Source organism: Primulina eburnea, chromosome 13 (genome assembly GCF_022965805.1).
Source record: "Primulina eburnea isolate SZY01 chromosome 13, ASM2296580v1, whole genome shotgun sequence".
NCBI classification, from domain to species: Eukaryota; Viridiplantae; Streptophyta; class Magnoliopsida; order Lamiales; family Gesneriaceae; genus Primulina; species Primulina eburnea.
Genome location: NC_133113.1, coordinates 28,345,945 through 28,451,078, shown reverse-complemented (window position 1 = coordinate 28,451,078; position 105,134 = coordinate 28,345,945). Strand labels below are relative to the sequence as shown.

At 34.3% G+C, this 105,134-nt stretch overlaps 8 protein-coding genes and 2 long non-coding RNA genes across 21 annotated transcripts in view; 4 read left to right on the top strand and 6 right to left on the bottom strand.

The window, feature by feature from the left end:
* Positions 1 to 10,826: 10,826 nt before the first annotated feature.
* On the bottom strand, positions 10,827 to 19,902 carry LOC140808610 (protein ENHANCED DISEASE RESISTANCE 2-like). 3 transcript variants are annotated; one of them, XM_073165725.1, is made up of 21 exons: positions 19,439 to 19,898; positions 17,873 to 17,947; positions 17,673 to 17,726; positions 17,533 to 17,598; positions 17,404 to 17,459; positions 16,801 to 16,925; positions 16,681 to 16,727; positions 16,511 to 16,608; positions 15,907 to 16,002; positions 15,761 to 15,825; positions 15,607 to 15,678; positions 15,060 to 15,206; positions 14,393 to 14,700; positions 13,863 to 13,926; positions 13,570 to 13,745; positions 13,028 to 13,129; positions 12,848 to 12,898; positions 12,626 to 12,769; positions 11,987 to 12,082; positions 11,376 to 11,477; positions 10,827 to 11,234 (listed from the first exon to the last, which is right to left on the bottom strand). In XM_073165725.1, exons 1-21 carry the CDS (start codon positions 19,592 to 19,594, stop codon positions 11,142 to 11,144), a joined length of 2,193 nt encoding a protein of 730 aa, XP_073021826.1. In that variant the 5' UTR covers positions 19,595 to 19,898; the 3' UTR covers positions 10,827 to 11,141. The 3 variants fall into 3 exon arrangements, 2 of the variants coding, with proteins under 2 accessions (XP_073021826.1, XP_073021825.1); XM_073165724.1 differs by having other exon boundaries at positions 15,626 to 15,825; positions 19,439 to 19,899; XR_012112986.1 differs by lacking the exons at positions 10,827 to 11,234; positions 11,376 to 11,477 and having other exon boundaries at positions 12,063 to 12,082; positions 13,039 to 13,129; positions 15,626 to 15,825; positions 19,439 to 19,902.
* Positions 19,903 to 21,838: 1,936 nt separating this feature from the next.
* On the bottom strand, positions 21,839 to 28,692 carry LOC140809489 (uncharacterized). Of its 3 annotated transcripts, XM_073167140.1 has the most exons (16): positions 28,530 to 28,642; positions 27,903 to 27,966; positions 27,686 to 27,837; positions 27,464 to 27,575; positions 27,271 to 27,393; positions 26,848 to 26,952; positions 26,254 to 26,337; positions 26,048 to 26,163; positions 24,846 to 24,947; positions 24,631 to 24,744; positions 24,480 to 24,536; positions 23,846 to 23,912; positions 23,628 to 23,681; positions 23,336 to 23,410; positions 22,919 to 22,954; positions 21,839 to 22,363 (listed from the first exon to the last, which is right to left on the bottom strand). In XM_073167140.1, exons 3-16 carry the CDS (start codon positions 27,703 to 27,705, stop codon positions 22,271 to 22,273), a joined length of 1,158 nt encoding a protein of 385 aa, XP_073023241.1. In that variant the 5' UTR covers positions 27,706 to 27,837; positions 27,903 to 27,966; positions 28,530 to 28,642; the 3' UTR covers positions 21,839 to 22,270. The 3 variants fall into 3 exon arrangements, with proteins under 3 accessions (XP_073023241.1, XP_073023239.1, XP_073023242.1); XM_073167138.1 differs by lacking the exon at positions 27,903 to 27,966 and having other exon boundaries at positions 28,530 to 28,692; XM_073167141.1 differs by lacking the exons at positions 27,686 to 27,837; positions 27,903 to 27,966 and having other exon boundaries at positions 27,464 to 27,685; positions 28,530 to 28,641.
* Positions 28,693 to 29,633: 941 nt separating this feature from the next.
* On the bottom strand, positions 29,634 to 34,548 carry LOC140809575 (receptor-like serine/threonine-protein kinase NCRK). Of its 4 annotated transcripts, none has more exons than XM_073167250.1 (10): positions 34,439 to 34,547; positions 34,231 to 34,328; positions 33,086 to 33,202; positions 32,892 to 33,008; positions 32,123 to 32,362; positions 31,731 to 31,972; positions 31,114 to 31,410; positions 30,779 to 31,015; positions 30,364 to 30,591; positions 29,634 to 30,270 (listed from the first exon to the last, which is right to left on the bottom strand). In XM_073167250.1, exons 1-10 carry the CDS (start codon positions 34,441 to 34,443, stop codon positions 29,956 to 29,958), a joined length of 1,896 nt encoding a protein of 631 aa, XP_073023351.1. In that variant the 5' UTR covers positions 34,444 to 34,547; the 3' UTR covers positions 29,634 to 29,955. The 4 variants fall into 4 exon arrangements, with proteins under 4 accessions (XP_073023351.1, XP_073023352.1, XP_073023350.1 ...); XM_073167251.1 differs by having other exon boundaries at positions 34,231 to 34,321; XM_073167249.1 differs by having other exon boundaries at positions 34,231 to 34,358; positions 34,439 to 34,535.
* A 9,812-nt stretch (positions 34,549 to 44,360) lies between these two features.
* LOC140809435 (alpha carbonic anhydrase 7-like) lies at positions 44,361 to 46,838 on the bottom strand. The gene is made up of 7 exons (XM_073167056.1): positions 46,655 to 46,838; positions 46,305 to 46,522; positions 46,079 to 46,182; positions 45,877 to 45,979; positions 44,948 to 45,115; positions 44,738 to 44,791; positions 44,361 to 44,613 (listed from the first exon to the last, which is right to left on the bottom strand). The coding sequence occupies exons 1-7, from the start codon at positions 46,746 to 46,748 to the stop codon at positions 44,527 to 44,529; spliced, it is 828 nt and encodes a 275-aa protein (XP_073023157.1). The 5' UTR covers positions 46,749 to 46,838; the 3' UTR covers positions 44,361 to 44,526.
* An 8,240-nt stretch (positions 46,839 to 55,078) lies between these two features.
* On the bottom strand, positions 55,079 to 55,993 carry LOC140810441 (uncharacterized). Its single transcript, XM_073168298.1, has one exon. The coding sequence runs from the start codon at positions 55,991 to 55,993 to the stop codon at positions 55,079 to 55,081; it is 915 nt and encodes a 304-aa protein (XP_073024399.1).
* Positions 55,994 to 69,349: 13,356 nt separating this feature from the next.
* Positions 69,350 to 70,803, top strand: LOC140809531 (uncharacterized). The gene is made up of 2 exons (XR_012113121.1): positions 69,350 to 69,482; positions 70,373 to 70,803. It is a non-coding gene; the product is annotated as an uncharacterized lncRNA (long non-coding RNA).
* Positions 70,804 to 72,813: 2,010 nt separating this feature from the next.
* On the top strand, positions 72,814 to 76,562 carry LOC140808944 (ruBisCO large subunit-binding protein subunit alpha). Its single transcript, XM_073166338.1, has 8 exons — positions 72,814 to 73,039; positions 73,130 to 73,319; positions 73,832 to 73,953; positions 74,133 to 74,340; positions 74,449 to 74,594; positions 74,680 to 74,986; positions 75,261 to 75,712; positions 75,973 to 76,562. Exons 1-8 carry the CDS (start codon positions 72,983 to 72,985, stop codon positions 76,276 to 76,278), a joined length of 1,788 nt encoding a protein of 595 aa, XP_073022439.1. The 5' UTR covers positions 72,814 to 72,982; the 3' UTR covers positions 76,279 to 76,562.
* Positions 76,563 to 84,345: 7,783 nt separating this feature from the next.
* LOC140809372 (P-loop NTPase domain-containing protein LPA1 homolog 2-like) lies at positions 84,346 to 91,760 on the top strand. The gene is given in 9 exon segments (XM_073166970.1): positions 84,346 to 84,651; positions 84,789 to 84,958; positions 85,796 to 86,121; positions 88,272 to 88,353; positions 89,396 to 89,662; positions 89,665 to 89,808; positions 89,912 to 90,655; positions 90,838 to 90,945; positions 91,196 to 91,760. Coding segments are annotated over 8 exon segments (2,196 nt in total). The 5' UTR covers positions 84,346 to 84,651; positions 84,789 to 84,799; the 3' UTR covers positions 91,562 to 91,760.
* Positions 91,761 to 92,430: 670 nt separating this feature from the next.
* LOC140810676 (uncharacterized) lies at positions 92,431 to 98,232 on the top strand. Its single transcript, XM_073168546.1, has 12 exons — positions 92,431 to 92,619; positions 92,697 to 92,790; positions 92,880 to 92,946; positions 93,171 to 93,272; positions 93,550 to 93,614; positions 94,418 to 94,513; positions 94,916 to 94,995; positions 95,084 to 95,297; positions 96,104 to 96,159; positions 97,092 to 97,217; positions 97,510 to 97,693; positions 97,919 to 98,232. The coding sequence occupies exons 1-12, from the start codon at positions 92,588 to 92,590 to the stop codon at positions 98,042 to 98,044; spliced, it is 1,242 nt and encodes a 413-aa protein (XP_073024647.1). The 5' UTR covers positions 92,431 to 92,587; the 3' UTR covers positions 98,045 to 98,232.
* Positions 98,233 to 101,433: 3,201 nt separating this feature from the next.
* LOC140809796 (uncharacterized) overlaps positions 101,434 to 105,134 on the bottom strand; it is a 4,050-nt gene continuing 349 nt past the window's right edge. Inside the window, exons 1-3 of one of the 5 annotated variants that reach the window (XR_012113177.1) lie at positions 104,521 to 105,134; positions 104,082 to 104,188; positions 101,434 to 101,725 (exon numbers count right to left, since the gene is read on the bottom strand). The exon at positions 104,521 to 105,134 is cut by the window's right edge and continues 349 nt beyond it. This is a non-coding gene — a long non-coding RNA (uncharacterized lncRNA). Of the gene's footprint in view, positions 101,726 to 103,942; positions 104,189 to 104,508 lie in introns of those variants that run through there. The other 4 variants (XR_012113178.1, XR_012113176.1, XR_012113174.1 and 1 more) reach the window with 4 other exon arrangements.

Here is a 105,134-nt window from a genome sequence, read left to right as displayed (position 1 = left end):
TCTTATGTGATGAGCTACCGAAAAGAAGATGCACCTTCGTGATATGAGTAGTACCAATCAAATCTTTTAAGCCCTCTTCAACTGTACAGTCCATTACATTGAACAGTCTCGGAATCCGTCTCATTCCCGTGTGGGTCGGTTCATTCATGTTCCCTCCACCTAGAAGCCTGACTAGGAGCCGCTCATTGTCCGTGCAACTGATGGCACTGGCGATCAACCCCCCGCCCTCTTCGGCCCCGGGCCTCACATGCCCACCAGCTTCCGCTTGGTTCGTCCCCAAACCACACCTGTACTAAGAGAGGTTGGCTCTGATACCAACTGTAATGCCCCAGATTTGATGACTGTCCTCACTGTACCAAGACAAGTCTTTACAGCGTGCTTATGTCCCCACTCACACGCACCCTAGGAAACTTCCCAGGAGGTCACCCATCCCAAAATTTTCCCAAGTCAAGCACGCTTCACTTTGAAGTTCTTATGTGATGAGCTACCGAAAAGAAGATGTACCTTTGTGATATGAGTAGTACCAATCAAATCTTTTTAGCCCTCTTCAACTATACAGTCCATTACATTGAACAGTCTCGGAATCCCTCTCATTCCCGTGTGGGTCGGTTCATTCATGTTCCTTCCACCTAGAAGCCTGTAAGGAGCCGCTCATTGTCCGTACAACTGATGGAACCGGCGACCACCCCCCGCCCTCTTCGGCCCCGGGCCTCACATGATATCAGTAAACCATTGAAAGTAAATGAATCTCAGTATCGGGTTAATGATGCACACGTGGTATGAATTATGTTTGCATGATGTATATTTCGAAAATTGCATGTTGTTTTTATTGTATTCGAACGTCCCTCACTTACTGAGTGACGACCATATCACTCACTTCTTACAACCTTTCCCCAGATAAATCCGAAAAACATGTGGACGAAGAGGAATCCGAACAATTTTGGGGCTGATGATTGTATTAAATTCGAGATTTGCTAGTAAATAGATTTTCGAATTTTTTTATTTCATGTAAGACGTTTCCGCAATTTTATTTTATTTCGGTTGTAAAGACTTAGTTTTGAGAAGTTATGATTAATAAACTGATTTTCGGTTTATACTATTCTACGAAGCTGGTTGTTTTCAATTGTGTGATTGTTGAACGACGTCGGTGTCAAATCCCGAGTTTCGGGGCGTGACAATAAATATACGCGTGATTTCAATAATATAAAAGATATCGTGAGTATTTTCAATGTTCATAGATTTGTTCCACCAAATACAAATTCATTTAAACCAAAAACGTTAAAATTACAAATCAAGAATTCATGCACAACGAGCATGCATAAAAGCTGAAGATGGTCTGAGTTATCTTTGAGACGATTTACATGAATCTTCTATGGTATTCTTCACATCGTAAATATGAACAGAAACTCGGTTACAACTTGACTTTTGATGTTCTCCTGCAAATCGGTAGATGACTTCCTACCTATGTGGGCACTACGCTCACTTCATTTCAACGGGTAAGATCTTGCCACACATACAATTTTCAAAAAAAGTGGGCCCTATATATGCATGTGCAAATCTTGGCCATCTATCATATCATGAGGGTAATGTCCATATGGGTAAGATGAAATAAACCCTACAAAACAACTGCGTAAAATGAGATCTTCCGTGAAGTAATCATTTCAAGTCATTCAAAGACTAGGGATAACTACATTTATGAGAATTCTGCAATGCTGTTTCTAAATATCGATTCATATGTTAATTAAAACAAGATAAATTGCACCCTAAACACTTTTGTTGTGTGGTATCGGTATCCACAAAAAGCATAAAGAACAAGTAAGAACCCTAATTATCCAACGTACGTGCATTGAATTTTGGACCAGAAAAAGAGACCGGAACTCACAGCATAGGCGATGCTTTGCATCATAGGTGACTGCTACATAGTAAAAATGTCTTGAGCATAGTTATATAGTCCCACATCTACGCTGTTGAGTAATGTAATTTCTCGGATGAGTGCCTCCGGAACCAGAAGACAAGCCTGGAAAATTCGATATATTACAGAGATCTGAGCATAATTATATTGTTCCTTAAAAGCAGATGGTAAATTTTTTGTATGCATAAGATTACAATTTTAAGCCTATTATACCTCTTTAGTTAGGTTGGCTGGAGCAATTCGCTTCAGGGAATTTACACACTGCTCTGTTTGTGTGTTTCTTAAGGTTGAAATACAGGACTCGTATGCTTCCATAAGTTTCCCCACAGTCAGCTAACACAGAGAAAATTAGCTCTGAATAAAACAGGAAGCAAACAGACATGCCTTTTTTCCAACGAAGAGAAAATGAGCTCTGAATAACACAGGACTCATATGCTTCCATTAGTTAAAGACTAGGCACACTAAATTAGTACGTAAATGGAGCCCTTCTTTTGATTTTGAAGAATGGTCATGCAAGGAAATGAATCAGGTAGAATCTTGTAGTCTCAAACACTATACCTTGAAGTAGATCTTCCCACGAAGATAATTAATTTCTAAGGTTTGAGCAATCAGACATGCCTTTTTTCCAACGCTCTGTTTGACTATCCATGAACCTTGAGAAACAACTATATCAATGATTCTCAGGGGCAAAATGATCATTTTGCACCCGAGTCAAGATTTTTGTCCTAGCAGCACCTTAAGCATGATTTTACATGTTTTAAAATATTTTTACGATTATGTATAAGATAGAAAATACGATTAGAATGGATTGAATAAAAAAATTAAAATTTTATCAAAAACTTGAGATGTCTTGAGTGGTATCAGCTATAGTCGATGGATCCATTTATGTATGACCGTAGTACCCAGCGACGGGGACAAAAGCTGCTATTGATTATAAACGTACATGAAATCTATATATTGTGTGTGTATCAGAAGTTAATGATGTGCTCTGGTGCGTCGACACCAACACACAACATGCAGCGGAAATTAATATTTAACACACACTTAACCTTTAACAAATAAACACCAGAATTAAATACTTGTGCAACATCTCATGGCAAAAATTCACTAGGAAAATGTAATTTGTTTACATAATAAACAATACTAGTGAAAATAACATAACCAAATTACTTGACATTCCAAGGAATTAAAATGAATCAAAATAAACCAATACTCTAAACAAGATGCATAAATCGAAGTTGCTTAAAACAATAGAAGAACACTCTTCGATCAACACTATGCGTTAGTGTTGTTCTTCACGTGTCTTCAACACCAATTAGCAACACGGCATAACGGTGAATTAAGCACACAAAGTCTTCATACGAAAATCTCCACTACTGAACTTGTGCAAGTTCAGAAAAACTCCAGTAGCTGTGTGAAAGTCCCTATCCAAAAGTCGTCCGTTCTTCTCTCAATATTCCATATATATAGATCTTCATATCTTGATCTAATTATATTTTCATAAGAAAAAAATCCTACAAAAATGTAAACAAGAGTTTATTACGAATAAAACTTTATTCAAATCTAAGATAATATATCTTAGGGTCGATAAATATCAAATCATTTAGGATAAATATCAAGATTGAATTATCTAAATCTCATTATCTAGATAGACAAAACTATTATTTTTGAATTTAAATAAAAGACAATGATTAATTAGAAATATAATATTATTTTCAAATAAGATTTGCATAATTCCCACTCTTCCATAAATAAGTTACAATTCTCTGTGTATCATCGATCAAGAATGAAAAAAAGAACTTGGTAGAGAAATTATTAGACGAGTACGGACACTTATACTTACATGTATTAGGGGCGATGTTGAAGAGAAGTTGGTGCACAGTAAAATATTCATGAATAGAGAACGTCTAAGGAAAAGAACCTCATAACACAAGTAGACGATGAAAGATATATTGCTGTATCCTTGAATCGAAAATATTGTAAGCATGCTATTGACAAGTAAATCACCAAGTTATACAGTGTTAAATAAGTTAGATTGCATCTCTATGCAATCATCATCTCCACAGATTATACATAAGTTCTTCGAGATACGACAACCAACAAAACCGCCGACCAAAGGCATGGATTTGCCAGTCGATCAGTTAAAACGGAGTTAAGAAAACAGTATTTGAACAATGTTCATACAAAAGGAAATCCAAAATGATGTTGAGAAAACGATAAAAACGGTATGTGAAACAATGCACCATCAGGTCTGAAATACGAGGATCTCGAGTCAACTCATGTGAGTAACTTTATTCAATCAGAAGAGATTGCAGTTACTGGATTGTCTCACACTTTACAAGGTCCATTTAAGCTAAAGAGAGAGGAGAAAAAAAAGGGTATTTTGAGCACGACAAGATGGTCCAAATCAACAGAAAATGAGCCAAAACCATATTTAAAGGTAAAACACAGTTCAAAATGCAAGAAAAGTAAAAAGAAATGACCATTAAGTACAACATGAAACACGAAACACTGTTCTATGCAGCAATAACTCGCATGACCTTGGAGATGCATGTGTGGTATGAGCTTGAATCTTGGATTTCTATAAGCATCATCAACATTGACAGAACTCTCAAGCAAAGGAGCATCTTTAAAGCAGCATGCTCATCATATAGTAGTACAAAGAAAGGTTATAGGTCGTCGAACCTGGGACCTGGTCCAACCAAATATGTCGCGAGTATTATGTAAGGACAATTTGGAACTTGTTTAGAATGATAGAAACTTGGCAAAAACTTGTGTGAGACGGTCTCACGGGTCGTATTTGTGCCATGAAAAAGTATTATTTTTTATGCTTAGAGTATTACTTTTTATTGTGAGTATGGAGTAGGATTGACCCGTCTCACAGATTAAATCCATGAGACGGTCTCATATGAGACTAACTCTAGAAATTTGATTCACCTGTATGTTTACAACAAAGAAAAATTCGGGACCACCGACCACCCTTAGCAGCATATTTCTGCATGGGTAAACATAAGAAACCTCTTTTTCAGCTTCAGAGATCAATGCGTAACTTTTATAAGTGAATGATTACAAAAGGTTGAGGATGACTGGAGAATTTTTTTCATGTCTCACTAGCTAGCTACACGTTTCGGGATCATAGTTAGATTTAATTTTAAATTAGAATGGATACGTATTTACGGTACTATTTTATAATATAATTTATTATAATATTTGTATTTACACTCCTACACTATATTTTAAGAAAGATGACGTTAGTTATCTCTTTTATTAGCTTTGATATTTGGATTTGATCGAAATAGCTCACTAAAAATCATTCACCAAGTCTCCCGAGAAGAATTTACACGAACGTAAGTTGTACCCATGCCTAGCTAGGCAAGTATCAAACTATATCTTGTTAGTTTTCATATATATATATATATATATATATATAACAATTTGAATTTGAAAAATTATCCAGACTTGTAATTTTAAACCCATAACATATATATTTGTTTATAAAATGTTTGATTTTCTGTACGTACAATTCATTTTCACTAGGATTTTTATCTATTCGTTTATAATTATTTTTTATTAACAATATTCGAAAGTTTTGATTTCTAAAATTAAACAAGATAAACATCCTTAGTATACGGGATGGATGATTCTTCTCTTTGAATCTATTATTCACAAACTCATTAAAGCCCTCAGACGATTGGACTCTCATAAAAAGATGAACAATCTCACACTGCCTCCCTACAATCTCCAATCGACAAAAAGAAAATATCTTCCAAGAATGTTTAAAAAAGGTGAATTTAAAAAGTTTGGTAAGCAGATTTGTCGACAACCGGCGAGTAAATTTGCAAACCCACAAGCAATTATCTAGCAAAGATTAAGAAAATTCGATTAAAATAAAATAAGACTCGATCTAACGCACATGCAAATATCTAGCATGCACATGCAGAGTACATCAATCCATCAATTTCCTCGATCAAGATTAATCAAGAAAGTCCTAAAACCATAAGGAAGGTTCTACAGATCTTTGGCAGTGCGAGGCAGTGACCACTTGCCGGAAAATCGATTTCAAGGCGGAGCAAGCCACCTTCTTGGCCCTCCTCAACCGTGCGCACTTCACCCCACCACCATTGGAGTTTCTTTTTCTCACAACATCCACCTCCTCTGCCTTATAACAACTGAAGCATCCAATCGTTTTTTTGTAATCTTCTTCTCTCAAAAAAGGATAGCTTCTCAAAAACAACTGTCGGCTCATAAAGCTCGCCACTACCATAGGATGACCGTACATGCGTACCGAGCCATCATGGACGTCAGCGATGATCGACTCCAGAAACTCTCTTTCGGAGTTCGGTCTCTTGAAGAGGTTATTATAGGTGGCTCTGATCGGGACACGATCTTTGAATATTTCGCGAGTTGAGTCCATGCTTGGTTTTTCTTGCCGGAAAATTGAATCGGGTGTAGTCTGTTTTAATCTCTTGCAGCTGTAATATTGTATGAGGTTTTTACGTGAGTGGGTAGGGTATATATAGGTTTTGGTTATAATTGCCCTAGTTTCCTCCTTGTAGTAGGATTGAAATTCTATCAGGAATCCATGACCTATTTTATTTCCTTCTTTGTTGGATTTTGCTTTATCTTATATTATTCCGTTTGGACACCCTTTACTCGCAAAATATATTCTTCATATATCTTGTTACAATATTATAATTTTTTAGGAAAATAACATTTTTTTGGTTTAGTATTTACTTTTTTTTTTTAAATCTAATAATTTTCAAATTTGGTCTTGATAGAATAACTTCAAAATTTTTGCTATTTTAATCTATCTACCACTGAAATATTAATTTTTTATATATATATTTGAAAACACTGATTAGACGGTGATTTAAGCCAAATGTACCAAAAATTTGTAGATTTATTGATTTTGAAGGAAAACCAATTTATTTGAAAGTAATTTAACATAAACAAAGTCGAACAAATCAAACAAACTTTACAAATTCTGTGTATTCCACTATAACCATTCTAGGCAAAAACTTATATGAGACGGTCTCACGATTTGTATTTTGTGAGACCGGTCTCTTATTTGGGTCATCCATGAAAACATATTACTTTTTATGATAAGAGTATTACTTTTTATTGTGAATATCGATAGGATTGACCCGTCTCACAGATAAAGATTCATGAGACTATCTCACAAGAGATCTACTCATTATTCAATTACCATGACACCAAAATGTGATTTATAATCATCTAATCAATGTTTTTTTTGGCGAAAATTGAATATTTCGGTTGCAGATGAACTACAATAGCTGAAATTCAGAAGTTATTGTACTAAGATTAGTTGACCAAAAAAAAAAAGATAAATTACGGGGCCAAAAAAATATTTTCCCTACATTTTTTTTGGATACATTTTCGTTTGTTATTATGATGACAATTTAGTAAATCCCTTGTAGAAACGTTTGAATAATTGCTCATATCCATGCATGGTCCAAATTCTTAATCTTCCGCAAATGAATTCGTGATTAATTATATGGTTATTATACGAGAATTGTCTCACTCCATGTTTTGGGATCAATATTAATTTAATTTTTTATAAGTGGATACATATTTATATATGTTTATAATTTTATATTATAATTTTTAATATTTATATTTGCACATGCATGTACACTATTTAAAAAAAAAGACGACATTAGTTGTCTTTTTGTAATTTATTATCTAGACTGTTAATAAAGTAAGATGGTTGAATAATAAGTTTTGATAAAGTTTTTTCTTATTATTAATATTGCTCAAACAGTATTGTGGGTTTTTCTCACGTATATATTGGTTTTGGTGCGTAATGGCCTTCATGTCCTCGTGGTAATAGCATTGAAATTCAATCAAAGAAATTTAATTGTTAATGTGAAGGTTCAAAAGATGAAAAAAATCTAGTATAACGATTGCCATTTATCAAAAGCTGGTCCTTAGAACTAATTGTAAACCCAAACTGAAGATTGCAAGGGAAAAAGATGGTGAATGGAGGAGAGTGACTGAGTGAGTAGTTTTCTGGATGAGCATAACCATGAGATGTTTACACCTTATCAAACTCACTTGTTAAGATCACACAATATATCAATTGCAAAAAAGTCTACTCTAGAAGCTATGGTGAAAGCTGAAATTTTTGTCTCTAGTATTGTTTCTTTTATGGAAAATGAAGCATATGGTTTTGAAAATTTTATGTTTTATTAGAAAAGATGTATATGATCATATGAGTCGGTTGAAAAAACATACTAAAGTTGAGAATGGAGATGCCACGTACAACACTTGTTCAATATTTTATAAATAAGGCAAATAAGGAGAATTATTTTTATTTGAACATGCAATTAGATGATTACGATAGAGTGGCGAACTTTTTCTTTAGGGATTAAAAATGTGCGGTTGATGATGAATATTTTGGTGATATCCCGTCGATTGATACAACATATTGAACAAATAAGTTAATTTGATATGTGATCTTTTTGTTTGTATAAATCACCGCATGAAGAATGTGATGTTTCATGTTTGTCTTTACCTTTTTGTGATATGAAACTGAAAGTTCTTTTGAATAATTGTTTACATTATTTCTTGATTTTATGAGTGGAAAGCAACCTCTTACTATATATCGTCACAACATCTGAATTCAACGCTATCACATTACCCATTTGCATATTCTCAATTTCAATCTCCATTTGGGCACAATCAATTTGTTTTTCAATATTCAAATCAAATGGTAATATATTCAATTTTCATCTCAATTTGCACACAATCATATTAGTTTTGTATTTTAAATGCAGGAAGGTAACACAAACCTCTATTCAAGTGGTCAGTTGAATTTATCCCCATGCATAACCGTTTGGGGGTCTTCATTCACCACAAGTAATCAATTTTATCGAATAAAGTTAAACTTATTTAAAAATTGTTTTCTCATCAAATTTTACATATTTTTAGGGAAATGATCGTGGTAAGTTAAGGAGCATGGTATTATCGTTATGGACGTGATATTCATTGCCGATGTTGGTCGTAAATGAAGTAGTCAAACTCTAGTGTCAGATGTATTTCAAATCGAATGATTAAGTGGTTTTTTGGACATTATTTGCACTATTTCGTTTTCAAGTCTGGTAAGGAGGAAAATAGATTCAGTGTTGATTCTGTTGATTTAGCGGTTGTTACTTTTTCTCTTCTTCTTTGAGTTGTTTAAAAGTCTACATTCAGTACATATACGAGTAAAATCACAATTCATAATTTTACTTTTATCAGAAATAAAATCATAAATTATGAATGCATGCACCTATTATCACTTTTATATCTATATATACAAAAACTTATGTGAGACGGTCTCATGAGTCGTATTTTGTGAGACAGATCTTTTATTTGTGTCATCCATGAGAAAATATTACTTTTTATGCTAAGAGTATTACTTTTTATTTATGAATATCTATCCGTCCCACAGATAAAAATTCGTTTGTTTTATCACAACCATTTTCTCTACAATCTTCCAGTTCAACTATTTTTTCAGCTTTACCAAATTTTCTTTGCGGGCTTGAACTAGAAGTTGCACATGAACTTTCCTCGCCATTTGCCTTTAATGAATTAGTCGGACATCGCTTATTCACATAATCCTCAAAAGCTCGTATCACTTCTGCCCTACGCGAGAACTTCTAGTATAAAGCACCTTTAAATTCGTTGACTTCAGCATGTGTTTCTACCCAAGTCTCGTAAACACCAGGGTTTTTCCTTAGAAGAAAACAAAAAAATTTCGTGATTCCATAAAATAAATAATCACATCATAACAAAAAAAAAATAAAAGTTGAGTGACTCGCCATTTAACTAAATGGAATTGTATCAAAAGTAACGTAGTTTTACTGTTCAGAAGTACAAACTTGGCTAGATAGATTAATGCATCCTTAAAAACTATGTTGCATCGTCAAAGCCAAACGTAATTAGTTTTTTCTTAATTTTTTTGTTATCATGCTCGCAAGGCGCAAAGATGACATGAATGTAGTGAATATGTTTTATGATTGTGTAATTTTGTTTGTTTATTTAGGAATCCATGTGGTTGTTTATTGATAATTAGAGATTGTTTATTATTTTAATTAGTTTGTTAATTGAAGCCGACGTACTCGTGTAATTTCAAAACCTACTCATAGAGGTATGATGTTTTATGGCCTCACTTTGCGTTAAAGGTGAACGCATGTAAAACAAAGCTAACCTGTTTGTATTTTTTTACTTGTTTACGAGCATGAAAACAAAAAAAAATTAAGAAAAAAACTAATTACGTTTGGCTTTGACGACTTTAATGTATTCATGAACGTGTCTTTCACTAACTTAAAATATTCATGAATGTGTAATGAAAGGGAATGGAGTGGATTCACCTGGTCACAAGAATCAACGTCGGAACCACCGGTGGAGTGGATCTTGACCTTGATGAGAAATGACAAGAAGAAAAATGATTTGACAAAAAGATTTCAATACTCGATGTTTAGATCTGAAACGTAAAGAATCGAATTCAAATTCACCAGTGGAGTTGGTGTCGGACTCAGAGTTGGTGGCGGAGATATGAGAGGCAACAACCGGTGGAGTGGATCTTAACAGAGAAATGACCTCAAGAGAACTAGTTTGACGAGATTTCAGCGAAGTTTATATTTGAATTACCACTCGACCATGGTTGGGTTTGAGAGAGAGAAGAGTCAAAAACTTTGAATCGTGTCTCAATTTTTTTTTTGAAAAGGTAAATTAATATTCACGTGTCATTGATGGATGGTTAAGGGTACTGCCCAGTCACAACCAGTGACAACTTAAAAGTAAGAAAGGAGTCTTGCAATTTACCTTTCTGTCCAATTTTAGTAGACAGACAGATTTCACTACTTTATGTACTCATGGCACGTGGCATGCTGTAATTGGTTTTCACATGTTCATAATAACTACAAGTATATCTCAAAATTCCAATCCAAGTATAATATGAAGTCTCCAAGTATGATATGAAGTCTCTGGCAAGACATGGAAACATGTTATATGTTATTTGGCCCCCTGAATATGGACAACCAAAATGTAATAATTCCAGTTGGTGTAATGAAAGAATTATAGGTAGCAAGAACACCGCCATCTGTATTCATTCGTTCATTCTTCTGTCAGCGAACTTTAAATTTTCTTGCAAATCAAAACAAGCTGCTTTTGGAGGGTACCGGGACTTGCTAATGAATGAACATGTAGTTTCATTTACTCAGGTTTATGGTTTCACTAGTATGGATTTAGAGACGTCCAAATGGTTGAGACGACATGTTCCAATGAGATACTCAGGTAGCTCTTCTGGTGTATTAGCCTGCGTGCCAGAAAATATCATTGCTGGGTTGAATAATACAACAGCAATGAGCACACATAGGTGAAATAATAATTATTTGAAAATTTCATTTTGATACACGGTTTTGTAGCACACATTATGTGAGAGTTGCAGGTAGTTTACCTGTATTAGAAATGCCATCTCAATGACCAGATTGTTCAGGTAACCGAGAACAAGGCTGACCACACCTCGTGCAACAGTGGACGAGCCAATGTCAATCCCAAGCTGAAATAATTGGACATAGCGGCTATAGTGTTATGTTGTAGACAAGAGATCAACATGTCATACAATAGATGTGGAAGAAAGAAACAGAACTATCATCAGAATATCCCACTTTTGATGGAACATGTCTCATGAAATCATCGCACCAAAGGCATAAAAAGTAATGTCTCGACTATTCTTTTGCCTGGACGGTTGATACGTTTTGTGATACCAGAGCAGGCTTTAAGGTAAAGATGTTGCAGATGGCAAAAGTTATAGCTAATTCATTAATTACTTTAAAATTGAGAAAAAGGAGATAATATATTAAGAATTGAGGCATTTACCCAACCAAGATCAATCTATCAGGTGCTCAAAGATGTAATTAAGACTAAGAGAACTAATTAGTATGTACATAGAGCCTTTATTTTTTATGTTAAAGAATGATGTAACGAAATGAATCAGCGGATCAAGTTGGTAAACAACCCCATGCAATGAAAATGCATAGAAAACTCCTGTAGTACCAAACACTATACCTCCAAGTAGTTTTTCCCACGGAAATAATTAATTTCTAGCGCTTGGCCAATCAGACATGCCTTTTTTCCGACGCTTTGTTTGACTATCCATGAACCCTGAGAAACAAATATCATAATCAGTGAGATTTGCATAACTCCTATCCTTCTGTAAATAGGATACCATTCTCTAGTGGTTTTTCTCTATGAAGAATGAAGAAAAGAACTTGGTGGAGAAATTATTAGACGAAAGCAGGGTAAAATATTCACGAAAAGAGAAGGTCTAAGGAAAGGAACCACTGATAATTCAAATTATTTTAAGCATACTGTTTAAAAATAAATCACCTAAATACAATGTCCAATAAGTTAGATTGCTTCTGTATGAAAACATCACCTCAACATTACACAAGTTCTTAGAGATATGATCAACCAACCAAAGGGATGAAGTTGCCATAAGTTGAAATGGAATTTAAGAAAACAGTATTGAAGAATGCACATAAGACATACAAAAGTAAATAGAAAATGAAGTTCAGAAAACAGTATTTGAAAAATGCACCATCAGGTCTGAAATACAAGGATCTGGAGCAACTCATGTTACTTGCTTTATTCAATCAGAAGAGAGTGCAGTTATGTCTCACACTGACTGACAACTAGGTCACTGACCTTGGAGATGTATGGTATGAGCTTGAATCTTGGATTTCTGTAAGCATCATCTCCATTGACAAAACTTTCAAGCAAAGGAGCATCTTCCAAAGGAATGCTCATCATATAGTACAAAGCAAGGTTATATGTCGTCGAACCTGGGACCTAGTCCAACCAAATATTTCGCAAGTATTACGCAAGGACAACTGAGAACTTGTTTAAAATGATAGAAACTTGATTCACCTGTATGTTTATGACAAAGAAAAATTCGGGCCCCCCTTTAGCAGCATATTTCTGCATGGTAAACGTAAGAAACCTCTTTTTCAGCATCAGAGATCAATGTGCAACTTTTACAAGTGAATGATTACAAAAAGTTTACTAGAGAATATAAACTGTAGAGATATGTTCTAATAATGTCAAGACCTGAACAATACCCCCAGGACGGCCTCCAAGATCATCTTCTCGCTTGTCAGATCTCAACCAATCAGCACCTACCATTTCCATCAATGTACCTTTCGCCTTAATCTGGGGTGAACCATACAAAAAATTACCATAAACCCAATCCACACAATTTTATTCCTAAAAAAGTACTTCATTCAGACTATACATAAAAGCCAGTACTACATAGACAACTGATGAAAGCTCTGATTGAGGATGTCCGACACAAATACAAAAGAAAGTTCAGTTGGTAACAAGTTTGAAATATGGTAAATTATACGTAATTAGGATTTATCTACATCATTCTAAAAACAAATAAGCAATCAAAACGGAATGGCTTTATTTTTTAGGTGTGTAATGGGACCTTAAAAATTTCGATTTCAATGGAAAAAGATAACTGCAGTCCATTGTGATCTTGGAGATGCACAATAATGGTAAAATTAGAACCAAACACAGAAAAGACTCCGCATGATGAGTAACGAACAGTGATATGACAATCAATATTGAAATTCAAAAGGGGGGATCACCTTTTTTCTGTCATCCAAATATGTCTTTCCACGAATCAGAAATGTCGAAGGATCTGTTTCTGTCCAACTACAGAGCAAATTACAGGTAGAATCATTTGGAAGGGTGGATCCATAGTTGCATGACAGACTGTCTTCCCTTGATATCTCATGCAAATCAGCATAACCCTTTTTTTGAACTATAGCAACAACATGTCAATCTCATTAAGTTCAGAATCTTAGATCAAACTTCATCACTCTACTGTGAAGCGGGGGAAGTGGAAAAAATGAATGAAATAAATGAGTTTCGTACAAACCTGCAAGATCATGCAATTTTTTCACAAAGACAGCAGCAGTTGATAGTCTGGGTTGACGTGTATCCTGAAACACTCAACTAGTAAGTAACATATATTTTTTGAAAAATAAGAGTGGGAGAGAATCCTAAGGGTAGCATTTAAAACAAAGATTGGAAAATCCTCTCTTTTATTAACAATAAAGTAACCCTCAGCCTGAATAATTAAGTAAAAAAATTCAGCACTTCTTTTTCTTTTGGCAGAGAATTATATCCCTGATATCCAGCAGATTGAAATCGTCCATTCAGGAGTTGTTTCCTTTCACATATGATATAAAAATTTGTACCTAAAATTTATTTTAAAAAAAACATTGTGCCAACAGCCATATATAGCTTCCATTTATGTCGTTTTATACCCAGGGGCTGAGAGGTGTGCACTTGAGACACAACTGGTAGCCTCTGAATTTAACATATTCTGGTCATTAGTAAATGCGCCCAACAAAATTCCATCCTTCATCAAAAAAATATGCAATAGTGATAGCAAGTCAGTGGTACCTGTGAGTAAATTTCGGGACCAAAGTCAGAAGGCCAACCATTTTCTGACTGCTCATACTCCAGTGGTTCTGAGACATCAAAAAATTCATCTGCAGCATCATGTAATCCCATTAAACTTGAATGTTCAGAAGGTGTCTTAACAATTTCTTCCTCCACATCCTCCTTGCTATTCCCATTTTCCTGCCAAGTTCCAACTTCAACCTTCAGTTCATTTTTACTCTGCTGTAAGCTATTGCTGCTCATCAACTCATTTGATGAGAAATCAGGATGCGGACAATCTAACTTTGCTCTAAAGAGCTCCCGCAAGGCTAAAGAAAGGTAAACATTCATCAATTACAAGAAAAGAATAATCAAAATACACTAATAGATAAACAAAAGGGAATCTTGCTTAACGACTAGAGTTTGACTTTGAGCAATTTTTGTTTCAAAATTTCTATTATTGCATTGATTCGGTCATCCTTTTCATTTTTTTTAGGTAGTCATCTTCTTCATTATATGAAAACAATGATACCTTATATATCCAGCATCTAAAGAAAACCTAACATCTTAAAGATATGCATGAGCACTCAAAAAGTTGTAAAACCGAATTCTGAAATCAGAATTGGCACTGTGGAGACTTGAGAAAAACCATTTACAAACTACAAGCAAACAAAGACAAGGAACACACCAGAAAGTCTCCCCAGCATGCTTATTGTAATAGATCTGGCTGATGATGTCTTTATATATGATTTCCAGTATTTCCAATCAATAGCAAGCATATGCTTCACTACTGAACGTTTTCCTTCATTCACCGGAGATATAACATACCCTCCACCTGTGAGGAATACATATTATCATCCCTAGTCATCCAATTTCAAATCGCAAGCATTTTGGATTTAACACGGACTTGAAACTATAAAACAATATATAAGGAGCACAGATGACAGTGAGACAATAGGACCAGAAAACTATAACAAGAAACAATAAAATAGTCATGAGGCAGCAGATGTAAGCCAACAAATTGCAGGGACCGTGATAAGTCGCTCATGCTAGTCAGTATCATGGTATGCATTATGTATTTATGAGTTCTGACAAGTAACATGAAGAGTAAAGCATATACAGGAAACATTTCTGCACATTCTGAGCCAAACATACCAGCTAATATATCCCTGAATTTTAGTGCTGAAATTCATGATATAAATAACCATCAATTCCACATGAAAAACATACATTACTTTTAAGGCAGGCGCGTACATAATCCCTTTGAGGTGGACACTTCCGGTGAAAGACTGAATGGTACAGGATCACTGCAGGGAAAAAAAATTAGAACAATTGAAATCATAAGTAGTGTTTGTTCAATTTCAGCAAATTCTAGCATTACTGCATTACCATAGGTACCATCATCCTCCCTTCGCCAATAACGCCGTAACAGAAGATCTCTTCGCTTCATGCCCCTGCAACAAGCTTGATGCGTATAAACACTTGAAAACAATTATGAGGAACAGTTTTCATGCAGACAGAGATAAGAATCATACCATGGAAGCCAATGACGATGTAGAAGCTTGTGAACTATATCGGTATGACCGTCAACATGTTCAATCATACAACCCTTATAGAAACAGAAATCCCATCTGCACAGAGTAAACATAAACAGTTAAAACAAAGGATATACATCAACTGGATTCAACAAATTGACATTTATTGAATAATATATAACTCAACAAATGAAGACATCAAATTCATCAAGGCTAAGGCATTCAAACAGGGGAAGGCCGGTACCGTCACCGGAAAACAAAACAACAATAAAGGGCAACATGGGAGTTGCTAGCTCAAAATTTTTTATTGTCAAATGCTTCACTTAGGAAGGTAAGTTGTGTATCTTTGATACATGTTTAGTGATCCATGTTTTTTGAAGTTAAAATTTTCTAGAGAAATAAATTCCTCAAAAACTCCCTCACAGGTTTCCAATGCTGAAACAAAAAAGGAAAGAAAGAAATTAATAAAATGATCTCTCCATACATATATGTCTCTGTGGGTCTGTATAATAAATACACAAACAAACACACATGTGTGCATGCATGCATTCATGGGTGAGGATATGGTCCATCGAATATTGTCTATATGTGTCTTTTGACTTACTCTGATCTTGAAGGACCAAGAGACATCAGGGTTTGGAAAATAGCCTCAGAAGTTGCATCAACTACACCGACAGCCATTATTGCTGGATGATCATCCCACTGCAAAACATGAAAATGGTTGTAAATAAAGACGGTTTTGAAGACTTTAGTAGATTCATAAAATCAACCAACCTGCCCTTGAAATTCTTTATCCTTAGCTTCTTTAAATAATCTTAGACCTGCATTTTTTTGTTGTTAGACAAGGCATTTAGCCGGCTGCATAGCAGGACACGTATTGAGCTTAACCCATACCATTCTGGCAACCAAAAATCTTCCAGGGTGATGGTGCAACCACATCAGATGTCATAATATCACTGACAGAGGACGAACAGATACTCCAGTTTATAGATCGTGAATTCTTATAGGAACAGTTTAGCCTACATGGAATATAGACTGAAATTCAATTTCATGTCAACAATAATTAAAAAATTTAAACACACTGTCGATTGTTCTTGAAAATCATGAGTAACCTAATTTCTATTTAAAAATCACCCTAAGCACATTTTTATGACAACAGTAAGCAACACTTTGAAGTGTTCAAGAAAGCATACCATGGAAGATTTCATATCACACGGGCTTGGGTTCTAGGCATTTCATGTACGGATTATAATGTGTGGTCTGCACGGGATGGTAAGACCACCCCTTCTGTGGAGGCTGTGTTTAGGAAGATTCGGATTCATGTTCTTATGTGCTTACATTTCTTATACCCAGATGCTACTCATTTTGATATATTGAGTTAAGCTTGTATTTTCATCTCTTATCTTTTATTTATTTATTGATAAAAAAAATTACCCTAAGCACATGCGACCAACTCCACAGGATCAACAATCAAGCACTTCTAACTTATATTTATACCTCAACGACCTTGGTTCACTCCCAGAAAAGTCAAAATTCCTTTGATTCTGATCTGTCTGCATAGATTGGAAATTTATCAATTCTGTCATACACAATAACTTGGCGCACAATTGAAAGAGCAGTTTTGACCTTCAAAGCTGATTCCTGGAAGGAATGAATCCATTTTGCAGCTTCTTCTGGACTGTTTGCTCCTAACTACAAATTACAAAGTCTTTCTAATTATATTGACTCACAATCAACAGGACCAAATGGGATGAGAGATTGCACACCTTCAGTTGATCGTTGAGATTAGTGGTGTTGTACAGAGTGAAAGCAAAAATGACCTGCAAAGCACAAAATTGTAGCAAGAAAGTGATATTCACACAATTCAAACGGGAATATCTCTCTCATTCTCTTATGGAGCATGCAGTAGGTAAAATAAACTACAAATGGAACATTTCCACAAACAACCATGGCTCTGAGTATCTACCTTTCTTTGAATGCTCTCTCTCCCATTGTCAGTCACCCTTATGCAGGAATCAATAATTGCACTCCTAACAGGATCCTGCAGAAAAGTTAGACTGGGATTAGTCAGTTAATGCAGTCAGTATAAACAAAAATAATTAAGATATGATATGCACAAAAGTATTTATGAACCTCGTACTTATATTTACTTCATCATTGACATCTGAGAACAATTTTATGCCATGTAATTAAGCAGTTTAACTTCTGATTGGTATAAGCCAAAACCAATGGTATGCCAGTACCTCAACAGAAATACATAAACATTCATATAACCACTGAAATTGGAGGTAACTGTCAGGGACAACACAAATCAGTTTCTAAAGAGCATATTTTGTTGAAAGTTGAGATGATATGCAGCCTCCATTGAAACCAAATGCAAGACAATAAAACTGCAGCTTATCCATTTTATCGGCCCAAAAATATTTAACCACCATCAGTTAGATTCCTCTAGAAAACTTTACAATATACAAGGTTAGTGGACCAGTTTCTATTGTGCTTCTCTAACTTGCCTCCAGATTTCCCAATTCCCATCTTTTAAGTGCACCTATATACATACATAACCACTGTATCTTCTTGAGAAACTCGATTTTCAACCAAATAACTATAATGACTGGATTCTCAAAATCTACCAAGGAATGGACCAGATTGAAATAAGAACGAGAACATTCACTGCATACTGTCAAAGATCCTATAGAAAGCTTTCACGCAATTGAGAAACTCTAAAATGATTCTACATTCTACCAAATAAAGATGCTTTTCTATTCAGAAAGTAATGGCCAATCAACCTGTAATAGTTGCACAAGCACTAGGAGACAGTATCTAAGTAACATTGTTCTTACAAGCATGCTCTTGGAGTTAACATGATAATTATGGTAACCTGTAAATATTTACCAATCCAAGATACAAATTTCACATGTGTTTCACGTGCAATTATAACTCACACATAACAAAATGGCTATACAAACTGAATTTAGCAATACTAAGAGAATTGCTTAGTTGAATAGTGATGTGATGTGTTTCGTCAACGTACTAGGTGTAGGATATAAACGAAATCAAGAAATAATACCAATAATTAAAAGGGTGACACAAAAGAAAGTTCTAAAGATCCAATAACGTACTTCCCTCAAGTGGTAAAGGTGCGGCCGATGCACAGAAGGTGTAGTGATTCAAGTTTGAGTTTGTGTTCTCTATAGCTCTAGGTTTCTAGCGAATCAATTGATGTGGCCTGGGGGCTGGGACCGAGCTTACCACACAAACTCCAGATCTCACTTTATCTTTCAGTTTCATGCCTTATTATATTCTGTAATATTTCTCAACAATTCTTGATCCCGGCATTAAAAAATATTCTAAGCCATCAGCTATTATACAATTCCAGTTCACTCCGACGAACAGAATTTATCAGCGCAAAACAAACAAAACACAAATTTCCGGCAATGAGCCTAAATTGCCGCAAGAGCCACATACGGATCAAAACTTGAAGTTGTACCACAATATAGCGCTGGAAAAGACTAATCAAGAAAATAAAGTAAACCTCATCATTAGAAATCGGAACAGATCTGAAGCTCTTGAGTAGGTGATCTTGAAGAACGAAGTAGCGTTTTCTTGGATACTGAAACCCGATCCGATTGGAGCGAATCAAATACAACCACCCCTCCATTCTGCAACCATCACTCTGTGATACATCCATTTCCGCAGCTTGTTCCCAACAATCCTCAACAACCCAACTCCCAATCCCGCCGAAAACGCGCACAACACAGTCAAACTATAGTTTCAATGCGGTGAACTATCAGACCAAGCTCACGCACATTAACACAGAGGCACTGCTGCTGCTGCCGCCGCTGTTTTTTTTTTTCTTTTTACTTGCTTGTATGACAAATCTTTAAAGAAGGAATTCTTGCTTTATTTATGGAATTGCCAGTCAGAAAGAGGTTGCCGGCTCCGCTCGGCTTGCTTTCTCGTTCGTTTTGTCGCTTTCTTTTAGTTGGTTGGACGTTTGTCTTTACTCTCTACTAAATGTGAGAAAGGCTTCATCATGGCCCGGGACAAATGATTGATACCCGAAATGACGCTTCTGCCATCGTTCTTTTATTAATTTACACTCCGACCCTTCAAAAAATGCGATCCTATAAATATATTTTTTTTTATTTTCTTAGTTCAACAACCAAAACCAAAACGTTCCCTTGTTTTTCTCATATTTAAACATAATGATTTTCTTCATAAATAGAAACATATAAATATATGAATTAAAAGAGCTTTAAATTTATTTTACCCTGATTTTTAAATCAAATTAATTCTTTTTCTGGTTAATGGTGAATTATTTTATTTTACTTTCTTAATTAGTCTATCTTTTTTTTAGATTTTTAATATATAAGGTGCGGGCTCGAACTCTAACTCTAACTCTAACTCTAACTACTATTGGGGTTTCAAAGATGAAACTAGTGGAGCTAAGCCCCGGTTTATAATTAGTCTATGTTTATGAATGTGAACAAAATTATTTATGGTATGTCTTTTGTGAGATGTGTCAACCTGATCTATATTAAATTGAAAAATAACAATTTTAACATAAAAAATAATATTTTTTCATAATTGAATCGAATTGGAAATTTATTTCACAAAATTGACATGTGAGACTATTTTACGTGAGTTTTTGTGATTATTTATTATCAACAAAGTTTACGACATATGATATCAAATATTTATTAAAAAATCGTTGATAATATTTGTAGACTATAATTGATTTTTACCCAAATATAATTAAAAATATTAGGTAAACTAATTTTAATGTTTTTTTACTGTAATTTGATGGGATTTAAAAAAAAAAATTACACGTAACAATAGTATTAAGATATTTTATAAAATATAAAATTTTAATATAATATATATACATATATATATATATATAAATATATATTTGACACTTTTATCTAACTCAATATCAAAAAATAGCTCAACGGAGGATGATTGTCCAAGTTCATATACGGAACTTCCAGAGGTTTTATCCAACCGACGTTGGACAACTAACACGCCTCATCACACTCATAAATAAACATATGGACGTGAAGTTTACAAATAACCCAACTATGGGCAGAATGAGATATCTAACTATAGACAGTTCAACGCATAACAATTAAACATGAGCTCTGATATCATGTTAAGATTGAGACTTGAATTTAACTTAACCTCAAAAACTAGCTCGATGGGAGATGTATGTCCAAATCCATATATGTAATATTTATGAATTTTATCCAACTGATGTGAGACAACTAACACACACCCTCACGTTCAAAAATTTGGAGCGTGAAGTTTACAATTTGCCCAATTATGGGCAATTCATCACATAACAATGGAACATTGACTCTGATATCGTGTTAAGATTGATATTATCCAACTGAATATGAGATAACTAACGATGACAATTCTAAAAGTTTACCCTTGCCAAATAGAGGGTTCATAAATCGTTATATGAACATGAAGGTGCTTTTGGTATGATTTATTTGATTATTGCCTAAAACGAATTTAATATATATATTCAACTTTTATGCGGGATTTAACATTTAGATTAGGAAAAAATAATTTGAATTTGTTCAAGTTTTGATACTCAATTCGATAGATATAGCAACCAATTAAAAGAATACCGAAACAAGAGACACTATCCTATAGACGTATTATATGCATAATAAAGACAGGTTGCAGTTAGGCAGAATGTGAAGAAAAATAGCATAATTTTTTTTGGCATCATCGTAATATAAGATAACGATAAAATTATTTTTTGGACGTACATTTTTTATTTCTACTATTTTATTTTTTGTGTTATCAAATTTCAGTTTTAGTCCGTTGTATTTCTCTTCTCAATTTTAATTGATTTTTGAATGGTCATGTCAACTCTCTCGATAAAAAATAACTAAAATATAACACTAAAATTCGAAAAAACTGAAGGAGCAAAATCAAAATGTATAGGATCACAAATACAATTTTCTCTAATATAAATGAGATGGGTCCAAAGATTGATATAAGACCAAAAGTTTCAACTAAAGTGAATTCCTCCTCGTCCTGTCGCGGTGAGATAGTGCAAGTGACAGAGAAATATCACAAAAAAAATCTAACAAAGTATCATCACTCCCTAAGGTCAAGAAAGCTATTTAGTACTACTAAACAGTTTACACGAAAATTAATGAGCCTACATCTCATTTTTGCACAGAACTGAGTATAAAAGGAAAAAGAAGAAATAAGAAAGAAGAAAAAAAACTGGGTTCTTATCCTACATTTGAAATGACACTCAAAACTAGAAATAAGGAAATACACGAAGAAGAAGAAGAAGAAGAAGAAGAAGAATGTACAAAGAAGATTGCTATGACTTCATGCTTCAATTGTTTCCAATCTGAGCAAAATATGCCTTGTCCGCATTCGCAAGTCGGTCTTGGAACAGAGCCCATTCCTTTTTGCATCTCTCTCGTACCTATTGGACACACACACACACATAAGCTAAGTAGTTTTTTAATCATAAGGCAACACCATTTTTTTATGATCCCAAGGAATTTAGGGACATATAGAATTTGTAAAGGGTTGGGCAGGATAAGGTAAGATGGGCGATTCAACAAGTTTAGAAGGCGAAACATGCATTTCAAAACTTATACACAAGATTTTGACTTGTTTTTTACTATAATTCCTTTACTAGTTCCCTCTTCAGTCCGCCACTGCAATGGTTGGGCTAGTTTTGTGTTTTGTTTTTTTCCTTAAATCACTCTCTCAGAACGAAATTCAAGATGCTTTATGTCTGAAAATATAGTAGTAGTTCATGGACCAAATCCTTCTTAGAAAAAAGTTTTGAACTCACAAAGATTAAGGGTTCTTTCTTTTCACTAGCTGTCAAAATAAAAATTACAGTGCAGATTAATCAACGTATATAGAGAATATGTCCTAAATATAACCCAACAAAGTTATTCAAGTGGAGGGCAAACAAGAAGACAATATCATTTAGACAAACAAACATCACAGTTCTGGATATACATACCCCTTGCCACGGTGCTTTACCATTCTCAGATTCTCCCTGGGAATTTAAAAAGAAGTTGCCAAATTATTGAAATTGTGTGCAAAGACAATAACACAAAAAAACCAGAAAGAGCATTAAAACAAACAGAAACCAGGCAATTATTTACCAAATGTAACGCTAGTTAACCCCTGTTATCAACAAACACAAAAGTGGATGGATTTAAGAAGGGTCGGCTACTTAAAAGGTGAATTTAAGAATCAGAAAAAAACAAACTACAACAACATGAAGGCCTTGGTTAATCATTTTTTTATCTGTTTATTCAAACCATGCAACTCTAATCTATGGTATTGACTCCAATAGTCACATTTTCTATACTCTAACGATGTCGTTGGTAAACTTATCTGGCTCCAGAACATAGGAATCTGTAGCATGACTAACCTGACTTCCAAGTGATGGAATAACTTGATGCACAATCCACTGTGAATCAACAACACCAATTTTTTCATGTGCAGGCTACAGGGGAAAACAAAAAGCAATTAGACAATTTTGTGAAAGGATAGCAAGGTTCTCCAAGAACTTGAGGTTATTACACAAGATAATTTGAATAATTGAAACAAGAGAACTTCTCTCAAAGGCTTTCTTCCTTTTTCCTTTCGGGGGGAACCCCTTGCAAACGGGCACGTGCACACGCATACACACACAAAAGAGAGAGAGAGACAGAGAGACTAACGTCAACACATCTCCTTAAAGCAAAATCCAATCCCCAACCATGCACCAAGTCATTCTGCAAGCATATGAATTAAAGAGGCACTGATCAACAACATGGTTGAAACAGAGCCCTGGAACAGCAACCAAGTGCTGGCAAGCTATATGAATGAATATAATAAATGGATACAAAAAACAGAAAGAGGTGATGCTGAGTCTCGTATCCCAAAAATAGACAAGTACCTGAATCATATGCCAAACACATCTCCAAGCTTCACGAGAAAACACCGGAGCCATGATTTCCACAAAACTGAACAAAAAACAGAAATAGTAACATAAGTTATTATTGTACACTTTACGGGTGAGACATTAGATTTGAGATTGATGGATATCAACATTGATTGAGAAAGACTCCAGAATATTCTAGCAGATTTAAAATTCAAATATTTTTTTCCACATATAACTCTAAGATAAGGTCGTATTTTAACCATCAATTAAAGGTCACATTTAACCATCAATTAAAGGTCACATTTCCAATTAGTGGTCTTCCAGTTGTGTGTTACTTAATCATTCTAGATAAACAATTTATCCATGAACCTTGGTGATGTACTGAAAAGGCAAAAAATTTGACAGTGATATTCAAGTTTCCAATAAGAGATTTTAGTTCCATTAGATCCTTCCCGTTCCTCCCAATCTGTGCCAACGCAATCGATAGTAGGAGCAATTTCTTTGCACTACCTTCACCATCCAGTTACCCACAGCTACCAATATGCCACCAAGTATTTTATTTCCCGACAATATCAAGTTCAGGATATATATATATATATATATATATATATATATATATATATATATATAGCAGAAAGAGAGTGTTTACGCTGCACATGGAGGCAAATGTGGATCACTACACCATCCTGGTTTCTCCTCTGTATCTCTGTTTATGAACATACACACACCTGTTGGTTAAAAATGATACAGATTTGGTAGAAACCGTAGTGTGTACTTATGTATTTACTCAATAAACCTACTTGTGAACTTCTCGGTCACCTCTTCTCTTGGTCATTTGCCATGTCAGTCCATTGTTGGGTTCAAGACCAGGTTGAGAAATCTCTAAACCGTGTTTTTTAACCAATTGAATATACCTATTGTGAAGAGAAGGCCCCAAAACAGTTGGGGATAAACAAACATTATACATCAATTTAACACAACGGAAAAGTATGAAGACTAAAAAGACCATATTTACTTCTCAGCATTAAAGTGTTCAACTCCAAGATCTTCATCCCAAATGAAAATATAATCATAAGCAGCTACAATATCCGGATGCAGAAATCTTTTTGCATACCACCTATGAATTAGAAAATAAAGAGAAGTCAACAACCGATGAAAAGAGTGATATTTCCGAGTTGACATTATATTTTTGACAGGAACCGATAAGTGTTAATTTTCTTTCTCTGACTTGCCCTATTGACATTGAGCTTTAGCGCATCACAGTAGTGTTTTTTTGGTCTTTTAGCTATCAAATTCAAAAAGAAAAAATTGTTTTTCAGTTTGTCAACTAAAACTACCTCTGCTGGGGTATATGACATGCACTAAACATCTCTGCTAAGGGAACTTCAGCCATCAGTGATGGGACTTTTCCCAAAATCATCCCCTGGGGATGTTGGATGATAGATTTTAAGGACAAAAACTATAACACTTTGCTGGTCGGTTAGCGATTTTTCTATTTTCCAAACTCAATAATTAAAGATTGAAGGATTTGCCCAAACAAAGTATCGACGTTCGATGGGTTCTTAGATCTCATATGTTGAGAGACATATATGGTTGTCAATGTATGGTTTTCGTTGCCTGTCTAAAGGGCACCAGTTCCGACTAATATAGCTCATTTGAGAAAAAAAGATGGAAGTACAAGAGGCGTGTGCACCACAATTTAACTCCATATGGTAATTGTTCATCACAGTTATGCCAAGTGCAGTAAAATGTGGACTTCATGACTCATAAGTGCTGAATAAAACAATAAGGGCAGTTCGGTTCGCCATTTTCAAAAACCACACCCACCACACAAGGATGGTAAAAATGAATTTTAGACGCCTCATTTTTTTCTGGCGACAGGGGATATGCTCATAGGAGCTCCTCCTCACTGAGGACTGCTTGCATTGAAATGTCCATGATAGAAAGGGATAGTATAACATCCAGAAGCTGGTACAATCATGTCAAACATAGGCAAATCTCAGCAGAAATAGATGTATTTAAACCAACAATTAATTGTTTATATTGATTTATTGTGTTATAAAGTACATCAATAAAATTTTACTCCTTCAAATGTGAACAACTCAACTAACATTAAAAACTTGCAATCCGTTCCCATTGGACCTCCTTGGCTCCAGTAAACAAGTTAAGACACCCACATAGAACAATAAAGAAAAACAAAGATCTGAGGAATATTACCATTTTGTTTGTTTTCTAACACTGACATGTACGGCACGTTGTGACCACTCAAATTGATCCCATTCACTTGTATGGCCATCATAGTGAAAAAGCATAATCTGAAAATCCTCAGTAAACTAAAAAAATAGACCCAAATCAATACAGTGCTATGGAATTCTAGAAAAGTTAATCTGTTATCGGTTGTAAAATTATATACTGTCTTAAACCTTCTTCACGGCTGCATCAACATTGTTCTTTTGATCCAAACCAACTGTAAATATTACTAGGTATTTTGGCTTCATTTTCAGATCCTGAAAGTTCCAGATTGCAGTCATAAGCATGCTCCAATTCCACAAAATCTAATGAAAATATAAGTAAAGCATTTTGTGCAACCTAACTTATCACAGATGCCTATAGTTACAAATGATAAAACCTAACAGAAACATGGAAGCAGACAATTCATCAAACTGAAAAAGATAAAAAGAGTGAAAAATTTAATTTCTAACCTCCCAATAGTAACCCATACTAGAATCATGAAAAAAAAACCAAACGATAATGTATCTCAGTAACTAACTTGGAAAAACCTAAATGCGATCGACGTAAATTAGTAAGAATAAATAACAAATGGTTTTTATAAAAATAATGATAGCAATGCTAAGAACATTAAACAATAAAAAAACATGGTCAAGAGCAATGATGAATTTGATCCCTAATTGATATATTAGTTTATGAACTTCCATCAGCAACAAAAAAAGAAAATATATAGATATAAACATAGGTAGACCAGAGGTATCACCATTTACACACTTTTCAAAACTTACCTCGCTGGGTTCACCCCAAAGTCTTCGCAGATAAAAATCTGATTCTGAGACAACAATTCCAGGGGCTAAAGATTCTGCACCGCGAGGATTTGTAGGTACAAAGATCTGAAAGATCAAACAACATTAAAAATTACAAGTACACAGAACTTATATTAATGCTGGTTTTGTACCCATAGCAAAACTGCAGATAATGCACGATTATACACATGCTAATCGGGGAAAACAGGATCGAGTAAGAAAAGAGAAGCAAACAAAGCTTCCCAAATCAGGACAAGCATACAGTACGCAAATTTGTTATTAAGAAAGAAATAGAATAATGTTCACTATCCAATAGATTGGCAAATCTAAAGGAATGCACACACAAAAAAAACAGTAAAACCTCTGCATTTTGAAGAGATGCAAAATTTTGAAGAAAAGACTTACCTTAGGTGTTGAAGGAGTACCACCTGAACCAACATTTTCTGGCAAACTACGGCTAGCAGAATTCTGGTGATCGTCAATATAGGCCACATCAAGAGATGATCTTACACTTGATGGGAGATTAATCTGTCGAAGAATTAAATAAATAGAGATAACTGTCTCTTTAGAAGAATTTACGAAATGATCAGGATCATACCTTTGATAAAGAAACAGATGGAAATGAAACACCTATGAAATATCCAAACATCGTTCCCAAAATGGTTGTTATCACAAGTCGTGCACTACCACTTGGCTTTTTAAAAACCCCACTGCTCATAGACAATTAAAAGGAGAGCAAAAAAGAAAATGTAAGCACTCCATTGGCCCAGGTCCAAGATGTCATGTTTCTTTGTAAACAGATTGATGCAACTTTACAAACCTGCGATGTGAGGTTCCCATTATGATTTAAAACGATTGAGCAACTCAAATGTCACTCACCAAGTCACAACCAATTTTGCAAGCAACTCTAAAATAATATAGCGCATCTGTCACTTTCACAAATCTGATTTTGTAGCCCACAAACTGCTAATCCTATAAAATGCATTTACAAGCCATTAAAAAATAACATAAAGATTCGTAAAACAGTTAAACCTCACATTCTCATCCATGTAACGACTCTGTTAGATGAGCTTCATCAAAGAATCTAAGCAATTAAGAAAGCTGTGTAAATTTCAGTAACGAATTCAAAATTCTCATTCCCAATTTTAAATTCATTTAGTAGATGTCACCATGAAGGCAAAATGAACTGAATGGCAATTAGAATAACGCAGAAATCAAGTTTATTTAAGCTTCGATCACGCCATTTTCCCAAATTATATTGATCTGCGAGGACATCTCCAAAGCACGTGACAACAGTTCCCAGCTGCATTACCACAAACTAATTAAATAATGCTGTCTCCCACCCAAAACAAATCAAACTAGCTTATAGTCGATTCATCAGAAATTAGAGGGCCACATTCATCAAGATACGGTATCTTAAACCCAACAAGGAAACAAAAAACGATACACCTCAGGGAACTTTGACATTAAATTCACTTCAGGGAAAAAAGCATTTCATAATCCTGTTTCGTTTCAGAGAGATCGACCCTCTTCAATCTCACATGTAAGAACGGAGACCAAATAAAAACAAAATTTTGTTCGATCATACATATCTTCAAGAATAAAAATGATATTTGAAATTAACAAACTTCGTAATGGACTAAATTAGGGTTTGAAAGAATTACAAATATGGGGGCGCCGACTGCTCGGCAGAAAGCGGGGAGATCTCTGTGTTCTTGAGGTCGGTATGAACGTTCCGACAATCTAATGTTGCAAATAAGAGAGTTGCTTACATGTGTTCCATTTCTAATATATAAAATTATATTTCTTTTAACTTGATTGATGGAGGCATTGTGTGTGAGAACGTCTCACAGATCATAATCTATGAAACGGATCAATTATACTCATATTCACAATAAAAAGTAATATTCTTAGCATAAAAAGTAATATTTTTGCATGAGTGACCTAAATAAGATATCTGTCTCACAAATACGACCCATGAGACCATCTCACATAAACTTTTGTCATTGAGCAACTAAACGTGGTTTTAACTTTTACCTTGGAATGAAGATGATAAAAGTTAAAATGAACGAAGAATGAAATATTTATATACTATAGTTCAAAATTTTGATACGTTGTATATTTATATGAATAATGATGAAAGTTGACATTTTATTATCTTATTACATATATAATTTTTTTACGTTTCATCTAATTCAACATGTGATTGACATCTAATCGATATTCAAATATATATTAATTTGTAACATCAGTTGATGGCATGTGAAGGACACTTAGAAATATAAATAAATAACACTAAAAAAAATTAGTTTAGAAATTTACTAAGGTTTTTTTATGGATTTAGATTTGAGAAATATCATTTTTTGATGACATGTGAAGTCATAATCGTAATCATTGTCTTTCGATACACATAGGATAAGCATCATTATTAGTCATTAGAACTAATTAATGCAATAACTATATAAAAATGTTTTTATTGAAAGAGCCAAAATGTGCTCAATAGTCAAACATACATTTAGTGTACTTGGAATACTTCATTTGAAATGCAAAATAACTTTTTTAAAAAAAGAAAATAAAAATTTCCAGCTTCAGTCTTTAGAAAAAAAATTATAGGTAGTCGAATCCAGCAAGCTCCATTTACATCCGAGTACAAATAAGCCAATAGCATGAGTCGACACTATTATCTAAACTTGTTGCAGAAATCACGCCAGTACTGAAATATTGCACCTGCTTTGAAATTGAACGTGATGAACTGGTGAAAGAACAAGAAAGTTTAGAAATGTACATTTACACTGAAACCAAGTAATAAAAGGAACAGATGAAGGCTCTGTAGAACCTTCGTATGACATCTCTGTTTGTTCATCTATACAACTAAGTACAGGGACGAGAACCAAGTGTCTTTTTTGAATTTTGAATAAAAAAACTGAAGCTAGCCACAAATTTCAACCAATCCCCATTTGAACAGTAATAAAAAAACACAGAACGACAAGCAGTATCACCAAGTGCTGTCGATCATACCCGATCAAACATTAAAGGACTCATCTTTAATTCCCTTTTCTGCAATCTATTTGCACGTTGGTCAATTCAGACTCATGAAATCTTGATTATATGAGAATCGGCACTTGGCAAACAGAAGGATTCCAACCGGGGTTCGGTTAAATCCACCACTTCTTCGTCTTGTAACCGCCTTTTTGATTTTGGAGTCGAAAGTATCAGCTTATCAATATCAGTGGATAAATCCTCTGTCTCATTCTCATTATTTAAACAATAAAAGTCAATGCCAGGATTCGATGGCAGTGAGATTCGAGCGGGTGTTTCAGATGTAATTCGCTTGATTTCCTCAGCTTCCAAGGTGTCAAAAAGCTCGTCTCCATAAATCTCCGGATTTCCAGAACCCGACCTCGCCTGAAAAAAGAGTCGAACAGGCCAAATGTCTGAAGAGCATATCCTTTTAGGTCACTAATGTACTTTAAAAGAGTGAATTGCTTAAAAAATTACCTGGAAGACGTGAACGGGAAAGATTTTCCGTTTATATTTCTCTGGTGCAATAGTTGATAAAATTTGGACAACCTCACTCATGCTGGGACGAGAATCAGGATCCAATAATAGACACTCTTTTGCTAAGTAGGCCATTACCTGCACCTCTTCTTCTTGAAAAGTTCCTTTCAGCCGCGGATCAGGCAACTCAGAAATCACTCGCTTATGATCATGCAAATGTGGCGTTGCCTGTGACAATTTAATAAGAAAATCAAGCTCGTAAATTACTGTTTCCGGATTGATAAATGAACCAGATGACAAGGTAAAATCTTCGTTATATAAGTAACATATCAGAGTCAACACACACTGTGGCTTTTATCATACTTTTATGAAAGATTTCTCCTTGAGAAAATATAAGCAGCACGGATTGACATACCCATATTACCAAACTTTCTTCTCCTTTGTTGGACGACTTATGGATAGGCCTCCGACCAGTGATTAGCTCCAAAAGTACTACCCCAAAACTAAAAACGTCAGATTTTAACGAGGCTCTTCCGACAATAGCATATTCCGGTGCAAAGTAACCAAAGGTGCCTTGCATTCTAGCCGGAGAACTGGAGCAGCTGATGATGCCATCTTTTTGTAGGTGTTTCGCCATGCCAAGATCAGTAATCTGCATTCGAAGATATAAATTTGAATGCATATAATTTTGTCCCAACTATTTATTCACAAATTCCCTAAAATTTATTCACTTCAGGAGATTTTTTATACCATGGCTCTCCAATTCTCATCCAAGAGTATGTTTGTGGATTTAACATCTCTGTGCAAAATTCTAGGTGCAGCTGCTTCATGTAGATATTCCAGGCCGCGTGCAGCTCCAAGAGCTATTGCAACTCGAGTACTCCAACCAAGAAATTGCCCCGAATCACCATCCAAACACTCCCTCAGATTACCGTTAGGAATATATTCAAATACCAGAAGCCTCTCAGCCCGTTTTCCTTGGAGCTCTGAGCAATAACCGAGTAAAGGAACCACGTGACAATGATGAAGTCTTGATATCAGTTCTATCTGAGTCCACAGAAAAGGGAATGTTTGTGACATTTTCTTTTGTTTAATGACTAAGATTTACATAAATGATAACTTCATCGGCGATCTAACAAGATGACTATTGCACCACATGTAAAAATTTGATATTTCATGAGTAATATTTTTTAACTCCATGTTTCGCTCCCCTCCCCCAGATGCATAAAAGCACTCCTTGGCTCTCTTAATCCCTCTCCGCAAGAATGCTTAAATCGCCCTTGCACTAACTTTAACCCCCCTCCCCAGATTTCCTGGATCCGTCCATATCAGTAAGCAATATAATATTCGCTTGTTTGAGGCCTTACCTCAGTCATGAAAACATGTTCTGCATCCGGGCCACCTTGAATTTTCATTCTCTTGATTGCAACAGTTCTACCATCTCTTAGATTACCATGGTAGACATGACTGCTTCCTCCAAGTCCAATCAAATTAGCATCAGAGAACCGGTTAGTTGCACTTTCAAGTTCCGAATATGGAAATTGCATTATCGATCCATGTAGTGCTCCAGTTTTGCTTCTAAAAAGTATTGATGTCTTCGGAATGCATCCTTTAAGTCAGCACACAGTAAGAACAAAGATTTCAAGAATTGACCATTTTCAATTAAACAAGTAATGTCATTTGATAACCAAAGAAATAAGTGCATAGATTTTGTCAAAGAAATTGACGTGTTAAAGGTTCAAGAGAAGAATCTAATAACCTTTGGTTACCGACAGTGGGGAAGAATCTTGGCTTATCAAGTTGGATGCACTGCTGAAGCTTTTTGGTCTATCTAATGAGAATAAAGGCCACTGAGTGGTACTTTTATCCTTTATATAGAAATGCCATAGCACTGAACCTACTAATGCAAGTGCAGTGATGATTACACATAGCAAGAGGATTATAGCCACAATTTTTCTGGAATTTTGCTTTTTCGATGGCTGTAACTCGGTTGAAGTCCCTGTAAAAATGATGACAGAGTGTACATAAGCATATGCAAATGACCAAATCATCTCAAGCCCATGGTTCAAACGAACTTTCGAATTTCTTCGATGATAAAGATGATAATATACATTTAGCTCGCTAGTTAGGCCAGACCGAGAGGTAGATGCACATAACCCTTTTGGACCGGTCTTTTTACAACTGCTCGGTTTCTCTCAAGATGGTATATTTTGTGAACTTTATTGGAGGTGGGGGGTGATTGTGATTTCAGAGGAAGCTCTCGTTAGTAAGTCAAACTTTGAGGAAGTTAAGATCAATAATCTCAACAAATAGTCACAAATTATTTAAGAATTGCACGAGCCAAGCAATCAGGACGCCCTAAATGAATCTAATTATCAAGAAAAATAGTTAATGAAAAGAGTAATAATGATATATCTGTGATTCAGATTCAAATTAACACTCATTCTGTGACATGAATCAAGCAAGATAAGTTAACTGGTTAAATTGTAATATCTTGATTCATAATAGTTTTTGAAGCCTCGAGTTACCAGAGTTGCAATTGCAGGATGCAAAACAGCCGCCATTGTTATCTGCAGCAGCCAGTTTAGGCAATCCATAAGCAGCACAAAGGCATGTCCACCTGTTCTCACTCGACCCTCCTGCATCTGTATACCAGATTGACATCATGTCGATGATATTTTCTTGATAAATTATATTCATATAAGGAAATAAGAAATGGTACCTGGACTACAATCACAGAATGAGGAGCAGTTTGCTGGGATAAAATTCAAGTTTTCTTGACGTGCAAGAGAACATGTGCATGTCCAATTGTTCATTTCAGACTTTGTCGGTACTCCATCTGAAAAATAGTACAAGGAACACAGTTATTATGTAGGATTAAGGCATATATTGCAACAATGCGGCTTCGTTATGAACTCCTCTAATGGGAATTTCTAAAAAAATGAAACGCTGAGCGCCTAATAACATCTGTGCAATTAGGGGTGTTCAAACTTCGGATAAAACCGAAAAACCTAAAATCAAAACCGAAAAAACCGAACATCGAATCGAACCGAAAGTCGAATTTTGTAATTCGGATATAAATGTGAAAACGAAGTTTATTTGGTTCGGTTTTAGATTATATATGTCAAAACCGAAAAACCGAAAAAACCGAAATTTCATTAAATTAATAAATTTTTTATATTTTTATTTATGTTATATATTTTGATATGATATTTAGTGAATGAAAAACTATTTTGAACAATTTTTAGTTGATTGTTGTATGTTTAATTAATTTAGACCTTATATTTAAATATTTTACTAAGAAAACATATAGAAAGTTAACATATTATATTTTACAATATATTTATATTATTAATTTAAATAATTATACCAAAACCGAAATAACCGACCGAAATAACCGAACCGTTTTGGTAGAAAACCGAACCGAACCGAAGAAAAATGGTTTGGATTCGGATTATATATTTCTAAAACCGAAATAAAAAACCGAAAACCGAACCGAACCGACCGATGAACACCCCTATGTGCCATGGTGGGAAAAGAGCTTCTCCCTCTTAAAATTTCAATGGACCTATGTATTTTTCATATTGTTTGTTTATATATAAATGGATTTCTCCCCACACCTATGTCATCAAACAATTTTAGTTCTCAGTTTATCTTCCTTAATTCATATTTCTGGTTCCACCACTGCTATATCACATTGAATTTCGTTAGTTCAAATCGTGACTAACACATTCTATGTAGAATTCGGTAGCTCAAAAAAGAGAATTTGTTTAAGAAATATATGAAAAAGCTCGGGATTAGTTTCCTGATTCCAGATGCCAAACACTTATAAATGTGATTTAAAAAATTGACTATGATGTTACTAACCACAAATAATATGCGGTATCCAGATCAAGTTAATGACGAATAGAAGCACAATTTCTGCTTGAAGTCTCATTTGATTTTGACCTGATAGCGTCTGCCAACTTGAATAAGAGCAAACTCTTGAGAAGGTGCTTATTCAAAAAATACAACAATGAAAAACTTCAAAGAATATTATTTTCTTGTGATTTAAAAGGTGGAAAGGGAAACTAACATCATTTGATATGCTTTAAACAGCAGCTTAGGAAGAATAATTGCTGGAAATCCATTGAAAAATCTTTCCTGTACTCTAAAGTAGGCAGTCGAGCTTTTCTAACTAGTACCTGATAAGACGACAAGTAGAGCAACTGTTAATTTTTCGCGTAAATATGTTCAATGAGAAACGGTACAGCCAGGAGGATAACAGCAATTACGCAAGCCAGTGTGAAGATTTTGATGATCTATCAGCACAACTTCTCAAAATAATTCTTAAATACTCGGTCTATGACTACTAAGCGTCTCACTTCAAAACAGATTTCTTATAGTAAATCAATCAAGAGAGAAGCACAAGTCAAAAAATATCGACAGCCACAATTGATAACATTTATGGCAACTCCATTTTTGGATTGAAGATTCTGTACCAGAGTGGACTATACACGAAAAAGGCAGCACGGGAAGGATACGTGCTGAAACATTACTCACATAATTTTAGGGACCAAATGTAATGATCCAACAAGAAATCTTGGAAGCTATTTGAAGCAAAAGAGATAATATTCTTGCTAACTGGTTACCTCAAGCTTCAAGCATGAAAAACGAGTGAAAGCAACAGCACAACCAAATCAAATAACAGCTTAGACTGGTCATAAATATTAGGAGAGACACCTAAGTAAACAATAAATGGATGCCAAATAAAATCACCCCACATTAAAATCAATAAAAAGACCTGTGGATTTAGTTGGAGTTCAGTCCAGAAGCCAAGAAAGAATATCCAATAAAAAATAAAAAATACGGCCACATCAACAATTCTGAGAGGTACAGTTTCCAAATCAGAAAGAGACACCTTAACTGTAAAGCAAGATATTGAACCAATAAAAATACAATGGATTTAGTGAAGAACCAAATTCTCGGTACATTAATCGTGGGATTTAATTAAATTAATCTTATTCCCACGTCTATGATATAATAAAGCAAATAATTCAAACTTATGAGTGGTCCAATGTTTGTAGATACAAAACCAACGGTTAGAAAGACTTTGCTTACAAGGCATTTTAGGGAGGTCACGGGCATGGGCGACTGAGTTCTTGGCGCAACCCTGAAACACAAAAAATCAAAACTTTATTTTTTTTTCCTTATCTTTTTAGATGACGATGTTTGAGAAAAGACATGCCTTCTTTTAATTATGTCTGTCCCACTATTCTCAATAGCCGTTGTCGGTCGATTAAAGAATTCAAGGCGATTAGTCTTCCTATCTTTTTCCATGGAAACAATACTTCAAAGCTCAAGTTTTTAATCTTAATGTGATGATTTTTGTTCCAAGATTAAAGAATAATTAAAGCCGAACAAAATGGCAAAACTTTATACGAATGAAGATAATACAATAACCAGGGATATGGGTAAATAGAACAAATCCGCTCACTTAATATTGAATTTCCAATATCCATAATATAATGCTCGATGAAACAGAAAATGCTGCGGTATCTTCTGAGTTCTGACTAAGCTCTTTGTTTCAGTTTGATCAATAAATTGGCTCATCCCAAATCAAAATGAAAAGGGGATATTTAGAATTAATTAACCGTACCATTGCCAAGAAAATGAAATCTCTGGTGCATCAATGAGAACTTCGCGGAAGTAGAGAACAAATTAAAATCCCATCTGCAGAATCTGATTTCTCGAAATCGCAGTGATGATTCGCTCAGGGAACCAGATTTGAGCTTTAATCTTACTTAAGACACTGAGATGCAAGAATTTCAAAGCGAAAGCACAGCTTATTAAAAGCATATAAGTGAATAATTTTCCCTCTTTTACGCAGCTGAAGGCTAAGCCAAAACATACAACTTCAATGGCGGATTAATGGGGGTGATACTGAATTTATTGGGTGAAATGAAAATGTAACGCTCCTAGTAAATTCTTTCGTGAATTGGGAGAAGCAACCGCAGATGCCGATGCAGATTGGAAAATTTTTAAGGTAAAAAAGCAGCTGCCACGTGGGATTTCATGTCAAGGGATCGCCCCTTTTCTTGATCGGCTACGGTGGTGCAGTTAATGGAGCAGAGTTAGGTGACACGCGTCGTGTTCCAATTGGTATACCAATTCAATGTGAGCCCCATGGTTTGTTTACTTTTTCTCTTTTCAGAAGATCTATTATTCTTGGAGCTTTTCTTTTTCTATTTTCTTTTTTCTTTTTCTACAAAATTCAAAGGGTTTTCGGGGAATTCATTAGTCTGTTAATTTTTTTAAAAATTCGATCTTTTCCATTCTTCTTTCCCCTTTAAATATGACTAAAATATTTTAAAAAGAAAATTTATCCTTTCGCATTTGAATATTAAGATCAAAATAGATGGATGGAAGTCAACTAAATCCGAGTATCAAGATGATATCATTAATTGCTTTTCTTTGGATGCACGGGAATATTTATGTAATAAGTACTAGTTTATTAATAATATAGATTTAATAGTTTTTTTATTTTATAGAAAGTTATAAACATTAATTATAATATTTTAAATCATATATTAACTTAAACTGGACGTGTACGTAGATCAATCTTTTAAATACATGTCAATAATTTATCATAAAATTACATTCCTTTCAACATGTTAGATTCGAATGTATGACATTGTTTTTTATATTACTTACATGACTAAAAGTTTGTTGTTTAACCAAATTCTAAATTTTAAGTTGGAAAATGTTTTAGTTTTGGTGATAACAAATAGCATCGAGTTGTTTCAAGATCCAACTATTATTAAGTTTCAAGCTAGACATCATGAAATCAAGCTAGATATATAGCCTAATCTTCAATACTTAAAGTCTGGTCGTATGAACTGACTGATATACATAAAAAGCTCAAAGTTGCATACTGGTTTCTAACGAGTATGCTTGAACATCAGGTCTATTTATATTCATACCAACTCGACATTTCAGAAGATCTATGTGACCGATCAATGCACGATAGTTGACATCTCCAGTTGTCAAAATGTTTGTATCTCCTAAAAGATAGATATAGGTAGAATATTTCTCTCTTTTGAAGTAACTTTTCAGACGTATTTAATTGTCGTATTTGGATACATGTAAAAATACATACATTAATTACGGTGTACTATAAAGAGAAATGAGACAAAAATATTTTCTTTTGTCAATTGATGGTACAAGTGATTTTTAATAAATCTTGGATCATTGAAGAAGTTCAAAGTGTAAATACGTAGATTCAAGATTGAAGGAAACAATCGAATTCTGAAACTTTCATGATCTGCCTTTCATATGATTCTGAGCACTCTTATTTTTTCAATCTCTGGCTACTCACCTTGGCATTTGCTATATTTCTATATTTGATCATGAAGGATCAGTCTGTTCAACTTTGTCGACTCTAATTGTTTAAGCTATATGTTCAAGAGTTTTATTTATATTTGTGTGAACCTAAAGTTTAATGGATAGTTTGAGTTTTTATTATATTGAAATGATAGAGTTTAAGTGTAGGTAGTGATAAGTCTTAGCTGAAGTGAGTTTTGTACGAGAGTTGTATAATAATAGTTTTTTAGTGAATTTCTTCATTGAATGGAAGAAGAAGAGACATAAAAGGATATTGCCTTCAAATTTTATTTTTTTTCGTTTTTTTTTTTTTGTGTTCTTTACTTCTATTTGTTTATCCTTTATTCGATTCAATTTTTACCATTAAGTCTGGATTGCCGTAAAGGAGGTGCCTTCCATTTCTTCACCCTAACAAGCTTGTTACCTAATGGCACATCGAAGTATGCTCTTCTTGCTCTCTGAAATTCCTCAAGATAGGCAAGAACCCAACTTACCTTAATCTCTTGGTTATTGATGTGATCTTAGTGAAATGGATGAATTGTGTAAGGGCTCCATCGGATCAAATCAATAATTTAGTATTTAGAAATTTGAGTGAAGATAATGGCTTCGATAACACCTGCAAACAAGAAGAGTGTTCGGCATAGTCACTCCAATGTTTAAGTCAGCAGGTTGAAGATGAACACAAGCGATATATGTGAGAATATGTGTAAGTGCTTGAGAGTTCAAAGATTTCAGACTCTGTAAATGACATCAATATCTGCTATTTATAGTAAAAAAATGGGGTAGGTACCTCGTTTCCAGTGCCACCTACTAAGTATAGTAAGTCGGCTGTCCATACTCGGGCTACCTCGAGTGTGGTACAATTCTCGAGGTAGCTGGTAGTAAGGTACCCGGGTGCTTGTATGAGGGCACGAGTTATTGATTACCCGGGAAGAGAAGAAAATGCCCGAGATGTGAGGAAGGTACCCGGCATATTGGCTCTGATATGGGTTATCCAATTAATATCTCGGGTCACCCCTATCCCGGATATTGTGTTTAACTCTACAAAATTCTTTCCAAGTTTAACTGTGATTCGGGTCACCCCTATCCAATTAATATCTCGGGTCACCCCTATCCAGGTATCATCTGTGATTCTGGATATTGTGTTTAACTCTACAAAATTCTTTCCAAGTGGCCCAGACTAGCCTTACAAACAGCTCAAATTCAGATTTTGATACTTGTTCCTTCAAGGATAGACCGCAATAAATAAATTACATATTTCTACATTTATTCAAGCATGACCAGAACACAGACATGCTTCACGAATTTTGGGGCAAAAAAGAAGACAACCGATAGTAGTAGCATCTTGCTTACCACTGAAGAAACAACATCCTTTCACGTGAATATATATGATGCCTATTCAGGTTCATTTCTGTAGGTAATAACTCATAACTCGCTCGCCAAATCTATACTATTATATTAAGTATGAGGCTTTAATAATAACCGTTCTATGAGAAAACCAACTTTCTTTCCTTTTTACCCTTTTTAATTTTTTATATTTACTATTTACTATTTTATTATAGTGGAGTCCCTAATAATAACCGCTCTATGAAGACACCAACTTTCTTTCCTATTTTACCCTTTCTCATTTTTTATATTATATTTTTTCTAAACAAATAATATTATATTCACCGTCATAAAGAAACTGCTCACGTGAAAAATAATATTATTTCTTCTCCAAACTAGCCACCGTGAAAAATAACTCTCTTCTTTATGTTGTGACGTCATTATGTTGTAATATCATGAATATTTAATATATTAGTCATATGTATTCAGGACACACGCAATGCGTGTGCCACGGTTACTAGTACTAATTAAGAACCTGTTTTATTTGATCGATCGTCATTAGAATTTATATTTGGCTTAACGATAAGCTAATTTGAAGGGTACAAAAGAGCTCAAGTCAAAAGATGTTTCGAGTTCAATGTGAATAAAAAAGATTCTCGCGACTTTTGGTGTATCCTAAATAAATATTATGAGAAATAACTTTATATTTGGTGTTATTTTCAGACAAAATAATTTATCTTGTATATAATTCAAAAAATATTATCAAATTAGATCAATTGAATTGATATATGTGTGGATGATAGTTAGAACGCAGAAGAATTTTTTTTTTATTGTTGAAAATGTACTATATTCAATTATATTCACATATTTGGTGGAGAAATCTACCCACTCCGAAAGTCGGCGGAGAGTAGGTAATGAACTGTCCGGGTGCGGCCTCAAGGGATTCAAGTTCGATCTACCTCGATTCAATGGGGATCGGGTGCCCGAAGCTGTCTATGTGGTGGGTTTTGATTGGTGAAAACAAAAGCTTGCGCGAGCAATATCAACGTCAAATTTCTTCTAGTTTTTTTTTTTTAACATAAATTAAGAAAGGATCACATTTTATGATCATAGATCTGATTAGACGATTGAAGAAGAAGAAATATCTATTCGTAAATATTTACAACAAGAATATCCCCGCTTAAAATCTAGAATAGTTGGAATCGATGTTATATATTCAAATATAAATTATTCTAAACACTCCGTAAATGAATTTAAATCATACGACGGTCAAGGAAGTTTTGATTGGCAAAATATAAAATTTTTAAATTTCCCCTATTCCTTGAATGTGATAAAACAGTTCAATTACAAAAACATGTCAAATTATCTAGACATGTTAAAAGGCTAAGTTAGCCAAAGTGGCTTCTAAGTTCTAATCTCTATAATTGATTGGGAATTATTCATATTTTAAGACCTGATCCGATCAGCCCAAATTAATCAAAGAAACTAAACAGATTAAGAAGTTCGGGTTTTTAGTAGGTTATTGCTATGTCAAAATTGGCTTTCATCGTAAAAAGAGAAAACTATATATATACCAAAAATCGTAAAAAGATAAGAGTAGGTCTTATGTGAGACCGTCTCACGGATCATAATCTGTGAGACGGGTCAACCCTATCCATATTCACAATAAAAAGTAATACTTTTAGCATAAAAAGTAATACTTTTGCATGGGTGACCTAAATAAGAGATATGTCTCACAGATACGACCCGTGAGACCGTCTCACACAAATTTTTGCAAAAAGATAAATATGAGTGTTACAATTTCCACCATAAATAAAGAATTGACTTGCATTTGTTTATAGGAGTAATTTGAACGATTTTAAGAATAGAATAATTTAATTAAATAGATATCGTAATCTAGATAGGGAAGGTTTAGTTCAGCACCCACAAGGTATTAAATCCAATGGCTATTAATAATATGGCAAAAACTTGTGTGAGACGGTCTCACGGGTTATATTTGTGAGACGGATCTCTTATTTGGATCATCCATAAAAAAAGTATTACTTTTTATGCTAAGAGTATTACTTTTTATTGTGAATATGGGTAGGGTTGACCCGTCTCACAGATTAAGATCCGTGAGACGGTCTCACATGAGACCCACTCTAATAATATTGTTTGAATTCTTTTTTAAATGAGGTCAAATACGAACTCCAAATGTTTGGCCAATAATAAATGTGATCATTCAAAAATAAAGATAAGATTCTAGGGAAATTACCAGTCGAGGGTACTGTCATAATGCTCGATCACTAATCATGCATGCAAATATATATATTTTTTTAGAATGACGGTCTCACGAAGCTTTATCTGTGAGACGGGTCAACCCTACTGATATTCACAATAAAAAATAATAATATTAGCATAAAAAGTAATATTTTTTCATGGATGACCCAAATAAAAAATTTGTACAACCCGTGAAACCGTCTCACACTAATTTTTGTCAATACGAAATATATATGTTGGTTTCATATGGACACATGCATTTGGATATGAGATATAAATACGTGAATGTAATGGATAATTTTTAAATATTTTACTGCACGATAAATCGAAATTTATTATATTTATTCTTAAAAAAATAAAATAAACATAAAAAAAAATCCATTTTGTAGAATTCAGAAGTATTAAATAAATTCCGATTTAAGATTTCAACAGAATTCACCTCTAAAAAGTTACAAGGCTAATAAATTTAGTGGAGGGAATCATACTTAATTATGGTCACTTCTTTTTGAGACATCAGTTGGAAAAAATAACATGGTCTGTAGGCTTTTGACTTTATACAAAATTCATCCACTACGATTGTTGGAAGGAACTATTTATTCGTTCAATTATGAAACACAAAATAATTTTGAACACGAAAGCTCGATGGTATCACGAATCAATTTTATGAGATAAATATTTTTTGAGTAAATGCTATATTACATGAGTAATGTGGAACCATATCACGAATAAAATTATGTGAAAATGTTTTACAAAAAAAACCTATCTAATTTGAAATACAAACAAAGTTCCCAAATAATTGTATTTGTGGATGGTTTATGAATTAAATTATAAAGATATGTTATTAATTTTATTAGATACTTAACAGTTTTAAATGATATAATTTGAGCTTTCTAAGTAATTTCTATTTATAGGACCGAGCGCTTGCCGCTTTACCAAAAGCTATAGCTAGTGGTAATGGTGCAACTCAAATCTTTTTAACCGCACAGCAGCTCAAGTATCACGGTTCGATCGCTTTATCAAGCAGGGACAATTATTGTACCCAAAAATCTCCCTCCCAATAATTGCAATCAATGAGAATCGAACCCATGACCTTGGCTCTGATATCAAATGTAAGCTATAGTTAGTGGTAATGGTGCAACTCAAATCTTTTAAACCGCACAGCAGCTCAAACAACACAGTTCGATCGCTCTACCAAGCATTAAGAATTATTGCACACTACACTATTATTCGATTGCATAGTTTATTTTCACTCGGATTATTTTGCATTTTGGACTTTAATTATTTGAATTAATCATCGTATGCAATGAATATTGGAATTAGTCATAATTTTGATATTCGTGGCAACTGCTGTTGTTGCACTTCCCACTTGATCTTGCCTCATTTAGTGGATATAAATGGACCCTATCAACATTTCTTTATGATAAATCCTACCTACTATATATTTGAATTCATCCCTCCATTTATTCTCAGACCAATCTATATTTCTATATATAGAAAGAGAGCCTGATTTCTTTCTTACATTGTGTAAGTTAATTCTATCTTTAAAAGTTTATTAATGTCGCAAAAAGCTTTATTTAACTTTTTCTCCCTATCCTTTGTCAATTACTTAGTGGCACGACTGGTTCTTTTTCGTAAAAATTCACAATCAATCTCCTCCCTTAATTTGCATATTGTTCATTAATTTTTTCATGCGCTAGCTAATTTTTATTTATGCATGGCAGGCTACTAGTAAAAATGGGCAATATGAGAGTCCTTGTGCTGTCGATTGTATTGCTATTGACGATCGCGACGACGAGCACGCACAGATTTTCTAAAGCAAGAAGGGCCATGGCCGTAATGGCTGAGAACCACAAGAAAATAGGGAAGGATGGCTACGAAGAAGGTGGCAAAAATCATGTGAATGGGGATAATCACCATTACTACTCCATCCCCGATTTCCATCGGCGTGGTAACGACGATAAGGGGATACAAGCCTGGGAAGAGTCTAATTAATCGCCACAAGTTGTATTGTATCGTGTCATGTGGTGCGTGAATTTAAGCATTTTGGATTAAGCATGTATGAGTGAGAATATTAGGATGAGCGATCTCTTCGAAATTTTCTCGTGCATCAAGCTGCTGACTCTTTAATTTTAGTTCCATTGTATGATTATAACAATAAATATAATCATAAAAATATGGTTCGGTGTTTTCGCTTCAAATTTTTCTGTACTAGACTTTTTAAATTGAATTAAAATTTGGGATCTTTAAAATATACTAATTAGTTAATATTATTTTTAAAAATACTAATTATTATTGAATTATTTCTAAAAATTAAAAAAAAATCTTTAGAAAAATAAAATTTTATAAATTTGGAAGAAGTGAGGAAAATAAAATAAAATGAAATACTCAATTTGGATAAAGAAAAACACATTTATAAACTGCCTAGCAAGTCCGAACAAATATAAAATAAGAAATATATCAACAAATAATTATAAAAAATACGTGTGAAGCAGCGCTAGGTGTTCTTTTTCTTGATTAAGTTGTGTAGTGTGCATTAGTTCTTGAATTTTGATTGAAAAAGGAAGAGGAAAAGTGGAAAAAATTGAGATAAACAGAGAAGATAAATGTGAGGAATAGCTAGAATAATAAATCTTATTTCTCAAAAACTCAAAACATTATTTATTCACGTATTTTAAGTTCTAGGCCTAAGGCATGTTTGGGTGCCATATAGCAAAACTAAATAATTAAAATATTTCATTTTTTTTAAACCAAATTTCTATAAACTCAAAATCGAATCAGGTCAAATAACTTAAAAAACCGAACATTTCGGTTTTGTCGTTTTTTTTTTCTGAAAAGTAGGTATTTTGTGAGACGGTCTCACGAATCTTTATCTGTGAGACGGGTCAACATTAAGTATATTCACAATAAAAATTAATATTCTTAGCATAAAAGTAATATTTTTTCATGGATGACCCAAATAAGAGATAGATCTCACAAAATAAGACCCACGAGACCTTCTCACACAAGTTTTTATCTTTCCTGAAATTTGAACATCCTTACATATATGGTAATTTATACGAAAAATCAACATTTATTTGTAGCAACAATAATCATCAAAACAGAAGGTTTTGGTAATATTTTACTTGGTTCATTACACATTCAACACAAGACAAGATTTTACAAGAACCCATCCCATTTATTGAAAGACGATGAAAATATAATTAAATTCAAGGAACATCATTTCATCTCGTTATGTCTTGGTCTGTAGAGTTTCACTGTCCGCTTGTTCAGTTGTTGTATTGGCCTAGCATTAGTTTGCGCCTCCTGTCCAAAATTTTTTTCCCAAAAAATTAAATATGTAAAACAACTATATATATGTAAAAATTGTTAAAAACTAATTAAAAATATAATGAGATTATATTGTAAAGGCATGGGATGAGAAACTTACATCGTGAACTGCCTTGCGCATCAAATTTACCTGTTCTCTTGTTACGGTACTCACCTAAATAAAGTGAAACATAAAATTCATCAAATACCTTCTACAATTTGGAAAATAACTACACAATCTATATATATATATATATATATATATATATATATATATATATATATATACACACACACACATGTGTGTGTGTATATAGACACACACGCATACCTTTGCAATTATTGTCCATATAACATCCTCGGTGCAAGGAGGGGTCGTGAGTGAACCCAAATATCTATAATACTCTCTGCTGCCAAATTCTACAACTTTTGGATCCATAACACCTAGGCTTCTTTCGATTTCTCCGGTATGAATCATTGCATGCAGATCGCGTTCGATCTAAAAAATATAGTTAGATCAAATGATTACTTATTTAAAAAAAGATTAAGCATAACCAAAAAATCATTTTATTAGTCACAATCAATTATAGAATTGTCTTTATATATATACCAAAAATCAAAATATAAACATATTATCATCTTAAATTTCGAAATTCATGGATAATTGTATATAAAGATTTAATTATCTCACACAACTTTAGCTAATTTTGAAAATCTAAAAAAAAAAATCTTGGATAACCTAGAATATCAAGTTAAAAATTTGCCGTCTGTACAACTTGGATCTCCAAGGCTAGGTTTGAATTTGTACACAAGAATTTTGGTTAAAAAACAAATCTAAACAATCATCCAAAGCATTGAAGTTATTGTGGGAAAAAGGGTGGCGTCAGCGGCAGATTAATATGAGAAAGCAAGTTAAAGAATTTTAATATTAGTGCTCATTCCCCGACTTATGCCTATTTAATTTTATAGAAACCCGACCCAAATGAGATTGGATCCGAGTCGAATACTAGACCGATTGTCATATCTGTGTTCCTGACATATCATAATCCACATGAGAACGTCATCTTTAAAAAAAAATATAATGTTTAATCAATGTTATTTTGCTCAATACCCTTTGGAATAATTGGCAAAATAATCTTGACCAATTTTTTTTTAAATATAATAACTATGTGAACACACCAAAATACGGATTATTTTTCAGAAAGTTAGTCTGACAACCGATATTATTTTTAAAATTTTCTCTATATAATTTGTGTATACCATTGACAAGAAGGAGTCGGGTCGTCCGATTTCATACAGGATTCCGATTACAGCTATGCGATTGTCCTCGCTTTGATGTACCAAATGAGCTTCCATCTCAAACCTGTCAATTATGAACTTGACGTTGCAATTAAAAAAATTGGAGATATATGAACCCTAATCTAATTACTGTAAATAAATCACGGGTTAAAATTTAAAACACCTCCTGCCATCGAGAGTGTGTTCAGAAGGTGAGTGCCAATGAATTTCCTTCAGCTCGAATATGGTTTCCTTTATTTCGATAAAACCCGCTCTATCCCATCTTACCTGTTCTCCAAATAAAAATATTAATAACAACGACAATAATAGGTTTTTTTTGACAATTTATAGTTGTACCTTAAGCTTTAATGTTTATATATTAATGAATTTCATTAAATTTTGTATGTTACCGTCATGTCATGTCCTCTGTTGACAAGGGTGGCAGCTGAGTTTTTGTAATATCTGTGGAGTCTCCCCAAATCTGGCGCTATTTCCACTGTTTCGTTCAGTATATCAATCGGGGATTGCTTTCTCCCAGTACTGCATATTGCCCATTCTGGACGGAGGCTTCCCCAATGCGATGGCCCCTTCTCACTATTTTCGTCGTAACTAAACTCCTTTTGATCATCTAAAAGTATACGTAAATAATAAAAAAATATATAATTTCCATCACTTTATTTGGCCCCGATCGTAGTTGATGAATCGGGAAAAAATTCCCGATATACATCAAATTGTGCATGTATTGATTCGACGAACTTACCGAATTCTTGAGCTCTTGTGAAGCATGCAGATGAAAGAACAAGAATAATAAAAAAAGAATGAAAAAGAGTTTTGTGTTGGATCCACAGCTTCATTTTTCTTTTTCTTTTTCTTTTTTTTTTTTGTTTCGTGAATATCTATCAAATGCAGCATTGGCTACTTATAGGACAAATTCTATGAATATAATTAATAATAATATTCAATGAATGCGCGCATCATAGTCGGGATGGTTTATTTTTTGGAGTTTCGTGTTGAATAAATTGAAATTTAAAAGTTAGGCGTGTGGTACCTTCTTCCTTTTTTTTGGAACTGTTCTGTTCAATAATGTTGCATAACAGTTCTGGATTTAAACATTGATATAAATAAATTATTATTTTTTAAGGAAATTACATGAAAAATTGATGTCTAAGGTGGATTTATCACTTATTTTTCTTTTTTGAAAAACACAGGCTTCTCTTATTGTTAGATAAGAGGTTAATGAACCTTGAATTAATGTGTCATGAGAAGTCTTGTTCCGGAAATGTGCCAAATAAATTCTTCTTTATTAGCTCAAAGTTTGATCTAAGAGTTTATGCCCCAAAAGACACCAGAAGTTTTTGGAAAGGGGGAATACGTTGACAGGTCAGGTCTCGGTGCCCCATGCGGTGTGATGTGGTGTGGTGTCTTGACCATATTAATCTTTTTGGACAAAATTCATTAAGAAAATAATTTTTTATTTTCGAAATAGTGTCTTTTAGATCAAACAGTGTGTCCTTAGCTCGCACTTCACAGCAGCTAGGCTGTGTTCTTTGCATCCCATGTCTGAATCAATGCGTCTCATGCGCATGTTCTTTGGCGTAGAACCGTGCGTTCCCTGGTTTGTACGCGTCCCATGGCTTATGTCTTCTGGCAGAAAGGTGTGTCTTCTGGGCAGAAAAGTGTGTCCATTAGCTTATGAGATTCACTCTATAAGCAGTCCTCTGCAGACATTCGTTGTTTACTTTTTGCATCCTCATTTTGCTGCATCCGTTTTCTTTCCAAAATTTGAAAGTTCAAACATACTATTTGTTTGCTGCTATCTAGAACTTGTTGTGCTGCGTTTTTTGGATTGAGTCATTGTATCTTAGAGTCGACTACCGCCAACGTAAAGCACTAATATACGGGCAACTCAACTTGCGGACAGATGATACATCCTTGCCTCGACTTACTGTTATTCGTTGCTGCATGTTATTCAGAGTACCAACACTTATTAAGTACATATTTTTACTGTTTACCATATTACACATCGTCTTCTTTGCTTTCCTTGTCAAAGCAAATATTAAAAATTACATGCGAAACGAATATTTATATGAATACAATTAATTATTCTAGTATAAAATTTGTCCGATAAATATATTAAAAAATATAAATTTGGATTAATATAGTATTCAATTTTGTCTTTTGATGTGGATGCGGCCTCGTTCAAAATGAAAAAAATGTTTCCATAACTTTTCATTTGAAAAATGTTTGATACACGTAACTTTTTTTCTTATTCCGTCGTCATATACGATGCATGCATTTGATGGAATTGACAGCTGAACCACCATGTAATAACACTAAAACGTGAAAACATTATTGTAGCCTAAAGGGGAGTTGGTAAAATTTGAGTTGACGAATGATGATATTTCTTGACGTAGCATGCTCAATTTTTATCAGAAATATATTTTTATCTGTGTTAGGGGTCGGTGTTAGCTGCCTTCTCTCTCTGGTTTCTGTCTACTCGTTCACATCCCTTAATAGACAATGAACTTCTGACTAATATAACAAAATTTATCACCATTTGTAAATCTTTTGAACTAAGTGAAAATATTAAAGTAATGGTTGGTTTAAATTATATTATCGATTGATTTATATTTGTTTGTTGGCTTGAACATATAAAATCAAATATAGTATGGTAAAATATTATAAATAAATACTTATTACAATGAATACTAATATTTCTATTTCTTACATTAAAAATTCAAATAAAATCTTTACTACAATCAAATTTCAGGCTCCCTTAAGTTTTAAAATATTACCTTAAATTATATATAAAATAAAACCATTCTTGCAATCAACAATAAAAATTTAGAAACCAAGATAAAAGACCAAAACTTACGCTAAAAAATAAAGATATCAAGGGATAAACCATTGGAAGATGATATTTTTTTATTTATTATACTATTAGCATAAGTGACACCTTTTAAAATTATATTTTTTGTTTATAAAATCGATTATTAAATTTATGATATTCAGTTCCTTTTGCCTTTATTTTTTCATTTCTAAGTTTTGATCTATTGTATTTAGTCTATGGTAATTTAATTGATTTCTATACACATAAAATAGGTACTTTTGTGTATCTAGTCTATGGTAATTTAATTAAGTTTAGTACATAGAGTGAGCTAGTTTTTAAGATAAACTTTAATTTTTGGGGGGTTTTTTGTACGTGAATTCTTTATAATAGATTTTAGGTGTTTTCTCCTATGTTCTCTTACCATATATACACATAATTTATCTACACTGCAAGTAAGATTTCATTATCTAAAACCAAATATTAATGTTTTCCTTTGGAGTTGTGGAAATATCTCTAATAAATTATTATTTCGTAATCAATGCATTTTGAAATTAATAGTTGATCCCAGAATTAATTATTATTGGAGACCGGTCTTGTAGCCCAGTGGTCTCATTCCTGTCAGATTAGCTAGCTTCCCGAGTTCGATTCTCCGGCATGTTTTGTAAAAAAAAAAAAAAATTAATTATTAATGTACCTTTAACGTAGACTTGATTTTTAGACTGCTGATCCTATTTGGATTAATAAAATATAGTTATACATAACGTAGTATTATATGTATTTTGAAATCTTAAATATATATATATATATGGGTATTTCATGAAGAACACATAGAAACACACCATTAATAGATTAAAATGGTTGTTCCGTGGTGCTCTTGATAATAATATAGTAATAGATAACTTGGGTGTGCTTTTCTTGTAAAATAAAAATAAACGTGGATTAAAAAATGGACACTTATTTTTGAAAGATAACTTGGGTTGATGTTCTTGAATTTTTGTTTAATACTTTTAATCATATGTGAACACTTGGGGTCAAATGGATATGGTGTTTGGGATGTACAGAAGCTCAGCCAGATTCTTCAAGATGATCTCACGTACTTGGCTTAAACTATAGCTCGAGGTTCGATATTCTGTATTTGAGTAGGTCTCTTGTGAGACGATCTCACGAATCTTTATCTGTGAGACGGGTCGACCCTAACGATATTCATAATAAAAAGTAATGCTCTTAGCATAAAAAATAATATTTTTTCATAGATGACTCAAATTATAAGATATTCGTCTCACAAAATACGAACTGTGATATCGTCTCACACAAGTTTTTACTTCTGTTATTTTGGAAATTTATAAAAATATCAAGTTTTATATAAAAAAAAATTCCAAATAAATAGCGTAAATGTACAACTGCGCAGTCTGAGGTATATGGACATATGTCAACTTTATCTTAATTAAATAAATAAAACTGAGTGAAATTTGCTTTAAAAAATAAAAATCAATGCAGTGAAACGAAAAAAAAAATTAATTTCTTAGAAAATAGGAAAAGTTTTTGCCAGCTCTCATCCGGTTTTTTGCTGATTATGACAATGATTATTATTCTAATATTAAATTATTTCACGTTGCGAATCATAATTGGCATGAAATCTTGTCTCCCGATTAAAACAAATTTCGAGATTGTTCTATCAATTATTGAGGTTGCTAAATTATTTAGAGCTGGAAAACTTTGTGTAATGAAATTTGTACAGAAAGGATGTACACAATCGAACCTCGAACTCAAATACAACTAGAAAGGATGTAATTAAAAAGAGGACAAGAGCATAAACATGAAAAGCATGGAGCAAATGAAGGAGTTTCGGTTGAGAGACAAGCGCCTATCTATAGGTGCCTCAACGCTCGATGCTGTCGAGGAAGAAAAATATTAGAAACATCAGATATTGATAAATACAAATTTTGCGCTTAATTGGTGATTAGAATCCAAATGAATCACGCTAGTTTTTGACAAAATTATGCGTGGTTTTTGTTTGTTTTGTGTTTGCAGGGATATGATCAACTGTGACGTGATAATATGTTGCCGAGAGAAGGAAAAGACTAAAGAAGATAAGAATTGGAAGAATTTTGAAGAGTTTGAGCATGCCAAAATTGTGCACAAGTAGAGCAATAGTCGCTTGATCCGGCACCTCAGCGCCTGCATGCATTGAAGAAACAAGGACGAAGCACCACGGGACATGCGACTAAGTGTCGAGCACATGGCGCTTTAGCGTCTGACATTGAGACGCGACAAGAAATTGTGCAAGCAGGAGGTGCCCGTGTGCCACTCACTCAGCGCCGACACTCCTGTGCGAGAAAAAACTCTAGAATCCTGGCCTACGAGACCAGTGAATCTTTTTAAGAAGGGATATCATCAAAACTTGAGGGATGGGACGAAGAGAAGACGCTGAACACATAACACGAGCAGAAATCACGAGATCGATCAAGGGAATTGTCACGCCCCGAGACCGGGGTTAGTCGACATCGGCGTTGTTTATCAATCACACAATTAAAAACAACAAGCCTTTCGTAGCACAGTGTAAACCGAAACCAGTTTATAAATCATAACCTCCAATAAAATTGTCTTTACAATAACGAAATAAATAAGACGACAGAGTTTTAAATGCGGAAACGTAAACACTGAAATAAATTAACTTAAACTAGATTCCTTTAGCGTTCTCCATCCCCAGAACTGTTCGGACTCCTCATCCTCGAGTTCTTCTTCGGGCTTATCTGGGAAGGGTTGTAAGGGGGGTGAGTATTTTGGGAATACTCAGTAAATGGGGGAAAATCGAGCACAATAAAGACAACATGCATAAAATTTCGAACATAAAACATGAGTTCCATACGTACTTCGTAAACATGCATAATATTGACCCGACACTGCGACTCATCTACTTTCTACGGTTTACTGACGTCAGTCCCTAATTTTTACTCCTCTAAGGGGGCGAGGCCGTATAGTGGTTATGTCCCCCACCACGTAAGGGTACGTCGTGGTTGGGATTCCCACCCGTATACAGTCGACTCCTCACAGTGCATTTAAAATCGTATGACAATACAAGAAAGGAGTAGAAAGAAAATTGTACTCGACTATTTATTTTTCTTGTAAAAATCGAAAACATGTATGCATAAATTCGAGATTTTAAAGTTTAAAAATAGCCCACTTACAATGATTATTGATGGTAAAAACGTGGTGGCTAGGCTCGAAAATAGGGTCGTTTCTTGCTCCTTCTTCGGACAGACCTTCGGCTTGAATTCTTGAATGATTTTCGGGCAGAGTTTGGCTATGGGGAGGCTGCTGAATTTCGTGAACTTCAGCAAGGGTTTTCGAAATTATGGGTGTGATAATGGCTATGCCTGATGGGGTATTTATAGGGGAGGATGGTGGGTCTAAACTTGGTACTTAAATCATACCAAAATTGCTCCAAATCTCTCCATATTTGACTCCAATTTCTTGCCAATATTTCGAAAATTCTGCTTCCTATATTGTGAGATTTATATCCTGATCCAATGTCCTTGATTGATTCGAAATCTATGTGGCCAAGAGTAAGGATTTTGTGCCCAAGTTTGATGATTTATCTTCCATGTTCCTTGTATTTATCCATCTCAAATCCTAGGCATGCAATCTAGTAGGATCTCGAAATTTCTCTAGCAAATATCATGCCTCAATTCTTTGAATTTGTAGGAAATTCAAATTTTGCAAGAATCTCCTTTCTAATTTCGAAAATATGCTTGCAAGGTGTAGATTTAAATTGGCTTGACCAAGATTTCAGCATATCTTATACAAAAAATCCAATAAAAATAATTTACTTACAATTATAATTGCATGGCTAAAATCGGATCTTTACATCCCTCCCTCCTTATGAGAAGTTTCGTCCTCGAAACTTGAGCTGTCTTGGTCACCAAATAGGTAGGGATAACCTTTTCGCATCTTTTCTTCAACTTCCCAAGTTGCTTCGCGCTCAGTATGGTTGGACCACTGCACTTTGACGTAGGGAATGATACGTCGTCTGAGGACTTGTTCCTTGGTGTCCACGATCCTAATGGGGACTTCTTCGTATTTCAGTTCTTTCCCCAAGTTCCCTTCAATTATGAGTGGTTCTACCTCCAACACGTGACTCGGGTCTGGAATGTACCTTCTTAGTTGGGACACATGGAACACGTTGTGTATCCTTGACATGTTGGGTGGCAGTGCCAGCCTGCATGCTAGCGTGCCCACTTTTTCCAAGATTTCAAAGGGTCCAACATATCGAGGGTTCAATTTTCCGGCCTTGCTGAATCGGGCAACTCCTCTCATAGGCGATACTTTCACATAAGCTTTCTCGCCCACGCTGAACTCTACAGGTCTTCTTTTAAGATCTGCCCAGCTCTTCTGTCGGTCTTGAGCTGCCTTGAGCTTTTCTCGGACAATTTTAACCTTATCCACTGTCATCTGTACTAGCTCGGGTCCCACCATGGCTTTTTCTCCCACTTCATCCCAATAAAGTGGTGACCGACATTTCCTTCGATAAAGGGCTTCGTACGGAGCCATTCCGATGCTGCTGTGATAGTTGTTGTTATAAGCAAACTCAATTAAGGGTAGATGAGTGCTCCAGTTGCTACTGAATTCAAGAGCGCATGCTCGCAGCATATCCTCTAAAGTCTGTATGGTTCTCTCCGTTTGCCCATCGGTTTGAGGATGATAGGCCGTACTTAGGGTCACTTTCGTTCCCATGGCCTCTTGAAAGCTCTTCCAAAAGCGCGAGGCGAACCTCGGATCTCTATCGGATAGAATGCTCACTGGCACTCCATGCAGCCTCACAATGTTGTCCATGTACAGAGAAGCCAACTTATCGAGATTGTAGTTCATGCGGACGGGTAGGAATTGTGCGGTCTTTGTGAGTCTATCCACGATCACCCATATACCGTCGTGGCTCTGCCTAGACCTTGGCAATCCTACCACAAAATCCATGGAGATGTGTTCCCATTTCTATTCGGGAATCTCCAGAGGTTGCAGTAATCCTCCAGGTCGCTGGTGTTCTGCTTTGACCTGCTGGCATACCTGACATCTGGAGACGAATTCGGCTACATCTCTCTTCATGTCATTCCACCAGAAACTGTTCTTGAGGTCCCTGTACATTTTCGTACTGCCTGGATGGACTGAGAATTTTGACTTGTGCGCCTCTGCCATTATCTCTCGGCGAAGGTTATCACTGTCGGGCACACACAGTCTCCCTTTCATCCACAAGATTCCCTTGTCATCAATCTGATGCTCCTGAGACTTCCCTTCTCTGACCTGCTCCTTAATTTTAGTAAGTACCGGGTCTCGATCCTGGTTTAACTTGACGGTCTCCTGTAGGCATGGGTGGGCAGAGAGGGACGCTAGAGTTATCTTGCCTGGGCCCTTTCGACTTAGCGCATCAGCCACTTTGTTTGCCTTACCCGGATGGTATCTTATGGTCAAGTCATAGTCCTTCAGGAGTTCGATCCATCGCCTTTGCCTCATGTTAAGTTCTTTCTGGGCGAACAAGTACTTGAGGCTCTGATGGTCTGTGAAGATTTCACATTTAGCACCATAGAGATAGTGCCTCCAAATCTTTAAGGCGAAGACAACTGCTGCTAGCTCCAGGTCATGAGTAGGATAATTCTGCTCGTGCGGTTTCAACTGTCTTGACGCATAAGCAATCACTCTTCCTTCTTGCATGAGTATGCACCCTAGGCCGTCCTTAGAGGCGTCACTGTAAATAGTGAAATCTTTATTTTCTGCTGGCAAGATCAGCACTGGTGTGGATGCGATTTTCTCTTTCAGTGTCTGGAAACTTTTCTCGCAATCCTCACTCCAGGTGAATTTAGAATTTTTTTGTGTGAGCTTCGTCAGTGGCACAGCTATCGAGGAGAACCCTTCGACGAATTTTCGGTAATACCCTGCCAATCCCAGGAAGCTTCTGATATCGGTGGCGTTCTTCGGTCTCGGCCACTCTGTAATCGCCTCTACTTTCCTTGGATCCACTGACACTCCTGTTCTCGAGATCACGTGTCCTAGAAATGACACACTTCTCAGCCGGAATTCACACTTGCTAAACTTAGCATAGAGCTTATTCTCTCTTAAGATTTGCAGAGCAAGGTGAAGGTGCTCTTCGTGGCTCGCCTCGTCAGGAGAATAGACGAGAATATCATCGATGAATACCACTATGAACTGATCCAGGAATGGCTTGAACACTCTGTTCATAAGGTCCATGAATGCTGCTGGTGCGTTGGTCAGACCAAAGGGCATCACTGTGAATTCATAGTGCCCGTATCTGGTTCGAAAGGCTGTCTTGGGAATGTCTTCAGCCCTGACCTTCAATTGGTGATATCATGTCCTGAGATCCAGTTTAGAAAAGACGGCGGCTCCTTTAAGCTGATCGAACAGATCTTCTATCCGAGGTAGAGGGTACCTGTTCTTGATTGTGATCTTGTTCAATTCACTGTAGTGGATGCATAATCTCATACTTCCGTCTTTCTTCTTTACGAAGAGTACTGGAGCTCCCCATGGGGACACACTTGGTCGAATCTGCCTTTTATCTAGCAATTCCTGGAGTTGTTCATTTAACTCCTTGAGTTCGGCCGGTGCCATTCTGTACGGTGCCTTAGAGATTGGGGCCGCACCAGGAACCAGGTTGATTTCAAACTCCACTTCGCGGTCCGGGACCGTCCCTGAGAGTTCTTCTGGGAAAACATCTGGAAAATCTCTCACTACCGGGATGTCCTCCAGTTTCAGCTCGACTTCTTCTTTTGCCTCACTGACCATTGCTAGGTAGATGTCTTCTCCGGATTTCATGGCTTTCCAAGCTTGAGCTGCGGAAAGTAGCAACTTCCGTTCCTTGGATTTACCATGAAACACAACTTCCTTCTGCTCTGTGGTTATGAGTTTAACTCTCTTCCCTTTACAATCTACTATTGCACTGTTTCTTGCCAACCAATCCATTCCTAAGATTACGTCGAAATCGACCATGATCAACTGTATCAAGTCGGCGCTAAAAGTCTGATCACTAATACTGATTTTACAGTCTCTGAAAATCTCGTCGGTTTCGACGGCTCTATTAGTAGGTGTGGCTATTCGGAGGGGTTCAGTTAGTTTATCAGGCTTATCTCCTAACTTCTTAGCAAACCTCTTAGACATAAAGGAATGTGTAGCACCGCAGTCAAATAATGCATAGGCAGGTACTGATTGAATTAGAATGGTACCTGACACTACTTCAGTTGCGTCGTCAGCCTCTTCCTGAGTCATGGCAAAGATCCTAGCATTGGGTTTGTCCTCCATTGGTTTACTAGGGCCTGCTCCCGTATTTGGCCCAGTTCCTCTATTTGGCCCTGCTGGTTGGTTGCGGCGGTAGGACATTCTGCAATTCGGTGTCCCGCTTTCCCACATCCAAAGCATACACCGCTGGCCCTTCGGCATTCCCCGGAGTGCTTGAAGCCACATGTTGAGCATGGCTTGAGTCCTTGATAGTTAGTAGCGGGGGATTGCCCGGAGGGAGGTCCACCTGACTGATTGGGCCTCTTGAACACTGGTCTCCCTAGAGAAGGCTGGCTGTTAAGGGGTCGCTTGTTCCTATTTTCCCCTTCTCTTCGACGAATATCAGCATCGGCTCGGATAGCCGCACCCATCAAATCTGAAAATTTGGCAGGTTGGTAGACCGCTAGAGCTGACTGGATCCTACTGTTCAATCCTTTGTTAAAGCGGTGCAATTTCAGAACTTCGTCTGCCATGATTGCTGGAGCATAAGACCCGAGGGCATTGAACTGAGAGGTGTATTCCACCACTGACATGTCTGGAGCCTGAATGAAATTTTCAAATTCACTTAGCTTCTGCATTCTGACTTCTGCCGGGTAATACTGTTTCAGAAATGTTTCTCGGAAGATACGCCATGTGATTGGCCCAGCAGCGGTCATGGCTGACGAGACTGCTTCCCACCATTTAGCTGCCTTGTCTTCCAGGAAGGGCACTATCACGTCCACTTTTAGTGCATCCGGGACTTCCAACAGTCTCAACTGAGTTTCTACACTCTTTAGCCAACTCTGGCTAACTTCAGGATCAGTTGCGCCACTGAAAGTTGGACACCTGTTTTTGCGTAGTGACTCATAATGAAACTTGACACCATGCTGTGGTGGAGGTGGGGACTGTTGATTAGCATTCGGGTTCACTAACCCCTGAAGTGTCGTCGCCACGATCGTGGCTATAGCCATTAGGTCTGCTTGATTGAGATTGAACTGAGGTGGAGGCCCGTTGCCTTCTTCATTAGTGTTGTTGTTGTTGTTGTTGTTGTTAGCATAACGGGGGTTGCGGTTCTGTCTCAGTGGTCTACCGGCCATTTCCTACAAGTTAAACGCTTCTAAGAATTTGTTGTACAAATCGACAAGATTGAATAGATAAGTTATGCTGGAACAACTGAGTAAATAAACAAACATAACTTGAATATAGATGCACGACTGAGATAAATAATAATCATATTTTATTAATTTTCGAATTTAAAGAAACAACTGAATGAACAAAGCGTACTGAATAGAAATAAGTCATGCTGACTGAAAATAAAATAGCAACAATGGAAGGATAAACTCCTAGTAATAAGGAAAGGTAACTAAGGAAATCTAATCGTCTATCTCTCCATCTCCTATGGCAGCTATAGGCTCATCTATCTCAACAGGTGCTTCTTCTTCCGGCTCCTCCTCCGGCTCTTCCTCTTGCAGTATCTCCACCATGTGGGTGAGTTGGGCATTCTCTGTAGTAAGCTGAGCATTCTCTGCATTGAGCTGGGCCACCTGCGCCTTCCACTCCTGAACGTCTGCCTCTGCCTCGTCCAATAGATCTACGGTACACTGGTGGCGCAGTTCGTACCCCTTCATGTTTTCCTTGATCTTGTTCTTCAGTGCTTCACCATGTTGAGTCAGCTGGTAGTTCACCTTGGCAATGCAGCTTATACTGAAATAAATTAACTTAAACTAGATTCCTTTAGCGTTCACCATCCCCAGAACTGTTTGGACTCCTCATCCTCGAGTTCTTCTTCGGGCTTATCTGGGAAGGGTTGTAAGAGGGGTGAGTATATTGGGAATACTCAGTAAATGGGGGAAAATCGAGCACAATAAAGACAACATGCATAAAATTTCGAACATAAAACATGAGTTCCATATGTACTTCGTAAACATGCATAATATTGACCCGACACTGCGACTCATCTACTTTCTACGGTTTACTGACGTCAGTCCCTAATTTTTATTCCTCTAAGGGGGCGAGGCCGTATAGCGGTTATGTCCCCCACCGCGTAAGGGTACGTCGTGGTTGGGATTCCCACCCGTATACAGTCGACTCCTCACAGTGCATTTAAAATCGTATGACAATACAAGAAAGGAGTAGAAAGAAAATTGTACTCGACTATTTATTTTTCTTGTAAAAATCGAAAACATGTATGCATAAATTCGAGATTTTAAAGTTTAAAAATAGCCCACTTACAATGATTATTGATGGTAAAAACGTGGTGGCTAGGCTCGAAAATAGGGTCGTTTCTTGCTCCTTCTTCGGACAGACCTTCGGCTTGAATTCTTGAATGATTTTCGGGCAGAGTTTGGCTATGGGGAGGCTGCTGAATTTCGTGAACTTCAGCAAGGGATTTCGAAATTATGGGTGTGATAATGGCTATGCCTGATGGGGTATTTATAGGGGAGGATGGTGGGTCTAAACTTGGTACTTAAATCATACCAAAATTTGCTCCAAATCTCTCCATATTTGACTCCAATTTCTTGCCAATATTTCGAAAATTCTGCTTCCTTTATTGTGAGATTTATATCCTGATCCAATGTCCTTGATTGATTCGAAATCTATGTGGCCAAGAGTAAGGATTTTGTGCCCAAGTTTGATGATTTATCTTCCATGTTCCTTGTATTTATCCATCTCAAATCCTAGGCATGCAATCTAGTAGGATCTCGAAATTTCTCTAGCAAATATCATGCCTCAATTCTTTGAATTTGTAGGATATTCAAATTTTGCAAGAATCTCCTTTCTAATTTCGAAAATATGCTTGCAAGGTGTAGATTTAAATTGGCTTGACCAAGATTTCAGCATATCTTATACAAAAAATCCAATAAAAATAATTTCCTTACAATTATAATGGCATGGCTAAAATCGGATCTTTACAGGAATCACACGAGAAAGAATTGGAGAGCAAAGAACTTGGAAGTTGGAACAAAGACGAAGACGTAGTCACGTAGAATCCGGGGATGGAGAAGCAACTTTGGCTTCGTCACTGTCGTTCTTTTCTTCTTAAATTCTTATATTAATGTTTAAATTTACAAACATACCTTGATTTTATTTCTTTTGCAAGATGAACTGATTTTTTATGGTGTGGACTGTGGAATGACGTAGTTTGATTTTAAACGGTGTTTACAACTCATTTATTTACATGATATAATTCTTATATGTGTTTTTTTTATATTTAATGCCTCCAATTTACTGATCATAAAGTAATTGATATAATTATCACAATTTATCACTTGAGAGAGGTGATTAAGGTTAATAACACAAAAAATACAATGTTGGGTATTTATATCATTAGGAAGGCATATAACTCCGTCGGAGCATAGATAAGAACGAACATTTACATACATCATCATTTAAGTTTACATTTTTAAATTCAATCGGAAGTAAATGACGTGTAAACTAAGTGAAAATAAATCTCTAGATATTCTCTCTCATCAATTTGCATTAATTGTATGTGCTTGCGGTTTACTTGTTCTTAGTTAATTGATATAAAAAAAAAACAAACAAACAAACCATTACTGAATTCTATATAAATTCCGGATTATTTTTGTAGAACAGGTTTCTGAAAAGCTTGGTCTGGAAGGTGATGGGCTACAACAGGATGAAGCCCAATAACCATGAGGGAGGAAGGAGCTGGGCCAAACAATATTAGTAAGAAAGAAAAGTCCATAAACAAAAAGAAAGAAACAGGTATTGCGGGTAAGGGGTAACAGATAAAAAGAAAAAAGGGGGGGATTTTGGTTGGTCTTCTGCTTCGGCTTCAAGTTCAACAAGAAGAACAAGCTTCCAGAAAGAAAGCACAGACAGAAATCTGGTGAAACAATTAAACACAGAAGGAGAGGAATATACCGAGGTGCTCAAGGAGAAGGAGATTCAAGGGAATAAGCTTGATCAAATCTTGTAATACTTCTGTTGTGCCTAAAATTAATTTTTTTAGAGAAGCCCAAAAGAGAAGCCCAAGAGATAAAGCCTATCAGAGTTGCAGTTGACCCAGTGAAAGAAAGTTGCGGCCGGTTACCTCCATTACCCAATATGGAAGACGTGGAGTAATCGTGGAGTGCGGTTGAAACTTCTCGTGGAGTGTGACAAAGGCAGATGGAGGAATCAGAAAGGGCCCCCCGACAAATCAACACAAAAATACACAGCAAAGTTTCTGCAGAATTCCATCAATTCTACGTTTGTTTATTTCAATTTCCAGCAGCCAAGTATTTGAATTTTTATGTATTCCTTCGACTTTCTTGTAAAATGTGGATCAAATTTCATAACAACATATTTAAGTTTGATGTTGTTCATGGATTCCCTGCATAATTTCTTTATTTCCACAGTTTATGCGTTTAGTTTGGAGCCATTTCGAAGGAGTTAGAACTTACGACCGAATCGAGATTCACAACGCTTGGTAAACGAAGTCAGATTAATTCACATTTGGCACGAACACGTGCCTGGCACGCCCGCAAATTTTCGTGACAAACAAGTTGGCACGCCCAGTGGGACCAAATGCCTCCAAAGCGTACTGAGAAGAATGAGGGAATTCCTCCATCACAGGGGAAAGTTCATCGCTCACAGGAAGAAGAAACTGATGCAGATAGAAGAACTGTTGAAAGACTTGTTCACCAGTTCGAGGAAGAGACTATGAAGGAAGGAATTGCTATTTCTGGTAGTGATGGACCTTCACTGAACTTTATGTTGGCCATGGAGAAAAACATCCGCAGTGATCTCAGAGAAATAACCCAAACTTTCGCTACTGTTATGATGGAATTTGTGGCGGAAGTGAAGGAATGGAGGAAGTCTGCAAAAGGAGAGGCTGTTACACCAGAAAATGTTGAACTTCAAGAAACTGACGTTAAATTGCTAAAAGATCAAGGCCAAGGATCAGGGGTTTCTCAAGCAGGTGAAAGTCGCCGCTTGGGGGAAGCACCGATTCTTGAATCTACCAAGGAAGGAAGATATACTCATCCACACAAAAAGGACGAGGAGTTGGGGTTGAAATACCAAAATTACAGTAACGGTAAACAAGTAGCAGGGAATATGTCCGCTGTCACTTCTCCTAGCAAGCATCCAGAGATGTATGGTGATGGGGAAATGCATGGGTGTTCAGTTCCAGGTTCGGGGAATAACACTCGGGGGGCAAATTATTCCCCGCACCCATTGCGAAAAACTCCAGTCTTGGACTCCGAGGCTGTACATGATGTTATTCAAGAGTTGTATGGCCCGGGAGTGAGGCCATTCAACCGACCAGAGTTTCATAAGCCATACCCCGATGTTGTTGATCGTGAAAATCCTTACCCACGAGGATATCACATTTCAGACTTTACTTTATACTCGGGGGAAGACCGTCAATCTAACGTAGAACATGTGGCGTGGTTTACAATACAGTGTGGGGAACTAGCAAATTTGGATAATTTTTCCAACTACAAGTTACGTTTGTTTCCCAATTCATTGAATAGTACTGTTTTTATTTGGTATGCCACACTGCCTCGGAAAATGATGTTTGAGGTAAAGGAGAACAAGACAGAAACTTTTCATGGAAAATGCCGCTGTCACAGTGGAGATGATATATATTATAGTGGGAGGAATATGAGGTACAGTAGGGGATCCATGGCCAAAAGGCCGGAGAACCAGCACCTCGGCAAAGTTTCATTTCATGGGTCAATGAATGGCGAGGGAATAAGTGACCGACAGTCATTCCAGAAGCTAATACAGAGGCCACCACCTCTAGACACCGATAATAGATATGAAAGAAAATCTCGTTTTGTTATTCCTCCCAGAGCAATCCCCAATGGTGTATGGAAATGGGTGGAGCATCCAAAGTTCCCAAAACCGCTTTCTCGAACCCAAAAACGCCGTTTGTTGAGGGAAAAAGCTGTTGAGCGCAGATCTAAGGTGGAGGAATCATTCAAAGAAAAGAAAATATTTGAGGAGGAATATGGAGGTAGCAAGGAGAAAGAGTTACAAATGGAGGATTTAATCTTAGCTCCGGCTCAGATGAAAGATCGACAGCCGGAGACAGAGGTTTTATAAAGATGGAATAGATGAGAAGTATTGTACAAAGTAGGCTGGATAGCCACTTTGGCTAATTTTGAGATATTGACTCGTAGAAAGTTTCTGTAAATATGCGAGGAATAGGCTTTTAAGCCATTCCTTGCTGAATTTGTTTGTAAATATGGATGGAGCATTGTGAATAAATAAAATCATTGCTCATGGAATCCTTTGCAGCTGATATGGTTTTTGAGAGGAATTATGTGTTGTCTTGATAGTCGAATTGATGACGTGTAGAGCACGTTTATTACATATTCCGATACTTTGATGTTGTTTGGAAAGTATGGGTGATAGTGAGCAATGGTGATTGTATATTGTGATAATATTGAAGAAAACAGGCTATTTAGCCGTTGTTTTTAATTATTTTACAGAAATCCGGGCAGAGTTTCCCTTGTAAACGTGACATCCCGGAAATACAAATATGTGCAAACACCAGTGGACAAACCCAAGCAACAGATATAACATAACTCCATCAACAAAGTTCGATTTCCAGGTATTATCCAACATCCAAAATTCAACATTACGCCAAATCATGGCAAAGAAATACAACCAATCAAAAGATCTACCACAGGGTGGTCTGGTCCGAACATCAAACAAAATACTAAAATGAAATGTTAATGGTGGTGCGTGAGCATTCAAGAAAGGTCAAGATGGCGCAATTCCTCCCACTTGGACAGACACTCTGCACGAGTATGTTATGCTGCTTTCAAGGGGTCTTCCCACTGCTGGTAAGCATGCTTTGTTGCACTAGATCATCACCCAAGTGCTGGATATTGGCCTTGAGCTTATCGGAGAAAACTTTCAAGGCTTCATTGTCATGCAGAAGGGCCATCATGTCGGTTTTATGCTGAGCAAGTTCGGCCTCCAATTTCTTTACTAGCTTTTCCTTGGAGTCAAAGTTCACATTCTTCTATTGGAAAGTTGTTAGAATAATCTTTCTCTCAGAGTGCATACTGTCCAACCTCTCTCTTTGTGCTTTGAAATCTCCCACTTGAATCAACGTCTCCGAACAAGTGCGGCTTGAATCCTGAAAAGTTGAAAACATTGAAAGCAGATTATTTAAGATAACTTGCAGTGGGTGTTGCAAGGGGTTGCTCATCAAAAACTTATTCAGGCATATTCACAAACATCTTGAGTGCAGCATGAAATGTCACATATTCTACAATGTTTTTGTAATGGAGGATTGAGAAAAATGCTGAATTATACCTACCTTGAGAAGGTGGGACTTGATGTAAAAGAGATTGATGATGGAAATTTTCAGAAACTTGGATGACATTACAAAGGCGATGTAATCGGTGGTGATATTGGAAATGAGATCTCCGTGAGTGGTTGAGTAGTTATCTAAAAGTGAAGGAGAATAGGTTGTGAAAGCAGCGAAGAATTGGAGGGTTTGGGGGAAGAAGAACAAGGAAGAAGTTTGGGAAGCATGGTATTGTGAATACACTGTTTGCTTTCTTTTTATCATCTTCCTCCTCTTCCTCCTCATATATATCGTATTATGTAAATGGGCCAACTTGTAAATAGGCCACATATATTTGAATTATTAAAAATAGCCAAATTGGGCCAAATTGGCCATTGGCCCAAATTGGCTAGGGGGGCAATTGTTGTGCCTAAAATTAATTTTTTTAGAGAAGCCCAAAAGAGAAGCCCAAGAGATAAAGCCTATCAGAGTTGCAGTTGACCCAGTGAAAGAAAGTTGCGGCCGGTTACCTCCATTACCCAATATGGAAGACGTGGAGTAATCGTGGAGTGCGGTTGAAACTTCTCGTGGAGTGTGACAAAGGCAGATGGAGGAATCAGAAAGGGCCCCCCGACAAATCAACACAAAAATACACAGCAAAGTTTCTGCAGAATTCCATCAATTCTACGTTTGTTTATTTCAATTTCCAGCAGCCAAGTATTTGAATTTTTATGTATTCCTTCGACTTTCTTGTAAAATGTGGATCAAATTTCATAACAACATATTTAAGTTTGATGTTGTTCATGGATTCCCTGCATAATTTCTTTATTTCCACAGTTTATGCGTTTAGTTTGGAGCCATTTCGAAGGAGTTAGAACTTACGACCGAATCGAGATTCACAACGCTTGGTAAACGAAGTCAGATTAATTCACATTTGGCACGAACACGTGCCTGGCACGCCCGCAAATTTTCGTGACAAACAACTTCTTTCTTGCTGAATTAGTAGACTCCATGTATTACAATTTACAAACTCTTCTGGAATTCAATAAAGATTGGTGGTGTTTCTCCGTGGATGTAGGTCTCTGATAAGGACCGAACCACGTAATCGTTGCGTGTTTTCTTGGGGTGAGTGTGTGAGTTCTAGTGTACGTGCAAGAAGCGTGAGTTCCAAAGGATTGTGGTTTAATTGTTCGTGTATTTGATTTGTTCTCGTGATCACTGGTCGATCGAACAAAGGAAGTGCAAGTGTAGCTTAATTACAGATCAACAAGAAAGAACGATAATTAACAATTTTAATTACAATACTTGGTATAATTCTTGAATAAACACTCCTCATAAGAACTATATATCTTGACACCGCGCGCCCGGTGCTTCAACAAAAAGGCGCCTCAGTGCCTCATCCACACAGAATCAGTTCCGAGAAAGAATAAACATGCGCCTCAGCAACTAAAGTCATGTGAAAATAGAGCTAAAGTAGAAACTATTCGAGTTTTGAAAAGAAAAAACACTCACTTTGGGGTTTTTCAGAGGATTTGGACAGCTTTTAAGGGATATTAAGCAGATATCATGGAACGCATGGAAGGAACGAGAGCAAACACGACATAACAAAAAACGTCAAATGAGAGAGGACCAAGCAGAAGATTTTGGGAGCAAATGAGCCGTGGTACGAATAAGAAGAACCCGGAATTCGGGGATGGATAAGCATATTCGACTTCATTTATATTCTTCTCTTCTTCTAAGATTGAAAGCATGACTTGTTTTTCTTTTCTTTTCATTATGATTTAATTTTATTTTCTAGAAAAAACGACGCAGCTTAGTTGAAATTATGTTTATGACTTTTTTATTTAAATGATTAAATTCCTCTTCATTTATCAGTGTTATCAAGTTTTTTAATGCCTTCGATTTATCGGCTACAGATTATTTGATAAAATAATTGAGATATATCACTTGGGAGAGGAAATCCAAACTTAAGATCATATGAAACATATCGTTGATATTTATATAGTTCTAACATCGTATAACCACATCGAAGACTGTATAAGAAAAATCATTTACACGTACGTAGATTTTGATGTTATATTTATATAGGAATAATATAAAAATTGTTATTCGATGGTAAATTTATTTATTACTTGATTAAGAGAATTTAAATGATTAAGTATTTTTGGCTAATAAACAAGATTAATTTACGAATGTAAACATCATTATGAATTAAATATAGTGGATAATCAAGTGAAATCAAACATCTAGATTCTTTTTCTCATTAAATTCTTGTTATTTACGCTTGTTTGATAGTAGTTTCTTTTTAAATAATTAATCCAACCCATTATTGAATTCCTAAATAAAGTTAACATTATTTTTATTAGAGTACTTTATATACTTTTAAATATTAAACTCTTCGTGTGAACGATACTTTATTCATCATATATTAAAATTCTCAAAATCTTGTTGGACCGCATTCGGGCTATAATGCTGATAAGTCTCTAGATGGTTTCAGTCTTGTTGCACACCATCTCAACAAGTAAGAAGATCAATAAACAAATTGTTCACACTATCCTTCTTTCTCACTGATCATTGAAAGCACACGCTTATATAAAATATATTAGATATTCAAGGATCAATTTGTGCAAACTTCAACCAAGTCAAACCATTACAAAGTTAACAGTTGTGTCATTTTTATTTGTTGTGTTTTCCGGTGAATTGAGAATTATTAAACATCCAAGCTTTGTAAAGTAATTAATCACTAAGGATTTCAGTTTAGACAGTGGCCGGTAAGTCCTGACTGAAGCAGACTATTACAAGACGTTGTAAAACCAAAATCTTTTAATAAAAACCTTCATAATTGTAAGAATAGGTGATGTAAGAGTTTTATCTCCGAGTAGCCATTAATTTTTTTTCTTTACCTACGCAATTTCACATTCTTTCATATAAAATTTTCAGACGGCTTCTTATTAAACTGACAGTCATGGTGCTTATCACTATCCTAACCGGATTGTTTCCACTCTTGTTTTATATTCACCGTGGTCCATTAAATCTAGCCGTTCAAGAATACTTTGTAACAACTTAAAAACTGGTAAGAATACTTTAAAGTTTTCAAATATTTTAGAAAGATTTTTTTATTCACCTCCCTCTCCACTCTAACTCGAATATATATATATATATATATATATATATATATATATATATATATATATATATATATATATATATATAGACACACACACAAAAATATGTATAATCAGTCAAGAAATAGACATTAACAGAGAGTCAGCTCAAGTTTTAAAAAAAATTTAAAGAGTTTATTCACCTACTCTAAAAACTATCTTAGATCCTGATAGATTAATAATATAAAAATAAATTGTAATTGAAAAAATTTTATTTCTTATTTAGTAAATAAACCATCGTTGCAGAATGGAAAAAAAATCAAGCAAAATTACGACAGATTTAATTTTCCATTGATTTCAAGATATTTTATTAGTAGAATTTTTGGCTTTTACTTCGCTACTAGTTACTGCGGCAATGATTAATTATGAAGTAGTATATATCAACCAACTTCGGTAATAACAGTGGCGAAGTAAAACATTATTTTTTACTTCACAATTTAAAAAACACGGGCTTCACTTCTAATTTTTTGTATCAGTTTACTTTGACAGAATAGTTTTAATGAAGTGAAAAGTTACAAAAAATTGAAACTTAAATTTAGTGAAGTAAAACAATGAACCCTAATTTCAATTAATTTCCCTTAAGGGATGAAGTAATAAAATATAAAATAACTCGTCATATTAAAATTGTGTCGAAGTTAAAGAAAGAATTACTTCACCACAACTCAATAATTGCGAAGTCGATCTCTATTAATTACTTCACCAAGCGAAGTCGTTCTCTATTAATTACTTCACTATAATGCAAAAAATAAAGTCTTTTAAATCTACTACTTTGTAATTAAATATAAATTGTGAAATAATAAAAGATCAAATATTAACAGTCGCTAATTAGCGACGGTACAAGTAAATATGTCGCTAATTAGCGACGGTTTATATTTAAACGTTGGCTAATTAGCGACGGTAAGAAAAACCGTCGCTAATTTGCGACGGTCTATATCACAAAAACCGTCGCTAATTAGAATGTAGTTCCATAATAGCGAAGTCATTTGCATCAATTACTCACAAAATGCAAAACTTGTGAAGTTATACAACACATTTATTTCGTCATTCAATGTATACTATGCAGTTATATATAAGCTATTACTTCTGCACTTTACGAAATCGACGATGTAGAAGACGTTGTTTTACTTCAGCATCAATCTAATTTCGACCAAAGACTTCGCTAATTTCTTGGATACGACTTTGGTGATAATGTGAAGTAAAATGATTATCTATTACTTCACGTGCGTCTACTTCGGCAATTATATACCTATTACTTCATTGAATATGCGAAGTAAATCAAAGAAATTCTACCAGTGTTTGCTTTTTTTTTGTTCGAACATAAAATCAGAGATGGAAAATACAAGATTGAACTTCATGAAGTTATCGATCATTATTTATGGATATACAATGAAACGTGTGAACATTCTAGCGAAATTATTGGTGGGGTTACTGTCATGCATAATGCTCACTAACTATGCATGCGAGGATTTTATTTCTGCAGTGGAATTAATAATTTGAATTTGAGAGTTGGATTTGATTGATGAATTTTACTTTATTTTTATTATTTTCCGATGATTTGAAATCCATTATAACAATTCATAAGAGTTGAAAATAAAGAGGAACGATTTCAAATAAATAAAATTTCAATTATATACATGAAAAATATTATGAATTTATATCATTGTATTCGAAATCATTGAAATCCTCTTATTAAGATTTCAATAAAATCCCCATCGGAAGACAGTATATTTATATTATATATTAAAGTTAAACTCGTTATTATTTTTATTCTCCGTAATTTTGTCATTTCAAACCCGCCATCAAATCCATTAGATTAGTGAAGGTTATATAAGGAAAAAAGGAAACTCAATTGATACACAAAAGTAGATTTACACTACACGTATAAGAATTCCAAAATGGATGGATGAATGAGAGACTCACAGAGGAAGAATACAGAATGAGCATTATTTATACTATCTACAGTTGACCAATATAACCTTCACTGATCGAATAAGATCTCTAATTTTTAATCAAGTAACAAATAATACAAATTAAATGCTTAAATATAATTTTTTCTTTAAATTAAATTAATTACATATGATTAAAAAATTATAGTAATTAAAATAATATTATATATAAGAGTAGGTCTCTTGTGAGACGGTCTCACGAATTTTTATTTGTGAGACAGGTCAACACTACCGATATTCACAATAAAAAGTAATGCTCTTAGCATAAAAAGTAATAGTTTTTCATTGATGACCTAAATAAGATCGATCTGTCTCACAAAATATGACTCGTGAAATCGTCTCACACAAGTTTTTGCCGATATATGAATAAATGCGTAAACAGTACAACATTTGACATCATGTGTGATGAGGCAAAAAAAATAGCAGGGTTTCCACTGTAGCCTTTTGACTTTAGGCAAAATTCATCCACTGGGATTGTGCGAGGGAACTATTTATTCGTTCAATTATGAAACAAAAAATAATTTTGAACCAGAAAACTCTTCATCTCACGAATTAATTTTATTAGACGGGTATTTTATTTGAGAGTCACTTATAAAAAAATATTATTTTTTAATGTTAAAAATATTACTTTTAATATAAATATAGTAATGTTGACCAATCTCACGAATAAAGAATCGTGAAACTATCTCACAAAAAATTTACTCTGATATGAAATGCAAACAAAGTTCCCAAATAACTATGCATTTGTGAATGGTTTGCGAATTAAATTATAAAGTATATAATTAATTTTATTAGATACTTAACGATTTTAAATTATAAAATTTGAGCTCTAGCTAATTTCTATTATTCGATTGCATAGTTTACGTTCACTCGATCGGATTATTTTGCATTTTGGAATTAATCATCATATATATGAATGCATGAATATTGGAATTAGTCATAATTTTGATAATTGTGGCAACTGCTGTTGTTGCACCTCCCACTTGATCTTGCCTCATTTAGTGGATATAAATTGACCCCATCAACAATTTTTATGATAAATCCTACCTACTATATATATGAATTCATCCCTTCATAATTATCAGAGCAATCAAAATTCTATATAGAGAGGGAGCCTGCAGATTTCTTTCTTCCAGTCTGTAAGTTAATTCTCTCTTTAAAAGCTTCATTATACTTGTAGTCTGTAGATGGACAAATATATCGAGCAAAGAATGAGCAAAAACGTGCGCGCGCACACCGTTAGGTTATAAACTCAAAAAAATATCATCTCAAATAGCTTGTTTATGGGATTGTGTAACATCTTGAGTTTATAAGTCATTATTTATTAGTTTAATATTTCAGTGTGAGATATTATAACAATATCGACCCTTTGAGAAGCTGATATTGGCGGCTGCTCACTTTCGACGTCTTTCATCCACTTTTCAGTACTCAGTATACGTATCATGTACCTTTATCCAGTCTATAATTTTTTTTTATCGACACTGATATGATGGTAGCCCTTTTCTAAGTCGCTCCTTCCGCTATGCCAACTTTCAACGAGAGTACCAATCTTAAGTTATAAAACTAAGAAGAGTATCATCCCAAAAGTCTTGTCTATAAGGTGTTGTAACCTCTTGAGTTATAAGTTACTATTTATTAGTTTAGTTGGATATTGTAACACACGACACCAATCATTTTTTTAAAAAGATCAAATTCTCCATATTATAATATCACGATCTCTTCGTTTTTAAAACAATATATTAGACGTATTTGTTTAATTTCTAAACTACAGTAAGCTATCATACATCATTAAAACGGTATGAATTAATTATCAGGAAAATTAGAGCGATCGAACCAGTCAGCAATCCATAAGAAAATTCTCACAACTTCGATTATTTAATAGAACAATAATTTTTCTTTCATTCCTTTTTTTTAAAAAAAAATAAATAAAATAAAATAAAATTCACGAGCCCACCCTTTGCATGCATGTCCCTTTATTTTCCCATGCAAACAACACCAATTTCTATGTATATGGTATATATGTGTACAGGAAAAATGGGCGGCAAGAACAAGATGAGAGTCCCTGTGCTGTTGATTGTGTTGCTATTGATCCTCACAATGGCCGAAGGAAGAAGGGTAGCCATGTTTGCTGAGAAGCACGAGAAAATGGACAAGCTGGATGGTTTTGAAGAAGATGGCAGTCTAAGCGGTTTCGATGGGGATAATCACCATTACTACTCCATACCCGATTTCAATCGCCATAATAATAACGATCAAGGCGATAAAAGTCCCGGAAAAGTCTAATTAATCACTATAAACAATTTACTTATATATATAGTTGGTTGCTGTTTATATTTATGAATAAAGAAGTTACTGTAAATATGGAATGACAAATAATGGTATATCCGTATATGTTACTAATTATTATGTAGGTGGGGTTACTAAGTGATATTTATGAATCATAATGTATTTTTATGAGTTTTTGAAATAAAACATTCACTCTTTTTGAACCTGAAGTCGTTTCATGTTTGAGTCGTTTTCAGGATAGTCAAATTAATATAAAGATTGTCTAAAATCTATGCTATGCATTCAATTTTTGTTCACAACTACTCAAATAAAATATAGGTTTCACAAAATTAATTTATAAAATCGTGTTATAATTTTTTAAATTTTATTTTTGGGATGTGTCGTGCAATCGGGATTCGCGATTTCAGAGGGGCGTAGAATTCATCTTCAGAGGGCAAATCTGAGTCGTGGTCGGTGGAAAAGCGAGACATTCAACTAATCATATTGTTCCACGTATTATACAAGTAATGCATATTCAAGCAGATTAATTGGTGGAGAGAAGGACCAATGGTGTAGTGGACGCGTGCAATGTCCATGCATCATGTCATGTCCTGTGTTCGAGTCTGCCTATATGTGACTGTACAATAAATTTTAAAGTAATTATTCCATATTCGTCTTTACTTTACGAAAATAATTAGTTCAAGTTGTTATATAAATATAATGTAATCAATTATAAATTCATTTTAAATATTTAATATTTATCATGTGAGATAAAAGATATCAAATATAAAAAGTGTTTGACGTGTGAATTTTTTTTAAAAAAATCAAAAATTTAGAAATAAAAAATGCATTTTTTTCCTTTTATGAAAGTCAACTTCACATGATGACTAAAATTTAAATCATGTATATTTTTAAAAGAGTATATTTTTATTTTTTTTAATATTAATAGAAAATACTATTCTTCTATTAATATATTTCTTTTTTGTAAATTTATTTGTAATCTTGCTTCCTAAAATAAATTATCTAGAACCTCAGTTATTCAAAAAAAAATTATAATTAAATTTATAAATATTGAAAAATGCATAAAATAAAATAAAAATATTGATAATTAAACTAACTGTTAATTTTACTTCATTTAATTTACTTTTTATTTTCAAAAAATTCTAATCAAATGATGTTTAATTCTTATGTTTTTTTTTTAAATATTTATCTCAGCATTAAAATATCTGAATTGTACAAAATTTTGTTAAGAGTTTGAGATAATATATGAAACATATTTTAAAATTTGAGATTAAAAATAAAATTTTCAGTTATTTGATACTATTTTTTTTTACAAAATATCGATGATACGTACACTCTATAATTTTTATAATCTTTCCTTTTATATAGAAATATAGCAAAGATTAAAATAATCTATATCCGCCTTTGTTTTTAATTTTGGAAAAAATAATTACGAAAATATTCTCACATTAAATTTTTAAATAACATTTATTCGAAAATAACAATTTTGTCAATAACTAATTTACTAAATGATATTATGATTAAAAAAAAAAGGTTACAGAAAGTTAGAACATAGGGAAAATGTCTCTCTCTATATATATATACTAGTTATTCTGCACACACGATCCATGTGTACAGTCTTTTTAATCATTATCGATGGACTAAAGTGAAATTATGAAAAAACTAAATTGATATTTGAATTTTTAAAATAATAAAAATAAAAATAAAAATATGTGTTGAATTTTTTCTAGAAAAACAAAAATATAATATTAATATTTATACGACTGAAGTTGAAATAAAAAGGCCCTTGACCTTAATGAAAGAGAATAGATATATAATATTTACTAATTAAACAATATTTAATTCTAGGGTGCTATGCTACTCTTCATTTTTACTAAGAGATTATCTATGTCCAATTATTATTTTTAAAAAAATAATAAAAAATAAATTACATTTATAAATTACAAAATTCACATAATTCTTTGAAAAAGTTTACAAAATTTTACAAAAATCTTGAAAAAAAGTCTATAAGAGTCTATGAAACTTGTTTTACAATTCTATGAGATTGCATAAAAGTCAATAAAAATTCATCGACTCCACAAAAGTGCATCATTTAAAAAAAACATTAAAAATTTTTTGAAAATATAAAATGCGGAAAAAAAAATAAAAGTGAAAATTATTTAAGAAATAGTGAAAGGTAACATTTCCGAAGCCTGATATCAGATTGAGTGGAAACTTCTCGAATTCGTCGCTCTCTCTATAAGCCCTAGTTGCGATTTTTCACTCTCAACTAACACACTGCGCCACCTTCCTTATCCACAGCTTCAGCACCACCAAGAGCCCACCTAAACCCGTTTTACACTCTCCCTAGAGAATGGCTTCAGCTAATGCCATATCTACCGCCGCGCTCCTCCCTTCTCCGTCTAAACGGGTAGCTTTTTCTTGAGTTTGTCTTAGATTTTCTTTCTTTACTCGGCTTTGTGTTGTTTTATGCATTTACATTTCTTGGTTTCGGTTACAGGGTGGATTGAAGGGCCGGAAAGTGAGCCAATTACAGCAGGGGCAGAAGTTTGAGAACAAGCAGGTCAAGAATCGGTTTGTTGTCAGGGCCAATGCTAAGGAAATTGCGTTCGATCAGAAGTCAAGGGCTGCTATGCAATCTGGTATTGATAAGCTTGCTGATGCGGTTGGCCTTACTCTCGGACCCAGGGGTAATTTTTCTGAAAAGAATTGCTTAATCTGTGAAATTACATTGAATTTGTAGCTGTTGGATGTATATTTAATAGGGAGTATTTATGAGCAACTGATGAATGTTGCTTTGTTTTCATATGTGTCTCGGGTAGATGGTTTTAAAGGAAGAGTGGAAATTCACGTCTTTTGATAATTTTATGGTTGATCTAAGTTGCCTTTAATACGAGTGGAAATTAAGTGGTTGTGGGTCTCGACATCTGCTCATTGGTTGTCTGGCGAGCGATTAGTTTGCGTTAGATAATTGTCGTTCAATGATTAATCTTAGTATTTTGGCATGCTGCCACATTTATTTTGTGCTTGAATGAAGAGTGATGGATTATTCTGGATGTTTCTATAGTTTCCTCTCGTTAGAAAATTGTAGTTGTTGTAGATTGATATTGTTTATGGACCAGTCCATCTGTTTAATGGTTTTGCTATTGGCATGCATCTGATGTTTGTTTATTTTTTGTCTTTCCGATGTTACGTTACACAGGAAGAAATGTTGTACTTGATGAATACGGGGCACCAAAGGTGGTCAACGACGGTGTCACCATTGCTCGAGCCATAGAATTGCCTGATGCTATGGAAAATGCTGGTGCTGCTTTGATTAGGGAGGTCTGTTTTTCCAATGTTTTCTCTCTAGCATATGAACATGAAGGAACACTGAACACCATTGCTTTTTGTGAATTTAACAGTTTTTAATAGTGATTGTTAATACCTGATGTTTTCTGTAAGTTTCCCCTTGTATCATTTTCGATTAATCTTGATGTTGAAGCTTTATATTGTGTTTGAAGGTTGCTAGCAAGACCAATGATTCTGCTGGTGATGGGACAACTACAGCATCCATCCTTGCTCGTGAAATTATCAAACTCGGCCTTCTAAGTGTTACCTCCGGGGCAAATCCGGTTTCATTGAAGAAAGGTATTGATAAAACTGTGCAGGGTTTGGTTGATGAGCTTGAGAAAAAATCCAGGCCCATTAAAGGTCGTGATGATATCAAAGGTACTAATCTCTCTATGGATAATTTTTGTGATTTAATATGTCTAAATTTTTAAATGCTGACAGACCCATAGCCTTAATATTGAAAATACCACTGCGTGAATATTGCAGCAATTGCCACTATCTCTGCCGGAAATGATGATACCATTGGGATAATGATTGCCGATGCTGTTGACAAGGTTGGACCAGATGGTGTCTTATCCATTGAGTCATCATCTTCCTTTGAGACCACAGTTGATGTAGAAGAAGGAATGGAGGTCTGTTTGCATATAATAGATTTTCTTATTCTTTGCTTCTTCTCGTATACTCACCTTTTCATAATGTGTTATTTGTTGTTTACAGATTGATCGAGGATACATCTCCCCGCAATTTGTCACCAACCAAGAGAAGCTGCTTGTTGAATTTGAGAATGCGAGAATATTAGTCACGGACCAAAAGATTTCTGCCATTAAGGATATTATTCCCTTGCTTGAGAAGACTACTCAGTTACGAGCTCCTTTGCTCATCATTGCTGAAGATGTCACCGGAGAAGCTTTGGCAACTCTTGTTGTAAACAAGCTTAGGGGTGTTCTGAATGTTGCTGCCATCAAAGCTCCGGGTTTTGGAGAAAGAAGGAAAGCACTTCTTCAAGATATTGCCATCTTGACAGGTAAAGACAATTTTTTGGAAAGACTACTGCATGATGATTCTTATATATAATATCTGCCAACAAGAAAAGTACCCGATCCTTAATAATCTTGGTGAGGAGTGAAAGGAAGAAGGTTTATTGGGGCAATTTTTTGAATGAGAGCATCGATTAATTACGAAGTTATACTAATTTTTATTTTTATTAATCCACTACCGTGTTTTCTATCCCCGGCTTTTGATAGTATACACAGTTGAGAAGATTTACAACCATTGCATTCTTATATTTCAATTTTCAGGGGCTGAATATCAAGCTACTGATTTGGCCTTGCTTGTGGAAAACACTGATGTGGATCAGTTGGGTATAGCAAGAAAGATAACCATTAGCAAAGACTCAACCACCATCATTGCTGATGCTGCATCTAAAGATGAGCTCCAGGCTAGGATTGCTCAGCTTAAAAAGGAACTCTCTGAGACGGAGTCAGTTTATGATTCTGAGAAACTTGCTGAAAGAATTGCAAAATTATCTGGTGGGGTTGCCGTGATCAAGGTTGGTGCAGCAACAGAGACCGAGCTCGAGGACCGCAAGCTTCGTATTGAGGATGCCAAAAATGCAACATTTGCTGCTATTGAGGAAGGCATTGTGCCGGGTGGCGGTGCTGCATTAGTGCACCTATCAACTGTTGTTCCAACCATCAAGGAGAAGATTGAAGATGCCGATGAAAGATTAGGCGCCGATATAATTCAAAAGGTATGAGGTGTTTTGATCTTCCATTTTAGTTTGCTACAACTGATTATTAGTTCATACATTTTAGTCTTCTCAGTGGGTTCAATTCCACTTTTCCTTGAATGTAAAGGATAAGTAGTTGTACTAAAATAGGCAATTTTACCTCCTTGGTGGTGAAAATGACTCGAGACAAGATTGTTAACTGAAATGAAGGTGATTAGCGCTAGCAATCGAAAAATATAGCCTCGAATCAGTTTGCTGTTTCTAAATGTGAAAAATTGCAGGCCCTAGTTGCACCAGCATTGTTGATTGCTCAAAATGCTGGAGTCGAAGGTGAGGTGGTCGTGGAGAAATTGAAGTCTAGCGATTGGGAGTTTGGTTACAATGCAATGACCGACACATACGAGAACTTGGTAGAAGCTGGAGTTATTGACCCTGCTAAGGTAACAAGATGTGCACTGCAAAATGCTGCTTCGGTTGCTGGAATGGTGCTTACCACGCAAGCCATAGTTGTGGAGAAACCTAAGCCAAAGATGCCACTAGCAGCTGCTGCTGGTGGCCCGCCAGGTATGGGCAGCTACTCAGTGTGATCAAGCATCGCTTTGCTTTTCTTGTAGGAATTTTGAAAGTATTTACCATCGGGTCCAATGGTTCTTGATCGATGATGGGGTGAACAAGAGACTAAAAGGTTTTTTTTTTATCTCTCGAGTTAATCTGTTTCGTGAACTCTAGGAATTTGTTTCTTGGTGAGAATCTGAATGTTAAAGCCGTGACATAATAAATTATTGTTTCTCGGATGTTGCATCAGTTATCTTAAGTATACTGCCTTAATGGATGTATCAATTATCTAGCAAGTATGCTGCCTTCATTATTTATCATACATCATTGCATTAAAAAACTACAGTATTACTCTATATATAATATTTATTTACATTTCATTTATTATTGAAGAGTTGAATTATATATATATATATATATATATATATATATATATATATATATATATAGTGAAAGCTGTGAATTTTTTGTACAAATATCTTTGGTCAATGTGAAATCATTAATTTTATTAAAATTTTCTAAAAAAATTTATTTATGAGATGCTCAAATTCAATGAATTATATAAGATTTTCATTTTTTGATAGTTTGGCTAACAAGTAGGACCACCTAATCCACAATCCACTTTAAATTAGACTTAGTCGAGGATTTCTCAACTCGTCAGGTCGGCGGGCCGGACCAATCCACCGTGAGTTACAATTTATTATTGAAAAACATTAAGTTAAATAATGACTTGTTATAATTTATAAATATATTTTTATTGAAGATGTTTATATTTATATAGTTAAATTTGTAATCAAGATAAATATGATAAGATAATATATGTAAAGATTTGTATGTTGTAATCTTCTCTTATAAATAGGATGATTGTGTTCAATGAAAATTGCACCCGAGTATTGACTCGTTATCATTTTTTTTTATGAATTCTGTCTATCATATCTTTTTTTATGGTTCATAACACGTTATGTTGTAATCTTCTCCTTTTTTTTTTAGTCAATTATCCAAGAAATTTTATGAATTTTTATTTTTGGCTTATCAAATTTGATATCATTATCGCTATCATGAGCTCAAGTTGACAGAGATTCCCGAATGATCTGGAAAGAATAAATAATTTGAGCTCTTGAATCACAACTCGATGTTTGCGAAAATACGTTTTGAGAAAAATTTCCATAATATATAAGCAAGACAAGCTTGATTAGAAGAAAGAATATGAATATCAATTTTATGATTTTAAATACGTTGGTTTAGTTAATTTATTCTGCCTCCAATCAACTATTAAAACCATTGATTTTGATAATATATGCATCATATTTTGAGGTATCTGAAATATGTGTTGTATATATTATGCCAACTGATAACATGTTATGTATGAAAAATACATTAGAATAAATCTCTTGAAGAAATTGTAGATATGTTGGAAATAGTTTGAATCTTATGATCAAATATTTTGAGCAATGAGATTGTTATGATGAAATTTCTCATTTGTTATTCTTGTAAAATAATATTTCCAACATTGAGGGGAAGAAATAGAAGCTAAAAGAATATTTTTGAGATCGATCCCAATGCAGTGTAGCAGTGTAAAGTGAACATAAAGTTCCAAGTTTAAAAAAAATATTATTTGATCTTGTATATTAGATCGATTATGCTATTTAGTTTTATTATTGTTCTAGTTGAACCATATATACAACTCGTCTGAAGCGAAGAACTCTTTTTAAAAAAATGAGTGAATATCTCAATGTCAAAAGAATAATGGAGGCTAGTCGTTACGGAAGAAATTGATATTTCGCATGACATGTCTTATATTACTTGCAAGTAAACATAAAAGAAACTAAAAGTGTGATCGACCAAATTTTTTAATGAATCTAATTTGGATGGTGTTATTCATGAAGAATAACAAGTATATTAAAAGATGATATTTCACATATTATTTGGGATCAAAATGGTAATTATTAATGTGTTTTTACTATAATACAAAATGATGATTATCTTGAAATACAATTTGTAGTGATTGTCAATAAAATTGATTGACAAATTCATGTGAAATATGAGCACACTTTAGCTCAGAGTTTCTAACCCAAAATCAGCTATGAGAAATATTTTCTATGGTCATGGATGAGTTAATTTTACAGGAAAATTCTCTTAGGATTTGAAATGTCAAATAGATTTCCCTTCAACGTACAAAACTATTATTTCAATAGAATATGCCATTATACAAATTAAAGTGATCACATGCATCAAAATTTGGCAAATTAGTGAACAAGTTCGGAATACGAAGAGTTGATGATTTTAAGTAATGCTTGTAATATGGGGAGCGGTCAAAGTTGTACTATTTTTTCCTCTTTTATTATTTTCTCTCGTGGTTTTTTAAAACTAAGTTTTTAGTGAGGCAATTAACAATTAGCGAAAGATGTCGTACTCTTTTTATTTCACTAGGATTTTGTCCCGATGTGTTTTTCCCTATAAAGGGTTTAACGAAGCACATCTATCGTTAGGAAGACATCCAAAGAAAATATCTATTGATGTGATCTTTTCATTCGTTCGAATTTTTCCCAATGAGCTTTATTGACAAAGTTTTAACGAGATATCATTGAGTCTAGATGAAGTTCTAAGCGTCCATTTTGACAAATGGATATTTGACGAATCAATTATTTCTCTAAATTATCATCTAATGCGGAGTGTTATAAATATATTCTTATCGAGTTAGATTTGTAATCAAGATAATATCTTTATCTTTTTTCTTATGAATTTTCTCTGTTAATCGCTATTTATTTTATGGTTTATAACACGACTCTCATTTTTATAATTTTCTTAATATAATATAACTATTTTAATTTTCTTATGATTTTCCAAAAACATAGTATGGTATTATGCGCTATTTTATTTTATATATTTTAAAATATCTTACAGTTAGAACTTAGAAGTGCAATTTTTTGTACTTTCATGAAATCAGCATATTTTGGCGGCGATTTAGAAACCGATGCATCTTTAGAAAACTACGACTATAAATCACATTATCTAATAGCTTTAGGGAAAATCAATAAGAATAAAAATAGATACAGCAGTTCCGTTTGTTTAACTTTGCTGTCGTGTCCGAAATTGCCATTTCGTAATGGGAATGGCCTGGGCAAAGACACTTGTTGTTGTAGTGCAATGCTAGCTGTTTTTTGACGTTGTATCGGTGATTTCGTAGCGAAACACTTGTTTGTTTGTTCGTTATTATTATTATTTTTTTTTGTCGAATTGGTACATTTTGACTATAAATTATAATAGACCGATTTACCCTAAATCCCTAAATATTTTTTCACGCATCAGACGGTGTGCACTTTTCTTTTGTTTTTGTTTTTTTAGTTGGGAATCTTAAACCATTTGAAAGATATAACAAGGGTTAATTGTGTCAAACATCTCTTGTGAATAATAAAAAAAAACACCACATGTAAAATTAATAGCATATTAGACTTGGTGTTTTTAAAAATCAGACATAAAACCTCCTATCAAATGAGTGAAATGTGTTTGATTTTTTTCGAAGATGCATTAGCATGTTAATATTTTTAGGGGGTTTTATTCATTTTAGATTTTTCATAACGATGTTGGTGCAATTAACTCTTGCAACAATAATAATAATAATAATAATAATATTTGAACCTGTGTATGTCAATTTTCCAACAAATCTTGAAGTTCTCTTTATGCTGTTATCCAAATAGACAAGAAATGGACCCATTCCAAAGTAACAAGGGGAAGGTACGACAATGGGCGGCAAGGAAGTGTCGACGATCAAGTGGCTTTCTTGTCCATTTCCATTCTTGCCCTTTAAAGGGACGATGAAATCGTGTGAGTATTGCTCGTTGCACGATGTTGCTGGCGGGTTCTCTCGATGCCGTGAAGCACCACCAACGCATTTTTCTTTTGAATTTTTTAAATAATTCAAATAATTAATAAAAAAAACTAAATAAATAAAAATAAAATTAACAAAAGTAAAGGCGTGATTGAGATGATTTGGTCTTTCGAGATTTGGACGATGATTTATTAAATTCATAATTTATTTGTTTTAATTTTTTGTAATTTTTTTTAATTTAGTGTCTTTTTTCTGTGGTTTTTTTTAAAATTAATGTAAAAAAAATTAATTTCAAAAATATTTTTTTTAAAAAAATATTTGCAAAACTACTTTAATCCGTGGTGGACGAGCGTCCGCACTTACAAAACGCGGACGCTCGTCTGCGTAGTTATATTATTATTTAATAATATTTATTATTATTTTAATATTATTATTTAATAGTACATAATTTTATTATTATTATTATTTTAAATAATTAATTTAATTCGAATATATTATTATTATTATTATTATTTTTTTAATTATTAATTTAATTCGAATGAAAAATATAAATATTTATAATATATGTAAATTATTAAATATTTTGTATTATTTGGTTGTGTGATTGAAAAATTAGAGATATGAGAGGATTGAAGGAAAACATATATAAAATCAATATTTTTAAAATATGAGAGGATTGAAAAAATACTTTACATTTGCAAAACTATCTTAATCCGCGCTCGTCCACGTAGATATATTATTATTTAATAGTATTTATTATTATTGTGTGACGGTACGTACGGTTATTATAATTATTTGTTATTATTTTAATTAATTAATTTAATAAAAATATTTTATTATTAATTTAATTTGAATGAAAAATATAAATATTTATAATATATGTTAATTATTAAATATATTGTATTATTTGGCTAGGTGATTAAAAAATCAGAGATATGAGATGATTGAAAGAAAACGTATATAAAATCAATATTTTTAAAATATGAGAGGATTGAAAAAATATTTATTGTTCCATTTAAAATTATTGTTCCATTTTAAAAATATGATATGATTAAAAATATGAGAGATATGAGAGAATTGAAAAATATTTATTATTTTTAAATTATTTCAAGAAAACGTTCATAAAATCAATTGGTCAAAAAGATATTTTAGGAAGACCCTTTTTGAATTCTCTCAAAATTATATAAACGCATATTTCATAAAAAAAATTAATTGTAAAACATACAATTATATATAATCGGTTTACTGTTATTAATAGATTTATTAAATAAATCAATCTATACAAATAAGAAGGCCAAAAGTGAAGGAAGCAAATAACATTAATAATTACCTGTATAATATATTAATATTGTATTTTTATGTTGTGATTAATATTTTATTTTATTGTTGTGATTGAAATTCAATTAGTAATAATAACTTAAATAGAAAATAAACCATGTACATTAATTACGAATAAAAAGAAGATATTGTAATTCAATGTAAGTTTTATCAATAATATATGCTAAAGTTAAACATCTTATTGGTGTACCGATGAAAAACTACTATTTTTATTCTCCTTAATTTTCTCTCTTCAATCCTCTCATATCTCTAATTTTTCAATCATCAAACCAAATAATACAAAATATTTAATAATTAACATATATTATAAATATTTATATTTTTTATTCGAATTAAATTAATAAGTAAAATTATAATAATAATAAATAATAATAATAATAATAATAATAATAATATATTCGAATTAAATTAATTATTTAAAATAATAAAAAATAATAATAATAATAATAAAGTTACGTACTATCACAAAATAATAATAAATAATAATATAATATTAAATAAGATCTATTTGGAAGCACGGACATTCGTCTATGTAAGCGAGCGTCGGCGCTTTGCTCGTCCACGTGGAGCGTCTGCGCTTTGTAAGTGCGGATTAAAGTAGTTTTGCATATATTTTTTTTAAACAAAATTATTTTTGAAATTAATTTTTTGTTACATTATTTTTTTTTAAAAAAATACTTTTATTAGACTTTCGTATTTGTTCTTACGGCAAAAACTTGTGTGAGACGGTCTTACGTGTCGTATTTGTGAGACGGATATCTTATTTGGGTCACCCATGAAAAAATATTACTTTTTATGCTAAGCGTATTACTTTTTATTGTGAATATGGGTAGGGTTGATCCGTCTCACAGATTATGATCCGTGAAACGGTCTCACATGAGACTCACTCTATTCTTAATTAACATTTTTTAATAGAATAAAAAATAAATATTTCAAAATAAAAAATTAATATTTTAACATAATTTCTGCAACATTATCTTCCATCACACTCGCACATAACCATGATGACAAAATTATCGACACCGACGAGGTCGCGAGATGAAGTTTCTCACCAAACATACTATGCTCATTGAACATGCTCCAATAATCCATTCTCGTTTCCTCATTTGTGATTGTTGTGTAATTTGTTTAAGAAATATATTGGTGTACAATAATTATCTTGGTTGGTATAATAATAGGAACATAACGTTTGTGTTGCTGCACGATTTTAAATGGATTTAAGTTGCATTTTTACCGCAAGCTATAACTTTTAACTAATCAAATATGTCTTATAATTGACGTCAGAGCTAAGATCACTTTGTTCGATTCTCATTGATTTCAACGAGTGTAATTATTGAGAGAGATTGTTAGAATATAATAATTGTTTCAACGGAATAAAACAATCGAATTTTCTACTATATTATTTAAAATATTTTAGTTACATGATTACATATTAAAAAACTCAACTCCACGGTATTCTCTCACAATGGTGCAATGAGTGAAACCTTGGATTTTTCCCATTTGAAAAGAGATTGGTCCGATTAGAGTGTGTTTCGCAAGTTCAATTTGTATAAATAAAACTAACTTTGCGTTATATTTGCATAACAAATCTCCAATTTGGATGTAACTTATTCGACCAAAGACAAAAAGTAAAAAAAAATTGAAGCACTCTTTCAGAAAAGAATTTAATCTTCTCGGAAAATAAAGTGTAAAATTAAAAAACGAATATTAAAAGAACAACAAATATATCGTACAAAAATATTTATAATAATTATATCGTGAAACTTTTGTATCGAATTTATCATTAGATTTTGATAAATGAACTTTTTTTATCAACTTTTTTATATTGTAAAAAATATTATAAAATTCAATTGTATATATAACACGGACAAAAACTTGTATGAGACGGTTTCACATGTCGTCTTTTATTAGACGAATCTCTTATTTGGGTCATCAATTAAAAGAGTATTACTTTTTAGACAAATAGTATTATTTTTTATTGTGAATATCAGTAAGATTGACCCATCTCACAGAAGAAAGGTTCATGAAATCGTATCACAAGATATCTAATCTATAACATTATTCATAGTTAAAAGACCCAAATCAATCATGCGAAAGAAAATACAATCCCGTAACTAGGGGAGTTTGTATTTACCCGTGGCTGCACCCGTTGAGGTTCATTTCACCCTACTTTGTGAGGCACTGCTCTCATGAGGTGATCAAAGGCCCAGATTTACACACACATACACCCCATGAAGTGATCAAAGACCTAAATTTAATCACCATGTAAAATCAATGGCTGAGATCCTGTGAGGACACTGCCCCCACAGATAGCATCGACATTACCACCCGTTGGCCCCTCAACATCCTAAAATTATTCGTCAGTCCTTTTCTCCTTCATGTGAATTTTGTTTGGACAAGACACCGAGTTTGTAGTTCATTTATCACACTCACGGTCAATTTGTAGTAGTAATAATAATAATACAAATTATTCGGACATAATATATTTTTAAATTTTTAATAATAAATGCGATAACTTCTTACTACAGAAGAATGCGATAACTTAATAATAAATGCGATAACTTAATAATAAATGCGATAACTTAATAATAAATGCGATAACTTATTATATTAATAATATAATATCTAACAAAAGAAATATACTTTTCAAAAGTGTGGACTTATTACTACAGCTAGAATTAAAAGTTTTAGCTTCGCATTTTATAATAACTTGGTTAGTAAAATAGTAATTTATTTATATTTGATTAAAAATAGTAATTTATTTCACCGAGGAAGATATATATATATATATATATATTGTAAATGATAATCGCCAGGAAAAATGTGATTTTAAAAAATATTTACCTTTTTTAAAAAAAACAAATATTGACTTTATATTTTGGAATTTTGTGACTATAAAAAGCAAGAGTCCTATGTTAAATAATATACCCACCCATCTTAAACTAAATTACAATCTCTGCCACTCTCCTCCTCCATTGCTAGAATACCCTTCCCGGGTCCCAGCGATTCCCGTGTATAAATCTGCCCCGAATCGGTAAATTCACCGTCTGCTGTATAGGTTGAACGAAGGTGGTATTCTCCAAAGCAAATGCTGTTGAAAATGGACAGATCGATTCGAGAACTACGTCGTTTTGCCTCTGCTTCGCTTCGGACTCTCATTTTTCGTGCTTTCTCTCCAACTGCCGCTGCTTCCGCTTCTTGAAACCCTATCTGGAGTCTCTGGATTTACCTTCTCAAGGTTTGGATCCCTTAAATTTACAAACATGCATTGTGGTATTGTGATCGCGTATGAACTGTCTTTTCGTTGATTTTGAATCTGAGCTGTGTTTTAATTTTGGGGGTGTATCGTGCTCTGTTCGCATGCGGATTGAACAGGTTCGGGGGGAATGGCGGTGGCGGAGGGGGTGACGAAGCTGCTGTACGTTGTAGTGGTGGACGATGATGCGGTCCTCGGGAAGAAGGATTTTCCGTCGTTTCGGTATACGCGTTCTGTTCTACAGAGTTCTCTGCAGCTCATGGGTTGCAAGCCTCGGCACGCCTTTAAGGTTCTCTATTTGTTTTAGAAGTTATATTATATTATATTTATAAAAATAGTCGTGCTTCCTATTTTAACTTCCTTTTCAAAGTTTACTTGACCTGTGTTATGCATTTGTGTTTTTGGACACATGCATGACTTTTAAGATGTTATCTGTGAATCGCGTGTGATGATTGATTGGAAATTCCGATGAAAAGAAAAATATTGATTTTCAGATCTAGGAACTGAACTCATGTTTTATTGCCTGTTAGTTTATCTTAATGTTATATTCTCAACACCCTCGATATGCAATTTACTGAGTCTTTTGTTTGTGGATTAGTGGATCCAAAATGGGCGTGCCTTTTCATCATTGTAGTTTAGGTTAATAAATTCATGTTGTAGTTTTTGTGAATTGTAGTACATTTTCTCCAGAGAATCTCATGATAGTTCTTGAAGTAGTGAAGTAATGATGCATATCTGGGCTTATGCTGTTATGTGTTGTTTCAAGAATGATCCATGTTTCACGGGGATCTATAATTTTCCACCAGTCTCGTGATGATTGTCAGTTCTCTTGCCATTTTGATCAACTGAAATCTTCATTGGATTTTTTGTTTATTTATAGCAGTTGGTGTTTCAGTAATTTGATTCAAATTTGCAATTGGTTGCTTTATTTTTCTATAAAAATGTGTAAGATTATTAGATTCAGGACATCTTGAATCTGTTAGCAGAAATTTCATTTTTTTCTCAATAGGAAATGATCTCATGTATTATCTGGTGCAGTCCAAGCATGTGTGTCTTTGTTGCACCTATCCCTTACCTAATTTTGTGAATTTTTTGTTTGTGATTCTTACGTTCCTAATTTGTTCAGATTAGTCAAAGGGTATTCGAAACGATGAGGCAGGAAAGGTTGGCTAATAAGTTGGCTTCAGCTTTTGTGGATGTATCCCTTGAGGATGCTGCAGTGTATCCTCATAGGGAGATAGGACGTGGCGCTCATGCCTGCTTGGATAAGACAAACTCTGATCAGTTCACTCTAGAGGAAGATAAGAGCAAAGGGGAACCATTTGAATTGTACAAAAGGCGCACCACTGTGGTTGTCAGAAGAATATTTTTTCTAAATGTTGTTTGTGGAGCGCTTTCTGAGTACAAGTATGTGGGACTGAATCAAAGGGCTGATTTAATATTAGCTTGCAGGTACTGTTACCGTTTTATGCCCATCTTAAACTAAATATGATGTTTTAGGTTCAAGTTGAAATGGGACAAGTATTTGTGAAGAGAGTCTTTGTACACTGTAATAACTTTTTTTTTGGTGTTTTACTTTGGTTGTATTACTGGCCTTGTCAAATTGTTCTTCAGCCTCCTTCCTATTGTATGTTCATTTATTTCATCAGTGATGCACAAGCTCAACCAACTGATTATCAATTTAATTTATGTCATATTATCTTTTCTAAGCGCACTCAGAAATCCGAAGGAGCCTGTGCTGTGAGTATAACCTAAGAATTATTCCGAATTCCCAGAAGAGTTCTTTTTATATTTTGATTGGAAACATTAATTTATTATAATTATAATAAGGTCTACAGTAAGCGGATAAGCAATCCGCACATCAGAAGATAAATAAAAACAAAATTACATGGCCATCTTCACGACCAAATATATTTCCAATCCCTAACTAAATCAGAAATGCAAAGATGTTTATACTCCGGCAATACTACCGACCAACTGGCGACTCTGAATTTTATTTTTTCCCAGACTTCATCCAGTGACTCAGAAGAGTTCTGAACATGGTATAATGTGCTATCATACTAAAAATTGGTCATCTATTGCCAACTGGAATTCTTTTCTTCAGTTCACCTTTCAATGTGCTAATGCGTTCTTATTCCCCTTTCATTTTCTTCCTGGACTTTTGCAATATTAGGTATTCATATGGATTCCAAAACCACTGGCCGAGCTTGTTTGTATGATAAATTTTCCTGCAATTATTCTAGGTTTGAACTAAGAGGAAGATGTAATACTTCTAGGCGCATATTTTCTACTCTTATTATGATGATTTTGCAACTGTTAAAAATACTATTGAATTATTATTGACAATAAAACACCGAGTTTAATTGGTGGATTTAATAGTGAACATGGAAATATATTGAAATTATGAATGATCTTTCTCTTGGTAGTGTGATTCTTTGCTTTATGTAGTCGAAGTAATTGTTTCTTTAGTAAAGTTTCATTCATTTCTAATTGGATAGAAAAGGTAAGAGCAGAATGACAGTTCCTTCGAGTGAGTATGGTGAACTTCATTGCAAGAGAACCTTTCACTTTTTAACTTTCCTACTCTTTAAAAAAAATCATTCTCTGTTAACTCTTTTTCTTGCTGGTGCTTTCTTCTCCTGTCCTAGCTGTGAACCTAGAAACTGGGGTGGCATCTGCAGCTTGCGTGAGAGCCATTTTTAGCATATGAATTTTCTTGTTTCGTTTTAACTAAGAAAATGTGGTTTGGATCAACTGAAAAGAATACCGAGGTGCAATTTTCCATTCAGATGTTGAAACATACATTGAAAAATCTATGATTCAATATATGTACATGGTGCTCGCTCGTTAGTGTTGTTTTTTTACTTTTTATACATATACCACTTTTCCCACTATGAGTCGAGACATGCCAATTTGGGAACATGAAATTGCTATAATTTCTGAAGTTAGGTTTCCTGGAATTATTTATTAGCTCCATCCCATATATATATATATATTTAGAACTGAGGCAGTATGTATTACCTCAATTGACATTACCACATGTTGTCCTTTCTATAACCTTGCCTATCGTCACACATGCATTGAAACTAACTTATGACTTTCCAACACCTATCGTCACACATGTCTTCTGTGTTATTTGTTTTTCCTGATTTATTTAGTTCGTATCATTGCTGGCAAAATCATTTGTCTATAGCATATTTTATATTTTAATATAATTATTCATAATTGTGCTTCCGAGATTTATCATATCAGCTTAAGAATTTTTTCGTCTCTGCATGTACTTACATGAGTCACGACATATTTAGATGTGATATTCTCATATTGAAAATTTATGACTTTTTTCCATTTAGATTTTTTGTGTCATACTTTATTAGCCGAGTCCCAGCCATGAAATATTAATGTACTTATGGTTGTAAAATTAACTTATTAAAAATGAGCGAGGTGATATTATGGTTGCTGGCTGATGTGTCTATTAACACAATGTTTCAATAAACTTGTTAAATGTTTACTGTGCCTTATTATTTTGTTTTGTTTATTTTTATTTTTACTTTTAAAGGTACTTGTTCTGTTTTATTTATTCTGAGTGTTTGTTTTCATTTCAGAATTCGAGAAAGAAAGGAATCTGTGACGGTGTTGCTGTGTGGTACTAGTGGCTGTGGAAAATCTACTTTATCTGCCTTACTGGTATGTCTCTTGTTGCCTTGAGTTTGGTTTCTGGTTAAGTTTCTTTTATTTCGTTCTCTTTTCATTTTTAGCACCCGAGCTTCCGTTAGTTTTTGAACTTTGTCCTGTCACAGACTCATAGTTGTATGAACATTGAGAGTCGAGTTGATAAATCAATATCTTTTTACAAGTTAGGTAATCTTTCGTGACACAGTCTCATCAAATTGGCTCTGTCTAGAAAATGTTTTGATGAATATTCAGAATAATATGATGTGAGATTTGCACATACATGCTTTATATGGCAGTAAAGGAACTTTCTGTTTTACCTCAACTGTATTTCGATTGATTTATGAAAATGTGATAAATGAGTTTTAAGTGTTAAGAGAATACCTGGTTCTTGCATTTGTCTTCAAGCTACCCTTGCTTAACTTATGTAGTTATTTATATTATATGCAATGTTCTAAATGACGGTCGAGGCGGCCGTCTAGGCGGTAGGCGGCCTTCGATCGCCCCGCCTTTGTCTAAGGTGATCTCTGTAGGTGGTCCGAGGCTATCCGGCAGGGCGAGAGGCGGTGAAGGCGGCCGAGGCTGTCAATGATTTTAAAATCCTAGTCAATTGTCAAAGTCAAATAATTTTAAAAATCGGTCAAAGTCAATCAATTTAGAAAACCCTAGATATAATAAAAACACATTTCACTTTCTTTTGTATTTACTTTTGATTTCAAGTTTCCTCTATCATCGGTCACCACCTACCTCAAACCGCCTCCAGCCGCTGCCATCAGCCACCACCTTGATTATCTTCTTTGTTTGCATTTATATATGTATTTGCACTTTGTCTAGATTGTATTATATTGTATGAAGCTTTTTTATAAATAAATATTATTTAATTATATATATTACATAAAAACTGATGATTACTTGTAATAACATTGCATGATTATATATACTTATTTATAAATAATTGCTAAAAAAATTCAACCGCCTAGTTGGTGGACCGCCACCGCCTCCCGTCATTTACGACATTGATTATATGACCTTAATTCAGTTATACACTATTATTCAGGGAAGCAGGTTGGGAATTACGACTGTTGTATCTACTGATTCAATTCGGCATATGATGAGGAGCTTTGTTGATGAAAAACAAAATCCACTGCTGTGGGCCTCAACCTATCATGCCGGGGAACATTTAGATCCAGTGGCTGTTGCAGAGGCAAAGGCCAAAAAGAAAGCAAAGAAATCAGCTGGCATTTCAGCTACCTCAATCGGCAAGGATGACGCCTCTAGTATTCTTGCAACTGGAAATCCGAAGGAAATATTTCTGCTAGGGATGTTATCAGTCAGAAGCAGATGGCGATCGAAGGATTCAAGGCACAGAGTGAGATGGTGATTGATAGCCTTGATCGATTGATTACCGCATGGGAAGAACGGAAAGAATCTGTAGTGGTTGAAGGCGTCCACTTAAGTCTCAATTTTGTGGTAATAATTTTTAATATGCATTAGTTCTAGAAAATTACACGGAGACATACTGCTTCATTTATAGTAGAGGCCAGATTTGATTTTGATTGAATTTGCAATGCAGATGGGTCTTATGAAGAAACACCCTTCAATTATACCCTTTATGATTTATATTTCAAATGAAGAGAAACACCTCGAAAGATTCGCTGTTCGCGCAAAGTACATGACACTAGATCCTGCAAAAAACAAGTATGTCAAGTATATACGAAATATCAGAACAATCCAAGATTATCTATGCAATCGGGCAGATAAACATTTAGTGCCAAAGATGAACAACACTAATGTAGATAAAAGTGTAGCAGCCATCCATGCAACAGTTTTCAGCTGCCTAAGAAGGCGGGAAGCAGGGGAGCAGCTTTATGATCCAATCACAAACACAGTAATTGTTGTTGACGAGGAGTACAGGAATCAGTGTACTGCCAATTCCTTGAGTTCTAAAGGAATGTTTCAGCTAATCCAAAGGCAAGGTTCTAGTAGGCAATTGATGGCACTTTTGAATCATGATGGTTCAGTGGCAAAGGCATGGCCAGTTGACATGATAGATGACAATGGCAAACCCATTATTGGGCACTCCACTGGGAATGGAATCGGAACACCTGTGTATGGGCCGCTGCGGATTGGAAAAGCAGAACCAGTCAACCTTCAGTTTGGTCACTTTGGTATTAGTGCTTGGCCAAGTGATACTGGGGGCACAAGTCATGCAAGCAGCGTAGATGAATCAAGAGGTGAGCTGACTGACAATGGCAGTATATATTATTCATCCTGTTGCAGCTCACCGAGGATGTTGTCTGATGGGCCTGCTAAGGAAGTAAGTTACAGCATCATCAACTACGAAGTGAACTTAAACCGTGAAGTTGGCTTATAATTTGAAATTTTGAACGTAGTTTTTCAAACATAAATATGCTTCCAACAGGATGGGATGAAAGTTTCAACCTATGGGTCCTTACTGGTTCTAATCGTGCTCTTTTTTTTCCGTTGTCCTTTTCACAGCTCAAGGAAGAATTGTCTGTCGATGGTAGTGAGGAAGATGTTGAAGAACCACCTGAAGCAGACAGTGACGAAGATTCAAGTGATGAGCAAAAACAGCTCCAAGAAGAGGTAAGAATATGTTGTCGGAAAATTTTCCCTTGGCACGCTACATTGAGCAGATCCTCCACATTAATTTGTGATACACAATATTGCCATTTGTAAGCTTCATAATTTATGGTTATAACTGGTTTGATAACTTGATACTTGTTTTTGCAATTTGGATATAGTTTATTTCACTGGATTCATTGTTTTTGGGCCGTTGTGTTTTCTATTTTGTTGGTTGAAAAAAATGTTTCTCATTGCATGTTATTTATCTCAGTTGGAAGGGTCCGTGGATGAAGGATCAACGGAATCAGATGAGTATGATGTTCTTACTAGGCAGGACATTCACGAAAGTGGTTATGCCTCAGATGATGATGAAGAATTTGTCAGTAAAATGGATTCACACAAAATGGTGTCCTCTGCTTTAGGAGACCAAACAAACGAAAATGACTTTCATGACCTCTTCGAGACGGAAACAGAAACCCATTCAGGGTCACCAAAACATGCGACTCTCACATCTCCTTTCAGAGATAATACCGATAGAAGAATTCTACCCCCTTCCTTGGGTCATAGATATAGGAAACGGTCGCTAAGCATCCCTTCATTTGGGAAGCGTGGAGCGTCAACTACAACTACCAATTGAAGCACTTCGGAGGTAGCGGTGCAGATTTTGTGGTTGTCCATAGCTCATAAAGTCTTTGATGTATCTTCTTCCTGTTTCATAGCTTTGAGGCATTGTTAAGACATTGTCAGTAGACACAGCCAATTTGTTTATGGAATTGGGCGTTTTGTTACTCAAATGCCTGTTGTTTAGCATTGACAAGCTCTGGCTGTTGAATTTAGAGATTTCTGACGTAAATGTTTTTTCCTTTTTTTTTTCGATTTCTTCGTGGGGGGTGGTGGTGGGGGTGTAGATGTAATTATTGTGGGGACCTTTTATCGCATGCAGATTTAGATTAAAAGTATTTGGTTACTACCGCTTAATGCCTCTAAAAAGAAATTTTCTTCATTGATCTGTCACGGGCTTACCAAATTATAATATCACAATTTACTATCTTTCTATCTATTATTATAATATTGTGCTAAACGGGTGATAGCATATTTTTAAATTTAAATAACAAAGAAAGAAGTGACGGTACGGTACGGTAATTACTATGTGATCTATCCCTTAAACGACTTCTATACCAAAAAAAATAAACAACAGCTAAACCAGAAAGAAGATGGCAATTTTGTTTACACTGGGAAGGGGTTTTGGGTCTCGAACTCAAGATTGACGAGCACCATTCCAACTTTGGAAAGACTTGTGCCATAGTCTAACAAAGCCTTGGTCGAATATCGCAATTTCATTCTCTATTATTAGCAAGCTAAATGCATAAATACTGAAGGCATTCATTCAACTATACAATATTTTCACCTATTAACCTAGCATGAGTTTTTTTTTGATTTTGTGTTTTCCATACTTAAATTATTACTTCCTAATTCATGATAAATTTTAAACAGCTTCGTTACGTTTCCCCTTCCCCAAACTTCGGGCCTTCGTGATTTGGGCTCTAGCCCATAAAATTATATCCCTTTGGCGGGAGTTCAAAATTACACTATAGGAGACAGACACGAGAGCTAAAATAATGTGTGTATCCCAGAAATTTTATATTATAGTCGGTGAAAAATAATGAGCGAAGTTGATCTGAATTCTCTCCGAAGGTGTAATTCTTCAAACACCAAGCCTACATTCATCTCGATGTTTTATTGTGTGTTGATTTACTTTTTCTTATGTACAGCCGAATCTTGGAGCTCCGGAACGTCTCGGAAAACTCAGAACTTAGCGACGAGGATACGGAAAATTTGTTGAACAAGGTCGTAGTCGAACTTGAGGTAATTGAAATGAAAAATCTCGTGTGTTTGATAGCAATTTCTGTATTTTTTCCCGATGTTAAAATTGGGTAGCTTTTCATTATTTTCAGAGGAAAATGAGTCAGGTTGTATCGGACTGTTCTTCGGATGTAAGATCGTTGGCGAATGAAGACCTTAGTGAGAAATTTATTTATCTTATTATTGTTTCAGTCGTTTTTATTTAACTAGTACTTGATTGCAAATTTTCAATAACGAAGGTTCATTAATCAGTATGATTTTTTAAAGAATTTTGGCTGAACCACCAACCAAATATTTGGTTGTCCACCGAGGTGGTTTTATCGTCACTAGATGTTCGTCTTTTTGTTAAAACTCAATGTTGGTTTATTATGTTGAAAATATAGATGAACTAATGGAGCATTTGAAGAAAGAACTGAATGCAGTAGAGGGGGAAAATGCAAATACTGAAAGTGAAATTATGGAGCTTTTAAGAAGATGTATGGAAGGTAAAAGCCTTTCTTTTGTTTGAGTAGGTGAGAGGTCGCTCCTACACCCTCAATCTTAACGACTTTATATTTTTATATGTAATTTTTTTTAATATCAAGTTTTACCCACCAAGCAAGTCTTTCCTCCCATCACTCCGATCTCATTCCTTCACACCTAATAATCTGGTTTACAATGAGCATTATTTAGTTGTGCTCATTTTCATGTTTTTATGTTGTTGAGTTATGCATGCATTATACCACATTGTTATTGTTGTTGGTGGTGTTTTTTGTTTTGCAGATAATGATAAATTGGAGTGCGAACTGGAGAAATTAAGTTGTTCCTTGGACTTTATGGAGTCACAGGTCATATTGCATGGCATTTCCAGATTTAAATATATTGACTGTGGTTTGCTGTTTATTAAATTGTTCAGCGTCAAAGAGTTTTTTTGGTTTATATATGAACTCTTGCTTTGTGTTTGTTGTCATGCCTTGTGTGTTATTGCACCTTTTATTTTGTTGTGATTCTCTCAGCTACGAGCTACTGAAGGTTTATATATATATATATATATATATATATATATATATATATATATATATAAATATATATATATATATATATATAAAGGCAGGATGTTAAATGCTACTAATTGCTTGTCTGCTAGTAGGCAGTTTTCTTGTGAAACAGGCATTAGAACAATCTGAAGGTGGCTTAAAGTCTTGCACTCGAAACTTGTACTTTTGATATGAAGTATTATTTAAAGCTACAATACTGAGATTTTGGCTTAAACTTTGAATCTTCATATCCTAACCAAATAATGGGGTTTCATGTATAGCTATGGCTTCTTGATATTAATAGATCAAGGCTTCTATTTATCATAATATCAGCATTCATGATCACCTTATGTCATTTTTATTTTTCCAGCATGTTGAGGCAATGTAAGGCAAGGGAAGAAAGTTCATTTGAAGCGACGGAAACACATAAGCTTTGCATTTTAAAACTAGTACAAAGAAATTGAAGGGAACTCTAAATTAGTTGTATTACATGTACTTTGTGGTCTGCACGACCTCTCAAATGGAAATATTGTTTGCTGTGGTTTGTGTCTTGAATCTGTTTCTTGAATTTATTTGTTAGCATTTCTGCTAAAAAAAATTTGTTCATGGCGCAGAGACTTCTAAAAGAAAAACAGGACAAGCAAACAGATGTCTCTTATGAGGCAGCATACAAGGAAACCTTTTCAAATGCACACGACTCTAGTTTTGAGGTTTATTCATTATAGCAATTGCCCTTTCTGTATTTTAGTTTTTATGAACTATTATACAAATGTTTTTCATCATGTTCTGAAAAGGAATGTCTTTCTATCTCAGATGTTAAAAGACTGTTTCCCTCATGATGCCTTTTGATGATTAGTCATATATGAATTTCTTTCACACAATTGCAGCTGCAATATTGTAACACATGGCCTTGATTTCTCAGTTGTTATACTTTAGTTTCGTTGTGGTTTTGTCTTAGGCATGGACCTTTTATTATTTGCATTGAAATTGTTTCGTTGAAAACTGAAAATTATGGATATTATTGTAATTAAACCATTTCTGTAATTGTTGCATTTCTCTGTGACATGCTAAATCATTTTTTAAAGTTCTTTGCCTTTTTGTCCCCCCTTAAGATGTTGGAACTCAATCACCGGATTGAGAAGAACAAGATGACTTTGAAGTCACTGCAAGATCTGGATACGATTATTCAGAGGTTTCATCTTTTCAGAAACCACGGAATCCATTATCATTTTTTTATTTATTTATTATGATCTGACATATAGTTGCTCTTGTCTTCACAGGTTTGAAGCTGTAGAGAAAATTGAGGATACATTGACTGGTCTCAGAGTAGTTGAATTTGAAGGAAACCGCATTAGGTTGTCCTTGAGGACGCACATCCCAAATTTAGATAGTGTATTGCACCAGCAAAAAATAGAAGGTGTCATTGAGCCAGAACTGAATCATGAGTTGATAATAGAAACTATAGATGGAACATTTGAATTGAAAAATGTTGAGGTAAGACATTATTAAAGACTTAAAGTCATTGAAGGTAATTGAAATTAGTTACCATGATTCATAATTTCAAATTAAGTTATAAGAAGATGTGAATGCCAAGAACTTAACTGAGGCTATCTATTCTGAAAATAACACAACATGGTGTAGCGTGAATTGTGTTATTTCACATATGATCCCCATGAGAAAAATTATTCAATGTCTTGAATGAACTCAAACATCACATTTATCCCATATTATACATGATCATTGCCACGTAACTGATGGACTTGGGCTATTCTTATTGTCTGACATTTGGCTATATCTTTTTGCTGAAAATTATCACTCCTATTTTACCTTTAGATACCTGTAACTTTATTGACTCCAATCTCGAGTAACATTTGGCTATAAATTGGACTTATGACATCAAATTTGTTGATATTGTAGTATTTTTCCAATGTTCTTAGCAAGATAACCTCTTCTTAAAATAACATTCTATCTTAAAACATTTCATGTATTTCAAGATTTTTTCTTATGTTCACAAACTTGGAACCTGAGCTTTACACTGTAATGACATTGTCACTTAGGTAATCTGATGCCAGAAAACTCTGTATTGATGTTTTGTGTTTTGTTTATCTCGTGGTCATTTACTTTGTGTTCTTTGTCAAATTCCGTTGTTTATAACCTTTCTTATCACCAAGTGATTGGAGGTTACTTTTGAAATAGCAGCTGAGGATGTCCTTGCAAGTTATTGCTGCTTTTATTTTTAAGATCATCACGACTCACTACTTAAATCATTCTTATGTTTTCTGCCTTGGATATATCTGTAGGTTTTCCCAAATGATACATACTTAGATGAAATTGTTGATGCTGCCAAGTCTTTCAGGTTGGTGATTTCTTTTATTGTTTGTAGATTTATTTTATTTTTTATATTTTTCATGTGTGCATGGACTGTAAACATTTTTGATAAGATAGATTGCCTCTAGCTATAAATGTCTATTATCTATATGGATTCTAAACTTGACAAAGGTTAAATTTTTCTTTGCCTGGTGAAGATAATAGTTGTGGTCATAAAATTAGAGGTGTTCGTTATTTTATGTGTTACTATGTTAAGAAATATGTTAGTTTATGGAAGTAACTAACTGCTAATGGCTTTGGTGCTTTGTGATAATATGCTTAATTTGTTAAATTAGTTGTAAAATACGCACGATTGACGCAATAAGAAGTAACTAGTTGATGGCAGATTTGAGTCATTTGATCTCTTTCTTTGATTAAATCCATGCCGGCATGAAGAGTTTGTCAGTGCGATTGAGGTGGACCTAAACTCGAGTAAATTAAACATCAGATAACTATTTTGAGTGATAGAACCACAAAATTGATGGTGAAATTTTGTCTCCTTATTCGCTGATTAACTGCTAATAGGTATCAAACTATAGCTTTCTTTTCGTGACTTTTACCTTTTTTTCCTTTCTCTGTTCAAAATCTGTGCATTCTACTGTGTTTCATCCTTTGATTTTTGCCATATGTATTGGATCAGTGTTTGCATGATGCAACTGTGGAATGATGTTGGGACTTCCCTCTTTGTTGATGATATATGTAATTTGAAAGGTTTAGTCATCAATATGCTCATACTGGTGAACTTTCCGAAATTAGTTGGCTACGCATCTAACATGCATCTTGATGCACATTGAAATCAACTTAAGTTGATCTGTGTCATAAATCAAAATGCCTAATTTTATATGGCTCCACTGTATCACTACATTATTCTCTGCAGGTGTGTATTATAGTTGAAATTTATTTAGTTGTTACCGTATCCAGGTTGCGTTATCCATCATTCTCAGTAATCACAACCAGATCTTCCCTGGAGTGGTTTGTGAGGAGGGTGCAAGATAGAATTGCTCTTGCCTCACTCAGACGAATAGTTGTGAAGAATGCGAAGTCAAGGTATACTACTTCATTACAATGCTAATTTTGATCTTGGTTATTTGAGCGTGTATTAATGGTGGTTTGACAGAGATTGTTATTTAGTTTATCATCAAAACCATGGATGATTTTGATTTGAGCACTATGATTTTCTTCTGTTATATGCTATTATGCTTGCAGCTGTGGTCCACTGCATAGTTCTTAATAATTAACATTTTACCTATATGTATCCCACATAGAAGTGGAAAGATCAGGTGAGAGTTACCATTTGATTTTCATATCAGTTTCTTTTATGCCCTTTCTATTGTTTCAGGCACTCTTTTGAGTACCTAGACAAAGAAGACACAGTAGTAGCTCATATGGTTGGTGGGGTTGATGCTTTCATAAAGCTGTCTCAAGGTTGGCCAGCATTAAATTCTACTTTGGAGCTAATTTCACTCAAGAGCTCGAGCCAGCTCTGCAAAGAGATTTCGTTGGCTGGCCTTTGCATTATAGTGGTGAGCCGTATTAATGCTTGATTCTTGCTTATTAGCAGCAGATCATATTTCATTCACTTCTTAATGCAATTTTTTTTAAAAAAAAAAACTTAGCGAAAAACATATATAGAAAAATTAGTGGGTAAAAATCGAGAAAATTTGTATTTCAGCGCACATTGTTTGCCTCTTTACTGTTAAAGACTGAATGATTTCTTGGCCTGAGCTTATGTGACGTGTAATTTGTAGGAGTCAGCGAACTCATTGAATGCACCTATACGTCAGAATATCTCAAGCTTCGTCGATGGGATCGAAGAGATACTTATGAAGCAAATGCATGCGGAACTTCAATCGGATAATATACTAAGTGAGTAATCATTTATGTTTCTAACTTAGCCTGGCTGATGTGTTGGAACAAATTTTTAAGTTTAATATGGTGAAAGACATCCCATTATTTTCTAGTTCGAGTTTGTGTAATGCCATGTCTTATCTGGGTTTGGAATGACATCTGCTTTTTAATTTTAGATAGACCTAAACAGAAATATCTTGGCTATTATCGAGTTTGTCATCAAAGTCTTTTTTTTTGTTATATGAACACATATCATAGATGATAAATAAAAAGAATACAAAATACTCTGGGTATACCCAGAGATCACATAATCAGTGTTCGAAAACTATAATCAAAGAAAATGGTTATTTCAAAAAATAGATACATCCCAAGAATGAAATCCAAATACTGGGAGACAAAATATGAAAATCATCCAGCAGCCAGCGATCGATGAACATGAATCAAAATCTTCCGAAAGATAGCTTCCACATCCGGCCTCTCACCGTCAAAAAGCGCCCTGTTACGAGCACTCCAAATGTGATAAACCAATGCAGCTATCCCCGAGTGGCATCTCCGTGCACGCATAGTAGTACCTCTGAATCTCCTGCGGAGAAGACGAAGTAAACCTGTCATAGAACGCGCCATATACTGAATTTTCAACCGCTCCCACAATCTAACCCAAAGCTGTGTAGAAGCTGTACACTCAAAGAAAACATGCTGTGCAGTTTCATTTACAGTACCACAAAGACCACAAGACTTGTCTAGGATATAGGGCTGTTTGTCCTTTGTCAAGCACTTCTCATGAGCAAAAATCCAAAGGGCGAAACGGTGTTTAGGTAAGATGTTTTTAAATGTTGAAATTGATATTGTGTTTTTAAAAATAATTGGTTACATTTATGGTCAAATTAGTGGTTTTTCCTTTTGATTTTGTTGGATAAATGGTAAGCAGCGAATGAAACAAAGTAAGAGTTGTTTCACGTTGGAAAACTTGCCAAAAATAGTTTTTTTATTAGCTTCAAGTTTGAGCTAAGTGTTTGGGTCTCAATGAGCACCAGAAGTTGTTGGAAAGGGGAATATATTGATAGGCTGGGTCTCGGTAAAACAAACACACGCACGCGCCCTGGGGCTGTGTGGTATTGTGAGGTGAGGTGAGATGAGGTCTCTTGACTGGATTAATCTTTTTAAACAAAATTTATTTGGAAAATAATTTTTTATTTTTGAAATAAAGACTACACTCATTTGAAGACAGTGTGTCCCTTAGCCTATCATAGAAACGTTGGGTTTTGACCAAATAGTGCGTCTGCGTTTGGATGGATCAATCAGTGCGTCAGTTCAGAAGGTTGCGTTTGATCTAGTGCGTCCCTTAGCCTTTCACAGAAAATTGCGTTCGTATCCAGAAGGTTGTGCTCCTTCTATGCAACTGGTGGACTACTACAAATAATCCCTCTATCTGCGTTGCTCATACTTTCTCTCGCATCTTTGCTGCTTTCTCTTCTAATTCACTTTGTGCTTGAAAGCTCTGCATATTTCGTTCGCTGTTATAAAAAGTTGTTGTGCTGCATTCTCTTGATTCGAAGTCATATCTTATAGACGATTGTCGTCAACGTAGAGCACTGTTTTGTGGATAAAATGAGTTACTTTACCTCGACTTATTATTTCATGTTGCCGCATATTATTCCAATGTCAAAGATCCCGAATAATCATATATTTCACAATTTTTTATGTTTGATATATATGCAAATTCAAATGACAATTGCGTGAGGAATATAGAATAACATATTTCGACTGGGTGTTGGTTCGATAGTTGTTACAAGAATAAGGATAAAATTCATTGTAATTAATGGAAGACATTAGTCGCCTTGGAGGATTCATAACCTGATGTATTTGTTTCTTGAATAAAGTTTTGTTGGATTCAAGTGAGAGTGATTGATAAAGTGGGAGAATGTATGGTGTGTGGTTCCGCAATTGCTACATCCCAAAACAAACTGCTGAACTGCCATACACCGAAGGCTGCACACCGACAAAACAAACTGCCGAACCGCCATACACCGAGGGCTGCACACCGACATATTTCGTTCGATATAAAAATGGCATTTGATTTTACCACGAAAGAAAATTGGAAAGATGTTTCAGGTTCAAGACTTATTAGTAACTTCTAACAGAAAAACGAAAGTAAAAATATTCTCATATCAATCGTTCAAGAGCTAGAATTTAAGACAGACTGTCAAACGGGACTGGCGGGACGGGCAGCCGCCAACCGCCGCAACCGCCATCGGCGGTGGCGGGCCCGGCCAGCCCGCCATTTTGGCGCTCTAAATGGCCAACCCAACCAACCACCTTGGGTCGCGGGTTAGACGGGCCAACCCGCTTATTTTTTTTAAAAAAAAAATTCGAAACATTAACATAGTAAAATGATATTAATATTATATCGTAGTAAACAATAATAAAAAATGATATTAATATTAAACAATATCACGGTAAAATGATATTATAAAATAATATTATTTTTTCCCTGTCCAGTTATTTGAGTTTTTTCCAGGTCCGGGTATTAAATTTATTTATTGATAATATTACAAAATGATATTAATATAAAATTCTGTTATGTTAGTTGATGATGCTAATATATTATTTTTTTTTAGTTTAAAAAAAACGTATAAGAGGATGGATATAAGTTTTGATTCAGATATGATTCTTTACATTAACAAGTGGTTGTTGGTCAATTTCTTCTGTTAAAGTTCTGTATATTGTAGAATTTTAGTATTAATACAATTAACTAAAGGCAATTAGGAACAGGAAGAGGACATCAAAGGAATGGAGAATCTCATTCCTTACTAAATATAACATTTAAGACCCAAAAAAATACCCGAGCTTGATTCTCCAAGCTCCAAGACAACATCAATGAAATGAGATATTTTGACATTTATTTCCACAACCTTTATACTAACCAATTTTTGGTACGTTAGTGAATTTTTTTTCATTTTAATTTCAAAATTTGATAATTTTAATTTAAAATTCAAAAAAACCATTTCTTTTTAATTTTTAAAGATCATTTTAAGACCAGTTAGTATATATATATATAAAAAGATGGTCAAGCGTTCCCCTCTCTTTTGACTTCCCTAAACCTTTGGTTAATAAAGAGAAATTTTGATTTGATCTATACGTTGAAACCGATCAAAACTGGTCCATTTGCATGCAAATCTCTTCTTTTTATTCATCGTTTTTATTCCAAACATAATATATACAGCTAGGCATCTAGGAGACTAGGACCACCTATATATTATGCTAGGACCACTGTACGTTTTTTTTTATTTAATAATATAATTATGATAATTCCCGGAACTTTGAGTAACAATAACAATTTATAAACTTAAATGTTATGTATACTCCAATAATTGCTATTTACACTTCGATTCATGTACACGCATTTAAAATAAAGTGAAGTGTCTATTATTATTATTAATAAAGTAATGTTACAATAAGTGTAAAGGAAAAAATCAAGAGCAGGAATTGACTATATACATACGTATATGTTAATTTATTGAGTAATATTGAATTTTACATGTTTCAACGTTGAGTTTGGTGTGCTCCATTCCATGCCTCCATAATTCATTACGAGCGAACAACTTGGTACTATATTTGGGACTTGACTTACTTTTCTCTCCTTGCGTTAATTATGATCCGTACGAGGAGCCAGCTGGTTTTGCAGCGACTTCTGAGAAAATTCATACCTTCACAAGATAATTTCATTGGAAAAACATATTTTATATGTGAGACGGATCAAAATAAAATATGAAAAAACTTAATTATCGCATAAAGAATAACTCTTGATCGATCAGAAGAAGAAAAGCCTATACGTTTCAAATTACATTACCCATTTTAGAATCTTAATTCTTTTTTAATATATACCAACATAAATGAATAAAACTATATAAGATTCATTGATGGAGAAATGAGTGCAGATTAATTAACAAATGTGGACAAACTTTTGGTTGCCGGACTCGGTTAAGTTCCATGTATGGTAATTTTGTGGCAATGAGTTGAACCGTTCATTTCCTGTCAGGGCGTTTACTCGGATACTGGGGTTTACTGGATTAAGATGCGTAACATGGAAGCGAGAATTATATTTTTTGTTTTATAATTTTCAATTTTTCTATTCTTACTATGTTAAAAATAAATTTGCATTTTCAAACTCGTAATTTATAAATATTTTTTTTCTATTTTTGATCAAAACGATGTAATTGCGTTTTTAATCATGTATCTTGCATGTTTTTTTTTTTCTATTTTGAGCATTTTTAACATTTAATTGACATGTTTAGTCCTTTTAACTTGTATTTTTTCTTTTCGTCTTTTATAATTGTAGTCTATCGTAGATACAGACATGAATTTTTTTGAAGGAAACTTGCATATGTGTTGTGATTTTGTTTTAGAATATTATTTGGAAACATACACGATAGAATCCGGTAAAAAAATGAAAAAAAATGCTATTTATACGACAAAATGTTAATTCATGGTGAACATGAAAAAAAAAAAAAAAAGATTAAAAATGAAAATTCATTGTCAACAAGAGAAAATTGAAAAAACATGCAAATATAAGACTAAAAATGCAAATTCACTTTTAAAATGACTAAAACTAGAAAAAAAAAAATGTAAGTTACATAATGAATAAAATGTTTCGATTGTTGCATAAAATGGAAACTTGTGATTTAATCCTTTATATTTATTTATTTGTTGTTTTGATTTTCTATATTTTTCAATTTCAGACTCAGTTCTATATTTTTAATTTTTGACAATTTTATTTTTTTTCATTGTAAATATTAATGTGACATTGTACACATTGATGTCAAACATAATAAAGATTACGAACCAAGATTGCAGTTTGACAATATAGAAAATCAAAATTATAGATAGACATATATATAACACTAATATTACAGTTTTCCTACATAAAATGTGTCAAATACTTATCTGTAAACATTTGTATAGTGTCAAGCAGTCCAAGTATAAGAACCAGACTTCCTTATGCTAAATCATATTCTAAATCAATTTCAAGAACTTCTTCCATACAATGACTCGAGGTTTTTAGAACTCTCAACATCACATTCATCTAATGTAAATAACCGTCGTTTTCGATACAAATGTATAAACATATTTTGCCAGTACAAATAGTTCTGATCAACCTTCATTAGAGAATGGAAACTTAAGGAAGGAAAATTAATTGATTTACGTAATTTATTGATTCATACACATCAGATTATATATATCTGAACCTATTCCACAACCTCTTATGTAATGTACCTAATTACATGTTTTGAAGGATCATTACATGCCATGCCCGATGGTACAAAACGAGGTCTCATTATCTCTTGCATAATGGATGATATTAATGAATGGAAGTAAATTTCAAAACGAGTAGAATCAATAATTTTTCAACAAAATCAATGCGTGTAGGTGTTACGGAACAATCGAAAAAATTCAGAAAAGCAAAAAATCACGAGATTGAGAACAATAGCTATGTATATAACCAAAGAAAAAGTAGGAGATGATTGTGATGAAAAAGCAAGAAGAATCTGATGACTTAAAAATATCACATGATATTATTTGAGACTTGGGATTTTTTGGTTGATAAAATAGACGTGGGAACCAACCAAATATATAGAAAAATGATTAAATCTTGAGATTCCCATAAAAATGTGAGCAAAAGAATCATGAAATAAGCGATTTTTTCATCGAAAATGGACGTATTTGGAAAAGCTAAGGGAAATTGATGAAGTGAACTTTTCGATGAAGAGTAAATATCATGAGTAGGCCAAATTGCATAATGCTCGAGTGTAGGTCCAAATGCACCGCAGACTGTGACTACTTGTAAAAAGCAAGAACACATTACTATCATGTTATATACACTGATCTGTTAAAAGGGCACTCGAAATTTTCAATGAAATTATCAATTTCAAGAGAGAAATTTCAACTTTTTTCTATGAATATTTGTTTGATAATCAAGCATAGTTGAATCTCATCCAAATAAGACAAGAAAACATTATGAACATGAAAAAAAAAATAGTACAATTCATCAATCGTGATTCATACCTGTTCATACCGAATTTGATCTTAATTTGCTGAAATCATTCAAGTTAAAGCTGAATTCAAGATTGGCGCTTTCTGATCAAATTCGATACGGCAACAAGTTATGAGCCCTGTAAAACCAGTTTGCAAATGGTAAACAAATTATATGAACTACTTTTGCTGAAAAATCAGAACGAATAATGCATAACAAGCATGAAATAATTGGTATTAAAGACTATATAATTAGAAGCTCAGGTTTTTCTTTGATATAAGAAAAAACATGTACTATACACAAAAATTTCATGAAAGGTTTTTCTTCGGAGAGAAATAGTAAAAAGATCTATATTATATGTAATGATCAGAATGGAGTTTCTTCAAACAGAGCCAACTCACTAAATTAAAGATTAAAGAATAATATTAACTAATAAAATATTCAGTTCACACAAAATACCAAAAATCCTACTTGTCAGAGACTTGGAATCATATCAAGAGCTGGGGAACTGTGGGTTTTGATCCAACTTGCCTGAGACCGACCATTTTGGCTGGCTTTGTAGTCGTTTATTGCCGATGCAGCATCATCAAGATTCTCATCGAGAAAAAGCTTCGGTACTGGGCAGGCACGGATCCAAGATTTTCGTTCATAATCAAGAAAAAAAATCATCAAGTTTGATATTAATCAGCACCACGCCTTTGCATGTGAATCTTGAAGATGCTACACCAGAAAACTACGACTGTATGTGTAGATCCATGCATAAAACTAAATCTTTCTGGATTTTCAGATAAAACCCTTCAATTAATTTCATCTGTCTTGAGAAATATGACGGGCAATTTCAAGGATGCAGTGTGAGTTTGGTGGAGACTTAAAGTTATGTGCATCGATCTTGGGTAAAATACAGTAGCACACAAGAATCTTTGGTCTTAAAAAAAATCAAAGAAAAGGAGTACAAAAACAACCCTAGTGGGACAAAAGAAGATTAATAAAATTAACAGAAGAGATCAATAAAGCAGAAGCACCCGATTTGATGGATTATAAGATTTAAAAAACTCCCAATCAGATTCATTTGAGAATCAATTGAT

Excerpts from the sequence above, each read along its gene's own strand:
- LOC140808610 (XM_073165724.1), bottom strand. The coding sequence starts at position 19,594 with ATGGATGTATCACAGAGTGATGGTTGCAGAATGGAGGGGTGGTTGTAT. Across the intron at positions 14,701-15,059 it reads CATGCTGGGGAGACTTTCTG|CCTTGCGGGAGCTCTTTAGA; the intron begins GTGTGTTCCTTG and ends ACCTTTCTTTAG. Across the intron at positions 11,478-11,986 it reads GTGGGAAAAACTACTTGGAG|CTTGGGATTGACATTGGCTC; the intron begins GTATAGTGTTTG and ends CAATTATTTCAG.
- LOC140809489 (XM_073167138.1), bottom strand. The coding sequence starts at position 27,705 with ATGGGAACCTCACATCGCAG. Across the intron at positions 27,394-27,463 it reads CATCTGTTTCTTTATCAAAG|ATTAATCTCCCATCAAGTGT; the intron begins GTATGATCCTGA and ends ATTCTTCGACAG. Across the intron at positions 23,411-23,627 it reads CTTTAAGGAGATGTGTTGAC|CCTGCACATGAAAAAATTGG; the intron begins GTTAGTCTCTCT and ends TTTCCCCTGTAG.
- LOC140809575 (XM_073167249.1), bottom strand. Across the intron at positions 31,411-31,730 it reads AACATGTTTTCATGACTGAG|ATAGAACTGATATCAAGACT; the intron begins GTAAGGCCTCAA and ends CTGTGGACTCAG. Across the intron at positions 31,016-31,113 it reads ATGAGAATTGGAGAGCCATG|ATTACTGATCTTGGCATGGC; the intron begins GTATAAAAAATC and ends CTTCGAATGCAG.
- LOC140809435 (XM_073167056.1), bottom strand. The coding sequence starts at position 46,748 with ATGAAGCTGTGGATCCAACACAAAACTCTTTTTCATTCTTTTTTTATT. Across the intron at positions 46,523-46,654 it reads CACAAGAGCTCAAGAATTCG|ATGATCAAAAGGAGTTTAGT; the intron begins GTAAGTTCGTCG and ends GTATACTTTTAG. Across the intron at positions 46,183-46,304 it reads ACAGAGGACATGACATGACG|GTAAGATGGGATAGAGCGGG; the intron begins GTAACATACAAA and ends TTTGGAGAACAG.
- LOC140810441 (XM_073168298.1), bottom strand. The coding sequence starts at position 55,993 with ATGACTCAGGAAGAGGCTGACGACGCAACTGAAGTAGTGTCAGGTACC.
- LOC140808944 (XM_073166338.1), top strand. The coding sequence starts at position 72,983 with ATGGCTTCAGCTAATGCCATATCTACCGCCGCGCTCCTCCCTTCTCCG. Across the intron at positions 73,320-73,831 it reads CCTTACTCTCGGACCCAGGG|GAAGAAATGTTGTACTTGAT; the intron begins GTAATTTTTCTG and ends TACGTTACACAG. Across the intron at positions 74,341-74,448 it reads AGGTCGTGATGATATCAAAG|CAATTGCCACTATCTCTGCC; the intron begins GTACTAATCTCT and ends TGAATATTGCAG.
- LOC140810676 (XM_073168546.1), top strand. The coding sequence starts at position 92,588 with ATGAGCGAAGTTGATCTGAATTCTCTCCGAAG. Across the intron at positions 92,791-92,879 it reads AGGTCGTAGTCGAACTTGAG|AGGAAAATGAGTCAGGTTGT; the intron begins GTAATTGAAATG and ends CATTATTTTCAG. Across the intron at positions 94,514-94,915 it reads CACACGACTCTAGTTTTGAG|ATGTTGGAACTCAATCACCG; the intron begins GTTTATTCATTA and ends TCCCCCCTTAAG.